At 44.9% G+C, this 144,179-nt stretch overlaps 1 protein-coding gene across 4 annotated transcripts; it reads right to left on the bottom strand.

Moving 5' to 3' along the window:
* Nucleotides 1-61,832: 61,832 nt before the first annotated feature.
* RASEF (RAS and EF-hand domain containing) lies at nt 61,833-143,936 on the bottom strand. Of its 4 annotated transcripts, none has more exons than XM_038769908.1 (18): nt 143,363-143,528; nt 140,213-140,303; nt 119,365-119,511; nt 114,245-114,335; nt 106,493-106,588; nt 102,753-102,830; nt 101,840-101,955; nt 98,246-98,314; nt 97,238-97,322; nt 95,613-95,704; nt 91,223-91,457; nt 87,123-87,269; nt 86,858-87,005; nt 84,583-84,664; nt 80,432-80,546; nt 72,350-72,469; nt 71,021-71,097; nt 61,833-65,693 (listed from the first exon to the last, which is right to left on the bottom strand). In XM_038769908.1, exons 1-18 carry the CDS (start codon nt 143,496-143,498, stop codon nt 65,591-65,593), a joined length of 2,028 nt encoding a protein of 675 aa, XP_038625836.1. In that variant the 5' UTR covers nt 143,499-143,528; the 3' UTR covers nt 61,833-65,590. The 4 variants fall into 4 exon arrangements, with proteins under 4 accessions (XP_038625836.1, XP_038625837.1, XP_038625834.1 ...); XM_038769909.1 differs by having other exon boundaries at nt 91,223-91,328; XM_038769906.1 differs by lacking the exon at nt 140,213-140,303 and having other exon boundaries at nt 143,363-143,936.
* Between the last annotated feature and the right edge of the window lie 243 nt (nt 143,937-144,179).

Below are 144,179 nucleotides of genomic sequence, written 5' to 3'. Positions count from 1 at the left end.
CCAGACTCACACTCCAGGTCGTACCCTCTGGACCCTCGCGGTACACTGGGCTCGGATAGTCCCCCGGAGTAAACAGGGAAGCGCCGGCACCCTCCGCTGGACCGACCCAGCTACATTAAACCAGCATCTCCTGGTGCTTGGAATTGAACAACTCCTGGATGAGGAGTTGAACGAACAACATTGCCAAGATCCGCCCTTTCCTCTTCATCCAAACTGCTACCCTGCTCATTCAAGCTCTCATCCTATCCCGTCTGGACTACTGCACCAGCCTTCTCTCTGATCTCCCATCCTCGTGTCTCTCTCCACTTCAATCCATACTTCATGCTGCTGCCCGGATTATCTTTGTCCAGAAACGCTCTGGGCATATTACTCCCCTCCTCAAAAATCTCCAGTGGCTACCAATCAATCTGCGCATCAGGCAGAAACTCCTCACCCTGGGCTTCAAGGCTCTCCATCACCTCGCCCCCTCCTACCTCACCTCCCTTCTCTCCTTCTACTGCCCAGCCCGCACTCTCCGCTCCTCCGCCACTAATCTCCTCACCGTACCTCGTTCTCGCCTGTCCCGCCATCGACCCCCGGCCCACGTCATCCCCCGGGCCTGGAATGCCCTCCCTCTGCCCATCCGCCAAGCTAGCTCTCTTCCTCCCTTCAAGGCCCTGCTGAGAGCTCACCTCCTCCAGGAGGCCTTCCCAGACTGAGCCCCTTCCTTCCTCTCCCCCTCGTCCCCCCCATCTTACCTCCTTCCCTTCCCCACAGCACCTGTATATATGTATATATGGTTGTACATATTTATTACTCTATTTATTTATTTTACTTGTACATATCTATCCTATTTATTTTATTTTGTTAGTATGTTTGGTTTTGTTCTCTGTCTCCCCCTTTTAGACTGTGAGCCCACTGTTGGGTAGGGACTGTCTCTATATGTTGCCAATTTGTACTTCCCAAGCGCTTAGTACAGTGCTCTGCACATAGTAAGTGCTCAATAAATACGATTGATGATGATGATGATGATGAGAGGGAGAAAACTCAGGAACCAAGCCCCTGGTCCCTCCCCGCCCAAGAGGGCCTACTTCGTGCAATAGTAATGGGTGCACCCCCAGGGCCGGAGCGCGGGCTTGCCCACCGTTTGAGGGATAGGGCCACTGGGGTACAAACCTGGAGCACTTTGGACAATGTGGTCAACAGTGACTGGTTCTTATTCCAGTCCCCTAAGATGCCGATTACCCGGCGTGTAGCAGCCATGATTAGGAAAGGCCTGGGGTTCAGGAGGGCAAAGCCGGTTCCAACGAATAGTAAAAGGGATACCCACAAACCCCCACAGCGGGTCGGCTCAGGAAGGTTGGGCCCAGGAGAACGGGTGATCATATGGAGGGAGTTAAGGGAGCGGGGATTTCATATGGATGAGCTGGATGGGCTGCCCACACATATCCTGAAGCTGCTCACTCAGGAAGGTAGAGCAACAGCCCCAACCACCACGGAGCGGGGAAATTAGAAGGGGAATCCGGCGGGCCCGTTAGTTGGACGGCGGCTGCGGCCCTCTGGCAACCCTGGTGCCCCCACCCCGCATATGATCGTCCTAGTAAGTGATCGTCGGAAAGTCTCCTTACCGGTAGACACCAGGGCCCGAGTATCTATGATGAGGAAGGATGCTCGGCAAGGAGGCCAACCATCAAGTACAGGAAATAATTCCATAATTGGGGTTACTGGGAAACGGGGGACCCTTCCCATCACCCTAGCACCCAGCTACTCAAGAAATTTGCAAGGTAAAGCATGGGGATAGGAAACTTAACCACTTTGCCTTCAGGGTGAGAGCTATCAGATTGGGACATCAAACGGGAATTCCTTTGAGGGAAGGCACCTCCCTCTAGCAAAGGGTTGCCTCCCTCTTAGTGAATGGTGCCTTCCTCAATCTAAGGCACCTCCCCCTAGAAACTACAATGGCGGTAATTAGGAATGAATTGGGAGTGAACTTGCCATTGTTCTCTCAGCCTAGGTCCCTTCAAGGCCCTACTGAGAGCTCACCTCCTCCAGGAGGCCTTCCCAGACTGAGCCCCCTCCTTCCTCTCCCCCTCGTTCCCCTCTCCATCCCCCCGTCTTACCTCCTTCCCTTCCCCACAGCACCTGTATTATGTATATATGTTTGTACATATTTATTACTCTATTTATTTATTTATTTTACTTGTACATATCTATTCCATTTATTTTATTTTGTTAGTATGTTTGGTTTTGTTCTCTGTCTCCCCCTTCTAGACTGTGAGCCCACTGTTGGGTAGGTACTGTCTCTATATGTTGCCACCTTGTACTTCCCAAGCACTTAGTACAGTGCTCTGCACCCAGTAAGTGCTCAATAAATACGATTGATTGATTGATTGATTGATTCTCTGTGCCTCAATTCCCCCACCTGGAGGATAATGAGGAAAGAATGTCTGCTTTCTCCTAACTGGCTGGGATGTTTTGAGAAAAAAATGGGATGATACAGGCAATGGGTTTGAAATCCTCATTCATTCATTCAGTCGTATTTATTGAGCACTTATTGTGTACAGAGCACTGTACTAAGTGCTTGGGAAGTACAAGTTGGCAACATATAGAGATGATCCCTACCCAACAATGGGCTCACAATCTAGAAGGGGGAGACAGACAACAAAACAAAACATGTGGACAGGTGTCAAGTCAGAATCAAAATCCTCAGGATGAAAGGGATCCAAGGTATCATTAACTATAACATATTGGGTAAGATTCTGCTCTTATTGTCTTCAGGGAGCAGGACAGACTTCAGATTGTAAGCAAGAGAGGCAGCTAGTTCAGGGAGCATTCTCAAGGGGGCAGCGGCAATCAATCAATGGTATTTATTGGACATCTACTGTGTGCAGAGCACTGTACTCAGCTCTTGGGAGAGTACAACAGAGTCGGTAGACATATTCCCTACCCACTAGGAGCTTACAGTCTAGAGGGGGAGACAGACATTAAAATAAATTATGGATATGTACTTAAGTGCTGTGGGGTTGAGGGTGGGATGAATATCAATTGCTTAAAGGGTACAATTCCAAGTGCATAAGCAGCTCAGAAGGGAGAGTAAGAAGGGGAAAAGAGGGCTTAGTCAGGGAAGGCCTCTTGGAGGAGTTGTGATTTTATGAGGGTTTTGAAGGTGGGGAGAGAGATGGTCTGCCTGTCATCCCCCATCCCAGCCCCACAGCACTTACTTATTATTAATTTATTACTATGTATTTATTTATATTAATGTCTGACTCCCTTCCTCTAGACTGTCAGCTCGTTGTGGACAGGGAATGTGTCTGTTTATTGCTGCATTGTACTCTCCCAAGTGCTTAGTACAGTGCTCTGCACACAGTAAGCACTCAATAAATACAATTGAATGAACGAATGAATGGATATATGATGGCGGAGGGAATTCCGGTTCAGAGGAAGGACGTAAGTAAGGGGTCAGTGACAAAATAGATGAGATTGAGGTAGGGTAAGTAGGTTGGCAGTAGAGTAATGAAGTGCGGGCTGGGTCCTAGTAGGAAACCAGTGAGATAAGATAGGAGAGAGTGAGCTGATTAAGTGCTTTAGGGTCACTGGTGGGAGTTTCTGTTTGATGCAGAGGTGGATGGACAGTCACCGGAGGTTCTTTAGGAGTGGAGCTATGGACTGAATGACATCATAGAAAAATGATCCAGGCAGCGGAGTGAAGTATGGATTGGACTGGGTAGAGACAGGAGGCAGGGAGGTCAGCAAAGAGGCTGATGCTGTCAGCAGTCAAGGCAGAATAGAGAAGCAGCGTGGCTCAGTGGAAAGAGCACGGGCTTTGGAGTCAGAGGTCATGGGTTCGAATCCCGACTCCACCACGTCTGCTGTGTGATCTTGGGCAAGTCATTTAACTTCTCTGGGCCTCAGTTACCTCATCTGTAAAATGGGGATTAAGACTGTGAGCCCCACGTGGGACAACCTGATCACCCTGTATCCTCCCCAGTGCTTAGAACAGTGCTTTGCACATAGTAAGCACTTAACAAATGCCAATTATTATTAATAGGATAAATTCTTGGAAAAGCGTAGTAGCAGTTTGGATGGAGTGGAGAGGGCAGATTTTAACCATGTTGTGAAGGTGGAAGTGACAGGATTTTGTGAAATTGAATATGTGGGTTGAATGGCAAGCTCCCCCTATAGATTGTAAGCTCATTGTCAGCAGGGAATGTGTCTTATATTGTTGTGCTGTACTCTCCCGTGCACTTAGTTCAGTGCTCTGCACACACTAAGCACTCAATAAATGTGATTGATGATTTGAGGACAATGCCTAGGTTATGGGCTTGTTAGACAGGGAGAATAGTGGTGTGGTCTACTTGATGGGGAAATCATGGGGAGGACAGGGTTTGGGTGGGAACATAAAGAGCTCTGTTTTGGACATGCTAAGTTGAATCCTATGACAACACCATATTGTGGCAGGAGAGTTTGCATACAGCAACGAAGCTTAGAACTATGCCATTGAGAGGTATTAGCTCGTCGAGGTTACCCGTAATGGAAAGGTCTAAGCCAAAGCATCAGGCAAAATTGATTGACCTGTGCTGGGCAGCAGTGGGATGGGAAACAGTCAAAGGCAGATGATCAAGCAATCAAAATGTTGATAAAGACAATGGCAGAGACTTAAGTTTTTAGTGCCCCGAAGAAGGCAATGGTAAACCACTTCCGTATTTTTTACCAAGAAAACTTTATGGCTACACATGTCAGAACGACATGGAAGGGGCAGACCAGCCGCTAGATGGATGGAGACCATGAGAGCAATGGCAGAGGAGCCATTGCCTGGGCTGTGGATTATGGTAGAGGACAGGACGTTCTGGAGAAGATGTATCCGTGGAGTTGCTATGAATCGGCCATGGCTCGACGGCATTCGAAAGAGAGAGAAATCTGAGGTGTCGGCGGGACATCCAAGTAGAGATGTCCTGAAGGGAGGAGGAAATGTGAAACAGGAGAGGAGAGAGGTCAGGGTTGGAGGGGTAGATTTGGGGATCATCCTCACAGAGATGGTAGTTGAAGCCATGGGAGTGAATGAGTTCTCCAAGGGAGTGGGTGTAGATAGAGAATAAAAGAGAACCCAGAACTGAGCCTTGAAGGACTCCCACCTTCAGAGAGTGACAGCCAGCTCATCCTTCCCCTGCCTCAGTTCCTGCTTCAGCAGTTTGGAAGCGGTGCCCGTGTTCAAGGGGACCTGGGAGAGGACTGCAACGGTTCTAAAGTGAGGAGGGGGAGGCTGTCTGGGGCCCCAAGTTTGAGCAAAGTCAGGTGGACTTCCTCCCCATGCCACTACTTTACACAGCATGCGTTGTGCAATATCCCCAGCTTCACAGGCACCTGGGTAACCAATATCTGCAACCCAGAGAGGAAGTGGCAATTTTCTTCCTGCCAAATGTCTACAGCTGGCCCCGGCGGGATGGGCAATAGACCCATTTTTGCCTATGAATCTTAAAGGGCTCACAGACCAAAAAGCCTTTGTTTTGTTCCTTCATGGGCGAGTCTCAGTGGAATCATTCACCATGTTCAGTTCAGTGCAGTGGGCTGCTAAGCTCTTCAACTGATCATTCAGATTCAGAGCAAGCAAAACATGGAGCTCCGATTTCCGCAGAGCTGCCAAGCGTTCCAGATTCTTCATGCTGAATTACGCTTGAGAGCATGGAGACAGGAGCTCCTGTCATCTAAAAGCTGATCTGCAGATGTCAAATCTTTCTCACCCAGGATCCAGGGTGAGAATCCAACTGTGGTACATAGATGGCATTGAGCATTTTTCTTTCCAAAATGTGGGAAAGCGAGGAGTCAAATTCTAATTTAAACAAAGCAAGCAAATAAATCTGCAGCCTGGATGGAGGCAGGGGAGCAACAGAATCAGTGCCTAGCAGATTTTACCATGTCCTTTGACTTCTGCCAATACAATCAATTCTCCATTGTTTGAAGCTCAAGGAACCCTTTGATTCTCCTTCTCCTTTCCTCCCTCCAATTTGTTGCTCTTGACACCTCCACCAGAGAGGAAGGGAAGAGGAAGGGGGAGAAGACTCACACCAGGCCATCCTGAGACTCTTTAGGAACACTGACAAAAGGTTTTGTGGCAGAGGCTAGATCGGGGCCTTCGACTGATGCGTGGCAGTGGCTACACTCCAGCCTGTGGTGGATCCAGTCAGCAATCTCCATGCAGTACACCTCTCCGGACCATAGCATGGGGGGGATTGCTGAATCCGTCCTCAGAGGGTTGGGAGCCAGGTTGGAGCTGCTGCAGGTGGAAGCGGCTACACTTCTCCTGTTCAACCCTCTCAACCCCAATGCCCGAGAGGACAGGAGGAAGAGGAGAGAAGCCTGGGTGTGCAGTCCCCCACATCTTTGGAAGCGCAGTCGCTCACATCCTTGGAAAGGTGGCCAGCAGCCCACATTTATACTACTTCCTCTTATCTCCTTGTTCTTCTTCCTACTCCCACTACTAGTAAATATTTTTTGTCTGTCCATCTCCCCCATGGGATGGTGAGCTTCTTGAGATCAGGGAACATGAGTTTTGATTCTGTTATAGAGGCTCTCCAAAGTACACATTTAATACCTAGATCATTGATAGAATAATTGCCCACTCCTGATGCATGTGCCCTTCTTTGAGCTGGCTGATAAGAGACCTGAGGCCTGTTTCCATTCTTTCTACCACAGTTTCATCTCAGGTTCCCCACCCACCCCCGACAACTGCCTGGGTTCTTTTTCACAATTAGACTTTCACTTCTAGTTTCATTACTGTGGCCTAGTGAAAAGAGCAAGGGCCTGGGAGTCGGAAGACCTGGATTCTAATCCCAGCTCTGCAACTTGCCTTCTGAGTAACCTCGGGGAAGTCACTTAGCTTCTCTATGCCTCAGTTTCCTCATCTGCCAAATGGGGATTCAATACCTGTACTCCCTCCCCACTGTGAGCGCTGTGCGGGATGGAACTGTGTCAGACTTGATTATCTTGTGTCTACCCCAGTGTTCACTGTGGTGTTTGGCACATAGCAAACACTTAACAAATACCACAATCATCAGTATGTTTAGTATTACTAGCAAATTTTGACAGCGGTTCAGAATTCGCCCAAATGCTTCCCCTGCCCCTATTTCTTTTAAAAAAAATAAAGAAAAAAGCAAAAGAAAGAAAGAAACTTAGCCGCAGCTCATCCCATATCAAGACAAAAAGGTTCCTTCCCAGGTTTTCTCTCTCTCAGCTCCCTGTGCCCATCATTTGACCTGCAGGCAAATGAAGCCATTCAAATATTTGCTTATCATGTCATCTGTTCTCATCAGACCTTGCAATTCCTGTCATGCCCCACATGTCAGTTTAAAGCATAACGTCATTAATACCTCCAGTGCACTAATGGATGCTTCACACATGAACGCATTAATGAAATGTGTTATTGTTTTCCCTCACAGGACATTAACAATCTCACTCACGCTGAGCCCCCCTGAGCCCCATAGAGCACTGCTGAAAACCACGAGCTATCAAATGAACCCTCAGCTACGCCTCAGTAACTTTAAGTTCAAGTTTATCGCTGAAGCGTCACTCATGTGAGAAGAAGATACAAGCCTCTGAGGTCTTTGGGGCCCAGCTTCAATTACCATAAAAAGGAACAGGAGGCAAGCTGCAAGGCGGGGGGGCTGGGGGGAGACGGGCAAAGAGGAGGGGGCAGTGAAGGGGGGTGGGGGTGAAGGAATAAAGCATCGGGCTAGAGAGAAGAACCCTGTCAAGTTGAAACAGGAAAGATCTGGGTGACACCAGAATGATTTCTTTCTCACCTCCCCCCTTTGTCTCTGGGCTGATGGTTTGAATAATGAAGACAGGATTGATTTTCTTCTCGGGTGGTCTGGTTTTCTGAGAGCGCAGCTGACATATTAAGAGGGATTAAAGTTTCTGTACACAGGCAATGTTTAAATTAGCTTCCTTAAGCCTAAAAGAAATCTTTCCAGCTGATTTGCAAAATGAGCCTCAGCAAGTTAGGCAGCTGTCCTGTGCAGGTTGCCTAAATGGGTCCTGCATTGTCCTTTTTGTTATAAAAAGAGTAGGCTTTGGCAAGAGAATAGGGTAGGCCATTTTCTTTCACCCCGCAGTAGAGTCTGGAGTTTTGTGTTTTTTTGTTTTTCTGTAATTAAAACAGAAGGCTTTCTCCCCACAGGTTTGCAGAGGGTCTCCAGGAGAAACATATTTATCTTTCCCCGCACAATTAAGCACAAATTGCAAGGTGTGAGGCTTTGCTGAACAGGAGTAATGAATGGTCAAAGGTGTGGCATCCTGGGCTTGGAAAAGCTTTTCTGTTCCATTGCCTGTTATGAACTACTAATTGGTTTTCTCTTTCCACCGGGCACTAATCCCCACAGTGCTGGAAATATTCTGGGGTCAGGTATGGAAAGGTTAAGGAGACGTGCAACACGGAGATGGTAAACAAAATCATTTGTCCTGGTGCCCTCAGAGTGACAACAGGCAGGCCAATTGAGCAGCGTAAACAGCTTTTTGCCTCCACAAGCAGCCCAAAGGTTTGGTTCCCTTCCCGCCTGGCTTTAAGATACAGGCTCTAGAGCAAGCCTCTGGTGATAAATCTCAAGGAACACCCTGTAAGCATTACCATTAAGCATCTAATCAAGAACTGCCCCTGACAAGAACCCATTAAGCCTGCAGCTTAACTCTTACCTAACTGGCTTTCAATTCTCACTCCTCTCCATTCCCTCGCACGATTCAAAAGGCCATGGGACAAAGCTCCATCTGAAGAGGTTACATTTTCTTGAAGCTGCAGGGACACCTCATTTTGTGCATTCAAAGTAAAAGCAGAAGGAAAAAAAAACCCCAGCAAATTCATCAGTTCCTCCTGCTGATGGGCAAAGAGAAGAGAAAAGCACAGTCAGTGACAGCAAAGCATTGTCTGAAGGGTACTGGGTAAACAAGAATCAATCTCCCTTCAAATTCAGTACTGGAAGTAGTGCTGTAAGACAACATTTAGGCATAGACGGCCCAAATCGGGTTTCAAACTCAGCTGTTCTGGGCTCAGAAATGGCCTATTCTTATTTTTTCACCTTGAGTAACAGCTCATTAAAGAAGTACCTCTACAGATGAAAATCATTTCTCCATTTCACCTCCCCCATAGCCTTACTTCCACATCTACTGCCTCTCAGCCTCCCTTGCAAACTCTTCTTTGGATTATTTTCTAATCAATGTCCATTAACCTATGATGTCTTGCCCCCATCTCTACAATACATTCTTGTAACTCAATCTGATCACGTATTTAGTCTCACTTTTTATTTTCTACTTGTGTTGTCTCGTGAGTCACTCCATTGGCCTCAGTGATGGGAAGTCTTTAATTGAGTTATTCCTTACGCCAACCCAAGACAGACATCCAAGGTAACTTGAATGTTACGATTCAATGTTACGATTGATTGATTGATATTGATTGAATGTCCAGGTGCTTTGGTATCCTTCATATAGTTTCATTCATTCAAATGAGCTATCTAAAGGACTCCCAAACATAAAAGAACTAGAAAGCAGCGTGGTCTAGTGGATAGAGTACGGGCCTGGGAGTCAGAAGGGCCTGGGTTCTAGTCATTCATTCATTCATTCAATCGTATTTACTGAGCAATTGCTGTGTGCAGAGCACTGTACTAAGCACTTGGGAAGTACAAATCGGCAACATACAGAGACGGTCCCTACCCAACAACGGGCTCACAGTCTAGAAGGGGGAGACAGACAACAGAACAAAACAACCACTTGTCTGTTGTGTGACCTTGGGCAAGTCACATCACTATGCCTCAATTACCTCATCTGTAAAATGGGGATTGAGAAGGTGAACCCCATGTGGGACGGGGACTGTGTCCAACCTGCTTACCTTGTATCTACTCCAATGCTTAGAACAGCGGCTGGCATGTAGTAAGCACTTAACAAATACCATAAAAAACCCAAAAGTTCAGTTTATTCCAACTTGTGTTGCAGGATCATGTAGGCTCCAGCTTCAACAAATATTTTTCTGTTCACTTCTCTTTAGAAATAAACTCCCAGATGACTTCCTACTGATAGAAAGCAAAATAGTTCTTGGATTGAACGGGATGGATTTGTGGAGGAAACGGAAAAGGAAAATGAAGACTTGAGCCCAGCATTTTGAAATTATAACCGATGGGCATTAGATGACTCACAAACTCAAATCAATTGAGTTAGACAGCTAACCTCACCAATACTACTTTTAACATTGTTATAATGCCCACTGTTCAAAAGCTACAAAGCAGTTGACATTTTTTAAGGGCTTTCAGATCATTGACTCCACAATTTAAAAGTCGGGAATATGAGATCATTCAGAGCCAAGGTTGGAATACCCCTGAGGGAACTTGGGCGTGGAACCTAGTGACCTGAACACATTCATGGAAGGGGAAGGGGTAATGGCAGCAGTTGACCTTTGACCTCTGATCTCCCCCTATAAGTGGTGACACATAGGTCTCACCAAACCCCAGAAATCCTTTCCCCGCCATCACTGAAATCTGTCAAATGTAGAGACTGACTCAATCCTCAGCCAAACACAAGAGAGCCGTTAATGTCTGTCTCGCTCCTCTAGACTGTAAACTCACTGTGGGCAGGGAATGTGTCTACCAACTCTGTTGCATTGTACTCTCCCAAGCTCTTAGTAAAGTGCTCTGCACACAGTAAGTGTTCAATAAATACCATTGATGATGATGCTGAGGGCCTTGGTTCTGACAAGTATGTCTCTGGGAAATCTAATGTAACTTTCCCGTATTTTTATCATGAACATATTCCATAACGTGGGGAATTTCCAATTCAGGCACTGACATATTTTAAGATGAAAGGGCACATTTGTTTTCTAACCAAATCTGTACTACAAGATTGTCATCCAACTGGGTGCCTGCAATCATGTCCTCCCAGGAACTGCAGTACTTCCATTGCTTTTTTGGAAATTGTAAAGTATAAGTATGTCACTCACCCAAATAAAGAGTGTGACATGCCACACAATTATCACACACACACACACACACAGCCTTCATATTTGAAGTGAAATTGAGGGTGAAATTCACCTGAGAGTGTGTTGTGATTGTGTGTGTGTGTGTGTGTTTGTGACTGAAAAGGCGGAGAGGGAAACCCTCAGTCCTGGCGACACAATGTACACAAAAAGGCTCTCCCCTGTTACCATGTTTGACATTTTCAGCATCTGGTGCTATTTTCTGTTTTGTCTTCTCTCTCTTTGCTTAAGTTCTTGTTCAGAACGTGCCACTCTTTTTTTAGAGAGCAGTAATTACAATAATAATAGCAGTAGTTCTTAAAGGCTTACTGTGCATCAAGCACTGTAGTAAGTGCTGGGGTAGATACAAAGATAATTAGGTCTCATGAGGGGCTCACAGTCTAAGCAGGAGGGAGAAGAAGTATTGAATATCCATTTAGCAGATGAGGGAACTGAGGCACAGAGAAGTGAAGTATCCCATGATGGTCTACCTTTGGTAACTAGCTCCCAATTTTTAGCTGAGATGCAGCTTTATCTAGACCGTAAACTTTGGATTGTAAGCTTATTATGGGTAGGGAACATGTCCCCTTATTCTTTTGTATTGTACTCTCCCAAACGATTATTACAGTGCTCTGTACATAGTAAGCTTTCAATAAGACACTAGAGACCTTCAGAACATTGCTAAAATCTGCCCTTTCCTCTCCATCTAAACTACTACCACATTTCCAGGAGAAGGGGGTGATCAACAGTGTGGGAGAATTAGGTTGGAATAGAGGCTATTAGATGGAGGAGATGACTGTTGATCTGTGAGAAAGCAATTTCTACTGAGTTAAGTGAGGAGAAGCCAGATTGGAGGGGCTACAGTGGGTGTAGACAACTCTGTCAAGGAGTTTGGAGAGGAACCGTAGGAGGGAGATGGGGCGATAACTGGAGGAAGTTGTGGGGTCAAGGGAGGGTTTTTTATGATGGGGAGACGTGAGCATGTTCGAAAGCAGTGGGGAAGAAGTCATTGAAGAGTGAACAGTTGTAAATAGCTATCAGGAAGGGAAGAAGGAAGGGGGCAAGTGCAACAAGATGGGGTCAGAGGCACAGATGGAAGGGGTGGATTTTGAGAGGAGGCAGGAGAGCTCCTTTTGAAATATTTCTGGGAAAGATGAGAAAGTTGAAGAAGAGGCAGGAGGAGGGAGGGACTGGAGAGGAGTCTACTCTCTATAAACTCATTGTGGTTGGGGAATGTGTCTGCTTATTGTTATATCATACTCTTCCAAGTGCTTAGTACAGTGCCCTGCACACAGTAAGTGCTCCAACTGAATGAATAAATGAATGAGGAGTAGGGGAGATTTTAAGGAGATCATGTCCTAATGGTTTTAATATTGTACATTACTGTAGATTATATAGTGTAGAGTTCTTTTTCACTGAAGACCCACAGCCAAATCAGACAGGGTGGGCAAGTAGGGGAGGGGATGCACAGGAGGTGAAGAGAGACACTTCTAGCACCCTCATGTAAAAAGGGAGCAGTGACCTCAAAACCTGGCTTTGCTGGCAAGCGAAAAGTTCCTTCAGACCTGCACAACTGCAAATGGGAAAGTCCAATAAGATGAATAGGGCTTTCCCTCTTCTTTGCCCACTCTTCATCATTGTCATCAATAGCGTGCATTGTGAACCTCTGAGTGGAGAGCACTGAACACTAAACATCAAGGAGAGGATAGAATGAGTAGACCCGGTACTTGCCCTGAAGGAGCCTATAGTTAAAGCAGGGGAGACAGACACTGAAATAAATGACAGAGAGGGGGAGTAATAATGGCTATTCCCCTATCAGTGAAGAGCAGAGCAATCCAATCCAGTTCCTCCAAGAAGCCATGATAGTTCTTCCTCTTCCTCCTCATTCATTCATTCAATCGTATTTATTGAGTGCTTACTGTGTGCGGAGCACTGTACTAAGCACTTGGGAAGTACAAGTTGGAAACATATAGAGACGGTCCCTACCCAACAACGAGCTCATGGTCTAGAGGGGGAGACAGACATTAATACAAATAGATCCTCTGCCATCAGTTATGAAATAGAGAGAGAGAGAGAGAGAGATCCAGAGGTTGCAGGTGGATGACAGTTTTCCTTCACTGTGTTTCTGTCCTACCTCAAATTGGAAAAAGCTGGGTGCCCGAGAAGGTTACTAGAAGCTCTGACACCTGGAATCATATCCCAGATCAGTCACTTACTTGCTCCTGGCCATGATCACAGCACTTCACAAGACTTGCTTTCCTATCTTCTCCCTTCTAGACTGTGAGCCCATTGTGGGTAGGAATTGTCTCTCTTTGTTGCTGAATTGTACTTTCCAAGCACTTAGTACAGTGTTCTGCCCATGGTAAGTGCTCAATAAATATGATTGAATGAATAAATGAATCTGAAGAGAGAATATCTTTTTCTACCTTCCTATCTTTCTTGGAGAATGGTTTAGATAATGCTCATACAGCCTTAGCCCAAATCACCTCAGGATAAGGTGCTGGATCAGAAACAGGTATTACTATTATCAAGATCTTACTTCTAAATTTGGATATGGGTGTGAACTGCACCCCCCAGCTCCCCCCCCACACACCCCAATTCCCCTAATCCCCACACTTCTGAAATCCTATCTTGGTTCCAAGTGCAAACAGATCACTTGGAGTTTAGAATCGTTTTCCTCCAAAGCTCACAGGGACTTGCTGCCTTCGGTCTCCTTCCCCAATGACTCCCAGGTGTTCAAACCTGGGGCAACAGGAGGGGAGAATAGGGAGGCTTTGGTGATCCAGCACTGACAGTTTGCAGCTATCCAGTTCCTCATATCTTTACCCAAAGAAGCATCCAAGCCAACAAAATCACTGGACCCATGCCCAGATAGTGCTCCATTAATTCAGAAAACTACCTTCGCTGGAGAGCTTTAAGAATTATTACCCATGAACCCCACAGAGGGTAAATATATTTCAGAAGACAGAGCCAACTTTTTATTAGATGTGTCTTTAAGGCACAATCTCCTATAATGTCTTCACAAACCAACAAGGCAAATCTAGTCCTTTTTCTGTAGTTTCAGCCACCTTAATCATACTCATTGCTTTTTCTTTGTATTTATGATATAGCTGAAATTTCACCCATAGCTGAGGGTTTTGGACTCACCAACATAATCAGGAATTATTGACCACAACTTGTGATTTTCAAATCTGCAATCGATGTCTTACAGAATCAATCAATCAATCAATCAATCGTATTTATTGAGCGCTTACTGTGTGCAGAGCACTGTACTAAGCACTTGGGAAGTACAAGTTGGCAACATATACAGTCCCTACCCAACAGTGGGCTCACAGTCTAGAAGGGGGAGACAGAGAACAAAACCAAACATATTAACAAAATAAAATAAATAGAATAGATATGTACAAGTAAAATAAATAGAGTAATAAATATGTACAAACATATATACATATATACAGGTGCTGTGGGGAAGGGAAGGAGGTAAGATGGGGGGATGGAGAGGGGGATGAGGGGAGAGAGGGGGACGAGGGAGAGAACTGCAGTCAATGTCAATTTGAAACTCAGTCACCCATTTGAATCTAACTGAATTGGGATATAATCATGATTTTTAATTATGGTTTGGTATAAACCCAATATTTCAGACACTTTGCAGCCTGCTCTTTGGAGGCAAATATGGGCAGATTGCTTGCCCTCATGGCGAAATGTTGGGGTTTTAAATGTGGTTTTCTTTGTTGCTAAATCAAGTATAGTCATTACAACCAAGCACAGATAACTCAACATCTTAGTAAGGTCACATTTATTTGGCTCTGGTCATCCTACCACAAGATACCACATAAATTTTAAGTAGAAATTTTTGAATGGTTCACTGATACATTGTAAAGCTTACTCTTTCTTAAATCACTTCCATCAGGATAGCAGTGGATCACCCCAAAAGGACAACTGGGCATTTCTCCAGGAGCTGACGATCGGGGGGATGAAAAGCAGTCGCGACCAATGGCCCTCTAACCCCTTGCCCTACTCCGTAGTCATGTGACACAGGTCACCCCCCAATTCCCCAAAGTCCCAACTTCTGGACTTGTCCCAAAATGTCCCCTACCCCTGGACTCTCAGCCCAGAAGTTAAGCATCACGGAAACTGGAGAGCCTGCTGGGCAAGATATCAGCTGACCCTGATTTTTAAAAATAATTTGCACTTATAAAATATTTGATACAGTTGAAGTGTACCGCAGAATGCTAGACTGAATAGGGTTAGACTCCCCGGACTAACCTCACAATTCTCCACCCTATTCGCCCTCCCTTCTACTTTATCTCTGCACTTGGGTCTGAACCACTCAAGCACTTTGCTCTGCAAACAGTAAGCACTCAATAAATATGATTGAATGAATGAATGAATGAATGAATTTATTACCCCACCCTCATTCCCACAGCCGTTATGGGCATATCTTGATTTTCTGCCCGCTCCCCCAACTGAAATTTATTTTAATGCATTTCCCCACCTAAAGTATAAGTTCCTTGAGGCCAGGGAACATGTCTACCAACTCTATTGTACTCTCCCAAGCATTTAGTACAGGGCTCTGCACACAATAAGCAAGCAACAAATATCACTGATTGATTGATGAGATGGGATTGAAGCTAGCCAGGAGTTTGGTCTCTAGATCTGCCTGTGGTGTCCAATGAAAACTAAAGCAACAATATACGAGCTCAGTGGCTAAATAATGGCAATGTTTATGGGCTTCTATGTGCACTGTAAGAGCTTCTTGAGGGCAATGATTTTGTCTTCTTACTCCACTGAACTCACCCAAGCACTTAGTACAGTGCCGTGCAAACAAAAAGCGCTCAATAAATGTTATTGTTGGATTCGTTGATTAGTAGGTTGAAGTGTAGTTGTTGGGAAGTTTTGGGGCGAGCAAGGGGAGGTTCATTCCTTCATTCAGTGGTACTTATTTAGTGCTTACTAGGTGCAGAGCACTATATTAAGTGCTTGGGAGAGTACAATATAACAATAAGCAGATATATTCCCTGCCCACAACAAGCTTACGGCACCAGGGTACCTCGAACATCGAAAATTAGACATAAATATGCAGTGTGGTCTGGTGGAAAGAGTATAGGATTGGGACTCAGAAGACCTGGGTTGTAATCCCAGCTCCTCCACTTGTCTGCTGTGTGACCTTGGCCAAGTCACTTTACTTCTCTGTGCGTCAGTTTCCTCATCTGTAAAATGAGTATCATTACCTGTTTGCTCCTTTAGACTGCGCAAACCATGTGGGAAAGAGACTGTGTCTGAACTGATTGTTTTGTATCTACCCTAGTGATTAACCCAATGTGTGGCACATAATAAGTGCATAACACCCTTATCATCATTATCATTGTTGTTATTACTATGATTATTATTATCACCAAAATAAATTTGTGAGGTGAAATAATAGAAGCAGGCTATATCCCACAAGATCTCTTGAAAAATCAATCAAAATAAAAAAGATGATGTTGGCTGCAGGAATTGTTTGAGAAGAATTAACCGTAGCCACAATCGATAAGCACTCGGCAAGCCTTTCTCTGTCTAGCCTTTGGGGATATGAGAATAGCATCATGGATGTCAGAAGGCAAAAAAACCCTGCTCTGAGATCTGTCAATTTTTGCCATCCAGCAGAAGTTACCATGAGCAGTGGAAAATCTAGATGAGATTCCAAAAGTGTTGGCAGGCACGGATAAAAATACCTTTTGGACCACACCCTGGGCAATGGGAGAATCATTATATTTATTAATCACCCACTTGCACATGCTGCTGGAGACAGTGCTCTATAGAAATTGCCAACTTACTGTCAAACAGCCAACTCCTTCCTATCTCATAGTAGTGAAGAAAGTGTAATTTGCAACGAGAACTATGGAAACCTCTCATCTGTCAGAGGCAGATTTGGAAACAGCACTAATATGCTTCAAGAGATCATTAATTTTCATGATGAAAATAATGCAATCTTGCCAACATTTACACATGAGGACTCAAAAGGTGGACTCTAAGAGAGCATTTGAAATCAATCACGGTATTTGTTGAGAGCTTACTATGTGCCAAGCACTATTTTCAGCTCTGGGGTAGGTAAGAGATAGTCAGGTAGGTCACAAGCCCTGTCCCACGTGGGGTTCACAGTCTATGTAGGAGTGAGAACAGGCATTGAATCCCCATTTTACAGTTGAGGATACTGAGGCCGAGTGAAGTTGCTCAAAGTCACACAGCAGGCAAGTGACTGAGCCAGGATTAGAACCCAGGTTCTCTGACTCAGAAAGGTTCTAAAAGTCTGTCTTTGGAGTTGGAATATTCTGCTTGGGAGGTAGGTCCTTTGCCATGTTCCTACTCTTGCCCTGAGACCAGAAGTCTGGTGCACCAGTGCCTTTAAACTCCCCCTCTGCACCAGGCTGACTCAACTCAGGGGCCTGGGAGTCATAAGGACCCGAGTTCCAATTCCAGCTCTGCCATTTGTCTGTGTGACCTTGGGCAAGTCGCTTCACTTCTCTGTGCCTCAGTTATCTCATCTGTAAAATGGGGATTAAGATTGTGAACCCTATGTATTCAACCTGATTAGCTGGTATCTAGCCCAGCATTTAGTACAGTGTACTAAATTACACATTGTAAGCACTTAAATTAAAAAAAAACCCAAAACCTCTCATTGACAGGAGAGGTCCAACCTGGAAATCTCTGACCTGGGCTCTGGGACAATGTGTAGTGTGGCTTTTTTTGAGTTTTGAATTGCTTCTCGTCCAAGCCCCAGACTTGCGTCCATGACATGTCTCCCCCTCTAGACAGTAAGTTCCTTGTGGATGGGGAATATGTCTACTGACTCTGCTGCACTGCACTTTCTCAATAATACACTTGGATTTGTGCCCCTTGAGCATTTGGTATTTGTCCCACCCTCAGCATTTATGTACATGTCCGTAACTTATTTACCTATATTAATGTCTATTTCCCCTTCTAGACTGTAAGCTTGTTGTGGGCGCAGAACGTGTCTATCAATGTAAGCTCATCCTCTAGACCGTAAGCTCGCTGTGGGCAGGGAATGTGTCTGCTTACTGTTATATTGTACTCTCCCAAGCACTTAGTACAGTGCTCTGCACACAGTAAGTTCTCAGTAAATACCATTGATGGTGATTGATTCCAAGTGCTTAGTGCAGTGTTCTGCACACAGTAAGCACTCAATAAGTACCACTGATTGATTGATAAGCTCATAGGACTGAAGCCCTGTCATGTAGGGACTCTTGATTCTTACGATCAGAAAGTTCTTCCTGATGTTTGAACTTCAGTTTCTGCTGAAACATCAGCTGCGATTTAATGACTCTAAAGCAATGACTCATTTAGGAAATCTGTGGACATTAAGGGCAATCATCTCTTTACAAAAACATCTGCAATTTACTATTTCACCTTCCCTCTTCATGGATATTACACCCAATTCTCACATTAAGGAAAACTTGTTTTAAAACTCACAGTGTCCAATGCCTAGCACACGTGCACAAACCATTCCTTCCATCGCCGTAGCTCGTGCCATTGAACACACGTTCCCCAATTCCCAAACGTTCCAGCAAAAATGCAAAGTGAAGGCCCCCGTTATGGTCGAGCTGAGACTACTGTACCTAGTCAGCTGAACTTCCACTCTCTGCTAATCCTTTTGAGATCTGATAGTGTTGATGCTTTCTGCAGAATCGTAACACACCCCCAAAATGTAACCTTCTTGCAGAGGCTGAAAGACAAAAGGGAATCAGAGAAGAGGTCTGGAATGTAAACGTCAGAGAACATTTGATATTTCAGTCTAAGTTTGCAGACCAAGCAGCTGACAATTCGGGTCAGCTGGAAACTCCACAAGGTCAAAACTCATTCTGACATCTTTCCTTCAGAAAATGCTTTTTGGATGTTCTTTAGGTGGAGGAAGCTTGGTTTTTGCATGAGCTCTTTCTTATGAAAACTAGAATGCCTCCAGATGGGGTAAATGTAGGGCAGCGGCTGATTTGGTTAATGGCTCATCCCGTCCAGTTACAGGATAGAAAAAGGCAAGCAGGAGTGTCTCTTCCAAACTTCTCTCTTCGGCTTTTGAAACAGGTAAATCATTTCCCCAAATCCTCCCAATTGAAAGCCTCTGACACTGGCAGATTTTGGCTTGACCCGATTGATCCTCAGCTCGGATGAAAACAAATTTAATGATGCTTGTTAGGACAGTGGTGTTGGTCACCCTCCCCCTTAGACTGGTAGATTCAAGAGAAGCACTGTGGCTTAGTGGCTAGAGCACAGGCCTGGGTGTCAGAAGGACCTGGGTTCTAATCCCAGCTTCACCACATGTCTGCTGTGTGACGCTGAGCAAGCCACTTAACTTCTCTGGGCCTCAGTTACCTCATCTGGAAAATGGGGATTAAGACTGTGAGCCTCATGTGGGACAGGGACTGTGTCCGACCTGATTAACTTGTATCTACCCCAGTGCTTAGTACCATGCTTGATACATAGTAAGCACTTAACAAATATCACAATCATTAATTGTTAGTAAGATAAAGAAGAAAGCAATCACAAGTTTGATATAGGCTAAACTCTACAGGCTAATATCCACACCGCCTTTCAGGCTTTATTGCTTAACCTATCAGGTACTGAAATGAATCTATGTTCATGTGGCTATTAATCCTAAGCCAGTTTTTTAAAGAATAGCAATAGCAACAGGTCCTCCAACCCTGTATTCCTAAGCTCCTCCTTTAGACTGTAAACTTGTTATGGGCAGGGAACATGTCTATCAAATCTGTTATATTGTACTCTCCCTAGAGTTTAGTACAGTATTTTGTTTTGTTGTCAGTCTCCCCCTTCTAGACTGTGAGCCCTTTGTTGGGTAAGGATTGTCTCTGTTGCCGAATCGTACTTTCCAAGTGCTTATTACAGTGCTCTGCACACAATAAGTGCTCAATAAATACGATTGAATGAATGAATGAATGAATGCTCTGCACACAGGAAGTGCTCCTAGAATATTCTTCTACTTGGAACATTTGCTCAGGGATATGGACCGTCTGCAAGTTTTGCCAACATGGCAACTCTACAAGGATTCCCATGGTGGGAATTTTGTCTTTCCTGTAGCTCTTCCTCTCTTGGGTAATTTGATGTCAGCTTCAATGATTATCAAGATCTCAAGATCTGGATACAGGGACAAGAGCAGATGACATCATTAAAGACACTTTTGGGGTGAAGAAGAAGGTACATTAGCCTCTCACCTCTTCCAAATGAGTTTCTATTCAAACTCCTCCTGCCAATCTCAAACACATCTTATTATTAAGTAATCTCTTCCTCTGATCACAGAAGGGTCACTAGACACCTTAATGAGGCCTCACCTACACAAGATGATATTTAGGGAAGTAGATGTAGCAGATCCTAGAATAAAGAGTGTGAGAATTTGGGAAGGTGGGTTTTTTTGGGGGGCGGAGGGGAGGGCAGGGAGCCGTTTCCTTTCTGAAACCCTTACCTAGCCTGGCTTTGAATTCCCCTCTCTGCGCCTCAGTGTCCTGAATTTGGGAATGGACACCCACAGGGTTTCACCCCTTCCTACTGTAAAGGTTAATGAGATTGTTAACTAGACAAACACCATGCAAAGACCCAGCGAGCAGTCATTCCATGCCACTGCTCGGTACCCTTTTCATTCCCTTCTGTAAACTCCATCTGCAGGGCAGAAGGGTTCCTGCTTGCCTGTCATTGGCTAGAGGCCCCTGCCAAGTTTGTGGGGGAGTTTTCTTGGAAGCCATCATCTCCAAACTTTCTCCAGCTAAGCAGTTTAATTACATCGAGCAAAATGACAACGGAGCGCGTAATTAGCTTGGAGATTAATTATTGCTGTATCAATCCAAACACCTCTGCTACCAAATTCCACACAGGTGATCAGGCAGGAAACAGTAGGGCCATCTGAGAGCCAGCAGAAAGCAAGGTAGGAGATCCTTCATTCATTCATTCACTCATTCAGTCGTATTTATTGAGTGCTTATTGTGTGCAATGCACTGTACTAAACACTTGGGAAGTACAATTCGGCAACAAATAGAGACAGTCCCTACCCAACAATGGGCTCTCAGTCTCGAAGGGGGAGACAGACAACAGAACAAAACAAGTAGACAGGCGAATATCAACCTGCCTTCGTGAATATCAGCCTGCCTTAGAGACTGAGCACATCACACCGCCTGCAGAGGATTCCTGGGAGCTTCTATATCTTGGCCACCCTTCAACATTTTGAAAATAATCCCCAAAATCAAAATGTTTCAAATAGGAACGCAATGCACATTGAACATCATAGTGACAATGGGGAGAAACAACCCCACTGTCAATTGTACATTTCTCCCTCCTCTTTTACCCACCCTTCTTTCCAAGGTGTTCTAGGAAATTAAGAGGTTATTCCACCATATTTCCTTCTAAGGGGGTTAACGTAGGTGACCTTTTATTCTTGAAGTGAATCAAATGAATTAATTTCCCTAGTAAAGGGCATAGCTGTTGATAATGATGTCAATCTGAGAAATGTCACACTGGGTCAGGCCCATGGTTAAGCCAGCCTAATATTTTGTCTCTGACAGTGGGGGACGCAGCGTGGCCTAGTGGGAAGAGTATAGTGCTGGGATCCAGGACACCTGGGTCCTAATCCCAGCTCTGCCCGCTACCTGCTCTCTGTCTATGGGCAAGGCACTTAACTTCCCCACGCTACAGTTTCTTCAATCTGTAAAATGGACTTCTTCTTCCTCCTTCTTAGACACTGGGCCCCAACCAATCAATGGCTCAGTTACTTCATCTGTAAAATGGGGATGAAGACTGTGAGTCCCACGTGGGACAACCTGATTACCTTGTAACTACCCTGATGCTTAGAACAGTGCTTGGCACATAATAAGTGCTTAACAAATATCATAATTATTATTATTATTATTGAGCACTTACTGCATGCAAAACCACTGTACTAAGTGCTTGGGAGGGTACTTACCACGATACAGTTAAAATCTAAATGGGAGCCCTGTGTGTGACAGGGACTATGTCCAGTACAGTTTTCTTGTATCTTTCTCAATGCTTAGCATAGAGTAAGCTTTAAATAAATACTATTATAATTGTTTATCATATGGCACCAAAGGATGTTTGGAGGAACAGCGTGATGGTTAATTGTGGTATTTGTTAAGCACTATGTGTCAAGCACTGTACTAAGCGCTGGCATAGATACAGGTTAATCGGGTCAAACGTCCCTGTCCCTCATGGGTTGCTCTCTTGACGTCCATCCTCTCCGTTGGGACTGTACCATCCAACACAAGGCTGTTTACCACAAGATGGCTTTCCCCCCCCAACTCTTCACTGATTGGTGCTATAAAATAATGAAGCGAAAGAACCACCACGTAGTTACAGAGGTGCATGTGTCACTGCTCCAATGGTCCGAAATTGCTCAGAAGAAAAATACTTTTAAATCTAAAATTTAAACAAATAGAAAACTTCCCTGGACAGACAGGAAATAGTGAGAAAGAGGAGTTGCTAGGAGATATGAGGGACAGATCAATCAATCAATTAATCAATCAATGCCATTTACTGAGCACTTTCTATATGCAGAGCACTGAATTAAGTGGTAACAATACACCAGAGTTGGTAGATGTAAACATCCATTCCAGATCTCTGAGACCTCAAAATTGATTTTTTTCCATTTAAATCATTCAGTCGGGCTGACTACATCCTATAAAGTGGGAGTTGTGTTCTTGTAAAAATCTGATGCTAAGGAAAAGTGGTACTGCACCTACTACAACACTGCCAACACATGCACACACTGTTTCCTCCTCCAGCACGACATGTTGTACTCGAACATGCTTGCGTGTTCAGACAAATGTTCTCTAATTGCCTAACATAGGCAACAACATAGTGAAAACTCATGTTGTGGCAGAACCAAATTTACACGCATCAAATTCCTCAGGTAATTTTCAAATTTCCCCTTAACTTTGTAGGTGAAACCCTTTCAGAGTAAACGGACATTGCAGAAGAAGAGTCTTTCTAGAGAATTCTAATTCTGTGATCAATCAACTGTACTTATTGTGCGCTTACTGCATGCGGAGCACTGTACTTAACTCTTGGTAGAGTAGAATATAACAGACTTGGTAGACACATTCTCTGCTCACAAGTAATTTACAGTCTAGAGAGGGAGACAGACAATAAAATAGATTGTGGATACATTCATAAGTGTTGTGGAGAGAATAAAGAGTACAAATCTAAGTGTGAGGATGATGCAGAATTCATTAATTCATTCATTCATATTTATTGAGTGCTTAATGTGTGCAGAGCACTGTACTAAGTGCTTGGAAGTACAAGTTGACAACATATAGAGACGGTCTCTACCCAACAACGGGCTCACATCTAGAAGGCGGAGACAGACAACAAAACAAAACATGTAGACAGGTGTCAAAATCATCAGAACAAATAGAATTAAAGCTATATGCACATCATTAACAAAATAAATATAGTAAATATGTACAAGTAAAATAGAGTAATAATTCTATACAAATATATACAAGTACTGTGGGGAGGGGAAGGAGGTAGGGCCAGGGGGATGGGGAGGAGGAGAATGGAGGGGGAGTAGGTGAAAAGAGGGCTTAATTGGGGAAGGCCTTCTGGAGGAGCTATGACCTTAATAAGGTTTTGAACGTGGGGAGAGTGGTGGTCTGGTATATATGGACTGGGAGGGAGTTCCAGCTTAGAAGGAAGATATGGGCAAGGGGTTGGCAGCCAGATAGATGAGAACGGGGCACAGTGAATAAATTGGTACTAGAAGAGCAGAGGCTATAATAGGAGATCAGTAAGGTAAGTTAGGAGGGGAAGCAGCATCGCTTAGTGGGTAATAATAATAATAATGGCATTTATTAAGCACTTACTATGTGCCAAACACTGTTCTAAGCACTGGGGAGGTTACAAGGTGATCAGGTTGTCTCACAGGGGGCTCACAGTCAATCCCCATTTTACAGATGAGGGAACTGAGGCACAGAGAAGTTAAGTGACTCACCTGAGGTCACATAGCTGACAAGTGGCGGAGGTGGGATTTGAACCCATGACCACTGACTCCAAAGCCCGTGCTCTTTCCACTGAGCCACGCTGCTTGGGCCTGGGAGTCAGAAGGACCTGGGTTCTAATCCGGGCTCCACCACATGTCTTCTGTGTGACCTCAGGCGAGTCACTTAATTTTTCTGGACCTCAGTTACCTCATCTGTAAAATGGGGAATAAGAGTGTGAGCCCCATGTGGGTCAGGGATTGTGCCCAACCGGATTCACTTGTATCTACCCCAGTGCTTAGAACAGTGCTTGGCATATAGTTAGCAATTAACAAGTACCATAATTATCATTTTGAGCTGACTGAATATTTTAAATCAATCAGTCAATCAATCGTATTTATTGAGTGCTTACTGTGTGCAGAGCACTGTACTAAGCACTTGGGAAGTACAAGTTGGCAACAAAGTTAATGGTAGGGTGTTTCTGCTTGATGCAGAGGTGGATGTGCAAACACTGGAGGTTCTTGAGGAGTGGGGAGACATGGACTAAGCTTTTTTTTTTGAAAAATGATCTGGGCAGAAGTGTGAAGTCTGGACTGGAGTGAAGTGATAACAGGAGGCAGGGAGGTCAACAAGGAGGTTTATGCACAAGATAAGACAGGATAGGATAAATGCTTAAGTGTGATCTGGAAACCAATGCCAAATTTGTTCTTCTCTTAATAATAACACTAACAATAGTATTTATCAAGTATTTGCTATGTGCCAAGCACTGGGCTAAGTACTGGAGTAAGTATATGACAGTCATATTGAGCACAATCCCCAACCCATCTCCTCCAGGAGGCCTTCCCAGACTGAGCCCCCTTTTCCTGTGCTCCTCCTCCCCTCCCCATTGCCCCATTCCCTCCCTCTGCTCTACCCCCCTCCCCACCCCACAGCAATTGTGTATATTTGTACATATTTATTATTCTATTTATTTTATTAATGATGTGTTTATAGCTATAATTCTATTTATCTATTTTGTTGCTGTTGATGCCTACTTGTTTTGTTTTGTTGTCTGTCTACCCCTTCTAGACTGTGTGCCCATTGTTGGGTAGGGATTGTCTCTATCTGTTGCCGAATTGTACTTTCCAAGCGCGTAATACAGTGCTCTGCACACAGTAAGCACTCAATAAATACAATTGAATGAATGAATGAACAAATACAATTGAATGAATGAATGAATCCCACATGGGGCTCACAGTCTAGAGGGAGGGAAAGCGGATATTGAATCCCCATCTTACAGATGAGGAAACAGAGGCACAGAGAAGTTAAGTGACTTACCAAAGGTCATACAATAGGCAAGTGACAGAGCTAGGTCTAAAACCCAGGTTTCTTGCCCCCCAGTCCTCCTGCATCTTCATTCAGAAATGGCTTTTACATTAAGAATGCATTAACCTGGAAACATTATCTAACATCTAACCTAGAGAAGCGGTGTGGCCTAGTGCAAAGAGCATGGGTTTGGAGTCAGAAGACCTGGGTTCTAATCCCATCTCTGCCAGTTGCCTGCTTGTGGTCTTGTGCAAGTTACTTAATTTCACTATGCCTCAGTTACCTCATCTGCAAAATGTGGATTAAATCCTCCTCCCTCTGACTTAAACTGTGAATTTTATGTGGGACAGGGAGTGTGTCCAACCTGATTATCTTGTAATAATAATAATAATGAGGGTATTTGTTAAATGCTTACTATGTGACAAGCACAGTTCTGAGTGCTGGGAGAGATACAAGGTTATTAGCCTGTCCCAGCTGGGGCTCACAGTCTTAATCCCCATTTAACAGGTGAGGTAACAGGCACAGAAAAGTTAAATGACTTGCCCATAGTCACACAGCTGACAAGTGGTAAAGCTGGGATTAGAACCCACGACCTCTGACTCTCAAGCCTGTGCTCTTTCCATTAAACCACGCTGCTTCTTGTATCTACCCCAGTGCTTGAGAGATGTGTCCATGGAGTTGCCAGCATAAGACAAGGCAAGACTCCAGTGCTTAGTACAGTGCTTGACACATAGTAAGTGTTTAACAAATACCATTTTAAAAAAATAGGAGGAGAATGGAGGAGGCCCACACAGTAATTCCTGGGGATCCTTCCCTTCCATTTCCTTGGAGACAAGAGGAGAAGAAGAAGGAGAAGGAAGAAGAGGAGGAGGAAGAGGAGGAGGAGATGAATAGTACTTATTAAATGTTTATTATGTGCCAAGTACTGTTCTAAGCACTGGGGTAGATAAAAGTTAATCAGATTGGACACAGTCCCTGTCCCACATGGGGCTCACACTCTAAATTCCCATTTTCCAGATGAGGTAACTGAGGCCCAGAGAAGTGAAGTGACTTGACAAAGGTCACATACAGACAAATGGCAGAGACGGGATTGGAACCCAGGTTCTTCTGACTCTCAGGCCCGTGCTCTAACCACTAAGCCTAGCCACTAAAGCCTCAAGTACTGGCCTGGCTGGGAGGGAGTGGGGGGAGAATACTAGGTTAGAAGAGAAAAGTCCGTTTCTCGGTTGCCAAGATGGACGGAGTTAATTTAGCAGCTTTCTGCACATGAAGGGAAGATAAAGGACAGACATCCCCCGGCTCCTGCAGATCACTGACGCCATCTGAATCTATAAACAAAGTTATATGTGATCTAAACAAGACCTTTATAAACACAGGGCACCCCTTCCCAATGCCCCGCAATGTGTGTATCTGCAATTCCCATTTCCAATGAAGAAGAAACATTTTGGAATAACAGGCCAGGTATAGCGGGTCAATCAATGGCAATGAGAAGCAGAATGGCCAAGTGAAAAGAGCCTGGGAGTCAGGGGATGTGGGTTCTAATTCCGGCTCTGCCACATGTCTGCTTTGTGACCTTGGGCAAGTCACTTAAGTTCTCTGGGCCTCAGTTACCTCATCTGGAAAATGGGTATCAAGATTGTGAGCCCTAGGTGGGACAGGGACTGGGGCCACCCTGATTACTTTGTATATACCCCAGCACTTAGAACAGTGCTTGGCATATAGTAAGCGCTTAACACATTCCACAATTACTATTATTATTTATTGGACACTTCCTGTGTGCGGAGCACTGTTCTAGAAATTTGGGAGAGAAGAGTACATGCACCTTACTAAATTTGACAGTCTAAGGCCATGTCGATTCAACTAAACTACATGTGAGTCTTCAATCACATGACTTACCTTGATTGTCCTACATTCCAAATTGTGATGTGGTGGAGAAAATATGGTTTCCAAAGTAATACTTTCTGTTTATATCAGTCTGCCAGAGCACAAGTCATCTGCAGCTCTCCATTTGAGTTTATCATCAGATTACATGATTGCTTAACACAGGGGTGTTTAGAAGGGGGCAATTGCAATTATATGGGAGATTCAAAACAGTATCATTAAGATGGAAATATTGTAGGTGGCAAAATCACAGACTTCATGTTCACACAGCGCAACTAATTATTATCTGCAAAGTCCATATTTTCCTAATTATAACTTCATGCTCAGAAAAGTTAGATTTTTGTCAGCCGTCTGTTAGGAACTCATGGCTCGAAAAGTTTATTAATGTATGGAGGAAGGAATCGGCACCTTTCAAAGCTGATGGACTAAGTAAGGGAATGCTTCTGTCAAGTCTGAATGAAATGGGTGGTGTGATATTTTTCCACTGAGTTTTTTCCTCATGTAGAAGAGAAAATAAAAATGTGGATCATCCAAATCCATTCAGATTTCTGATTTCTGCATAACCGTGGAGCTTGAGAAATGTTCGCCCTCAAAATATTTTCATTAGCACCTAGGCAATGCCATTTCTGATTCAGGCCAATGGTCCAGCCAGCCTAGGATTCAGTCTCCATGGCAACAGGCTGTTTGGAGGAACTGGGTGAAGGTGGCCCTCTTGGCCATCTATCCTCATGGCTAGGGATAGGCCATCTGACATCTCTAATTTTCAAATATCCCATCCACTGCATGACTCACTAGCATCCCATCGAACAAGCTCAAACTCAATTTTTAAAGAAAGATTGGATTTTCAGATTGGGATTACATTTACTAAGTAGCTTGGTTTTAAGCACTACTCTTATTTCTAACCCTAAATACATGTTACACAAAAAACAACTATCAATCAATGATGTTGAAGTGCTTGGGAGAGTACAATACAGTAGAGTAGGTAGACATGATCCTTGCCCTCAAGGAGCTCACACAAATTCAGTGTGCATATTCGACTGATATTTTCACAGTGGAAAAAATCCTTTCCTCCACCTCACTTTCCAATCGTAGTTACTACCACCAACCTCCTCCACAAATTTTCAAGCCTACAACCTTGACATTGTCCTTGACTCCTCCTTTTCATTCAATCTTCACATCTTCTAGACTTAAGCTTCTCGTGGGCAGGAAACATGTCTACCAACTCAGTTATATTGTAGTTTCCCAAGCACTTAGTACAGTACATGCACACAATAATCACTCAAATATAACTGATTGACAATAACACTAACAATAATAATGATAATTGTGGTATTTGTTAAGCATTCACTATGTGCAAAGCACTGTACTAAGCACTGGGGTAAATATAAGATCATCATATCCCACATGTGACTCACAGTCGAGGGAGAACAGGCATTGAATCCCCATTTTGACGATGAGGGAACTGAGGCCCAGAGAAGTTAAGTGACTCACCCAAGGTCACACAGCAGACAAGAGTTAGAGATGGGATTAGAACCCAGGTCCTCTGACTCCCAGGTCCGGGCTCTTTCACAAGGCCATGCTGCTTCCCAAAGCCGCAGATTGATTCAGTCTGTCCGCAAATTCAGTTGGTTCTCCTCTCCCATTCTGCCCCGGATCTCACTGTGTTCCTCTCATGCTAAACTACTTCCTGTGCCTTGCTCTCATCTCTGCCCCCCATAAGCTCTTGCTCCAGCCCTCCTCCCTTCAAACTCAACAGACCACATCTCTCATTTCCAAAGCCCTTCTGAGATTCCCATCTCCTCCAGGGGACCCACCCTGATTAATCTCTCATCTCCCTCCCTCATATCCCCCAACTGCTGCTTCAGCACTTCCGTTATCACCTGAGCACTTAAATGACTATAATCTCGGTAGCACCCATGCACATGTTTTAAACACTCCATTATTTCCCATTGCCTTTAATTCATTTAAGTTTCTGTCTTCTCACCTGCTAGACTATAAACTCCTTGAGGGCAGGTATTGACCTTTCCAACTCCTCTATGCTCTCCCAAGCTCTTAGTACAGTGCTCTGAATAATAATTACGGTATTTGTTTAAGTGCTTACTATGTGACAAGCACTACTCTAAGCGCTGGGGTAGCTACAAAGTAATCAGGTTGTCCCACGTGGGCCCACAGTCTTAATCCCCCTTTTACTGATGCAGTAACTGAAGCACATAGAAGTTAAGTGGCTTGTTCAAGGTCACACAGCAGACAAGGGGCAGAGCCAGGATTAGAACCCACATCCTTCTGACTCCCAGGCCCGTGCTCTTGCCACTAAGCCATGCTGAACACAGACACTCAATAAATACTAAATTAATACTATTGATTGATTCACTGACTGAGTGAACATCCATGGTGACCATCAGCATTTTCACTCTATGTGCCTGAAAGCCTCACCAGAGTCTTCTCTAATTTACATATACAACAGTAGATCAATGCTATTTATTGAGTGCTTACTGCGTGCAGAGAACTGTACTAAGCACTTGGGAGAATACAATACGACAAAGTCGACAGACACGTTCCCTGCCCAAAGTGAGTTTACAGCCTAGAGGATGAGTTTATAGTTAAATTAAAAAGCCTTTCAATTTCACTCCCCTTGATTTGCACATGCCAAGATGATACTTACAAATGTTAAGGGTACTTGAAAGTGGGAAATATTATCCTGAAAAGACCTGGAGCTCTGGGATCTGGCCAACTCGGTAGTTTTCTCAGTGGCTAACAGCCCACCCTAGCTATTCCCATCTTCCGTACTGCTTCCCTGGAGAAATGTCCAAGGTGGAAGCCCAAACCACAATCCCGTAGAGAGGAATTGTGGACAAACGCATTAGCCCTAGTGCCTGATTTCCCTTTAGTCCCGTGACCCATGGACCGGTGTTTATCTTAGTGATGGCACTGATTTTCGCCACTTTAAACATCACCTTCCCAGAGGAATAATCACACTTTTCCTTCTGTAATACAATCCTATCCATCCCTCCCTCCTATGTGGACTGTGAGCCCGTTGTTGGGTAGGGACAGTCTCTATATGTTGCCGATTTGTACTTCCCAAGTGCTTCGTACAGTGCTCTGCACACAGTAAGTGCTCAATAAATACGATTGAATGAATGAATGAGGAGAAAAAAAGGGGTAAAAGAGCAAATTCTAGTCAGGGCTCCATCACCGGCTTGCTGAAGGACCCCAGAAGAGTCCCTCAGTCTTCACGAGCCAAGTTCACTGACTGGGGCAATGAGCTCCAGGGAGTTGAATTTGCAAGGACTATCCTGTCTCTGAGGTTACCAAGCAGCTGTCCAAACACCCAATCTCGCATCTCCAGGACCAACGGCACTGAGCGATCGAACCCCTCCAAGGCCACCAGTCTCACAGCCGGGCTCGAACCTGAAAGGGGACAGTACTGGGAATCCTTTGGTGAGAGACGAAACACTGGTTCAGACGCACCATTCCAATCCCAAATGTTGGTCTTGGAGATGCTTGGCAGCCCCGGTAGGCTTCTGAAGTGGTGCTACTCGACCCGCTCGCACCCTAGTGGACAGAGCACTGGCCTGGGAGTCAGAGGGTCATGGGTTCTAATCCCAGATCCATCATTTGCCTGCTGTGTGACCTTGGGTAAGTCATTTCACTTTTCTGTGCCTCAGTTAGCTCATCTATAAAATGGGGATTAAGATTGTGAGCCCTATACGGGATAGGGACTGTGTCCAACCTAATTACCTTGTATCTACTCCGGTGTTTAGAATAGTGCATGGCAAATAGTAAGCGCTTAACAAATACCATCATTATTATAATTATTATGGGGAAAAACAGATATTGGCAGAATCTCAAGAGGCAAAACTGTGTGAACCCCAGGACTCATTGTCCTGATTGTTGAACTTGGCTCATGAAGACTGAGCCATGACTGGAATTTAAGGTACCTGCAGCTCTTCTGCGGGAGACTCTGCCTTTATCTGCTTTCCCCTTCTGGAGCAGGGGACTAACACCACCTCAGAGGGCTACTGGGAGAAACAAGATCAGCCACTATTTAGATAAGGCCTACAATAGTAACAGAAAAAGCCTCTGTGTACTTTTTATGGTATTTATTAAGTACTTACTATGTGCCGGGTACTGTTCTAAGCACTGGGGTAGATATAAGATAATAGGGTTGGACATACTACTACAAATAATAATAATAATAATAATAGTAATAATAATTGTGGTATTTGTTAAGTGCTTACTATGTTCCAGGCACTGTGCTAAGTGCTGGGGTGGATCCAAGCAAATCAGGCTGGACACAGTCCCTGTCTCCCATGGGAATCACAGTCTTAATCCCCATTTTACAGATGCAGTTACTGAGGCACAGGTAAGTGAAGCGACTTACCCAAGGTCACACAACAGACAAGTGGCAGAACCCAGATTAGAACCCAGGTCTTCTGACTCTCAAGCCCCTGCTCTTTCCACTGTGCCATGCTGCTTCTCGTGTGCTGATGACATTTTTTTAGCTCTGCTATAACATGTCTTTTCATTATAATAATAATAATAATAATAATAATGGCATTTGTTAAGTGCTTACTATATGTGAAGCACTGTTCTAAGTGCTGGGGGGATACAAGGTGATCAGTTTGTCCCATGTGGGGCTCACAGTCTTAATCCCCATTTTACAGATGAGGGAACTGAGGCTCTGAGAAGTTAAGTAACTTGCCCAAGGTCACACAGCTGACAAATGGTAGAGCCGGCATTCAAACCCATAACCTCTGACTCCCACGCCCGTGCTCTTTCCACTGAGCCACGCTGCTTCTCTAATATGCATATACAATTTGCATATGACACAACGGAAGAACTGGGGAGCATTTTTGCACAACACAGGTCTGTTTTGGTACAACATGATCCATAAATTGGAACAAGTCGATTCAATTAAAGAAGAAACAGTTTCACGTTTGTGTGCTGTGTCTATCAAGGTGCGATGCAACCACACTTCCCAGCTTCTGCTTCATGGTATTCTACTGTACAATATGCTAGGTTTCTTTGTTTCTACAGCTTTAACACAATAAAATAAAAATAAGTGGTAATGGTGTAAAGCTACTAATGAATATACCAATGATACAAGAATTTGATTAAAAACTCTCAGTCATGGTGATATCTTCAAACCATCTAACCCTTCGATCACTCATTCCCATTAAATCGGTGGTTTTTAAAATGAGATTTTTCCCTAACACGAGGTTCTTAAAGAACACAACTGCCATGTTTTAGCAGAAATGACTGTACAAAGAGAGCATCTATAATCTAGCAACTCAACAGTTTCCAATTATCCATCACTTTAAAGGATGTCATTTAAAGGATGGCAATGATGTTTGTGATTAGGAATCTCAAGGCAAAATTGAACCCAAAAATGAAAATAGGAGCTGAATTGTTTTGAACTGACAAAAAAAGTTCATTGTCGTGAACTTTAAGGACCACATGACATAGTGGTGTACAGTATCCATGTGTATGTTGGGGTTGGGCGTAAGGGAGGGGAGACTGTGGAGGGATGGTTAACATTCATTCATTCATTCATTCAATCCTATTTATTGAGCACTTATTGTGTGCAGAGCACTGTACTAAGCGCTTGGGAAGTACAAGTTGGCAACATAAGATGGGCGGCCGGAAAGAGCTGGCCCATTGTAGCTTGAGAGAGGAGAGGAGGCTAGACAGGTGAGAGATTTAGTCATTGGGTGATTTGCTCTCCTCAGAGGTAGCAACAGAATGATTGTTGATTGATTGAAAATTATTCCCCCTCCGTGAGCAGGAATTTTGGAAAGTCACCTGGAACCCTGCAGCATAAGCAGAATTGTGTTATTTGTTAGGAACTTACTATATGCCAATTGCAATACTAACTGGGAGTCAGAGGACCTGGGTTCTAATCCTGCCATGGCCACTTGTCTGCTGGGTGACCTTGAGCAAGTCACTTAACTTCTCTGTGTCTCAGTTACCTCATCTGTCAAATGGAGATTAGAGCAGTGAGCTCCATGTGGGATGTGAACTTTGTGCAGCCTGATTAACTTCTATCTACCCCAGCCCTTAGTACAGTGCTTGGTACATAGTAAGCACTTAAATACCATAAAAATAGTACTGGAGGAGATACAAGATTATCAGATGGGACATAGTCCATGCCCCACATGGAGCTCTCAGTCTAATGGGTGAAGGAGAGCAGGTATTGAATCTCCTTTCCACACACGAGGAAACTGAGGCACAGAGAAGGTAAAGGACGAGTTCAAGGTCATCCAGCAGGCAAGGGGTAGAACTGGGATTATAACTCAAATTTGGGCTCTTTGCACTATGCTACATTGCCTGCTCTAGAGGCCACTGACCAGTTTAGTGGATCCCAGAAAGCAATTTATCGTGGAGCCTTCCACGATATCTGGTAAATCTGTGCAGATTCCTGACAGTACTTAAGGTTCTCTATGGAACGAGTGGTACTTATTGAGCCCCGTACTAAGCACCTAGGAGAGTACAATACAATAGAGTTGGTAGACATGATCCTTGCCCTCAAGGATCTTACAACTTTGCCCACAAAGTATTCCTCTGACCGCTTGCTGAACATTTCAGATCTTCCATTTTGAATTTTCTGGCACAGTTGGACCCTCCATCACCCAGGTAGTGTTGGATGAGGTGAATCCTGGAACCTGGAGAGATTCTAGGTGACAGAGAAACAGTATGGCCTAGCAGAAATAGCCCAGGCCGGAAAGTCAGAGGATCTGGATTCTAATCCCCCTCTGCCACTAGTCTGCTGTGTGACTCTGGGTAAGTCACTTCCTGTCTCTGTGCCTCCATTCCGTCATCTGCAAAATGGGAATTCAATACCTAGTCTCCCTCCTAAGACTGTGAGCCCCATGTGGAATCTGATTATCTTGTGTCTACCCCGGCGCTTGGCATATAGTAAGTGCTTAACAAATGCCAAACTTTTTATTAGTATTATCATTATTATCATTATCTTTGTCTTTTAGGTTGCTTTTGTTGTGTTTTTATTATTTCACCTTTCCTCATGTGTCTATCACCAGCTAGCCCCTCTCTCACCCGTATTCATTCCCTGCAGGGGGGTCACAGACCATATTTAATTCTCATCCCTGTAGGGTTTTTTTTCCCCCCAGCACTTCATAGTCCTTTGCGGACAGAAATGTTTCATAAATATTCTTACTACTACTCTCCCCTCTTAACTTCTGGTGTCTGCGTAATGCTCAGGCCAAACAGCAAAGAGCCAGAAAATCTACACTATGCGTGGCTCGGTGGAAAGAGCACGGGCTTTGGAGTCAGAGGTCATGGGTTCGAATTCCGACTCTGCCACATGTCTGCTGTGTGACCTTGGGCAAGTCGCTTCACTTCTCTGAGCCTCAGTGACCTCATCGGTAAAATGAGGATTAAGACTGTGAGCCCCACGTGGGACAACCTGATCACCTTGTATCCTCCCCAGTGCTTAGAACAGAGCTCTGCACATAGTAAGTGCTTAACAAATGCCATTATTATTATTATTATTATTATTATCCTTGGAAAAAGGGTATAATCAATCAATCAATCAATCATATTTATTGAGCGCTTACTATGTGCAGAGCACTGTACTAAGCGCTTGGGAAGTACAAATTGGCAACATATAGAGACAGGTATAACTGTGCAAATTAGTTTCTCTCAAAGACACTCATACTCAGGGATTCATTCATTCATTCAATTGTATTTATTGAGCGCTTCCTGTGTGCAGAGCACTGTACTAAGTGCTTGGAAAGTACAATTCAGCAACAAATAGAGACAATCCATACCCAACAATGGGCTCACAGTCTAGAATAGGGGAGACAGACAATAAAACAAGTAAACAGGCATCAATAGCATCAATATAAATAAATAAAATTATAGATATACGCATACAATCTCAGCCTCAACAGCAAGAAGCCACGTGGCCTAGTGGAAAGAGCACAGGCCTGGGAGTCAGAAGACCTGGGTTCTAATCACAGCTCTGCCACATACCTGCTGTGTGACTTTGGGCAAGTCACTTAACTTCTCTGTGACAGTTCTCATCTGCAAAATGAGGATCCAATATCTGATTTCCCTCCTACTTCAACTGGCACTTGATTATTTTGTATCTACCTCAGGACTTAGTAGAGTGCTTGGCACATAGTAAGCACATAAATACAATTATTATTATTATTATTGTTAGCATCATCTTCTTTGAATCAAAGGTCAACTCTCCACCACATACAAGCTTTGCTGAAGTAACAAAGATGGAATGTCCCAAGAGATACAGTGTATGTTCTCTCTGCTACACTTGCATTTTTTATGGTACTTGTTAAATGCTATGTGGCAGGTGCTATACTAAGCCCTGGAGTAGAACCAAGATAATCAGATTGGACACAGTTTCTGTCTCATGTAACAATAATAATAATAATAATAATGGCATTGTTAATAATAATGGCATTTGCACTTATTGTGTGGAAAGCACTGTTCTAAGCACTGGGGAAGATACAAGGTGTTCAGGTTGTCCCACATGGGGCTCACAGTCTTAATCCCCATTTCACAGATGAGGTAACTGAGGCACAGAGAAGGTAAGTGATTTGCCCAAAGTCACACAGTTGACAAGTGGCAGAGCCGGAATTTGAACCCAAGCCCGTGTTCTTTCCACTGAACCATGCTGCTTAAATGGGACTCACAGTCTAAGTAGGAGGGAGTAGTAATGAATCCCCATTTTACAGATGAGGAAACTGAGGCTCAGAGAAGTGAAGTGACTTGCCCAAGGTCACACAGCAAACAAGTCACAGAACTGGGATTAGAACCTAGGTCTTCTGACAGCCAGGCCTGCACTCTTTCCACTAGGCTATGCTGTTTCTCAATGCAATGTGAACTGTATTGTTTTGGGACATACTCTGAGAAAAGCACTATATTAGTGTCCTTTTGAAATTACAAAAAAATTGGGAAGCAGGGGCTCCTCTGCTGCTAATCTCCTCACCGTGCCTCGTTCTCGCCTGTCCCGCCATCGACCCCCGGGCCACGTCATCCCCCGGGCCTGGAATGCCCTCCCTCTGCCCATCCGCCAAGCTCTCTTCCTCCCTTCAAGGCCCTACTGAGAGCTCACCTCCTCCAGGAGGCCTTCCAAGACTGAGCCCCTTCCTTCCTCTCCCCCTCGTCCCCCTCTCCATCCCCCCGTCTTACCTCCTTCCCTTCCCCACAGCACCTGTATATATGTATATATGTTTGTACATATTTATTACTCTATTTATTTATTTATTTTACTTGTACATATCTATTCTATTTATTTTATTATGTTAATATGTTTGGATTTGTTCTCTGTCTCTCCCTTCTAGACTGTGAGCCCACTGTTGGGTAGGGACTGTCTCTATGTGTTGCCAACTTGTACTTCCCAAGCACTTATTACAGTGCTCTGCACACAGTAAGCGCTCAATAAATACGATTGATTGATTGATTGATTGAAGTTTTTTCCCCACTTCAGGGTAGCTAAATGTCATTATACTGTACTCTCCCAAACACTTAGTACAGTGCTCTGCACACAGTAAGCACTCAATAAATACAATTGACTGACAAACAGCATGGCCTAGTGGAAAAAACATGGAACTGGGAGTCATAGGACCCTGGGTTCTAATCCTGGTTCTGCCACTTACCTGCTGTGTAGCCTTGGGTGAGTCACTTGACTTCTCTGTGCCTCAGTTCCCTCGTCAGCAAAATGGGGATTTAATACCTGTGCTCTCTCCTATTTAGACTGTGAGTCCCTTGTGGGACCTAATTGTCTTATATCTACTCCAGCGCTTAGTACAGTGCATGAAACATAGTAAGCCCTTAACAAATACCACTATTGTCATTATTATCATTATATAAAGAAAGAAGTCAATTCTTTGAAACCTACCAGGCCCTGGAGTTGTAAAGTAAAAGCGAATGGGCTGACAGACTCTCATCCCTGTAGTTCGTATCGAGGAAGAGATTCTCGGCTACCCTTATGGTAGGTGGCCAGGATGGGTCGTCGGGACTGCTAACAGCTCTGCCACGGATTCAGTCTGTGACCCTGGCCAAGTCACCTAACCTCTCCAAGCCCTTGTTTTTCCATCTGTAAACTAAAGACACAGTAAGGACAGCTACTTCCCTCATGGGCCATTACGATGTTTATGTAACGTTTTACCTATGCATAAACCCAAGGCTTTGCAGAATGGCAATCTTGGATGAATGATGACGATATAAGTGTTTTAAAACTCTTCACCTGGAAAATCCAACTTAAACCCATACTACTTGAAAGAAACAAAATCTCCAATAGATTTCACTAGTAGCACCTATTTGGAATTCACAACTTTCTGTGGCCTTTCTTTGAAGCTCTGACCAGAAAGAACATGAGTTTATCCAAGCATTCTTCCTACCAGACATTAATAAATAGGGGAGAAAAGATTCCATACCATTTTATAAACAGAGGTTAACATATATTTAACGCTTTGTAAAGCTTATTGGACTTTTTCTCCTCTGCACTGAAGTGGAATTCTCGACTGTTAGTTCAGAAATTTCATTTGGGATACTAATAAAGTAAAATTGCCTTATTTGAACCCAGGGTAATATTTCCTGTAGAGCCCACCATACCAATGGGTGCTGCAAAAGTAATATGGAGTCATATAATTTACCACATCCTATATATTAATCAATCAATCAATCAATCAATCGTATTTATTGAGCGCTTACTATGTGCAGAGCACTGTACTAAGCGCTTGGGAAGTACAAATTGGCAACACATAGAGACAGTCCCTACCCAACAGTGGGCTCACAGTCTAAAAGGGGGAGACAGAGAACAAAACCAAACATACCAACAAAATAAAATAAATAGGATAGAAATGTACAAGTAAAATAAATAAATAAATAAATAGAGTAATAAATATGTGCAACCATATATACATATATACAGGTGCTGTGGGGAAGGGAAGGAGGTAAGATGGGGGGATGGAGAGGGGGACGAGGGGGAGAGGAAGGAAGGGGCTCAGTCTGGGAAGGCCTCCTGGAGGAGGGGGAAGGCCTAATTAGCCCCTCAATATTAAGGCCTAATTAGCCCCTCAAGTCAAAATGATTGTCATTTAAAAATGTTTGCTCTCTGTTTGCTATATTCATTTAAATACATAAAATATACTAAGCAGCATTTTGTCTGAATCCTATCAAACAAAGTCACTGAAGCATGTAGCTATGTAAGCAGTGGAGTGGAAGACCATGCTATTACACAGATAAATGCTCTAGAGTTACTGAAGCAACACAAAAACAATCGGAGGAACACGGCTTTGTGAAGCCTCTGAAGCGACTGATTTTGAAAAAAATGCTAAAATTTTATGTAGTTGATTTTGTTTAAGATGAATGTTTCCATCTGTATACATGAAACAGTTCAGTAATTGGAAAACCAAAGCCACTTAACAGATATATTTTTTTCAACCCAACAAAGGTCAAACAAGGGCTCTTGACTCGCTTCACTAAAAAAATAAAAAATAAAAAAATTCATTTTTGTGTCAGGTGAAAGCTAAGTCATATATCCTTCGTATGTTCATTTGGGCCCTGCCTAATGAAAGTCCACTCCCAAAAGCATATTTGAAATGAAGGATTTTGTCAGCAAAAACTAAGAGAACATCTACATTTTTAATACCAGATCTTAGCCAAAGTAATCCCCACACTTAACCAGTGGCCTTAAGCTTTCTCCCATGTCCACGAGGCAGACACAGTACCTCCCCTCTAGGCAACCCTAACCTGGTTTATCCTTTACTTGTATTAATTATTCAGCCAATGAATTCTGTCCTAGGCATTTTAGGACAATGCCAAGACTGCTACAGGATTAATCAAAAGAACACTTTCGCTTAATCATTCAAAAATAGAAGAAAACAACTCGGGGACATGACCAAATTATGCCCCTGCTAAACAGCTCTCTCCAGAGACAGATCCCTATTTCCCAAAGCTTCTTGCTCAAAATACAGTAATGATGAGAGCTTCATCTGGGCCAAAAGACGGAAGAGGTCTCACGGCACCCTACTACATTGCGGGGAGGGGGGAGGTTAGAGCCGTTCTGAGGGATCTTGAATGACACAAGCCAATGCCCTATTCATTCTTTTGCACTTGTAATAATAATAATAATAATAATAATAATAATAATGGTATTTGTTAAGCGCTTACTATGTGCAAAGTACTGTTCTAAGTGCTGGGGAGGTTACAAGGTGATCAGGTTGTCCCATGGGGAGCTCACAGTTTTAATCCCCATTTTTGCAGGTGAGGTAACTGAGGCACAGAGAAGTGAAGTGACTTGCCCAAAGTCACACAGCTGACAAGTGGCAGAGCCGGGATTTGAACCCACGACCTCTGACTCCAAAGCCCGGGCTCTTTCCACTGAGCCACGCTGCTTCTCTACTTGTACTTTAAAAGTAGCCCAAACCACTGAAAGAAATAAACGGTTGAAGAAATTCTGCTTCAGGTTTAGCCTATATCAAGTGTCCAGAGCTGAATGATAAACTCCACAGAAGCAATAGCAGTGCAAATGTGCCGCTGGAATAACCTACTTCTTTTGATGACATATATTTTTTAATGATTTCTCCTCTCCCCTAGCCCAACCTGTACCAACCAAAGCAAGGACTCAGAGAAGAGTGTTAGCGTGGACCCTGCTGCCATCTAGAGGAGAGACCGAGGAACCAACCCCATGGCTCCCCTTCACCAGCCACTCTGAGAGCATCATCGCTTGTTCTCTTGGAAACTTTACCTTTCAGAAGTTCTGAAGTAACAGACGTGGGGAACTGAAAAGAATCCCTCCGCTGAATGACTAGATGACGTGTCTGGGGCCCATTCCATGAGCATACAAAACAAGAGTTTAAAAATACATTTTTCACTGCTCTCTGCTACTTCCCAAAACTGACACTAGAGATAAACTACAAAGCATTGTTCAGAAGAAAAAAATAAGTCTTGCAGGAGCTCCGCAGAGAGACATAAGTATTATATTCTCGCTGCACAGTTCTTTTCATTACAAAGGTTAAGTTTGATTTGCAGCTTGAGTTGCAATGACAGAAAATCATTGGAATTGATTGTTGTAAAAGGCTGAACAGCACCACATGGTATGAGACTTGATTTGATTGGAAAAAATAAAGCTGGTCTGAAATTATTCCATTCCTTCCTAGAACATTACAGATAGATGAGGTGCTAGGACAGAGAGGGGGGAAAGGAAAGACAAACTGAATGAAAAGATTGCTGTTCTGCAAAAGGCAAAATGTGTGTCAGGATAGAATGGTAATTATTAAACCTGATTTGATGGGAAACCAGGAACAAAAGTGTCTTTCATGACAAGTTCTCTGTCTGACTTCCAGTAAAGGCCAAGGTATTCATTAATGAAAAAGGATTCGACCCATAAGGCCCTAAAGGAGTGGGCATTACAGGAAATCATTTCAAAATTCTCACTAAATAGAAAATATAAGTAGGGTGAAAATAATTAAAAAGGTAATTAAAAATAATTGAAAAGGTAATGATCCATCTAACACTGAAAGAATAAAAGATAGGCAGAATTTCTAAGAAAAATACTAGGGCTTGAGAATTTCAACTCACTACTTTTGCATGAAAAAGCAGATTCTTTCGGTCAAAGTACACTTCTTTCCTCCAAGTAGTACAAGCATACAGGATACGATGGGTTTATCATCCTGGAAAATGTGGTTCTTTTGAAAATGGCTCCTAATCTCAGTTGTTCACAGTCTCCTCCTCTGCCTCTCACCCTCTAACTGTGGGAGTCCTTCAAGGCTTAGTTCTGGGTCCCCTTCAATTATTCATCTCCACCCACTCCCTTCGTGAACTCATTCCCTTCCATGGCTTCAACTACCAACCCTATGCAGATGGTTCCCAAATCTACATCCCCAGCCCAGATCTTGCTTCTCTGCAGCCTGGTATTTCTTCTTGCCTTCAGGACATCTCTACTTGGATGTTCTGCAGGAACCTCAAACTAAACATTCCCAAAATAGAATTCCTTATCTTCCCACCCAAACCTGTCTTCCCCCTAAATTTTCCCATCATTGTAGACAGCACCACCATCCTCCCTGTTTTACAAGTCTATAACCTTAGCATTATCCATGACTCATCTGTCTCATTCAACCCAAATTCTCTCCTAGGAGTGCAATTTTGGACATGTTCATTCATTCATTCATTCAATCGCGTTTATTGAGCGCTTACTGTGTGCAGAGCACTGTACTAAGCGCTTGGGAAGTACAAGTGCATTCTATCTGTCCAACAAGACCAGGCTAATAAGTCCCCCTTTGCTGGGGACCGAAACACAAGCCGATGTCATTTCTTCTCAGCTTTTCTTTTACTTTTTCATTGTCAATCGTATTTATCGAGCGCTTACTGTGTGCACAGCATTGGACTTAGCGCTTGGAAAGTACAATTCAGAAACAAATAGAGACAATCCTACCCAACATGGGGCTCACAGTCTAGAAAAAAGATGGTATTTGTTAAGCGTTTGCTATGTGCCAAGCACTGTTCTAAGCACTGGGGGAGATACAAGGTGATCAATCAATCAATCAATCGTATTTATTGAGTGCTTACTGTGTGCAGAGCACTGTACTAAGCGGTTGGGTCAGGTTGTCCACGGGGGGGCTCACAGTCTAAATCCCCATTTTACAGATGAGGTAACTGAGGCACAGAGAAGTGAAGTGGCTTGCCCAAAGTCACACAGCTGACAAGTAGTGGAGCCGGGATTAGAACCCACAGCCTCTGACTCCCAAGCCTGGGCTCTTTCCACTAAGCCAGGCTGCTTCTTCTTTTTCATCTCTCTGATATCACGTTAGTCATTCAACGGCCAAGGACGGCCGGGGGGACTCACTAAACAAAGAGTGGGGGAGACTGTGGGGGAAACGCCCCCTTTTCCCACCTCCCCTGGGCCTTGTGCCAGGAGCAAGACTCTGGAAAGAAGCAGAGAGCCGGTATCCCGGGTGCAAACATATGCTAAGATTCATATGCAATCGTCAGTTGAACGATGGCACTTTATTGAGCGCTTACAGTGTGAACGGTGAAATACAGGCTGTGGTGAAATGGGGTGAGGGAGAGAGGAAACAGAGAAAGGGACAGGGCCATTTTGCCCACTTAAAATCCCACCTCCTCCAATCAGTGGTGTTTACTGAGCGCCTTCTATGTGCAGAGCACTGTACTAAGAACTTAGCAGACTGCAATGGACTTGGAAGACACATTCCCTTCCCACACGCAGCACGGCCTAGTGGAAAGAGTCCGGGCACGGGAGTCAGACGTAGTGGGTCCTAATCCGGAGTCCGCCACTGGTCCGCTGTGTGGCCTTGGGCAAGTCATTTCACTTTCATTCATTCATTCATTCAATCATATTTATTGAGCGCTTACTGTGTGCAGAGCACTGTACTAAGCGCTTGGGAAGTACAAGTTAGCAACATACAGAGACGGTCCCTACCCAACAGCGGGCTCACAGTCTAGAAGGGGGAGACAGACAGCAAAATACAACAAAATAAAACATATTAACAAAAAAAATAGAATAGTAAATATGTACAAGTAAAATAGATTAATAAATATGCACAAACATATATACAGGTACTGTGGGGAGAGGAAGGAGGTAAGGCGGGGACGGGGAGGGGGAGGAGGGGGAGAGGAAGGAGGGGGCTCAGTCTGGGAAGGCCTCCTGGAGGAGGTGAGCTCTCAGTAGGACTTTGAAGGGGCTTCAGTTCCATCCTCTGGAAAATGGGGATTAAGACTGAAATCTCATGTGCGACAGGTTGAGTTTGGCATGATGGCAGGGCATCCAGGTAGAGAGGTCCTGAAGGCAAGAGGAAACATGAGACTGCAGAGAGGGAGAGAGGCCAGAGTTGGTGAGGTTCATTTGGGAATCATCCATGTAGAGATGGTATTTAGTACAGTGCTTTGCACATAGTAAGTGCTTAACAAATGCCATCATTATTATTATTATTATTTGAAGCTGTAAGAACAGATGAGTTCCCCAAGGAAGTGAGTGTAGAGGGAAGGTAGGAGAGAAGCAGCATGGCTTAGTGGAAAGAGCACGGGCTTGGGAGTCAGAGGTCATGGGTTCTAATCTTGGCTCCACCACTTATAATAATAATAATAATGATAATGGCATTTGTTACAAACTTACTATGTGTGATGCACTGTTCTAAGTGCTGGGGGGATACAAGGTGATCAGGTTGTCCCACGTGGGGCTCACAGTCTTAATCCCCATTTTACAGTTGAGGTAATTGAGGCACAGAGAAGTTAAATGACTTGCCCAAAGTCACACAGCTGACAAGTGGCGGAGCAGGAATTAGAACCCACGACCTCTGACTCCCAAGCCCAGGCTCTTTCCACTGAGCCATGCTGCTCAGCTGTGTGACTTTGGGCAAGTCACAACTTCTCTGTGCCTGTTACCTCATCTGTAAAATTGGGATTAAGACTGTGAGCCCCACGTGGGACAACCTGATCACCTTGTATCTACCTCAGCACTTAGAACAGTGCTTGGCACATAGTAAGTGCTTAACAAATACCATAATAATGATAATAATAATAACTATTATTATTATTAGTATTATTATTATTGTTAAGAGGACCCAGAACTTAACCTTAAAGTATCCCCACAGTTAGTGGGTGGGAAGCAAAGGAGAAGGCCAAAATATATATATGATGGTATTTGTTAAGCATTTACTATGTGTGAAGCACTGTTCTAAGCACTGGGGGGATAAAAGGTGATCGGCTTCAAGGCTCTCCATCACCTCGCCCCCTCATACCTCACCTCCCTTCTCTCCTTCTACAGCCCAGCCCGCACCCTCCACTCCTCTGCCGCTAATCTCCTCACCGTGCCTCGTTCTCGCCTGTCCCGCCGTCGACACCCGGCCCACGTCATCCCCATGGCCTGGAATGCCCTCCCTCCCAACATCCGCCAAGCTAGCTCTCTTCCTCCCTTCAAGGCCCTACTGGGAGCTCACCTCCTCCAGGAGGCCTTCCCAGACTGAGCCCCCTCCTTCCTCTCCCCCTTGTCCCCCTCTCCATTCCCCCTGTCTTACCTCCTTCCCTTCCACACAGCACCTGTATATATGTATATATATATATATATATATGTCCTAATCCTCCTCGACCTCTCAGCTGCCTTTGACACTATGGACCACCCCCTTCTCCTCAACATGCTATCTGACCTTGGCTTCACAGACTCCGTCCTCTCCTGGTTCTCCTCATCTCTCCGGTCGTTCTTTCTCAGTCTCTTTTGCAGGCTCCTCCTCCCCCTCCCATCCTCTTACTGTGGGGGTTCCCCAAGGTTCAGTGCTTGGTCCCCCTCTGTTCTCAATCTACACGCACTCCCTTGGTGACCTCATTCGCTCCCACGGCTTCAACTATCATCTCTACGCTGATGACACCCAGATCTACATCTCTGCCCCTGCTCTCTCCCCTTCTCTCCAGGCTCGCATCTCCTCCTGCCTTCAGGACATCTCCATCTGGATGTCTGCCTGCCACCTAAAGCTCAACATGTCGAAGACTGAACTCCTCGTCTTCCCTCCCAAACCTTGTCCTCTCCCTGACTTTCCCATCTCTGTTGATGGCACTACCATCCTTCCCGTCTCACAAGCCCGCAACCTTGGTGTCATCCTCGACTCCGCTCTCTCCTTCACCCCTCACATCCAAGCAGTCACCAAAACCTGCCGGTCTCAGCTCCGCAACATTGCCAAGATCCGCCCTTTCCTCTCCATCCAAACTGCTACCCTGCTCATTCAAGCTCTCATCCTATCCCGTCTGGACTACTGCACCAGCCTTCTCTCTGATCTCCCATCCTCGTGTCTCTCCCCACTTCAAACCATACTTCATGCTGCTGCCCGGGTTATCTTTGTCCAGAAACGCTCTGGGCATATTACTCCCCTCCTCAAATATCTCCAGTGGCTACCAATCAATCTGCGCATCAGGCAGAAACTCCTCACCCTGGGCTTCAAGGCTCTCCATCACCTCGCCCCCTCCTACCTCACCTCCCTTCTCTCCTTCTACAGCCCAGCCTGCACCCTCCGGTCCTCCACCGCTAATCTCCTCACCGTACCTCGTTCTCGCCTGTCCCGCCATCGACCCCCGGCCCACGTCATCTCCCGGGCCTGGAATGCCCTCCCTCTGCCCATCCGCCAAGCTAGCTCTCTTCCTCCCTTCAAGGCCCTGCTGAGAGCTCACCTCCTCCAGGAGGCCTTCCCAGACTCAGCCCCTTCCTTCCTCTCCCCCTCTTCCCCCTCTCCATCCCCCCCATCTTACCTCCTTCCCTTCCCCACAGCACCTATATATATGTATATATGTTTATACATATGTATTACTCTATTTATTTATTTATTTTACTTGTACATATCTATCCTATTTATTTTATTTTGTTAGTATGTTTGCTTTTGTTCTCTGTCTCCCCCTTTTAGACTGTGAGCCCACTGTTGGGTAGGGACTGTCTCTATATGTTGCCAATTTGTACTTCCCAAGCGCTTAGTACAGTGCTCTGCACATAGTAAGCGCTCAATAAATACGATTGATGATGATGATGATGATGATATGTTTGTACATTTTTATTACTCTATTTATTTATTTTACTTGTACATATCTATTCTACTTTATTTTGTTAATATGTTTGGTTTTGTTGTCTGTCTCCCCCTTCTAGACTGTGAGCCCACTGTTGGGTAGGGTCTGTCTCTATATGTTGCCAACTTGTACTTCCCAAGCGCTTAGTACAGTGCTCTGCACACAGTAAGTGCTCAATAAATATGATTGATTGATCAGGTTGTCCCACGTGGGGCTCACAGTCTTAATCCCCATTTTCCAGATGAGGTAACTGAGGCACAGAGAAGTTAAGTGGCTTGCCCAAGGTCACACAGCTGACAAGTGGCGGAGCCAGGACTTGAACCTATGACCTCTGGCTCCCAAGCCCGCACTCTTTCCACTGAGCCACGTTGCAAAAGGAAGTAGCCAGAGTCTTAGAAGGGGGCTGGAGGAGAGGAAGTGGAGGTAGCGAGAGTAAACAACTCATTCAGGGAGTTTGGACAGAAATAGTAGGAGGGAGATAGGGAGAAAGCTGAAAAGGGTAGTGTGATCAAGAGAAAGGGGTCTTTTAAAGATAGGGGAGCCTTGGGCATGTTTGAAAGCAGAGGGGAAGGAGCTATTAGAGAGTGTATGGTTGAAAGATAGCAGTGACAGAGGGAAGAAAGTGTAAATGTCTGAATAAGGTGCAAAGAGATGCAGGTGGAAGGGTTAGATTTTGAAAGGAGACGGGAGATCTCTTGGGAGATCTCTTCATGGCTGGAAAGGATGAAAGACTGGATGTGGATGTCATCGTCTGTGGAGTTAAGAGGTAAGTTGCCTTGGGATTATATGTCTTTTCAGGAAGCTGAAGAAGTAGAAGCTTGTTCAGCAGATCATGGTAACAACTTCAGTGAAGACTTTGTTCAACTGAGCTGGAACAGCAGACTTCCTCTATTTTTGTTATGGTACCTGTTAAGCACTCACTGTGTGCCAGGTACCGTTCCAAGCGCTTGGGTAGATAGAAGCTCATCAGGTTGGACACAGTCCATGTACCACATGGGGCTCACAGTCTTAATTCCCATTTCATAGATGAGGTAACTGAGTCATGGAGAAGTGAAGTAATAATAATGATAATAATAATAATAATGATATTTGTTAAGCACTTACTATGTGCCAGATACTGTACTGAGTGCTGGGGTGGATACAAGCAAATTAGGTTGGACACAGTCTCTGTCCCAAGTGGGGCTCACAGTCTCGCTCTCCATTTTACAGATGAGGTAACTGAGGCCCAGAGAAATGAAGTGACTCGCCCAAGGTCACACAGCAGGCAAGTATATATTTGTACAGATATATACTTGTATATATTTGGACAGATTTATTACTCTACTTTACTTGTACATATTTACTACTCTATTTTGTTAATGATGTGCCTCGTTCTCACCTGTCCCACCATCAACCCCTGGCCCGCATCCTTGCCCTGGCCTGGATCCACACATCTGCCAAACTAGCTCTCTTCCTCCCTTCAAAGCCCTACTGAGAGCTCACCTCATCCAGGAGGTCTTCCCAGACTGAGCTCCCTTTTTCCTCTCCTCCTCCCCAACCCCGCTTTGTACAGATTTATTACTGTATTTATTTTAGTGCTTAGTACAGTGCTCTGCACACAGTAAGCGCTCAATAAAAAAGATTGAATGAATGAAGTGGCAGAGCAGGATTAGAACCCATGACCTTCTGACTCCCAGGCCCATGTTCTATCCACTACATCATGCTGCTTCTCATACATGGTAATCAGGTTGTCCCATGTGGGGTTCACAATCTTAGTCCCCATTTTGCAGATGAGGTAACTGAGGCCCAAAGAAGTGAAGTGACTTGCCCAAGGTCACACAGCAGACAAATGGAGGAACCGGGATTAGACCCCAGGTCCTTCTGACTCCCAAAGCCATGCTCTATCTTCTAGGCCACACTGCTTCTTCTTCATGTGATGTGTAGCAGACTAGCTCTTTCTGAACCTCTCTTAGCCCCTTTGAACCAACTCCTTGCCAAACCCACTGCTCAGGATGTGCTTCCATCTTGGCCTCCACCTTCCCCTCCCCATCCTCCCCTGCTCCAAGTCGCTTCTCTGCCTCTGACTCCACCTCCCTCCCTGTACTCCCTTTTTAGTGAACTGCACTGCATACCAGAGCATTTTAGTTCTTTATTTCATCTTTCATTCTAATCTTCTCAGCAGCTACTACCTTCCCTGAACCCACCGCTTCCTCTTCCCTGGCTTTCAGCCCAGTTTGCCCTACACCTTTGGCCAGTGGAGCTCTCCCACACCACTGTTGCTCCCGTTACCCACCCCCTGCCTCTGTCACATCAGCTTTGACTGGGGCAGGAAAACAGGACTTCAAGACAGGGAAAGGAAAACAGTAGGGAAGGGCAGAATGAGGATGGTCAGTGTCGTGGTGGCTGCTAAGGTTAGAATTAGAGGTGAAAGAACTAAAACCCTGTGCATCATAGAACACATTTCAGTGCAGAGGGAGTGTGTGAAAGAAGAAATTGACTTATTGGCAGCAATTGGATGTAGTGTCAGCAGTGGAGCTCACAAATATTGGGATAAGTCAGCAAATGGTGTAAGATCTATCTCTGGGTCCTATCTAACATCGGGTGGTCATAATCTGGGGTACACCTGTATAAACCCAGTCTGCAATAAATTCTACATAGCAACAGTACTCTGCTTGTTGTAGCTGGGAACAATTTTTCTGCTAGGCACAAAAAGAAGATGAAAAAGCAAGCCTCAAGGCCCGAAAGAGATTGACCTTATTGGTCTAGAATTCTATTTCATGTCAAAGTATCAAACAAAAAATCAAAACACATTATTATCCTCCACTGAAAGGGGTCATTGGGTATAGGCTCAATCAATGGTATTTATCGTGCACTTACTGTGTGCAGAACACTCTACTAAGCCCCTAAAGAGCAATATCCCTCTGAATCATAATGGCACCAACAGCATCCTGTAGGGGTAACTCAGAAAGATGAATTGCCACTACCTCTTTATAATGATAACTGTAGTATTTGTTAAGAGCTCATTATTTCCCAAGCACTGCATTAAGCACTGGGGAAGATGGAAGATAATTAAGTCAGACACAGTTCCTGTATCACATGGGGCTCACAGTCTACGTAGGAGGTAGAACAGGTTTTTAATCCCCATTTTACAGATGAAGAAACCGAGGCCCAGAGAAGTTATGTAATTTGCTCAAGGTCACATGGTAGACGAGTAGAAGAGCTGGAATTGGAACTCACGTCCTCCGACTGCCAGGCCCATGCTCTTTCTACTAGACCACACTGCTTCTCACGCTGCTACCTGTAGAGATAGACCCACATCTAGTTTAGGTGAAAAGAGGCAATATGGAAAATGGTTAAAGCTAGCAGAGAGCCTTGAAATCAATGGTAAGAAGTTTTTGCTGAATATGTAGGGATATGGGTCACCATTGGAGGTTTTTGGAGAGCAAAGAGACATGTTCCAAACTACATTTCAGGAAGGTGATCCAGTCAGCAACTTGGAATGTGGACAAAAATGGACAGAATCTGGAGGCTAGGAGACCAGTGAGGAGGCTAATACAATAGTCTGATGATGATATAATGAGAGTTAAATCAGGATGGTAGATGATTGGGTGGAGAGGAAGGGAAGGATTTGGAAACCATTGTGGAGGAAGAAGCAGCAGGATCTAGCACTTGATTGGCAAGTGCTGAAAAGCAGAGAGGAGCCGAGGGTAACACCAATGTTGAGGGCTTCTGTGTCAGGGGGATCGGGGTACCATCAACAGAGTTGGGAAAGTAGGAAGGAACAATGCATTTAGGAGATAAGATGAGAATTTTAATTTGAGTTATGTTAAGCTTAAGGTGTCCGTGGATCATCCGAGTAGAGATGCCCAGGAGGCAAGAAGAAATGAGAGATTGAATAGCAGGAAAAAGGTTAGGGCTGGGAAGGGAGATTTGAGAAAAACTCCTCACTGTCGGCTTTAAGGCACTCGATCAGCTCTCTCCCCTGCTACCTACTCTTTCTCCTCTCCTGCTATAGCCCAGCCCGCACATTTCAGCTTTCTGCCCTCACCAACACACCGTGCCTCACTCTGGCCTCTCGTTGTTGTCCTCTTGCTCACGCCTTCTCTCCTTCCCGGTCTTCTCTCCCTCTTTACACTAGATAGAACACTGCTTTCCCCATCTTTGAAGCCCTACTAAAATTACATCTCCTGTGATTTGCTGTGTGATCTTGGGCTGGTCACTTAACTTCTCTGTGCCTCAGTTACCTCATCTGTAAAATGAGGATTAAATGCTCCTCCTTCCAATTTAAACTGTGATCCCCATGTGGGACAGGGATTGTGCCCAACTTGATAAACTTCTATCTACCCCAGCCCTTGGAACACAGCTTGACCCATAAAAAGCACTTAAATACCATAAGAAACCCTCCTCCTCTGGGAAGAGTTCCCTGATTAGCTTTTCTTTCAACCATATTTATTGAGCGCTTACTGTGTGCAGAGCACTGTACTAAGCGCTTGGGAAGTACAAGTTGGTAACATATAGAGACGGTCCCTACCCAACAGCGGGCTCACAGTCTAGAAAGGGGAGACAGACAACAAAACAAAACATATTAACAAAATAAAATAAATAAATAGAATAGTAAATATGTACAAGAGCTTCTCATCTCACCACTCTAGTCTCCCTCCCTAATGCTTCATCTATGCACTTGAGTCCTCATTCCCTAAGCACTTAGATATTATCCCACCCCTCATCTATGTATGCTTCCTTACACTCAGTTGCTTCTCCTGACTGTAATTTATTTCAGTGTCAGTCTCCCCTGATAGACTGCAAGCTCCTTTAGGGAAGGGATTGTGTCTACTTAGTGTACTCTTCCAAATGCTTGGTATAGTGCTCTATACACAGTAAGTGCTCAATAAATACCATTGATGATGAAGGGTTTCCAGAATCCCTATTTCTCCACTCCAGCTTTCTTCCACTGGAGGTGTTCATTTTGACCATCTTGCTGAACAGTAAGAGTAATCAGCCTCTCCCACCATTACAGCACTGATCTGTCCCACAGAACTGGGCAGGTTGGCATTTGGGTCAAGCCAGATGGGAGCCATCTTGTTCACCATGAGAACTTCTCCAATGGCAGTACTGCATTCCCTAACAGGACCTTCTTCATGAAAGGCCAATGACAAGTGACTAGTCAGAAAATGCTACAAGATGGCCTGCCTCCTCAGAAAGCTTGCAAGGGTGAAGTGGGAGGGAAAGGAGGGTAAGGAGTAGGAAAAAACAAGATTTTTTTCAAATGAGTATTCCATTGCAAGAAGGACTTTCTACCCTTGAAAAGTCAAAGGCATTTTCCATATGGACTGCAGACAGAAACCCAAACTTCATGCAGTTGTTCTTATAGATTTCCAGGCTATTGAGAAATCCCTACAATTTGGCCAGAAGATAAATAAGCATCAATAGACCCAAACATTTAACAGGTGGACTTTCCATTTCCAAAACATACATTTCCAAATGAGTATCCTCTGTGAATGTCCTTAATCTATAGTTCTGGGTGACCACCCTGCTGGGATTTTGGAGCCATAGAAACTATTCCTCTTTAGGTTGTTAAAGCCAGGTTCATTAATAAACTGATTTACTAGTATTAGATTTTTATTGTAGGACATCCAGTTTCGTTTTAATGGTGTTTAAGGGCTTACTATGTTCTAAACACTGGGGTAGACACAAACTAATCAGGTTGGGTAGAGTTCATGCCTCACATGGGGCTCACATCTTAATCCCCAAATTACAGATTAATTGAAGTACAGAGAAGTGAACTGACTTACCCAAGGTCACACAGCAGACATTAGAAGAGGCAGAATTAGAACTCAGGTCCTTCTGACTCCCAGGCCTGTGCTCTATCCACTAGGTCATGCTACAGTTCTCAACTATCCAAGAACATGGGCAAGAGGACCCCAAAACAAGCCAAAGAACTATGTATTACCAGTTTCAATTTCTTCCTTTGGCCAAGTCTTTACCCAGGCAATTAAAAGTTAATGAAAGGGATTGATTTAAGTCTTACCTCCATTCCCTTTGCCTCCAGACCAGCTGGAGGAGGTGTTAATGAGTAAGGAGATGGCAGCAGATGAGGAGGATAAGGAGCAAGGGATATGCATATTCAAGAGAAAGATAATCAGCCCCTGAATGATCCAGAGTTTGGCTACTTAAAACTTCAGTCAGGACTACCTCTCTGGGGCTTTGATATTTCAGCCGGAGGACTAGGTGGCCATCTTTTCCTTCACCAAAAGTGGCCCTGAAATTTGTATCTCTCTCTTTCCCTCCCCCATCCCTGGGACGTTAACTTTATGGAGTCACCTTACAGAAAAGTAGAGAGAAAAAAATAATAGCTCAACTGCTGAGTAGATCATGTCCTTCTAAGACGTCTGTTAATTTGTAAACTGCTCCTTTGATATCTTCCTTACTTCAGATGCTTTGAGGGATTTATGCTTTTCCATTTTTTTTAAGTGTTCCCATTTGGCTTTTTGAATCCCCTGCAGAGACACTTTCAAACCTGATACCATCTGTCCTGGCAGAGCCAGTTTAGCAGAGGTTTGCTGTGTAAGACAGTTGGCAGCAGACTCTTCTTGGAGAGGGTTGGTCGGCTTGGGGGAAGGTGCGCGGAGGTCATGACAGTGAAAGCTAAACTTCCACCAAGCCCACAAATTCTCAACCTACATTGCCCAAGGAGAAGCAGTTTGTTTAGAATATTGCTTCCTTTGACATTTCCCATTAACTTTTAAAATGTGATTTTTGGTGGGAATATAGTAGATAGAAAGGAAATGGGGTGGGCAAGCTAGGTTGCATGAAAGGGTGGAATCTTATCCCTCCATCCTGTTTGTCAATCAATCCATTAGTCTCTTAGTGTCCCTCCTTGGGGCCCCAGGTCTGCTCACCATTTGAAATATGGTTATAGTTTTCCTCCAATTCCAAATGGGACCTAAAGAGGGAGGCAGTCTGTCAATCCTATTTATTGAGCAGTTACTGGGTGCAGAGCACTGTACTAAGTGCTTGGAAGAGTACAACGGTAAACAGTCCCATTCCCTGCCCACAATGAGCTTACAGTTTGGAAGGGGAGGCAGACATGAATATAAATAAATTACAGATATGGAGATAAGTGCTGTGGGGCCGGGAGGCGGAGGATGAATAAAGGGAGCAAGTCAGGGTGACGCATAGAAGTGGGAAAAGAGAAAAGGAGGGCTTAGTCAGGGAAGGCCTCTTGGAGGAGTTATGCCTTCAATAAGGCTTTGAAGGTGGGGAAAGTCATTGTCTGGCAGTTCCAGCCCAGAGGCAGGACGTGGGTCCTGTCTCTACACACGCTGTCCCAATCTCTAATTTTTTTGATAGCTTTACTTCCCCCCATATTTCATCCAAAGATCACCAGCCTTTGAATGTTCAATGTGCACCTGATCCCAGACAGGCTGCTCTGAAGGGAATCCTTTGATAGTATTTATTGAGTGCTCTGTACAGTGCACTATACTAAGCACGTGGGAGAGGACAGTAGAATTAGGAACTCCTAACCATTGCCTTTAAGGCACTCAATCAGCTCTCTCCTGTCTACCTAACTTCGCTAATCTCCAGCTACAACCCAGCCCACACACTTCGCTCCTCCAAAGCCAATGCAGACTCACTGCATCTCCGTCTAGTCTATCTCGCTGCCGACCCTTTATCCACATTCTCCTTCTGGCCTGAAACTCCCTTCCCCTTTACATCTGACAGAACACCACTGTCCCTATCTTCAAAGCCCTATGAAAATCATACCTCTTCCAAGAGGCCTTCCCTAACACTTCATTTCCCTAACTATTCAACCTCCCTTCTGCATCATCCCCGCACTTGGTCTGTATCCCTTAAGCACTTTTTGATACTCATCCCACCCCAGCCCCAAAGCACTTATGTACGTTTTTTTTTATTTAACATCTGTTTCCTGCATAAGACTGCAGGGTCCTTGAGGGTAGGAATCATGTCTACCAACTCTGTGATATACTCTCCCAAGCTCTAAGTGCAGTGCTCTGCACACAATAAGCACTTGATAAATGCCATTGATTGATTCATAGTCGACATTATCCCAACCCTCAAGGAGCTCACAATCTGCTGTGGAGAACACTGGAGAACACTGTAGTGGGCACTTGGGAGAACAAAATAGAACAAATAGTCCTGATCCCTTCCCTCAAGGAACTTACAGACGCTGTTCAAAATGCTTGGGAGAGTCCGTTAGACTTAGGAAACTTAATCCCTGCCCTGGAGAAATTTACAATCTAGCCAGGGAGACAAAGAAATAAACTACAGGTAGGTAGAAGCACTGCATTTAGAGATAAGAAGTAATGTGGCCTTGTATAAAGAGCACAGACCTGGGAGTCCAAGCACCTAGGTTTTAATTCCAGTTCTGTCTCTTGTCTGCTGTGAGACCTTGGGCATGTCACTTAACTTCTCTGTGCCTCAGTTTCCTCATCTGTAAAATGGTGATTCAATATCTGATCTCTCTCCTCCTTAGACTGTGAGTCCCAAGTGGGCCAGGGAGTGAATATCTTGTATCTACCTCAGCCCTTAGTAATAATTATGGTAATTGTTAAGCACTTACTATGTTCCAAGTACTGTTCTAAGCACTGGGGTAGATACAAGTTGATTGGGTTGGACGCAGTCCTTGTCCCACAGGGAGCTGACACACTTAATCCCCATTTTACAGATGAGATAACTGTGGCCCAGAGAAGCAAAGTAACTTGCCCAAGGTCACGCAGCAGACACTGCTTGGCACATCATAAGTACTTCATAAATACCACAATTATTATTATTTCATAAGTAAGGGATGCAATGCAATGAGAGGAAATCCACTCTGGTTACTTTTAAGATTTGCTGACAGGCCTAACATTGAAGAGAAATAGCTGCTTCTACTGATTTCCTAAATTTGAACACTTCATATAACACCATGATGATACTATTAAATTCAAACTCAAATCTCACCTCCCAGATACAATGTTTAATGTTCCATTATGAAGTTACTATTCTGTCCGTACTGATTTTAATGATCACATTTACTACATGTATACATAGCGAGAAAGAACTGTTCTCATGCTTTTAGGCATTCAATCAGCTCGCCCCCCTCCTACCTTACCTCACCAATCTCCTATACAAACCAGCTTCCCACTTCACTCTTCTAACACCGACCTGCTCTATCTCGATCTCATCTATCTTGCTGCCGACCCCTTGCCCACGTTCTCCATCTGGCCTGGAACTCCCTCCCCCTTTGTATCCGACTCTCCCCACATTCAAAACCCTCCTCATTCATTCATTCAATCGTATTTATTAAGCACTTATTGTGTGCAGAGCATCGTACTAAGCGCTTGACAAAGTACAACAATAGTGACAATCCCTGCCCCCAATGAACTCACCTCCCTAAATCACATCTCCTTCAAGAGCACTCTACTAAATTGGGGGGAGAGAATAAACAAGTGGAAATTAGACATGGTACCTATCCCTCGAGAGTTTTAAAATCCAATACAAGTTTGATTGAGGAGAGGACAGTGATTTGGTGATGCAGAATGGGGAGGACACTCTTATACCCTGCACTTGCCCCTTTCAGTACTTGATTTTAATACTTGTGACCCCTCTAGATTGTAAACTCCTTGTGGATAGGGATTCAAGGCTCTCCATCACCTCGCCCCCTCCTACCTCACCTCCCTTCTCTCCTTCTACAGCCCAACCCGCACCCTCCTCTCCTCTGCCGCTAACCTCCTCACTGTGCCTCGTTCTCGCCTGTCTCGCCCTAGACCCCCAGCCCACATCCTTCCCCTGGCCCGGAATGCACTCCCCTCCACACATCTGCCAAGCTAGCTCTCTTCCTCCCTTCAAAACCCTACTGAGAGCTCACCTCCTCCAGGAGGCCTTCCCAGGCTGAGCCCCCTTTTTTCTCCCCTCCTCCCTATCCCCACCTTCTTCCCCTCCCCACAGCACTTGTATATAGTTATACAGATTTATTACTGTATTTTACTTGTACATATTCACTATTTTATTTATTTTGTTAATGATGCACATATAGTCATAATTCTATTTGTTCTGATGATTTTGACACCTGTCTACATGTTTTGTCTTGTTTTCTGTCTCCCCCTTCTAGACTGTGAGCCCATTGTTGGGTAGGGACCGTCTCTATATGTTGCCAACTTGTACTTCCCAAGCGCTTAGTACAGTGCTCTGCACACAGTAAGCGCTCAATAAATATGATTGAATGAATGAATGAATTGTGTCACCAAGTCTATTGTATTGTACTCTCCCGAAAGCTTAGTGCAGTGCTCTGCACGCATTGATGTTTGCAGATAGGATTGCTGAAGGTGAAATCACATCCATGTGTGTGAACTACATGGAAAAACCATCTCTTTCTAGGAACAGCAACATTCACTACTCGGGTAAGTAACTCATACCTAACTCTTCCTACCACTTTGATTCTTTTTCTAGTGTTTGAGGCACCACTATTATATGCGCCAATAACTGATGTGCACATAACTGAGCATCTTTGCTTGAGAAGGCATGTTATTTTTGAAAAGCTCTGAATGTACATCTTGCAATCGAGAGGAATCCCCTCTGCCCTGCTGTCATTGTCCCAAACCTGTGGGAAGGTGAATCCCACAAACTCTGATGAAAGATGGAAGGGAGAGGGCAAGGAAAGGTGAAACTCCCTTCAGGGAACCAGCTCTAGGCTTCTTCTCAAGGGACGCAATTGTGCAGAGAATTGTGGGTCCTCACCTCTCCCCCAAACAACCTGGGATAGATTCAATTTAACGATTTTGACCCTTTCCTCACCTTCCTTCTCTCCTTTTCCATGCCCACTCTGATCCTCGGAGACTTCAACATCCACATGGATATCCCTGATGACTCGTCTGCCGCCCGCCTTCTATCTCTCCTTGACGCTGCCAACCTCTTGCTCCACCCCACCTCACCCACTCACCAACTTGGTCATACCCTCGACCTCATCATCTCCTACCGCTGCACTGTGTCCACCCTCACCAACTCTGAAATCCCTCTCTCTGATTATAATCTTCTCATCTGCCTCCTCACTCACACTCCTTTCCCCTGTAAATCCATATTACTCCCTCACAGAGATCTCCGCTCTCTTGACTCCATCCATCTTTCTGAGTGCCTCACACCCCACCTCGCTTCCCTCTCCTCTCTACCCAGTCTTGATCAGATTACTGCTCTCAACTCTACCATTTCTACTCAGCTAGACTCACTCGCTCCCCTTACCCTTCGCCGCTCTCGTACCACTAACCCACAGCACTGGATCACTGCCACTGTCCGCCTCCTTCGCTCTTATGCTTGAGCTGCCGAACGCTGCTGGTGAAAGTCTAAACACCATGCCAACCTCATTCACTTCAAGTTTATCCTTTCCTGCCTTAACTCAGCCCTCTCCTCTGCCAGACAAAACTATTTCTCCTCCCTTATTGACACCCATGCCCATTATCCCCGTCAGCTCTTCCGTACATTCAACTCCCTTCTCAGGCCCCCGGTTCCTCCCCCTACTCCTTCCCTCACCCCCAACGATCTGGCCTCCTATTTCATTAACAAAATTAAATCCATCAGGTCCAACCTCCCGAAAGTCACTCCCCCGCCTTCTCCAACCCCCCAGCTCTGAACACTCTCTGCTACTCTCCCATTGTTCCCAGCAGCATCCTCAGAGGAGCTCTCCTCCCTCCTCTCAAGTGCTACTCCGGCCACCTGTTCTTCTGACCCCATTCCCTCTCATCTCATGAAATCTCTCGCTCCATCCCTTCTCCCCTCCTTAACTTCCATCTTCAACCGCTCACTCTCCACTGGTTCCTTCCCCTCTGCCTTCAAACATGCCCATGTCTCTCCCATCCTAAAAACACCCTCTCTTGACCCCACCTCACCTTCTAGTTATCGCCCCATCTCCCTCCTACCATTACTTTCCAAACTTCTTGAACGAGTTGTCTGCACGCGCTGCCTCGAATTCCTCAACACCAACTCTCTCCTCGGCCCCCTCCAGTCTGGCTTCCATCCCCTACATTCCACGGAAACTGCCTTCTCAAAGGTCACCAATGACCTCCTGCTTGCCAAATCCAACGGCTCATACTCTATCCTAATCCTCCTCGACCTCTCAGCTGCCTTCGACACTGTGGACCACCCCCTTCTCCTCAACACGCTATCCAACCTTGGCTTCACAGACTCCGTCCTCTCCTGGTTCTCCTCTTATCTCTCCGGTCGTTCATTCTCAGTCTCTTTTGCAGGCTCCTCCTCCCCCTCCCATCCCCTTACTGTGGGGGTTCCCCAAGGTTCAGTTCTTGGTCCCCTTCTATTCTCGATCTACACTCACACCCTTGGTGACCTCATTCGCTCCCACGGCTTCAACTATCATCTCTACGCTGATGACAGCCAGATCTACATCTCTGCCCCTGCTCTCTCCCCCTCCCTCCAGGCTCGCATCTCCTCCTGCCTTCAGGACATCTCCATCTGGATGTCTGCCCGCCACCTAAAACTCAACATGTCCAAGACTGAACTCCTTGTCTTCCCTCCCAAACCCTGCCCCCTCCCTGACTTTCCCATCACTGTTGACGGCACTACCATCCTTCCCGTCTCACAAGCCCGCACCCTTGGTGTCATCCTCGACTCCGCTCTCTCATTCACCCCTCACATCCAAGCCGTCACCAAAACCTGCCGGTCTCAGCTCCGCAACATTGCCAAGATCCGCCCTTTCCTCTCCATCCAAACCGCTACCCTGCTTGTTCAAGCTCTCATCCTATCCCATCTGGACTACTGCATCAGCCTCCTCTCTGATCTCCCATCCTCGTGTCTCTCCCCACTTCAATCCATACTTCATGCCGCTGCCCAGATTGTCTTTGTCCAGAAATGCTCTGGGCATGTTACTCCCCTCCTCAAAAATCTCCAGTGGCTACCAATCAATCTGTGCATCAGGCAGAAACTCCTCACCCTCGGCTTCAAGGCTCTCCATCACCTCGCCCCCTCCTACCTTACCTCCCTTCTCTCCTTCTACAGCCCAGCCCGCAACCTCTGCTCCTCTGCCGCTAATCTCCTCACCGTGCCTCGTTCTCGCCTGTCCCACCGTCAACCCCCGGCCCACGTCATCCCCCTGGCCTGGAATGCCCTCCCTCCCAACATCCTCCAAGCTAGCTCTCTTCCTCCCTTTAAGGCCCTACTGAGAGCTCACCTCCTCCAGGAGGCCTTCCCAAACTGAGCCCCCTCCTTCCTCTCCCCCTCACACCCTCTCCATCCCCCCGTCTTACCTCCTTCCCTTCCCCACAGCACCTGTATATAAGTATATATGTTTGTACATATTTATTACTCCATTTATTTATTTGTTTTACTTGTACATATCTATTCTATTTATTTTATTTTGTTAATATGTTTGGTTTTGTTCTCTGTCTCCCCCTTCTAGACTGTGAGCCCACTGTTGGGTAGGGACTGTCTCTATATGTTGCCAACTTGTACTTCCCAAGTGCTTAGTAAAGTGCTCTGCACACAGTAAGCGCTCAATAAATATGATTGATTGACTGATTGATTGATTCAAGCCAGCTCCCTGAGGGCGGAGAACCCATGCTACCTCCAGGACAAGAATATCCCTGAATGAGAAAGCTGTGTGGCCTAGTGGAAAGAACATAGGCGTCAGAGTCATAGAACCTGGGTCGTAATTCCGGCTCTGCCACTTGTCTGCTGTGTGACTTTGGGCAAGTCACCTGACTTCTCTGTGTCTCAGTTTCCTCATCCGTAAAATGGGGATTCAATGCCTGTTCTCCTTCCTACTTAGATTGTAAACCCCATGGGGGACAGGGTCTGTGTCTAATCTGATTCTTGTTTCTATCCCAGAGTCGAATACAGTGTCTGAAACTTAGTAAGCCCTTAACAAATACTACAGCTATAATTATTATGTTAGGAGGGAGGAAGTCTACTTCTTCACCAGAGAGCATCCCTCTGAGGAAGAGCTGGATTTAGATGTTCCCTGACATATTAACTCCTCACTGGTGTTTCAGGAAGCACAAAACCGTGAAAAAAGCAGATCTTGCCTTTTTCCAAGATTCATTTTGCCTCTTAATGGTCCATTTCCCCACTTCAAAAACAGAGATGAGACAGTCATCAAACATGGGGACATATTAAATGGCTGGGGCATGAATACTAAACAGTCCTAATGATGCAAATTTCCCTACAGAAACAACAGGTCCCAAAATGCACAATTCTAACCCCTCTTAATCCTCTCCATCATAATTTCCTCCAACACAAATCTCTTTTCTTTCATCCCTCCCTCCATACCTACTCATACTCTCTGCTCTGGCCAGGACAAACTCAATAACCTACACACTCATCATCTCCTTTCAGTGAGTCGTTGTTCCCAATACGCTCTCCTCTCACCTCTTCAGCCACTTCAGAACACCACAAATGGCCCATTTCTTTCACATGACCTTCCTAGGTGAATCTCATCTGACTGAGCATGCTAATCACTCCGCCTCCCCTCTCCTCCCTTCCCCAGCTCAATTTTACCACTGAAATACACTTCTGTAGGTGTCTCTGCTTGAATTTATACTCGTCTACCTCTGCTACTTATTTTTGTCTACTGTCATGGTGCACTCATGTTAATCTGCCTCCATTCCCGAGTTTCCAAAATCCTAAAGTAGGGGCTAGGTCTTAGCTTCTCTAATTCACCATAGCAACCATGATCAAAGGCACGGTGAGTAGGCTGCCTTGAGAAAAATGACCTGTGTGATATGGGGGATAGTGAGAGGGAAATGAGAATAAGTGGGAAAGTGATCTTAGTGGCTGCTTTAGTGAGAACTTATGCTTAAGATGGACTGAAATGGCCAACCACTGGAGACTACTGCAGGTTACAAGCTCCTCCTGTAGACTGTTAACTACCTGTGACAGGGATTCTACCTACCCACTCTAGCCATCAACCTCTTGCTCATACCCTCCCATGTGCCTGGAATGTCCTTCCTTTCACACCCAGCAACCTACTGCTCTTCCCCATCTTCAAAGCCCTTCTGAGATCACATCTCTTCGAAGATGCCTTCCCCGACTAATCTCTCATCTCTGCACTCCCTGACACCTTCAACTCCCAATTCAACACTTCTTCATCACCTATGCATCAGAGTCTTCATCCACTAAGCATTTAGGTAATTACCCCATCCACTTCCCCCTACAGAACTTGCATACCTATCTTTAAATTCTGTTGCTTCCCTGTTTGTAATTCATTTCGTATCTCTCAAGTGCTCAGGATTGCTTTGCACAAAGTAAGTGTTCAAATATTATTACTTGACTGATTGACTGTTCCAGGTGTCCATCCACATGATTTAAGGCTAAATGAAGAAATGATAAGAGGACCGATCTATGAAATATCAATGGGGAACAATCGACGGGACTTGGTGACAGACTGAACATAGAAGGAAATATTAGGTATGTTAAATGGTTCATCACTAACCATGAAAACAAATATTACTTGTTTCCTCCAAGTTGCCGCTGTAGGAACCATTGGTCTGACCCTGTAATGGCAGTGCACGTGTTCTGCTTTTTCATTTGTTTTGGGGGTTTTTTATGTTTTTTGTTAAGCTTTCACTATGTGTCAAGTATCGTTCTAAGCGCTGGAGTGGATGCAAGTTTACCAGCTCAGACACAGTCCCTATCCCACATGGGGCTTGCAGTTTAAGTTGGAGAGAGAACAGGTATTGAATCTCTGTTTTACAGATTAGGAAACTAAGGCACTAGGAAGTTAAGTGACTTCCCCAAGGTCACGCAGCAGGAAAGCAGCTGAGCCAGGATTAGAATCCAGGTCCTCTGACTCCCAGACCCGTGCTTCTTCTACTAGGCCACACTTTTTCCCCCATGTTCCTTATAGAAGGAATGGTGTAGGTACTTTGGGGTGGTTGGATCGAGAAACTGATTTTTTTAAGTACGGAGAAAATCTGAGTTTAAAGGCAGAAGGGAAAGAGCGAGTAGAGAGAGTGAGGCCCCAAGAGAGTTCCCCGCACACAGTGGGTGTTCTATAAAAAATGACAGTAGTGCCGATGATGACATTACTGCAGAGTAATCCCTGATCTTCACCTCCCACTGCTACCAAAATTGATCTCAAGTGCTCTCAAGAGATGTGCTAATGCAGACACAGCCTGGTATTAAAGAATATTAGTGGAGTTGAGGGCCAAGCCAAGATGACATTCCACAGGCCAATTAAAGCACACTTTATTGAATTTACAATGAAGACAAGATTCCTGGTTCCTTTGACATCTGAACCGGTAAAAAAGCAGTGGATTGAAGAGAACTGCATTGCTCAAACAACGACAACAACAACAAAAAACATTCCACGCTATGAAATGTGTAAAACAAATAAATCAAAATTGTATAAACAATTTGCTTTGTAAGTTCTACCTCCTACGAACGTATAAAGCTTCTCCTATGCATATACAGTAAAAGCCTAAACCGATTATCTTGAAGCAGATCACTGTACGAAGAAGAAATAAATCTTTACTCTAAAGGCTTTAATTTTGACTAATGCACACTACGTTTACTATCGAATGGCAAACTTCATATAAAGCAATTAGTGGGAAAGCAATTAAATGCACCTGGGGCTAAAAGTTGTGTGAAGCGTGTCTTGTATAAGCTATTTTCCTCCTGAAATGACAACATTGTCAAAAGTGCCAGAATTCATTAGGAAGGAATGAGATGTGCTGGTGGACTCGTGAGATTTAAGCTGAATATGGTCAGATCTATTATTTGCCTGGGACTCTTAGGGAATAAGTGAAAGCTGCTCGTCAGCTCAGTTTGAAGTCTGGGGTATGAAATGCATTAAAAAATACTGTACTGTGGCCTGGTATTGGAGGGAAATGGGCTTTTTAAAAATATTTTTTCAGCCATTTTTGGTTGAGTGAACCGGCATTAATCTCACATGAAGGCATTTGGAATGCATGGCAAAAAGGTTTTATTTTTGTGGGGGGGGCGTGGGGGGAGGGAGGGGGTGGTTCAATATCAAGCGAAAATGCAGATCCACTGTGATCTACTGGAGATCAGAATTAAAAATTTATCCAAAATGATTCATTTCTGTTAGCCAAACTGCACTAAGGACTCCATCCAGAGTAATAAGCTCTCCTGGCCCTCTTCAATTGATCATTTCCTCTTCTGGTAATGGAGTCAGAACAAAATATTTGTGCCAAATACATAAAAATCACCATATTTGCAGATTGTTGGGTAAATAAGGAGATAGGGAGAAATCAATGTCCCAAGGTAGCACTTGCATCTCCAAGCCTAACTTTGAATTAATTCTACCAATAGCTTCAGATATTGAAATGAACCACTGAGAAACAGACACACAAGTTTGTCACTTTCATATAAACGATACCTTAACGATTACTACTGCTACTGACTTCAAAACATCAAGCATCAAAAGCCCCTAGTTGATCTAGCATCCTAGGGCAGAACTACAGCTAAACTTCAGCTTCGCTAAGACATTAGGAATCCATATTATGTCTATGACCAAGAGTACAAACAAGCTCTCTTACTTTGCTGTATATGCTCTCTTGTGAGGAAAACCAAAATGGGCTGTTTTCAGACTGTCTAAATGTTCACTGAAAGTCTCCAATTTTGACTGACAAAACAGTAGAGGTTTTGTATCTAGACAACAGACCTGTTGTCAAAAAAACAAAAACTATCATAGCAGGACAGAGTGCATATTTTTAATGTTACTATTTCCGTTTCAAAAGTTTTGTCATCTAGGAATTGAAAGTCTGTCAATAAAAAACTTTCTGGTTGAATATTCTATTATAAAAACATCTCCTTGGGATTTTATTTTGAGCCAACAGAGAGCTAGTTTTAGCTTGTATAAATAGTAAATAAATTAACTCAATAAATATGGAGTATTCAAAGTTTATTTTTAAATTAAAGCAAAAGACTAAAAGTGTGGGTATTAAATAGATATGATCATCTACTAGCTTTGAGAGTTTCCGCTTCTGATATGACAGAAAGAAAAAAAAAACACTCAAAACCATTTTCAGTATAAAATCATTTTCCTTTGAAAGGTTCCCTCCCTTATTGAATTCAATATACATTTTTAAAATTAAGAACCTCTAAAAATGAAAATTCAAAAGGTACATCTGATTTACATTATTGGGAAACTGAATCACCATTTTATTACACTAATCCCTCAAACTCTGACCTGTTATTGATGAACTTTGTTACTGGAGAATAAAAAATGTCTCCTTTTCAATTTCTTCAGCCAGGTACCTTGAGCCTGAATTTACACAAGCCGAGATATGTAAAACATCTTATTGTGAGCCAACTGCCGCCTGAATTATCAGGTCGATTTTCTTTTCAGGTATGCCAGGTATTCTCATATCAGACTATAGAGGCCTGGAGTTTCATAGGCAGAAAGAAACACCTTCCTCTTGCCACACCCTCTGACCACCAGGGTTTCTTTCATTCTGCTTCGTGGGCTACAGGATCGGACACGTCATTGACCTAGTTCTCAGTTCACATACGGGGTTGTTGCCGGGTACTAACCCTCTCCCCTCCACCTCCTCCCCCCACCCCATTCAAACTGGAGGAACCAGCCAGCCATTAAAATCCACTGCTAACAAGGGTGGCCATTTGCCCCTTGGAACATTTCTGAAGGAACAGCAATGATGATTATTCGCTACCTTTAAATGACAAGCTTTCATCTATCTTTCATGCTGATGAACCGTTTTTCAAGAACTACCTGTTAGTGAAAGACAACCCTGTTCCTGAGTTGCTTATCTTTTATGGGATTATTGGGCAAGTGCAGAACAGGCACCGCCATTTCATTTGCTGTTTCCCATCTACCTTTTAGAGAGTGTAAAGATTCTCTCTGTGGATTCCCAAGTGATATTTTCTTATTTATCTGGGATGTAAGATTAAATAACTTCCAAACAAATCCCATTTAAAAGCACATTAAAAGTGAATGCTGTAATATGAAGAAGTTATACAATGTTAAAATGTAGCAAAGAAAAGCAACAAATACAGTTAAAAGATCTGTCCGGTTTTCATTAGGGACAAACTATGGTACTGAACTGGTCAGTTTCTGAAATGAGCCATACAGAACTAAGTTGCAGCTGGGGGAAAAGCTACTAAATGTACACTAAAATACTCTTAACCAAACTCAATATCGTTTCAAAGTGCAGAACGATAAGTTTCCAACAAATGAAACTTCTGGAATATTTTCTGCTTTTGACTACTTTACACCTTCAAGAGCCCACTGAAGTTTTTCACCTAAACTGCACATTTAGCATGCTCTATCACAGGCTTCCTTTCCACACACATAAGGAGTTTGGGAGCCAATCTGTTACACAGAAGAAAAATATCACTCAATTCTCAAACTCACTGATGAAAATGCTTGAAACAAGAGATACAGCAATGGTTTTCTTTCTTTCAACAAACAGTCTCATTTTAAAGAATGAGTGAATCAGTACTCCCCCTCTGTACCTAAAAATAATACCTCCAATGGTCAAGAACTAAGTTTTTCATTTATCTGTCCTTGCAGTACTTAAAGAACATACCATTGAAGGGTACAGACATTTACAGCCATCAGGTGAGTCCATCTACTAAGCGTGAATTTCCTACTTAATTTTGATCCAAGCTTAAGCCAAAATTTTTAGTGCTATCTGAAATAATTACTTTACTCAAACCCCACCAGGAAATGACTACAGCCCAAGAATGATGGCAAAAGATGAAATGTATACGTACACCTCTCTCTCTCTCTTTCAACTTCCCTAAAGCCAAAGTAAAGTTGGGGGGGGCGGGGGAGGGAATTTGGCTATTTGCTATAGTGCATAGGCCCTAAAATTCCCAGATTCTGGAGCGTTTCACATTCTGGTTGCCACTGACACACATCACACCTTTTAAAAATGACTCCACAAATACAATTGGTTGGAAAAGGAAAATTCCACAGGCTGAATGAAGGATATAACGTTTAACCATTACAACAATTTTTCATGTGGGTTGACTTTTTGGAAGTCGTCCCAGCCAGGTTGGTAACTGACTTAGTGTCATCATCCGTTCTTTTTCTCACTTCACTAGAAAAAGAAAAGAAACGAAAAAGAAATCAAACAGTGAATTAGAAAGCCAAAATCTTGTACCACAGAAATGAAGAAATTACTGCCCAATCCCCACTCCCAGCCCCCAATGTCACCCATTTTTCAGAGCCTCCAGAAAAGCCACAGGAACCATGTTTGATCTGGTTACCTGGTCTCAAACCCAACACTTGGCACATAGTAAACATTTAATAAATACCATCACTATTACCAAGCTTGGCTGACTTTATGCTGTAGTAGAAGAGACAGTTGGAAAGGCATGGGAACGTTTTAGTAAGCTTGCGACCATTTCCCTTAACTTTTTCATACATGTGTGTGCATGCACACACGCAAACGTATAACCGAAGACTGAGGCAGGATCTGGGTATCCAATCATCAGGAGGGAGGAAATACCAGGAGCATTTTTCAGCTATCCCCCTCTCCCACTAATCTATTCTCACAATTGCTTAGTACAGCACTCTGCACACAGCAAGTGTGCAATAAATGTCATCAATTGATTGAATGGAGCGAGTAGCTATGCCCACACTTGAAAATCTAAATCTTTTAAGAATTTAAGAGAATCTTCTAGACTGGAAGCCCACTGTAGGCAGAGACTGTCTCTGTTGCTGAATTGTACTTTCCAAGCGCTTAGTACACTGCTCTGCACACAGTAAGCGCTCAATAAATACAATTGAATGAAAAAGATCATTGGAAAGCTCAACATCAATACACTACTTCTGCTGATTGAATGAGCCAAACGCCACCTTCCACTTGCCAAACAACCGAGAATCATTGTGACTGCAGCCATGAGGAGATGTTACTGTTAGATTGTGGAAGCAACCAGGATGTTTTTTCAGGGTAATGCTCAGGTGTTGTGGAAGTACTGAAATGGCAGTGGGAGATGAATTTCTAATTTGGGAAGGCCTCCTGGATCGCAGAAGGGCTCTGAAGATGAGGAGAGCTGTGGTCTGCTGTATGTGAAAGGGAAAGGAGTTCCAGGTAGGCAGGAGTGCGAGCAAGAAGTCAGCAGTGGGACAGACAAGGATGTGGCACAGTGAGGAGGTGAACATGAGAGGAACAAAGTGGGAGAAGAGAGTCGAGACGGGAGAGAGTCGAGTGCTTTAAAATTCTATGGTCAGTGGTTTCCGCTTGAGGCATTGTGATGCTCCAGGTCCCAGATAGGACTGAGGCTTACAGAAATCTCTGCTGTGACATGCAAATCAAGTTAAGGCATGATAGGTTGGGGGGTGCTCAAACCCAAGAGATTCTGGCCAATGCAGACTGCCACGAAACTCGACATCAACAGATCAGGCAATCGGTATTTATTGAGCACGTACTGGAAGATGAGCATTGTACTAAGAGTTGGGGAGAGTTGGTAGACAGGTTCCCTGCCCCCAAGGAGCTTACAGTCTACATATCATTCAAAAAATCATATGGCCCTGTTCAGGCGTGTCAGGAGTGAGGCTTCATCACAGAAAAGAAGGGAATCCTAAAAGGGATGGAAACATTTTAACATCCTCTACTTTAACTATTGAAGACGTGGCTCTCGAAAACACAGAAAACCTTCCAACATGCAAAGACAAGGCACTTGTCCCAATTATCATGCAAGTCATCTCAGCAGTGACAGCCATGAAAAATGCCCAAAGCGGCTGAACCAATGGCATTCCCATTGACATCTACAAGCATGTAGGAGACAGACACCCTGCTGAAAGCACACATGATCTTCTTCAACATATGGACTACTGAGGAAATGCCAAAGGCTCTCAAAGATGCCACCATCATCACTATCTTCAAGAAGAAAAGTGAAAGGTCAGATCACAGCAATTATCGAGGCATCTTATTATTTTCCATTGCCAGCAAGATACAAGCTGGAGTATTCCCATATCGACAACCGAGGAATATCGTTGACCAAACCCTCCTGGCATCCCAATGTTTTTTCAGATCACGGCATGGCACAACAGGCATGATCTTTGCAAGAGTGTCAGATACAGGGAAAGTGCAAGGAGCAGCACTGAGACCTCAATGTGGTTTTTATAGGCCTTATGAAAGCATGTGACACTATTAGAGAAGCAGCATGTGACACTTGGAGAAGCAGCATGGCTCAGTGGAAAGAGCCCGGGCTTTGGAGTCAGAGGTCATGGGTTAAAATCCTGGCTCCGCCAACTGTCAGCTGTGTGACTTTGGGCAAGTCACTTGACTTCTCTGGGCCTCAGTTACCTCATCTGTAAAACAGGGATTAAAATTGTGTGAGCCCTCCCATGCGACAACCTGATCACCTTGTATCCTCCCCAGCGCTTAGAACAGTGCTTGGCACATAGTAAGCGCTTAACAAATACCAACATTATTATTATTATTATTATTATTATGATGATGATGATGATGAGATCTGGACTCTGGAAATGGCAGTAAATTTGGCTGCCTTGAATAAAACTGAATTACGTTTCCAAGTACTTTATGATGGCATGGCTGGCTGGGTTAGAGCTGGGTGTGCCTAGCCTAATCTATTCTCTATCACCAAGGGGGTAAAGATGGGATGGGCAGTGGATTTGATCCTGGTCAATTAATTCAATGTAGTCATACTGGTGGATGCAACAGGAGAACTGGATTCGGGTGCTAGCATATGCTTCTAGTCCTCTGGGAAAAAATCCAACTCAACAGACTTCAAGCATCACCCAATGTCCTAGTGACAGTACCTGAAGAACTGCTGCGCACACACACACACACACACAGACCTACAAATAAGTGATTGTAGTCCACTTCCTCAAACCAACCAGGCATTCTGGACTGATAAGTCTATAAAAAACTGAGGTGATGCATCAGCCTGAACCAGGGAAGCCATTTGGCCAACCAAAAATCTACACTGGCAACACAGAGCTTTCCCAGAAAGTCTTCACAGAATTCTGTTACAGAGGCAGCTTAACGACCAACGATGCAAAGGCCAGTCTACACTGTTGGCTCTCCTCTAGACTGTAAATTCCCTGGGGGCCAGGGATCTGACTACCAACTCTACTGCACTATACTCTCCCAAATGCTTATTATAGTGCCCTGCACACGGTGAGTGCTCAATAAATACCAGTGACTGACTGAAGTAGAAAAATCAAATCAGATTTGATATCTTGAGGTACTGTCGCTAGGCCGTGAGCCCATTGTTGGGTAGGGACTGTCTCTGTTCCCGAATTGTACTAAGTGCTTAGTACAGTGCTCTGCACACAGTAAGAACTCAATAAATACGATTGAATGAATGAATGGCTTTGGGTGATGTTTGAAGTCTGTTGAGTTGGATTTTTCCCAGAGGACTAAAAGCACGTGCTAGCACCTGAATCCAGTTCTCCTGCTGCATCCACCAGTATGGCTCCATTGAATTAAGAGGACAGATCACCCTAAAAGTTTACTCTGTCCACCCTTCTCTATGGCCATGAGAACTGGACCCCCAATAAAACAGGACATCCAACTCCTTGAGCCTTTCTGAATTGGGGCTTCATAGGAGAGGAGCAGAGAGATTCCTCTGCCGCCACCTCCGCTGCCACTGCAGCACTCAGGATTGAGGGAGGGTTGGGGGCCTGGGCGTGAGCTGGCGGGGGTGCAGGCACCAGGCCGGCATCAGATCGTATTATATGACTGGCAAGGGGGAGGCAGTGCCATGTTGAAACGTTGGTCAACCCCTTCACCACAGGACTGGTAGAACTGACAAGATGCCCAGACAAATTCATAACCCAACCAAACATCACCCCATTACAGACCCACTGTAGATATTCTTGACAACACAGCTGGGAAGGGTAGCATGTGGGAGAAGAATGGACAAGAGCAGAATACTCAAGCAGCTTCTGAATATGCATAATTGAGAAAGTGAAAGCAAGTAGGCCTGAGAAAAAGTTTTAAGGATACAGTAAAACAAAGCCACAATCAATGCCAAAAATTAGGAGTTGACTGCAGAGGGCAGACTAGCATGGTGTACTGTAATCAGGAAAGGAGTGGCTCTCTTAAAGCACGAGTTTCATAAGAAACGAGAGGCCATTAAGCAAAAGCGAAAGCTGCAGACATCAAACACAATAGCACAAGGGATAGCCGTTTTTAGTGCACAATACGGCCAGAACAGAGGTCTCCTCAGAGGCCTTTTCAGGCATGCATCCATCCAGAGGTGAACTTTACCATCAGTTGCGTCTTCGAGTACTAAGGACAGTCAGATAACATATAAATCAATAAAATACTTGAATATGGCTTACCAAATTTCAATTCCCCAAAGTGTTCAACAGTACACAACACCTGACAAATGGGCATATTTTGATATGTGCTAAGAGCCATGGAAAATGGGAACACCGCTTATTGACTGATAATTATTCCATTAAAGGAATTCAAACTCTTCCTTCACATCAGCTAATGATAACAAATCATCATCATCATCACCAATGGTATTTATTGAGCGCTTACTGTGTGCAGAGCACTGTACTAAGCGCTTGGGAAGTACAAATTGGCAACATATAGAGACAGTCCCTGCCCAACAGTGGGCTCACAGTCTAAAAGGGAGAGACAAATAAATTCTTGCTTTAGCCTAAATCACAAAATGTCATTTAAAAGCTGATGTACTATTGGCACCATTTTGGTGGCTGGGTGATAATAGTAATAATTATAATAATAATGGTATTTGTCAAAGTGCTTTATATGTGCCAAGCACTGTACTAAGCTCTGGGTAGATACAACATAATAAAGTCCCATATGGGGCTCAAAGTCTAAGCAGGTGGGAGAACAGGTTTTGAATCCCCCTTTTGCAAATGAGGGAACTGAGGCTGAGAGAATGACTTATCCAAGGCTGCACAGCAGACAAGCGGCAGAGCCAGAATTAGAACCCAGGTCCTCTGACTCCCAGACCCAAGCTGTTTCTACTAGACCACACTGCTTAATAATTAACTCTCTAATTATTTAAGCCAGGCTAGGCTTTATACATGGCTTTTTTTTTCCTAACAGGAAGTCTAATGTCATAATAGTCTGGTGTAGTCACAATGGTCTGTTGTATTCAAAGCTGACTTCCTGGAAGTGAGTCATATAAGTCACCAATTAACTTCGTAGTGACACTTCTAGAGAAATGTCAACTATACCCCAGATGCACCTGTTTTGTTTGGCACTAGAGGTATTTTGCAATGTGTATGGCAATTAAGCAGTGTTACCTGTTTTCAAGAAACACAGTGTTTACTGCTCCCACGATTAGGCTAGAAAATCTTCTCGAATATCGCTTTATGCTTGAGTGTATAGGTCAAGAATTTTTGACATAAGCATCACCTACAGAACATGAGTCAATGCGGCATCTGTTTATCTGAACAGCAGTAAAACATTACCGGGCAAGGTGGAGAACAGCTTCCACTATGTTCGAACCGTCTTTGGCACTCGTTTCGCAGAACAATGCATTATAGGCCTGTGGAGAAGATATAAATCCATTCAGCCATCAGGTAAAGCTTGACACTGTATTTCTTAGATGTGGCTTGCTCTTTCCTTCCCATCCCTCAAACCAATAATCAACAACAGAATTGTATATAGTATATTCTCACAACTCCTTTTCCGTTTGGAAGGTGTCCTCATTTACCTGTAACTGAAACTGAACTCTTCCAGGGAATTATTTTACCTTAAATGAGCAGGTGATTTGGCCCAGGAGGTGTTGAAAACATAGCCAATATCAGCATCTGGTCTCCTGCCTCCATAGCCTCTGAGCCCCATGTGAGACAAGGACTGTGCCCAACATAGTGATCTTGTATCTACCCCAGTGCTTAGTACAGTGCTTGACACATAGAAAGCCCCTCACAGTACGACTATTCTTAGCCAAATGTTTCCTATTTCAAACCAGAACTAACACTCTAACAAAGACCTTATCAAACATCCATCGCAGCTAATGCTATATTTTAGTAACAAATTCTGGTTTTTCCAGAGCTCTGTTTTTATCTAGAAAAAGTTCTCTTTTTCAAGAGCCCAGTAATTTTGCCCCCCCCAAAACTAAGTTTTACCAAGTGATAAGAGTTAAAGATAGGTGGATTTGATAATAGAGGAATCAAGCTGCCTTGTTTTCATATACTTGGGATAAGCTTTAGGACAATTTGATACTACTGGAACATCTTGCATATTTTAGGCTCAATTTCATATTTCTGTCAAGTGCCAGATCACGTGTCTGTAATCAGGGTTTTGGGCGGATCAAAATTCAAGGCTAAACCGTTGTGCCCCTGAATTTGGCCCAACTAAGTGCAATACTAGTTATAGGAAAATGAGCTCAGTTTGCAGTGGTTGAGAAATTGGCAGTACTTCAGTACCAGACAGAGGTTCACAGCTGCTCATCCCCTCCCACCACCCAACAAGCAGGGTAGTTCCAATAACCATATCCATCAAGATCAAAATTCTCTCCAGAAATGCATACCACTGGCACAACTGAGAGGATGATTTCTCCACCTATTTTCCCGGCAAAATGTGGTTCATCCTCCTGCCCCTAGCTGCACTGCAGGGTCGGGGCCAAAGGGAGTTTAGTTTCTCAAAAGATGAACTCCCAGGCCTGGTCAACTGATTCGCTCTCTTTCAGATCGCCCGTGGGTGAAGCACAGGGGCAGGACAGGGGTGGGAGGGATGTCGGGACTTCATGGACCTTCTCTCCCCTTCTTCCCCCTGGCCATCGACCCACAACTTACCATCGCCAGTTTCTCTCCATAGTTAATGGGCACATATTTTGGCTCCTGTGTGGAAGTTGCCTCACGAAGGTCTGCCTTGTTCCCCACAATCATGATGGGAATGCTCTCATGGGTCGCATCCTACCATCCAAAAAAGAGAACACAGATTTGGGGGAAAAGGTTATAAAATTAGCAACCAAAGTGAAAAGCAATAGCGGCCATCAATTTTTACAGCTGAATATTGCTTTTGCCCCCGCCCCTCAGAAAACTGTGAATTAACTTTAACCTGCAACATCCATACTAACTGATTAAAGGAGGCTGCGAGGCAGGCAGTAACTAGCTTCCTGAAATAATAGTAATAACAAAGGCCACGTCCCCCTCCCCAAACACAATGCCCAGGTAGGGGTTCAATTACCTCGTGATATCAGTGGAATTTTGAACAGTTCTTCTGCTACTAAAAAAAAATTGATCTAGTTTAGCGCCCAAACCCGATGCAAATGACCACCCTTTGGGCTTCAATACAGGGAACTGGATTGGTGTGGGAATGCCAAACCCCTGCTCAGTCACAGCGACAAATCTGACACAGCACGTGTTATGATTTCCATTTAAGCTGTTAGCTAAGTGACTTCCGTATGCCAGGGTTGAAACCAAGCCGGTGCAGTCCAGCAGTCTGCCTGGCCATTAATAATAATAATTGTGGTTTTTGTTAAATGCTTACTATGGGCCAGGCACTGAGAAGCAACATGGCGTAGTGGATAGACCTCGGCCCTGGGAGTCAGAAGGTCATGGGTTATAATCCTGACTCCGCCACTTGTCTGCTGTGTGACCTTTGGAAAGTAAGTACAAAGAGAAGCAGCGTGGCTCAGTGGAAAGAGCCCGGGCTTTGGAGTCAGAGGTCATGGGTTCGAATCCCGGCTCCACCACATGTCTGCTGTGTGATCTTGGGCAAGTCACTTAACTTCTCTGAGCCTCAGTTACCTCATCTGTAAAATGGGGATGAAGACTGTGAGCCCCACGTGGGACAACCTGATCACCCTGTATCCTCCCCAGCGCTTAGAACAGTGCTTTGCACATAGTAAGTGCTTAACAAATGCCAATTTAAAAAAAAATTTTTTTTAAGTCATTACCTCATCTGTAAAATGGGGTTTGAGTCTGTGAGTCCCATCTGGGACAAGGGACTATGTCCAACCTGATTTGCTTGTATCAGCCCCAGCACTTAGTACAGTGCCTGGTGCATAGTAAGCGCTTAACAAATACCATAATAATAATAATTATTATTATTTATTATCATTTATTATTACAAGCAAGTCAGTTTGGATGCAATCCCTGTCCCACATGGGGCTCACAGTCTTAAACCTCCATTTTACAGATGAGGTAACTGAAGCCCAGAGAAGTCAAGTGACTTGCCTTAGGTCACACAGTAGACCAGTGGCAGAGCAGGGATTAGTACCCAGGACCTTCTGATTCCCAGGCCCATGCTCTAACCACTAAGCTGAGCTGCTTACTTGCTAGGGTTAATGTTCCACCCAAGTAAGGGAGACAGAGAAAATCAGCGCGAGGGTTCAGGGATCTGCACTAGTGAGATGAGACTCAGAAGTGATGACTTAGGGTTTGAGCTCTACTATACTCTGCTGTCTCGCTCTTGGTCCAGTGGAAAGATCCAAGCTCTGGGTATCAGGAGATGGTTTCTGACCGAAGAACTACAGAGGGAGCTCTGTGAGGAGAACAGGCCCAGCAGAAATCCTGAAAAATAGCTGGCAAATGTGGGCAGTGAAGACAGTGCTGGATACCAAGGAAGCTCCCTGCTGGGTTCAATGGTATTTACTGAGCACTTACTGTGTGCACAGCACTGGACTAAGCGCTTGGGAGAGTTCAATACAACAGAGCTGGCAGAAACACTCCCTGCCCACAACGAGCTTACAGAGGGGGAGACAGACATTAATATAAATAAATTACAGATATAATCAATAAGTTACCGATATGGGTTGTGGTGGCATCACCCAGCATCAGAGCATGCTATGGTTACTCTGGCCTTGCTATGGTTACTCTAAACTGTAAGCTTATTGTGGGCAGGGAATGTGTCCGTTTATTGTTATTTTACACTCTCCTAAGAGCTTAGTACAGTGCTCTGTACATACTAAGCACTCAATAAATATGATTGAATGAATATGGACCTTGCACATAAAAATAACGGAAGAAACATTAGCAAGGTTGCGGATCGTGACAGAAGGCAGGACGTTCTGGAGAAAATATATCCAGAGTCGCTATGAATCGGAAACGACTCCTGGGACACAAGTGCTTAACAAATACCATTTAAGAAAAAAGAAAAGAGCTAGCCACTTTTTGCCAGCCAACTAGCAGGGTTAAACCCAGGAAGGCTACCCATGATTAGTTCTCCAACGTATGTGAACAGAGGCCACCTATGGGCAAGTAGAAAACACTTCCTGAAATCTGCCTGAACCTGAGTGGTGCTAAGGAGAGCTGGCTTGTCAGGTGGCTAACATGAGGCAGATCTGAGTTTCTTTGGCCTGAGTTCAGCATGGCAGGACTGAAGAGAGGAAATGAGGTGCAGATGGGGTGTTTGGCCAGGAGAACTCTGTCTCCCATGTGTCACCAGAGAGGCCCCCCGAGGATCCCAATTCAGATATACGTAAGGGCACACTAAGCCCTGGCCTAGGACTGCGGTCTAAGGCTACTAGCCTATTACTACTACTGCTACTACCACCTTAGGACTAGGGCTACTAGACTCTAAGCTTGTTGTAGGCACAGAATGTGTCTGTTATACTGTTCTCTCCCAAGCACTTCGTACAGTGCTGGGCACACAGAAGGCGCTCATTATATATTGTTGACTAGGACATCAGGTTTGGGGGATGGGGCAGGAAGCTGCAGCACTGTCCACACCTCCCTGATCTGCAACTCTCCTGTATGTGTTTGCCCTTGCCCATACCGACAACCTCCAAATCATCCCACCGTGTGCACACAGAGTCTAAAGCTTCAGGAGGGGTGATGGAGTCCTGAGGTCTGGTGCTTATGCTCCCCTTCTCGCTAGCCACTGGACAGCAACTTTGGCATTCAACGCCTGGATGCTGGTGTCCCTGCCCTCCCTTGGCCCATCCACGCCAGCCTCGCTGGATGGCGGGAACTAGTCTGAGCCATCTCATCATGATGGTGGGGGGATGGAGGGTCAGTGCCGAGCAGTGAAAAACCCCACAGTGCTCTATGTCAAGCAGGCCAATGCGCTGATGTGGAGATGCAGATGCAAAACCAGAAGTGCCTGGCTCGAAGAACTTTGGTTTCTGTTGGCAGGACACCATCCCAGTGAATATTAGGGCAGCACTGCAGTGTGAGTTTGCGTTGCGCATACTAAAACTGAGAAACAAGAGTTGTTTCCAGGAAGGGTCTCATAAAAAAAAAATGAATAAAGTGCACTCTGCCAAAGCAGACATGTCCTGCCTCTGGCCTGGAACACCCTCCCTCTTCATATCCGACAGACAATTACTCTCCCCGCTTCAAAGCCTTATTGAAGGCAAATCTCCTCCACTAGGCCTTCCCTAAGCCCTTCTTTCCTCTTTTCCCACTCACTCCTGCCTCGCCTTGACTTGCTCCCTTTATTCATTTCCCCTCCCAGCCCTACAGTACTTTTGTACATATCTGTAATTTTATTTAGTTCTACTGTGTGAATCCCCCTCTAGACTGTAGCTTGTTTGGGGCAGAGAATGCATCTGTTATACTGTACTCTCCCAAGCACTTAGTACAGTGCTCTGCATACAGTAAGTGCTCGATAAATATGACTGACTGAAATCATGCAGCTGGGGCACGATCATTCAAGGCATCTGAGGTAAAGCTGAGACCAGAATCCATATCTCTTAACTTCCCTTTCAGTGTTCTCCATACTGGGCTGAGTGTATCAATAATCTGGCCATGGGTCACAAGGATTCTCCCCACTTTTCTTTCTCCTCCTCCGAGTCCCTGGGACCTTCTCTGCCTTCACCACTTCTGGAGCATCAGGAGAGAGAAATAACTAGAATTCACTCATTCATTCAATCATATTTATTGAGCGCTTACTGTGTGCAGAGCACTGTACTAAGCGCTTGGGAAGTACAAGTTGGTAACATATAGAGACGGTCCCTACCCAATAGCGGGTTCACAGTCTAGAAGGGGGAAGACAGACAACAAAACAACACATATTAACAAAATAAAATAAATAGAATAGTAATAAATAGAATGTGGCATGAAAATTGAGCACTGGGCTGGGAGTGAAGATAACCACCTCTTGACCAATTTGGAAATGGCTGCAGGATGGCAGTGACTCAGTGCACCTCCCTGAGCTCCTCTTGTTATGGTATTTATCAAAGCACTTCTTACATATTAAGTGCTAGAGCAGATACAGGATGATCAAGTCAGAACCAGTCCCTGCACCACAGGGGGTTTCACAATCTGAGAGGGAGGGAAAGCAAGTAGTTTATCCCCATTTTGCAGGTGAGGAAGCTGAGGCCTAGAGAGGTTAAGTGACTTGCCCAAGTCCCCCTGGCAGGCCTGTGGTAGCGTGGGGATTAGAGATACAAGATAGACGTCATGCTCCTTCTATCAGGCCACACTGCCAACCTTGCTGCAGGGAGGAGGTTGCCACTGGACAGGAGGGGGAAGGTTTGCTTACTTATTTACCATCAATCTATCAAGAGAAGCAGCATGGCTCGGTGAAAAGAGCATGGACCTGTGAGTAAGGGACCTGGGTTCTAATCTCAGGGCTGCCACTTGTCTGCTGGGTGACGTTGGGCAAGTCACTTAACTTGATTGATTATTGATTGAACCCCGGAATGATTAACTTGATTGAACCCCGGAATGATTTCGGGGTTCTTCGCTGGGAGCCCGAATCCTGTTCCCCCACGACACTGGCCATCTCTCTCTCCCGCATTGGGTCCCTCATGACCTGACCCGCGAAGCTCCGGCCTCTTAGATGGTTCCTCCCTCCTCCCCACCAACTGCCCAGCTAGGACCCCTCCCCTGCAGGCCCCGGGGTGGAGGGGGAGACCCAGGTTCCTTGGGGGTCCCGGCAGCGCTGGTACTGAGGAGGAAGGTGGGGAGGGGTCCCTGGGCTCTGAAGGAGAGCGGGCCCAGGTGGGAACACCCTCCGGCTGTCCCAAGTCATTCTCGCAGTCCTGGCTCTGACTCCGCCCTCTCCCCTATTTCCTCCTCACGTGGCCGGCCCAGGTGGAGAGCCGTCGGCGCAGGACCAGTTGCCGGCCCACCGGTGCCCCCCGCCCCCCATCCCTGTATATATGTATATATGTTTGTACGTATTTATTACTCTATTTTACTTGTACATATCTATTTATTTTATTTTGTTAATATGTTTTGTTCTCTGTCTCCCCCTTCTAGACTGTGAGCCCACTGTTGGGTAGGGACCGTCTCTATGTGTTGCCAACTTGTACTTCCCAAGCGCTTAATACAGTGCTCTGCACACAGTAAGCGCTCAATAAATACGATTGATTGATTGATGAACTTCTCTGTGTCTCGGTTCCCTCCTCTGCAAAATGGGGATTCAATACCTGTTCTCCCTCTGTAAACTGTAAGCCCCATATGGGGCCGGATGATCTTGTATCTATCCCATTACTTAATACAGAACTTGGTACATAGTAAGCAGTTAACAAAACCTACAATAATAATAATAATGATAATCAACAGTATTTACTGAGCACTTACTGTGTGCAGATCACCGTACTAAGCACTTGGGAGAGTACAATACAAACGAGTTGGTAGATGCCCACAACAAGCTTACATTCTAAAGGGGGAAACGGACACATCAATATACTAGTCAGTCAGTCATTTTTATTGAGCACTTACTGTGTTCTGAGCACTGTACTAAGCGCTTGGGAGAGTACAATATAGCAATATAACAGACACATTCCCTGCCCACAACCAGTTTACAGTCTAATGCCACCAACTACCCAGCAAGCTCCCCTCACCCCCAGCACTTCAGGTTTCCCAGCTTGCAGGACGTGGAGTGAAACTGCAGGCCGACCTTCTGGCAGGGATCAGTCTGAAGGGCTAAAAGGAGGGTGTTTGGGGAGGTTTGGTTTTATGCGGGCACTACCCAATGCTTTGCTATCAAGAGGCCTTTACTACCTTCCATTATATCCCATTTTGGAGGACCTGGGCGAAAGCAACCCTGACACATTGCCAGCATGCAATCCTATGCCTCATGCCCTGACATTAGTGCCTGCATATCTTGGCATTTGCCAGACAATTTGTCCAGAACACTCTTGCACCAGACATGGATAAGCAAGTGGCATCCCATTGGGCATGGCCTTGGTGATCCAACTAATTTTTCTGACAGGCGCTAAGTCCGTCCTACCTTCCTCCGCCTGCATCCCCACCTGAATGGTTGAAGAACACCCACTGATTCACTTTCAGCTCCTACAAGAACACTGGAGAAATGTGGCCACTGCCAACTCTTCTACCTTCTTAAATGGGTAAATATTTACCAATGACGACAGCTGAGATTCTGGCAGCCGCCAGGGTCATTTGACATCTGGACTGTTTTAGTGCTCGAGTTGACCTACCCTTCCCCCACAGGCAGGTGTCTGTTCACCACCCAAACCCTGCCTTCAAGGGGCGTCATTGCCTCCGTTTGGTTAGTCAGGGAGGTCTATCACCTCCCATGGTCCCAAGGGCAACGGGTGGTACCCAAGGCTGGAGACCATCTACCCAAACCCAATCAGAGCCACATCCTGTCTGGGACTGGGGAGGAGAAGGGCACTGTCCTGACTCTCTGATTGGCTGCCCGACTCACTGACCAGCTGCCCAAGTTAGACAAATTATCTCCTCCTCTCCCGCCCCTGGGTTTTTCTTCTGGGCATTAAGTATCTCTTGGAAGACACTTCAGCAAAGCTAGTGTTACCAACACAAGTGGTTTTTTTGCTGATTCTGACTTTGTGCAACTAAAGACAAGGGTAGATATGCCTTACATAGATATGCCTTACCATTAGCTTCACTCACTTTTCCTTCCCCCTCCTACTTCACCTTGCTGCTCTCCTACTGCAGCCCAGCCTGCACACTTCACTCCTCTAGTGCCAACCTTCTCACTGTACCTCAATCTTGCCTAGCTCACCGCTGACCTCTCGCCCATGTCCTGCCTCTGGTCTGGAACACCCTCCCTATTCCTAGCCCACTATTACTCTCCTCTACTTCAAAGCCTTATCGAAGGTACATCTCCTCCAAGTAACCGTCCCTGACTAAACTCTCCTTTCCCCTTCTCCCACTCCCTTCTGTGTCACCCTGACTTGCTCCCTTTATTCATACTTTCATTCATTCATTCATTCATTCATTCAATTTATTCAATAGTATTTATTGAGCGCTTACTGTGTGCAGAGCACTGTACTAAGCGCTTGGGAAGTACAAGTTGGCAACATATAGAGACAGTCCCTACCCAACAGAGGGCTCACAGTCTAGAAGGGGGAGACAGACAACAAAACAAAACATATTAACAAAATAAAATAGAATAGTAAATATGTACAAGTAAAATAGAGTAATAAATCTGTACAAACATATATACAGGTGCTGTTGGGAGGGGGAGGGGAAGGAGGTAGGGTGGGGGGGGGGTGGGGGGGAGAGGAAAACGGGGGCTCAGTCTGGGAAGGCCTCCTGGAGGAAGTGAGCTCTCAGTAGGGCCTTCCTGCCCCACAGCACTTACGTACATATCTGTAATTTCATTCACCTGCATTGATATCTGTCTCCCCATCTAGACTGTAAGCTGGTTGTGGGCAGGGAATGTGTGTTATATTGTTATATTGTACTCTCTCAAGCACTTGGTACAGTGCTCTGCATACAGCACTTAATAAAAACAATTGACTGTCTAAGAAAAATAAAAAAACACATTGTGACATCTAAGTTGGGCCATTCCTTGTGCCGGAAAGATGCCGTTAACCTCAATGGGGAAATGGGACTCGCCAACTCACACAACGGTGGTGTCTGACCCAGGCTCATCGTCCAGGCCGAGCCGCTCCGCTACCTTGGCAACCATCCCACCCAGGCAGAGTCCTCTGTAGCCAGACCCACCCGTGAGCCCCTGACCCGGTTTACTCTCCGCATTTGGGCTCTTACCTCAATCATCTCCACCCATTCTCGCACGTTAAGGAAACTTTTTTCACAGGTGACATCATAAAGCAGCAACACGCCATCCGCTCTTCTGAAGTAGGACTTGGCAATGCTTCGGAATCTCGAGGAAGAGAAATCAATCAATCGATTGTATTTACTGAGCACTTACTGTGTGCAGAGCACCGTACTAAACGCCTGGAAAAGTATTATATAAAAGAGTTGCTAGACACACTCCCTGCCCACAATGAGCTGACAGTCTCGTCACACTAATCCAATGTTACCTTACTACACATGTACTTTACTGACCCAAATCGGTTTAGCCACTTTCCTAAGGAAAGCAGAGATAGAGTGCCCAGATTGCAAAAATCTCTCTGGCTTCCAGACTGAAGTGCAGAGAAGTGGGACCAAGGCACTCCAAGCATGCTATTTTTGAGGATTTCATTTTTTGCTACATTTGTACATGGCCTAGTGGAAAGTATCTGGGCCTGGGAGTCAGAAGACCTTGGTTCTAATCCCAGCTCTGCCACTTGCCTGCCATGTGGCCTTGGGCAAGTCACTTAACTTCTCTGTGCCTCAGTCTCCTTCCTTTGTAAAATGGGGATTCAATATCTGTTCTCCCTTTTACTTAGATTGTGAGCCCCATGTGGGATAGGGACTGTGTCTGATATGGTTTTCTAATAACTACTCCAGTGCTTATTACAGGGCTTGACTCATAGTAAGTACTTTTAATTATGTCTATATATCTATAACTCTATAATGATGCTGCTGATGCCTGTTTACTTGTTTTGATGTCTGTCTCCCCTCTTCTAGACTGTGAGCCCGTTGTGGGCAGGGACTGTCTCTGTTGCTGAATTGTACTTTCCAAGTGCTTAGTACAGCTGCACACATTAAATGCTCAATAAACCCAATTGAATTGAATTACTTAACATATTAATGATAATAATGATAAAATTATTGTTAGCAGGATGACCAGGATAAGCATCTCAGGCCATTCCTTCTTTGGCAATGAATGTCCGTTAAGTACAGTGCTTGTTTCATGGTGAGCACTTTAATACCCCAATATTATTATCATTACTATTATTAGCAGGATGACCAGGATAAGCTCCTCAGGCCATTCCTCCAATGACAATGAATGCCCATTAAGCCTGTGGCCTTGGATTCCAGTCTACACTGACAAGTATTTCACCTGCGATGTACAGACTAATTGGCAGGTTCACTTTCTTCAGAGATAAGACCCGGAAGATGCATCTTTCTTCATCTACATAAGCTTAGCACTCCTCAGCCCTACCCTTTTATTAGGAAGATTCACCCTCTAGACTGTAAGCTCTTGGTGGGCAGGGAATGTTTCTGTTTACTGTTGTATTGTACTCTCCCAAGCGCTTAGTACAGCGCTGTGCACACAGTAAGTGCTTAATAAATACAAGTGTCTGACTGACTTCTGTTAAGTTTTCCTTTTAATTAAGAAGCTTCTTGAAACTAAATTGAAACTACATTCTTGAAACTAAACTCCACCAAAACTGCCCTCTCAAAGTTCACCAATGACCACCTTCTTCCCAAATCCAATGGCTCCTACTTTATCCTAATTCTCCCTGACCTCTCTGCTGCCTTCGACACTGTGGACCACCCCTTTCTCCTCAACACGCCATCCAACCTTGGCTTCACAGACTCTGTCGTCTCCTGGTTCTCCTCTTATCTTTAGGGCCGTTCATTCTCAGTCTCCTTTGCGGGCTCCTCCTCCCTCTCCCATCCCCTTACTGTAGGGGTTCCTCAAGGGTCAGTTCTTGGTCCCCTTCTGTTCTCTATCTACACTCCCCTTCTGTTCTCTATCTACACTCACTCCCTGGGTGAACTCATTCGCTCCCACAGCTTCAACTATCACCTCTACACTGATGACACCCAAATCTACATCTCCGCCCCTGCTCTCTCTCCCTCCCTCCAGACTCGTATCTCTTCCTGCCTTCAGGACATCTCCATCTGGATGTCTGCCTGCCATCTAAAACTCAGTATTTCCAAGACTGAGCTCCTTATCTTCCCTCCCAATCCCTGTCCTCTCTCTGACTTTCCCATCACTGTAGATGGCACTACCATCCTTCCCGTCTCACAAGCCCGCAACCTTGGTGTCATCCTCGACTCCGCTCTCTCATTCACCCCACACATCCAATCTGTCACCAAAACCTGCCGGTATCACCTTCACAACATTGCCAAGATCCTCCCTCTCCTCTCCATCTAAACTGCTACCTTGCTGGTTCAATCTTTCATCCTTTCCTAACTGGAGTACTGCACCAGCCCCCTCTCTGATCTCCCATCCTCCTGTCTCTCCCCGCTTCAGTCTATACTTCACTTTGCTGCCCGGATTATCTTTGTTCAGAAACACTGTGGGCATGTCACTCCCCTCCTCAAAAATCTCCAGTAGGTGCCTGTCAACCTACGAATCAAGCAAAAACTCCTCACTCTCGGCTTCAAGGCTCTCCAGCACCTCGCCCTCTCTTACCTCACCTCCCTTCTCTCCTTCTACAGCCCAGCCCACACCCTCCGCTCCTCTGCCGCAAACCTCCTCACTGTGCCTCGTTCTCACCTGTCCGCCATCGACCCCTGGCCCACGTCCTTCCCCTGGCCTGGAATGCCCTCCCTCCACACATCTGCCAAACTAGCTCTCTTTCTCCCTTCAAAGCCCTGAGAGCTCACCTCCTCCAGGAGGCCCTCCCAGACTGAACCCCCCTTTTCCTCTCCTCCTCCCAATCCCTCCCTTTGTACAGATTTATTACTCTATTTATTTTACTTGTACATATTTACTACTCTATTTATTTTGTTAATGATGTGCATATAGCTGTAATTCTATTTAATTAATTAAATGTAGACGGTTTTGACACCTGTCTACATGTTTTGTTTTGTTGTCTGTCTCCCCCTTCTAGACTGTGAGCCCATTGTTGGGTAGGGACCATCTCTATACGTTGCCGACTTGTACTTCCCAAGCGCTTAGTACAGTGCACTGCACACGGTAAGCACTCAATAAATATGACAATGAATGAATGAATAAATTAGCAATAGATATGCTCGGGATTGCTGGAGTGGAGTAAAAAGACAAGAAAGGGAGGTGGGAAAGGAAGATCAAGGTGCAGAGAAAAACTAACTGTGGTAAAAAATCATATATCTGGATGAATTCATCAGTAGTATTCATTGATGCTTTCTCTGGGGAGAACCCTGTTCTACGTGCTTGGGAGTGCTATATTCAGAGAAGCAGCATGGCTCAGTGGAAAGAGCATGGGCTTTGGAGTCAGAGGTCATGGGTTCAAATCCCAGCTCTACCACTTGTCAACTATGTGACTTTAGGCAAGTCACTTAACTTCTCTGGCCCTCAGTTACCTCATCTGTAAAATGGGGATTAAGACTGTGAGCTCCACACGGGACAACCTGATCACCTTGTATCTCCCCCAGCACTTAGAACAGTGCTTTGCACATAGTATGCGCTTAACAAATGCCATCATTATCACTACTCCTATTATAGTTAGGAGACATGATCTCTGCCCTCAAGGAGCTCACCATCTACCTGAGGAGACAGACATTAAAAAAAATTCCAGGGAGAAGGAAACAAAAGGGTATAAAAAAAGATATAAAGGGAAATAGGGATGTGTTAATATCCCAGTGTTTAGGTGACCTCGAAGCACTTACGTATAAGTTAGGGAAAGGGGTGGAGAAATAGGGTGGGGAAATGAGAATTAATCAAGGACAGCCTCTGGGAGAAAATGTGATTTCAGAAGGGCTTTAGTGAGGAGAGCACTGGTCTGCTGGATATGAAGGGGGAGGCGTTCCAGTCGAAAGGGAGGGCGTGAACGAGAGGTCGGTGGCAAGAGAACGGGAACGAGAAATGTTGACATGAGAAGAATGAAGGGAGTGGACTGGAATGTTGGGGAGAAGAGTGAAGAAAATTGGGGATGGGAGTGAGGGGGAAGCTGATTACCTTAAAGCCTCTGGTCTGAAGTTTGCTGAGGAGAAGACTAGACAGCCACGGAGGTTTTCGAGGAGTGGGCAGACGTGCGCAAAACCAAGTTTTAGAAAAAGAACACGAGCAACAAAATATCGACCAGAGAGGAAGAAGTGGGAGGCAGAGGGTTCTGAGAGGAGACTGATGCAATAGTCAAAGCATAAAATATACTTACCTTTCCTGACCAGCCGTGTCCCAGAGCTGTAGCACGGTAGGTTCTCCATCCACAACCAGAGTCTTCATTTGAAAGTCAACTCCTTTTCAAGAAACATAAAGAACCGGAAGAGCCAGTCCCTATTACTGTTCGATCAGCTTTTAAACTCCACATCAACGAGATTTCCTACAAACGACATTGTTCTCCTGGCCCTCCTTCAGGTTTGGGCTCCACGGCAGAGAGGTGAGCCCCGGGCTGCTTCTACCATGGAGCCTCGGGGTGCAGTGATGTTCCCCCCTCCCCCCCACCAACTCCTTCCCTCCCCAGCCCCAAACCGTGGCCTGGGTTGAGCTCCGCTGTGTGGGGAGATTCCAGCCACACTGTCATCCCCACCATCCGAGGTGGGCCCCGCCGTGCAGATGAGGGGGCTCCGACCTGCTGACGCCGACCCTCCCCCTACTGCATCCCCTCTTGCCTGCAGTGTGAGCCGAAGGCCTGAGCTACCACCACTTGCGACAGCCACCGCGATGTTCAGGAGAGTTCTCCGTGCCTGCTGCAGGGGTCCCTACCCCCTATTTGTCCTAGGGCCCGGCTCCATCCTTCAACCCCTTGCCCTGTCACAGCTCGGGATTAACCCTAACACCCCGGGTTTCCCCTATGCCTGGGTATCTTGGGGCTGCCTCCTGCTTCTAGACTGTGAACCCGTTGTTGGGTAGGGACCGTCTCTATATGTCGCCGACTTGTACTTCCCAAGTGCTTAGTACAGTGCTCTACAGACAGTAAGCGCTCAATAAATACGATTGAATGAATGAATACTTCCCCCCACACCCTCTAGGCCAAGTGTTTCCAAGATGGTGGATCGGGTCTTGACGTGGAGTTCAATGGACCGATGGAGGAGGGACTGAGAGCGATGAAGGGGTACCACCGGAGACCGAGAGAGGCCAACTTCCTGCTCAACCTTCAACGAGAAGCCATGTAGCCTGACAGCACAGCGACTGAGGGTTCGTTTCCGTGGGCATCTTGGGGAGGGCCAAGGGGAGCTGACTGTGTCAGTTAGGGGTGGGCTTATGCAATGAAAGGATGTGTTGAAACTGCTCCCCCGCCCCCCGGTAGACAGTCTGCGCTCAGTATGTGGATTGGCGGGTGGCCATGTGCTGAGCACTCCTGGGAAGGAGTGAAATTAAAGATGCCTGATTGGGAGTGAGCTGTGGTCCCTATGTTCTCTAACCTACATCTAATAATAATAACAATAATAATGATGGCATTTGTTAAGCACTTACTATGTGCCAAGCACTGTTCTAAGCACTGAGGAAGATACAAGGTCATCAGGTTGTCCCAAGTGGGGACACATTTTACAGATGAGGTAACTGAGGCACAGAGAAATTATGTGACTTGCCCGAAGTCACACAGCTGACAAATGGTGGAGCTGGGATAAGAACCCACACCCTCTGACTCCCAAGCCCTTGCTCTTTCCACTAAGCCACGCTACTTCGCTACATCTCTGGGCGAAAGGTAGCAAATGGCAGCAGCATCACCACAAGACAAAAACAGGCCAAGCACCAATTCATCCAGCTCAATCGTATGTTCTATTATAATGGGCTTTAGGCATAGAGGCCAGGGAATAGAGGAAAAGAAAGAAAGGGAGCTTACATATTTCCCATCATCCCAGCTAACACATGAAATAAGATTTCAGTACATGGGTTTTCACTAAGCAATGAAAAATAAGTAGAGCGTCTACTGGGGAAAAAACATGGAGTGACAGATAGATAACTCTAAGTGACTGAGCTCTAGACTGTAATCTCCTTGTGAGCAGGGAACCTGTCTAGCAACTCTGTTGTATTGTACACTCCCAAGTGCTTAGTATAGTGCTCTGCCCATGATAAACGTTCAATAAATGATTAATTGATGAAGATCTTTACTGTGATGCAGATGATCTATCATGTTCACACCACTTCTAACAAAATGAAACAGATTTGCCAGATGGTCTCACCATCTTTCCTCAGTGCATCAATCGGGAAACAAAAACACCTGGTCCACGGTTGTTCAAATTCTCCCAGTTCTATTCCAATACACTCGCCTAGGTTTCCCCTTGAAGACCAAGCCCCAGAGGTGGGCAAGGCCACCACTCCTCTACTTCTTGGACATAACCAACTTGGGGTATAGACTAGACTGTAAGCTCCTTATGGGTAGGGATCCCGTCTACCAATTCTGTTGGATTGTACTTTCCCAAGTACTTAGTCCACTATTATGCCCACCGTAAGTGCTCAATAAATACCACTAATTGATTAAAACATACCCAGGGTGGCGCTGGTGTTCCCTCGAAATTCATTCTTACAAAGTCTCATGAGAAAACTGGATTTTCCAACTGCAGCATCTCCAGCAAGAACAATCTTGAACGCCTTCTCTGAGCTAGGATATTTGGGGGAACCATCCACTGGATCTGACTGTAAGAAACCCCCACCCCAAACAAAATCAGATGAAATTTGTTCCTTCAAACCTCGTAACCTATAAGAAACAGTAATAGTCTAAGAGCAGGTAAACATATTTAAAATACATACTACCTGGGAAGAGAGTGCTGAGATGGGTTTCCTGGTTGAAGATCCGAAGCATCCTTTGGGTTTCCAGTCTAATAGAGTTGTAGGTGAGTTCAGATTCTGGATAACGGTATTATCGGAACCATAAGCCTCTTCATCTCTTATCTCTGGAACCTACCAACAAAAAGAACCACCATTTTTAACTTCTCATAACACACTTTTACAGAAAATTTGAGGGTTGAAAGGAAGAACATCAAGAATAACAGTGATATTGTGTGGTCTAGCAGAAAGAGAACAGGCACGGGTGTCAGAGGACCTGGGTTCTAATCCTGGCTCTGCTGTTTGCCAGCTACATGGCCTTGGGAAAGTCACTTAACTTCTCTGTGCCTGTTTCCTCATATGTGAATTGAGGATACAATACAAGCCTTCTCTCTGATCTCCCATCCTCCTGTCTCTCCCAGTTTCAGTCTATACTTCACTCTGCTGCCCGGATTATATTTGCACAGAAACGCTCTGGGCGTGTCACTCCCCTCCTCAAAAATCTCCAGTGGTTGCCTCTCAACCTACAAATCAAGCAAAAACTCCTCACTCTTGGCTTCAAGGCTTTCCATCACCTCGCCCTCTCCTACATCACCTCCCTTCTCTCCTTCTGCAGCCCAGCCTGTACCCTCCGCTCTTCTGCCGCTAACCTCCTCACTGTGCCTCATTCTCGCCTGTCCCGCCGTCGACCCCTGGCCCATGTCCTACCTCTGGTCTGGAATGCCCTCCCTCCACACATCCACCAAACTAGCTCTCTTCCTCCCTTCAAGGCCCTACTGAGAGCTCTCCTCCTCCAAGAGGCCATCCCAGACTGAACCCCCTTTTTCCTTTCCTCCTCCCCATCCCCCACCTCTGCCCTACCTCCTTCCCCTCCCCACAGCACTTGAAAATATTTGTACAGATTTATTACTCTATTTTACTTGTACATATTTACTATTCTATTTATTTTGTTAATGTTGTGCATATAGCTATAATTCTATTTATTCTGACAGTTTTGACACCTGTCTACATGTTTTGTTTTGTTTTGTTGTCTGTCTCCCCCTTCTAGACTGTGAGCCCGTTGTTGGGCAGGGACCATCTCTATCTGTTGCCGACTTGTACTTCCCAAGCGCTTAGTACAGTGCACTGCACACAGTAAGCGCTCAATAAATATGACTGAATGAATGAATACCTATTTTCCCTTCAACTTAGACTGAGAGCCCCACATGGCACCTGATTATCTTGTATCTACCCCAGGGTTTAGTATGCTGCTTGGCACACAGTAATCATTTAATAGATACCATTATTATTATTAATAATAATAATATTATTTGAACTGTGGCATTTAAGTCTTTACTATGTGTCAACCACTGTACTAAGTCAGAGGTCATGGGTTCAAATTCCAGCTCCGCCACTTGTCAGCTGTGTGACTCTGGGCAAGCCACTTCACTTCTCTGGGCCTCAGTTCCCTCATCTGGAAAATGGGGATTAAGACTGTGAGCCCCACCGTGGGACAACCTGATCACCTTGTAACCTCCCCAGCACTTAGAACAGTGCTTTGCACATAGTAAGCGCTTAATAAATGCCATTATTATTATTATTACTAAGTGCTGAGATAGGTATAAAATAATCAGGTCCCACATGGAGTTCACAGACTAAATAGGAAGGACAACAGGTTTGAATCCCCATTTTACAGTTGCGGGAACAGAGGCACAAAGGAGTGACGTTGCCTGCCCAAGGTCACACAGCAGGCAAGGGTATGATCCAACTGAAACCATACTGGAAGCTGGGTCTACACTGCACAATATGAGCAGATGGACCATCTCTAAGTGTCAATAGTTTCCTGACCCATGAGGACACACCATTCTGATAATCAAACCTCACACCATCCTAAGGAGCTTCGTGCCTCGCCAATTTACCACAAAACTTGGGAGACAGAGTTTGCTTAACTTGTCCCGGTTTTATCAGCCAATCATTTTATTCTTTCCCAGTCCTACCTTTTAGCGTTTAAAGCTGTGCCAAATGCAGACTTATCAATCAATCGATTGTATTTATTGAGCATACCACTGTACAGCGCGTTTGGGAGACTCCAATACAACAGGATTGGTAGACGTTCCCTGCCCGCAAGGAGCTTTCAGTCTAGAGAGGGAGACAGGCATTAATATAAATAAATTATGGATGTGCATGTAAGTTCTGTGGGGCTGAGGGTGGGGTGAATAAAGGGGGCAAATCCATATCAAGTTAGCATTCTACAAAACTTAAAAACACTCTCCTCTACCCACTTCATAGAAAAAGTCATTTAAAAACGATGTCTTCAATTCTTACATGAAAATATAAGTTAACTCTAATCGGAAGCTAGACTTGAAATAATAGCTCATAGCACTTTTGCTTCCACATTTACATGAAAATATAAGCTTTTGGTCTAGTTTTCCTGCTTGAAACTGGTCTTGGCCAGGAGTTCAGAGTATATTGGGATCGGAAATGTTAAACATAATGAATAGACATGGAAAATATCTCTTAAGTAAGGTGGAAAAGCCCACACTTCATTGTTGAGAAACCCTCTTCATCTACATTGAGGGTTATTGATGTAAATATCACAGTTGTGAGCTGTCAGGCAGCAACTAACTTGATTATATCCAAATGATGGGGAGGGTCTGGAATGGATCAGTGAAATCCCCAAATAATCCAAAACCAAAAGGATTTGGGCAAATTCATGATAAGCCAGTCAGAATAGGTTACCACAGGAAACAGGCAAGTTAGATGGGTCATCCCAAGCCATGAGGATGGCTGTCCAGGACAGCACCATCAAACGTTTCCTACGAGCATCCTTTTGCCACAGAGACAGAACCCTGGGCTGGATGGACCATAATCTGACATAGAAATAGCACTGAGCATGTTCTTGTCTTCTTAATGCTTTCACATCAGTACTCATTGGTAGAAATGGGTCTTCCCAGGCATCTAATCCGGGGAACCATTGATTCCACCAAAATTCAACCATTCCACCAAAAGATATGAGCAAGAAATAGAAATTCTTGGAAATGGAAATTGGGGTAGCATGGCCAGTGGATAAAACACAGGCCCGGGAGTCAGAAGATGTGGGCTCTGTACTCAACTCCGCCACTTGCCTGCAGTGTGTCCTTGGGCAAGTCACTTCTCTGTGCTTCAGCTTTCTCAACTGTAAAATGGGTTCTGTTCTCCCTTCTCCTTAGACTGTAAGCCCAATGTGAGACAGGAACTGTGTCTGACCTGTTAACTTGTACCTAGCCTAGCACTTAGTACAATGCTTAATACATAGTAAGCTTTTAACAAATACATTTTTTTTTTATTCAAACCCAACAGCTTTATCAGGGAAGGGAGGAAAACCACTGGTGAAAACAAGGTTTTGGATTATTTGGGGATTTCACTGATCCATTCCAGACCCTCCCCATCATTTGGATAGAATCAAGTTAGTTGCTGCCTGACAGCTCACAACTGTGATATTTACATCAATAACCCTCAATGTAGATGAAGAGGGTTTCTCAACAATGAAGTGTGGGCTTTTCCACCTTACTCTTAAGAGATATTTTCCATGTCTATTCATTACGTTTAACATTTCCGATCCCAATATACTCTGAACTCCTGGCCAAGACCAGTTTCAAGCAGGAAAACTAGACCGAAATCTCGCTATGGGCAGGGAACATGTCTACTGACTCGGTTGAATTGCTCTCTCCCAGGCACTTAGTACAGCGCTCTGTACATAATAAGCACTCAATAAACATGATTGATTGAAAACAGATTTCTAATAATAATAATTATGATATTTGTTAAGCACTTACTATGTGTGAGGCACTGTTCTAAGCGCTAGGGTGGATGCAAGTAAATTGGGTTGAACACAGTCCCACATGGGGCTCACGGTCTCAATTCCCATTTTACAGATGAGGTAACTGAGACCCAGAGAAGTGAAGTGACTTGCCCAAGGTGACACAGCAGACAAGTGACAGAGCCGGGATTAAAACCCATGACCTTCTGATTCCCAGGCCCGTGCTCTATCCACTATGCCATGCTGCTTCTCCAAGCAATGCCCTCCCCTCCCCGCCCCCTTCTCAAAATCAGCAAGTGCTGGCACTTACATCTGTATCAGACGCATCTCCGGTCACACTCTCTTGAGCACTCTGGGGTGGCTGGAAACTCTTTGGGGGCTTGTATTCAATCTCAGAGTCATATTCGTTGGAATCTCTGAAAGTAGACAGGCCACTGTCAAAGCAGCTTTCAGGCAGACTATCCACCTCACAGTTAATCCGTTGCATGGGATCACACAGAGCCAAAGAATCACAATCCTCATCCACATAAGATGACCGCGATGACCTGAAGAGAAAAGGGGTTCAGGGGGAAGACACAAAACACTTTAGTTGAGGGTTCTAAGCATCACCCAAATTCCAGGATAATGACTGCTTTGCCCAGCCTGTGAACTAGTCTGCCACCTGCTGTGTGACCTTGGGCAAGTCACTTAATTTCTCTGGGCCTCAATTCCCTCATCTGTAAAATGGGGATTAAGATTGTGAGCTCTATGTGGGACAGGGACAGTGTCCAACCCGATTATCTTGTATCTACCCCAGCACTTAGACTAGTGCCTGGCACATAGTAAGCACTTAACAAATACCATCATTATTATTATAATTATTATTAGTCTGGCCTAGTGGAAAGAGCAGGGACCTGGGAGTCAGAGGATCTGGGTTCTATTCTAATCCCAGCTCCACCACTTATCTGCTGTGTGACCTTCGGCAAGTCACTTCACTAGGCCTCAGTTTTCTCAACTGTAAAATGGGGATTAAATCCTACTCCCTTCCACTTAGACTCTGAGCCCTTGTGGGCCAGGGACACAGTCCAACCTGACTGCCTTGGATCTACCCCAGAACTTAGCACAGTGCTTGTTCATAGTAAGGGCTAAATAAATACCATAATCATCATCATCAGATTTCAACATTGTGTACCAGAGCAAGCTATTGCCCCATAGACACCCAAATGAATAAAAAGTCAAGTTTTTAAAAAGCCATGTTCATATAAACAATGGCTTCTCAACTAAATCTTCAATCTACCCATGAAAATAAGTACCAGCCCATGTGCACAAGACACAAGTGAAATTAAGGTTGGCCCTAATGAGAATCATAATCTGCCTCTCCTTTCTTTCCCTTTCTGTTTGGTTTGTCCTAGAATCTGTGCCTGGTAGAGGAATGGGGAAGTGACTCCAGAGGCAAATTTAGAAGGTGGGGTAAGGCCAATGCTAATTATGAGGCCAATAATTGTAAATAAAATCACCACCAAAAAGAATGTGATTCGCAGTTCTGATTTAATCACTAAACACTGTTTCCCAATAATTACTATTCAAACAGGATACAGTAAAGTGAAACCAAGGGGTTAGCATCCCAGGTTTTCAGCTCATCACTGATTTGCCTCCAAAGAGACGCTCTCCACATTCAAGGGGCCCAAGACCCCCACCAAAGAGAAGGGACGCCGGCCAACCACCCCAAACCCCCTCCACCAACCGGGATCCTAAACTCGTTGGGGGCAGGGAGCGTGTCTGCCAACTCTGTTATATTGAATTCTCCCAAGCACTTAGTCCAGTGCTCTGCACACAGTAAGGGCTCAATAAATACCATTGATGGAGATGATCCCGAGACCGTGCCAAAGAGGCAGGACACTGACCTGAACCTGGGAATGCACTGAGGAGAAAGGACAAACAAGACCGCACATCAACGAGTAAACATTAGAGCTCATCCATTCCCTGTGGGGACCCCCCAGGCTGGGAGCTGATGGGCCCCCACTCACTAGAGAAGCCTGGGTTGGTCGCTGAGTGCTCCAGATCAGCCGCTGCAGCTCCAGACTTTCTTTCGGAAACCCACTGCACCCCTCCGCCCCCAGTGTCCTTTCAGTCCCCTCCCTCTGGTTGTCCCACCCCTGCCCTCCCCACCCCCAGCATGCCCCCCTCATCCCCATTCCCATAATCCAGACCCCCTCAGCTCACTCCCATCTAACCCCTCCCCACCCTGCATACATCCCACCATTTTCAATTTTCAACACTTCAACAAACCATTCAAACACACATCAAGCCTACTATTAAGTTGGGCGGTACATATTCTCGATGTACCCTTTCTATTGCCAAGAATTTCTTCCAAACACTTCCAGTTGCTTGCCTCCAAATAAATAAGAGTTATCAGGGAATCATCATCACCAGTATTTGTGCCTGTGATAATCATCACAGTATCTCAAAAACAACCGTTATCACATTGTTAAGAACTCTGTGCTTTACAGTTTCTTCAGAAAGTAGGTAAAGTAAATGTCCATTATACTGCTGCATTTGAGCTAACAATGTTTATTTGCCACTCTGCCATTTGATCTCAAGCTCCTCCATGACAGGGACTTATCCTATAGAGCTCTTGTAATTCTCGAATCTACTGGAGGGTGTTACTCAAAATAAGTGTCGAATAAATGCAGAAGATGACAATGATTCAGACCCGCAATACACTTGGAGAGACAGAATGTGACTAGATGGCATGCCACTCCTTTTCGGGAGCATCTGAAACCTCCCTGCTACTGTTAATATTTTAGTACTATTTACTGAACAACTACCTGGTGCAGTGCACTATACTAGGGGCTTGGGAAGTACAGAATAAGGAAGTGACACATTCCCTGCCCACGAGGAGCTTCCACTCTAATGTGGGGAGATAAACCTAAAAATATTTACGGTGAAAGTAGTCAAAATAAATGAATGTATGAACATAAATATGTGGGGGCTGAGGAAGACCTGATTAGTACCTTCCCCAGCGCTTACAACAATGCTTGACACACAGTAAGTGCTTAAGAAATGCCACAATTACTATGGGCATAAATAAATTCCTAAGTGCTAAAGTTGGCTGATGAGATTAAAAGACATTTTGGCCTAGGGCCACCTTGCTTTCATCTCGATTTCACCATCACCACTGAGGCACTGATTCTTTATATGTATTCTCTCCCGCCATGGTAATTTGAGCATGAGGGGTTCCCACAATGAAAAATACCCGGGATTCTAGTTCAGGTAGTTAGCACCAAACAGCAGTGAGATTAAAGACAAATAAAACTGTAATCACAGTGTTACTGGGTCGATAGCCCTCCAGACTAAATCATTACACTTGCACAGAGCTGAAGGAGCTGCTCAATTACTTGGGCAAATTAATGGGGCATCTGCCAGTGCCGGGAAATCACATAAACCTTTCCACTTCTTTATTTCTCCCATTGAAATGACACACCTTCCATCCCTTCTCCTTTCCTCGCGCTTCAAACATCAGTCTGAACATATTCCGATCCCTTCATTTCCTACCTCCTGATGACCCACAAATAAAAATACATTTAAGTGGTAATCATCAACATCCCGCCTGGAACACTGCTGAAGAAAAACCCACCTCAATCGCTCAATCGTATTTCTTGAGCGGCTACTGGGTGCAGAGAACTATACTAGACACCTGGGACAGTAGACTAGACGTACTGCACGTGACACCTGCCCTCAAAGAATTTACAACCTAGTGGGGGAAAGAGCCACTAAAGAATGGTACCCATAGGACCAGCAAAAGCCAAGACAGATGGGGATATTTTTAGCTCTCCGCAAGCTGGCTCCCTCAATTAGGTTGGCTGGTAATCCCACAGCAAAACCCAAATTCCATGTACTCCACTGCCAGAGAGAAAACCTGCTTTGGGAAAGCGGAGGGAAGCCTGCTCATGGCACCTAAGCAGGAGAACTCGGCAAAGGGAGTGACATGAATCCAGCGGTCCTGAAGCCATAGCCAAGACAGATGGGATAATCCTCAGCCCTGCCAAAATCCCTTGCAGAGTTGAATCTGGAAACCGTGAGCATGCCGAGCGTTACACCTATAGTAGTGCCGTGCACACAGTAGGTGCTAGATAAATAGTAGGGGTTGGTGTTATCATGTTGCTCCCTCGTGTTCTGCAAATGAGAGCCTCATGAATGCTTCAAAGAACAAAAAGAACTCACAAAATTTTCTGCTTCACAGGAGAAAAGCCCTATTACAAACTGATCCACCTTATTAAATTCTCCTACTCTCTAGAACTTTGGGAGGTAGAGGTAGAAGAGAACACATTCCTTAACTCCATTATTATTCCAGCTTTCTATTTCTTAGGTGAAGTATTTTGCTTCTCAAATACAAGTGGTCTACAATTCAAAAACCACTACATCAGAAGCTCCTTGAGGGCAGAGATCATGTCTACCTACTTTAATGCACTCTAAGGGCTTAGTACAGTGCTCTGCACACGGTAGTTTGGAAGCTTCTGGAGGGCAGACACCATGGCTACCTCCTCTACTGTACTCTCCCAAGTGCTTAGTGCAGTGCCCTGCAATACACTAAGCGCTTTGCACACAGTAAGTGCTCATTCATTCATTCAATTGGATTTATTGAGCGCTTACTGTGTGCAGAGCACTGTGCTCAATAAATATGAAGGACTGAAACATAAAGAAAGACCATGGGAACCTACCTGTCATACCGTAGAGTTTGAGGGGAATGGCCACCGTGCAATTTGGGACTGTTTCTCGCGATCGTGCTCCCTGGAGATACATTGCTCGCACGCTGGAATACAAACATACAAGCCTGTGATTCCCTGTCACAGTCGGTCTACTGTTGATTGAAAAAGCACAATTCAGTGAGATTCCACAACTTCAAAGGAAACTCTGAGTACTCTAAACCATGGCCCAGTGGATACAGCACAGGCCTGGGAGTCAGAAAGATCTGGGTTCTAAAGTGGACTCTGACACCTCTCCTCTTTGTGATCTTGGGCAAGTCACTTCACTTCTCTGTGCCTCAGTTACCACATCATCATCATCAATCGTATTTATTGAGCGCTTACTGTGTGCAGAGCACTGTACTAAGCGCTTGGGAAGTACAAGTTGGCAACATATAGAGACAGCCCCTACCCAACAGTGGGCTCACAGTCTAAAAGGGGGAGACAGAGAACAAAACCAAACATACTAACAAAATAAAATGAATAGATATTTACAAGTAAAATAAATAAATAAATAGAGTAACAAATATGTACAAACATATATACAGGTGCTGTGGGGAAGGGAAGGAGGTAAGATGGGGGGGATGGAGAGGGGGACGAGGGGGAGAGGAAGGAAGGGGCTCAGTCTGGGAAGGCCTCCTGGAGTAAGTGAGCTCTCAGTAGGGCCTTGAAGGGAGGAAGAGAGCTAGCTTGGCAGATGGACAGAGGGAGGGCATTCCAGGCATTACCACATCTGTAAAATGGGGATGAAGACTGTGAGTCCCATGTGGGACAGGGACTGTGTCCAACCCAATTTGCTTGTATCCACCCCAGCACTTAGAACAGTACCCAGCACATAGTAATATTAATAATCATAATAATTATGGTATTTGTTAAGGGCTTACTATGTGCCAAGCCCTTTACTAAGTGCTGGGGTGGATACAAGCAAATTGGGTTGGACACAGTCCCTGTCCCACATTGGACTCACAGTCTTCATCCCCATTTTACTGATGAGGTAACTGAGGCACAGAGAAGTTAAGTGACTTGCCCAAGGCCGCACAGTATAGTGGCAGAGCCGGGATTAGAACCCAAGACCCTCTGACTCCCAGGCCTGTGCTCTATTCACTATGCCATGCTGCTTCTTAACAAATGCCACAATTACTGTTATCATCATTATTATTATTAGAGAAGCAGCGTGGCTCAATGGAAAGAGCATGGGCTTGGGAGTCAGAGGTCATTTCAAATCCCAGCTCTGCCAATTGTCAGCTGTGTGACTTTGGGCAAGTCACTTAACTTCTCTGGGTCTCAGTTCCCTCATCTGTGAAATGGGGATGAAGACTGTGAGCCCCCCGTGGGACAACCTGATTACCTTGTAACCTCCCCAGTGCTTAGAACAGTGCTTTGCACATAGTAAGTGCTTAATATATCATTATCATTATTATGATTATTATTATTATTAAGGACCTGTTAACATCCAGGTGTGTTTGGAAATCTTCTGCTCAAAAAAAAAAATTTTAGGAGCTCTCTTCCTCTTGACCCACGCACTTACACTTCTAGTCAGATAAACCCCACAGACCAACAGCAGACTGTATATGAATAGGAAATGAAGCTATATTGCATACCAGGCTTCTGTTGTGCTTGCTGAAACTGTTTTCCAGGGCAGTTCTTAGACCATCATTGCTGTCATGAAGTTTTCTGTTAGCTGTTCTAGAGTTCAAAGATGGGGAGGAGGAGAAAAGAATTACAGGTTTTGGTTGATTTTTCAAAACTAGGAAAAATTTGAATTGCTTATTATGGCCACTGCAGCTATCACAACAAGAAAGTGCCCCTGTAAACTGGTATTTCATCTTCACAAGTTCTCCCTGGTGTTCGGATGAACCCTGGTCATGAGGCCTGGCTAGCTTGACGGTGTGGATGGGGGAGTGGACAGAATGGAAGCAATCTGAGGCCCACATTAAGGTCAGACAAAGACATGGAGGCATCCATCCACTGAACTGAAAAGAGTAGCCCAGGAGGGGAGAGATGAGGTGTGGGGAAATGGGGATTATCTTGAAACAATTCCCCAGACACCTCTGAATTCAGCATGGCCTAGTCCAAGTCAGGGGACCTGGCTCTGTCACTTGCCTGCTGGGTGACACTGGGCAAGTCACTTCACTTCTCTGTGCCTCAGTTTCTTCAACTGTAAAATAGGGATTCCAAACCTGTTCTTCTTCCTACTTTAGACTGTGAGCCCCACGTGAGACAGGGACTGGGTCCAACCTGATTAACTTGTATCTACCCCAGCACTTAGAATAGTGCCTAGCACATAATAAGCACTTAACAAATATCATAATTATTATTAGTACTAGGTACTGCAGGGAATCCCTCACCTTCTACCACGCTACAACAAAGAAATGGCTAAAGTATCAGGTGTCCATGAAATAATTTTGAAGGAATCATACTCAATTTCCATATTAAAATTCAGGTCTTTCTCAAAGACAAGTGATGGATCCGGGCAAAGAGAACAACAGATGAAGAGCCAGCCCCAACCCGTAGGAAACATATTAAAGTTCAGCTAGCTGCACACACCATATTTTGTCAGTAAGAACAATGAAAACTAAAAACAAGGAAAAATGTGCTTAGGAACTTACTGTAGTATTTCAATTTGCCTTTCCAGACTATCTCTGTCTTCGGTGTATTCCCGTATTATTTCCAGATCCCTGTAAAATTATCCAGTATATCATTTACACGGCAATTTTAGAGCATTTGTTTCAGTTCCAGATCTTTTTGTTCCAGTTCCAGATCCTTTTGTTCCCTCAGTTTTCCATGGGGTGTCCAGGAGGTCAGTCTCCTCTCGCTGTTCTCTAAATGGCTCATTACCATTCATTCATTCATTCGTATTTATTGAGAGCTTACTGTGTGAAGAGCACAGTACTAAGTGCTTGGGAGAGTACAATACAATAATAAACAGCTACATTCCCTGCTCTTACCACTCAGACCAAAATACTGGGCTGGATGGATTGACAGATAATTGCTCTCCCTAACTTCAAAACTTACTGAAGGCACATCTCCTCCAAGAAGCCTTCCCTTAACAAGCCCTCCTCTCCTCTTCTCCCACTCCCTTCTGCGCTGCTCTTACTTGCTCCTTCATTCATCCTCCCTGTCCCCACAGCACATATGTGTATGTCTGTAATTTATTTATCTATTCATTTATATTAATGCCTGTCTCCCCCTCTAGACTGTGAGGTCATTGTGGGCAGGAATGTGTCTGTTGAGTTGTTATACTATACGCTCCCAAGCACTTAGTACACTGCTTTGCACACAGTAAGCGCTCAATAAATAAAATTGAATAATGAATTGCTTAAATTAGTCTGTATATTCAGTACTATTTGAGGGCCCAATGTGTGCAGAGCACTACATTACGCATCAGTGAAGAGTGTGACAAAGGACGGATGAAACTCCCTGGCTCTTGCTATGAGAACCGGGGCCAGGATGCAAATTTGGAAAAGTCCATTAGGCTAGATGTTCATTCATTCATTCAATCGTATTTATTGAGTGCTTACTGTGTGCAGAGCACTGTATGTTGTTAACCCTCTTTCCCTTTACAAATAACCTTAACTGAAGTTCATATTCATATAGCACCTTTATCTGAGGAGTTCAAAGGGCTGCAGATGTGTATTAGATGGGATCCAGTGATTGATAACTCCACCGTGCAGCACAGGAAACTGAGGCAGGGCACCATTATGTGGTTTACCAAAGTCAGAGGCAGTGCAGACATTACCCTAAAAAGTAGGTCAATGTAAAATATTATGGTGCTCCCATATTATGGAGCATCTATGTACATCTCTATTTACACTTTTATTTCCTCCTATCTCTCATTTATTTCAGTGTCTGTCTTCCTCGCTAGACTGCTAGCTCCTTGAGTGCAGGGACTGTGTCTACCATTTCTATTTATACTTCCCAAGTGCTCAGTACAGTGTTCTGCTCATAGAAGGCATTCAATACTATTGATTGATTCCTGGTGTCCTCATCTCCCACATAAATCTGGGTTGAAGTCTGATTCTCTATAGCAACCTGATCCTCTACCGCCTTGTAATTTTGGCAGTTTTATTGTTTTGTCCCGGTTCCTGATCCTGAGCCCGAAGTGGCTGCAGCACAACCTTTCTCCAAGGTTGAAAAAAGAGATGAGTACTGTTTGATGGCAATGACGACGTGCCCTCTTGTGCATGCCATTTTGCAACAACCATCCAACCTCTGTGTGTGTGTGTGTGTGTGTGTGTGTGTGTGTGTACAGATGTACACATACATGTTTAAGTGCCATTATATATGACAGATTTAGCTGTCCTTCATTCTTCACAGATGATGCCATTGATAGGAGAACCTCTCCATGCCTGTGGCTATGGTTATCACGACCAGCGTGCAATCAAAAATCCCTTCCACATGGCATGCTTAAACATAATAAAAATAGTCCCTGCTGCACTGCTGCCACTGCCACCTGCAGGGCCCACTTCTGTTTTCCAAGCTGTTTCTGGGACTCTCAGCCTCTGCATTTCTAATTTCCTCACGTGGGGCTGCTCTGTCTGCTGCTCCACCTGAGTTGTTGAAATTGTGCTTTACTGGGCCTCTGAAATATCTGTTCCGCTTTCTCGGCTTGAGGCTGCTCGCTATACAGAAGCTCCTGGGGTAGGATCCAAGCATCATTCAATCATTCATTCTTTCATTCATTCAATCATATTTACTAAGTGCTTACTGTGTGCAGAGCACTAAGCGCTTGGGAAAGGACAATACAACAATAAACAGTGACATTCCCTGCCAACAACGAGCTTACAGTTCAGAGGTGGAGAGACAGACATCAACACAAATAAATAAAATGACAGATATGTACATTAGTGGTGTGGGACTAGGAACGGGGAAGAGCAAAGGGAGCAAGTCAGGGTAACGCAGAAGGGAGTGGGAGATGAGGAACTGTGGGGCTTAGTCTGGGAAGGCCTCTTGGAGGAGATGTGCCTTCAATAAGGCTTTGAAGGGGGGGAGAGGAATTGTCTGTCAGATTTGAGGAGGGAGGACATTCCAAGCCAGAGGCAGGATGCGGGCTAGGGGTCAGTGGCGAGACTGGCGAGATCGAGGCACAGTGAGAAGGTTAGTGGCACTGGAGGGGCGCAATGTGAGGGGTGGGTTGTAGAATGAGAGAAACGAGGTGAGGCAGGAGGAGGCAACGTGATGGAGTGCTTTAAAGCCAATGGTGAGGAGATTTTGTTTGATATGGAAGTGGATGGGCAACCACTGGAGTTTTTTGAGGAGCAGGGTGATACATCCTGAACGTTTTTGTAGAAAAATGATCCGGGCAGCAGAGTGAAGTATGGACTGGAGTGGGGAGAGACAGGAGGCTGGAAGGTCAGCAAGGAGGCTGATGCAGTAATCCAGACAGCATAGGATGAATGATTATATTAACGTGGTAGCAGTTTGCATGGAGAGGAAAGGACGTATTTTAATGATACGGCAGGATTTAGTGACAGATTGAATATGTGAGTTGAATGAGAGAGAGGAGTCATGGATAACACCAAGGTTATGGGCATGTGAGACAGGAAAGATGGCGGTGCTGTTTACAGTGATGGGAAAGTCAGGGGGAGGGCAGGGCTTGGGTGGGAAGATAAGGAGCGCTGTTTTGGACATGTCAGGTTTTAGGTGACGGGAGGACATCCAAGTGGAGATGTCTTGAAGGCAGGAGGAGATGCGAGACTGGAGAGAAGGAGAGAGATCAGGGCTGGAGATATAGACTTGGGTGTCATCCACATAGAGGTGGTAGTTGAAGCCATGGGAGCGAATGAGCTCTTCAAGGGAGTGTGTGTAGATGGAGAATAGAAGAGGACCCAGAACTGAACCTAAAGGGACCCCCACAGTTTGGAGGGGGTCCCTAATTTATCCTTTATTCCCTCTTGTCCCGCCCAGTGAAGTTGTTACATTGAGCTATGCCTCAGTGCCAATGAGCCCGATGTGTTCCAGGACTCTTTGTGGGTCATCTTGTCCTGTCTTTTGACATTGCATGCGACTCACCAGGGGTCACCAATGAAACTGTTTGAGAAGTTAATCTAGTTCTCCCAGCTATGATAATGAAGAAAGGAACACATAGTTTTGGCCTAAATGGGAGGAACATCTTGAGTGACACCTTGAGCAAAAGGTCTTAAGGATGTATCCGGTTTCCAATGTCAAACCCCAAATGAAGTGTAAAATATAGTACTTCTTACCTTTCGGAACTCAGGCTCTGATCAGCATAATCACTTTTCAAGGCGTCTAGTTCACTCTGAAGAAAGGCTATATTTGTCTGTGCTTCTAAAAGATCCTTTTTCACTTTCTGGTTCTCCTACAGGAAATAAGTAAATATGTTTCTAGTTTCATAAATGCTTTACTCCCTATTCCTCCCTGCATTCCCCCACCCCTTAGACTGTAAAGAAACTCCTCCAAAAAGCAGAACTGCTACCTTTTAGACAAAACCAACTCAAAAAACAAAACCTGACAGTGAAAAGTATCCCAACTCAAACCCCCTGAAATTGCTTTCTCTCTGATATCTGAAACCCAAAGTCAAGTAGCTAAAGATGGACCATTAGATTCACTTGGATCAAAGACTCCAGGCAAATGAACTATGCCAGACCCCCTTAAATAAGAAGATTCCAGTTGCTACAGATACCTATCTTACACAACAGAATATCTGATTCTTGGTGTCGGGAGGCGCACACGCGCGTGGGGGGGGGGGGGGGGGGGGGGGGGCGGGGAGGGGAGAGAGAGAACAGCCAGGGAGAAGAGGATGTAATATATGCTCTAGAGAACAGATCATTTTTTAAAAGTATGATCAAATGATGAGTATTTTAGCAGCAACAGGATTGTCTGTGCCAGAGCACTGTAGTAGGTACTATTATTATTAAAAATAACTTCTAATATCATGATGAAGTTATTCTACCTTCAAAGATATTATCACCCTGGGTGTTAGGGAAAGGTAAAACATATCATCTTTGCTCACCGACATTTCAGAGTGTTTTCAATGACACAAAATAGATTTCCTTTTGAACTTTGATTTCTACAAGATAGGGGTTATAGTTCTGGTCTATTTATTAAAGAGCTTACAAGAAAATAAATTTCCTTAAATGAAGAGGCAATTCTTACCATGGATAAGTCATGAATTTTTTTTTTTAATGCAGCCATGTCTTCTTTCTGGCTTATGTTTTTGGATTGTTCTTCCAGCTGTAAAAGCAAAGGCAACATGTGCTTAACAAACCCATTCCTGATGGGGTCTATTTACTCAACAAGTAACTCTCACATAATAATGATAGCATTTATTAAGGGCTCATTACGTGCCAAACACTATCTGAAGGGATGGAGTAGATACAAGATAGTCTGTCCCTGTCCCACATGGAGCTCACAGGCTAAGTAGGAGAGAGTAGGATTTAATCCCTATTTTGTAGATGAGGTAATGACATGGAGAAGTTTATGGGAACATTCAGAGGATAGTGGAAGGTATGGATTGATAAATCCGATAGAAAATAAAACTATGAAGGTTAAAAATTGCAATTTCATACACTACATCTTAGTTTTTAAAGTGCCTTTGCGTGATCAGTCAAAACACCACAAAATGAATTTCATCCACATCATTTAATCAATGGCAACCTAAACCCAACTCCACTTGCCCTTCTTGCCAAATCCAACAGCTTCTACTCCATCCTAATCCTCCACGACTTCTCAGTTGCCTTTGACACTGCCGACCATCCCCTTCTCCGGGAAACATGATCCAACCTCGGCTTCGTTGACACTGTCCTCTCCTGTTTCTACTTCTATTTCTCTGGTCACTCATTCTCAGTATCTTTCACAGGCCTCTGCCTCTCACTCCCTAACTGTGGGTGTACTTCAAGATTCAGTTCTGGGTCCCTTTCTATTCTCCATATACACCCACTCACCCAGTCACTCCCATGACTTCAACTACCACCTCTATGCAGATGATTCCCAAATCTACATCTCCAGCCCTCATCTCTCTCTCTCTCTCTCTGCAGTTTCACATTTCCTCCTACCTTCAAGACATCTCTACTTGGATGTCCTGCCGTCACCTCAAACTCCTTATCTTCCCGCCCAAACCCTGTCCTCCCCCTAACTTTCCCATCACTACAAGACAGCACCAACATCCTTCCTGTCTCACAAGCTAATGATCTTGGCATTATCCTTGACTCTTTTCTCTCATTCAACCCACTAACTCAATCTACTAAATCCTGTTGGTTCAACCTTCACAACATCACTAAAATCAGCCCTTTCCTCTCCATCCAAACTGCTACCAAATTAAACCAAAGCACTCGTCCTATCCAGCCTTGATTACTGTAACAGCCTCCTCGCTGACCTCCCTGCCTCCTGTATCTTCCCACTCCAGTCTATATTTCATTCTGCTGCCTGGATCATTTTTCTACAAAAATGTTCAGTCCTCACTCCTCGATAACCTCCAGTGGTTGTCCATCCACCTCTGCAACAAACAGAAATGCCTCATTGGTTTTAAAGTCCTCAATCACCTTGTCCCCTCCTACCTCACCTGGCTCCTCTCCTAATACAACCCAGCCCACACACTTCGCTCCTCTAATGCCAACCTACTCGCTGTACCTCGATCTCGTATATCTCATGGCTGATCTTTCACCCACATCCTGCCTCTGGCCTGGAAGGTCCTCCCTCTTCATTCATTCAATCATATTTATTGAGCGCTGTGTGCAGAGCACTGTACTAAGTGTTTGGAAAGGACAAATCATATCCAACAGACAATTACTTTCAAAGCCTTATTGAAGGCAAACCTCCTCCAAGATGCCTGAACTGATTAAGTCCTCATTTCTTCTTTTTCCTTCTCCCATCTACATCACTCTGACTTGCTCCCTTTACTCACTACTCCCAATCCCAGCCCCACAGCACTTATGTACATATCCGTAATTTATTTATTTATACTAATGTCTGTCTCCCCCTCTAGACTGTAAGCTCGTTGTGGGCAGGGAATTTGTCCATCATATGGTTGTGGTGTACTCTCCCAAGGGCATATTAGGGTGCCCTGCACATACTAAGTGCTAAATAATTACAATTAATTAATTGATTGCCCGGTATGCCGTTATCTATTGATAAAGTACAGGGGTGGGGAAAAGGCTTGAGTATACAAGTTTTCTCCTGAATATATCTTTCTCATCTCTCACTTTTAACAGAACTCCATGAGGCTGATTCATCTTCATGTGTGCCACCTTCATGTTCTAAAAAGCCCCTGTCCCCTTAAAAATGCCCCAGTAAAAACTTCTCTGTGCCTCAGTTACCTCATCTGTAAAATGGGGATTAAGACTGTGAGCCCCATGCGGGACATCCTGATTACTTTGTGTCTACTCCAGTGCTTATAAAAGTGTTTGGCATATAGTAAACACTTAACAAATACCATCATCATTATTATTATTGATAATGAAGCCATGAACATAAGCACAGGCCAAAACGCCACTGTTCAAAAACCAAAAAAAAAGAAAAAAATCAAGTCAGGCCAAATAAGAATTGAGTAATGTGTGTAATATAGAATGTATTCTGCCTCTTCTCTCTTTGCATTCTGACCGTTTGAGCCTATGTGGCTGTGAGCAAATTTGGAGCGTACTGGCTGCGCAGAACTCTTTGTGTTCTCTTAGCCAAGTGAAGAGAAGGCAAGAGAGAAAGTGAAGGGGAAGGAGGAATGGCCAGGAGGAGGTAGGAATGACATCATTTAATGGGAAAGGGCCCAGTGCAAATGTTGGGATCCAAATAGAGTTGATTTCAAGATGGGTCTTCAAAACTATTTTCAAGACTGTTAGTCATTTTCCAAGCACTTGGTTATCAATCAGTGGTATTCACTGAGTGCTTACTACGAGCAGAGCACTCTATTAAGTGCTTGGGAGAGTACAATACAATGGAATTATTGAATATGTTTCCTGCCCATAATGAACTTACAGTCTAGAGTCTACATGGCGTTAGACTTGTAATACCCTTTTTAACACTGGGTGTGGCAAGCTTGTTGTGGGCAGGGACTGTGTCTGTTTATTGTTATTTTGAACTCTTCCAAGTGCTTAGTACAGTGCTCTGCACACAGTTAGCGCTCAATAAATACAATTGAATGAATGAAAGTGTATATCACATTTTCTCATCTCCCCAGTGGTAAGACAATGAACCCAACTTAGGTCAAGGTCATAGGATTGAGAAGTGCAAAATCTAGAATCCGTTAGTATTTTGACAGACTTCCCTATACAAATTAGCAGAGCGGTATTTACACGCCCGTCAGAGGAATGTACTAGGAAATCATTGTCTTTTCCATTGGCTACAGGAGGTGTCCAGCTCAGCAAAGTTCATTTATATTCCAAACCCAAAGTCAAACATTATCATGGCTAGTCATGGCCCAGGTCTTCTTTCCCTGCAGAAAACTCCTCTATTCACTCATTCAATCATATTTATTGAGCCCTTACTGTGTGCAGAGCACTGTACTAAACGCTTGGGTGTGTACAATGCAACAATAAACAGACACATTCCCTGCCCACAAGAAACTTAGTCTAGCTTACTCTAGGTTCCAGGCCTGTGCTTTAACCACTGGGCCAAGGATGAGTGAGGAGAGTCTTTTAGACTGTGAGCCCACTGTTGGGTAGGGACTGTCTCTATATGTTGCCAACTTGTACTTCCCAAGTGCTTAGTACAGTGCTCTGCACACAGTAAGCGCTCAATAAATATGATTGATTGATTGAGAGCCATGGATGAGAGTCTAGAGGATAAGGAGACCCTTTTGATGGGCTCTTAGGGGCCCTCAAGGGAGGGGCTTCCAATCTCTAACACCCACAGCATACCGACAGCAAAGTCAGATGCCCAATTCTGTCCTCCACTGCCATGCATACCTTTTTGAGTTTCTTGATGGTCACCTGCAGATCTCCCACTTCTGCCTCATACTGTCGCTTGAGATCATTGAGTGCCTCTTCAGCTTTCCGCTTCTCCTAGAACACAAAATACAAAGAATCACCAAGATGGTTTTACAGATCTCTGACAGGATCCACGGAATCACCGCTTATTCATCCCAGACAGCAGCTATCAATCAATCAATGATACTTACTGAAAACTTACTGTGGGCAGGGCACTGTACTAAGCACTTGGGAGAGTGCCCTACAATAGAGTTGGAAGACACATTCCCTGCCCACAAGGAGCTTACAGTCTAAAGGACACACTAACTGGAATGTTCCCAAGCATTTAGTACAGTGCTCTGCACAAGGTAAGTGCTCAATAAATACTACTGATTGACTCCCACAAAGGAGAGCTAAAGAATGAATGACTCCAACACTCACCTTTTCCAGTGGACTGTGCTGGAACATAAAACCTTCCCCTTTAAACAATTATGGTAATGATGATGTGAATCTTTCCCACAATAAAACTCTGCCACGGGAGACGTGTGACAAAACACAAATGTTTCAGCTAGAACTTTATAAGACTGTCTCTCCTGAATCAGAGAAAACAATCTGTTCATAGTTTCTATTCAGCCTATTCCAGGATGAAGAACAGTGTTCTCGGGTAAAAATTGATAATTACAGAGATACGGGACACCAAATACACGCACCATAACTGTTTTGGATTTTGTGACAAAAGGTAAATTTTATGGTTAGTTTCTTTTATAATTAGCATTCACTCATGGTTGAGGCTACATCCACTTGGACCCACTGTATTTCTTCCTTAGTTCCTAGAAAGCTCTACCCCAGGGATAATAATAATAATGGTATTTATTAAGCACTTACTATGTGCAAAGCACTGTTCTAAGCGCTGGAGAGGTTACAGGGTGATCAGGGTATCCCACGGAGGGCTCACAGTCTTCATCCCCATTTTACAGATGAGGTAACTGAGGCACAGGGATGCCACTCCAGAGAGGAAAAGAGAGCTCTAATTCCCATGGGATTACTGTGGGCAGTAATCCCTCCCTCATCCCCACATCCGCCAAGCTAGCTCTCTTCCTCCCTTCAAGGCCCTACTGAGAGCTCACCTCCTCCAGGAGGCCTTCCCAGACTGAGCCCCCTCCTTCCTCTCCCCCTCCTCCCCCTCTTCATCCCTCCAGCCTTACCTCCTTCCCTTCCCCACAGCACCTGTATATATGTATATGTTTGTACGTATTTATTACTCTGTTTATTTATTTTACTTGTACATATCTATTCTATTTACTTTATTTTGTTAATATGTTTTGATTTGTTCTCTGTATCCCCCTTCTAGACTGTGAGCCCACTGTTGGGTAGGGACCGTCTCTATATGTTGCCAACTTGTACTTCCCAAGCGCTTAGTACAGTGCTCTGCACACAGTAAGCGCTCAATAAATACGACTGATTGATTGATTGATTGATTACACTTTGCCTTCGTAACTTTATGAGCTCTCCACCCAACTTGTCTCAGGGGGCCCCACCTTGACTACTGCCTCTGCCTCCTGCCTCTCCCCACTCCAGTCCATCCTTCACTCTATTGCCTAGAACACTTATCTAAACAAAACTTTCAGTCCATGTCTCCACACTCCTCAAGAACCTCTGGGGGTTGCCCATCCACCTCTACATCAAACAGAAACTCCTTCCCATTGGCTTTAAAGCCCTCAATCACCTTGTTCTCTCCTATCTTACCTCACTGATCTCCTATTACAGCCCAAACCACAGACTTTGCTCTTCTAGCACCAGTTAACTCACTAAGCCCTGATCTCACTTATCACGCCACCGACCCCCTTTCACACATCCTCCCTCCTCCTCCACATATGCTATAGACCACCACTCTCCCCACCTTCAAAGCCTCACTAAGGTCAAACCTCCAGAGGCCTTCCTCAATTACGCCCTCTTTCCCCGACTCCCTCTCCCTCCTACATTGTCTATGCACTTGAATCTGTACCCTTTGGGCACTTGGTATCCATCCCTCCCTCATTCCCACAGCACTTAAATACATACCTATAATTTATTTATTTATATTGATGTCTGCCTCCCCCCGTCTAGACTCATTGTGGGAAGGGAACATGTCTACCAACTCTGTTGTATCTCCCAAGCACTTAGTACAGTGCTCTGCACACAGTAAGTGCTCAATAAGTGCTCCCCTTCTAGACTGTGAGCCTGTTGTTGGGTAGGGACCGTCTCTATATGTTGCCAACTTGTACTTCCCAAGCGCTTCGTACAGTGCTCTGCACACAGTAAGCACTCAATAAATACAATTGAATGAATGAATGAATGAATAAATACCAAACCCTAACTGCTCTCCTTGTGTGTACTCTTACCTCCTTGTGGTTCTTGCTGTCACCTTCCTCAACCGATATCTTTGTCTAGGCCTACATCTACCTAACCTTGCGTGTCCATGTGTATATATCTGTGTGTGTCTGTATGGTAACTTCCAGAGACTCTTGTTTGTGTATGTTTACATTTCCCTGACCCTGGGTGTGTCTACATGGAAACTGCCCTCATAGAGGGTGGGGGGTGTGTGTGTGTGTGTGTGTGTGTGTGTGTGTGTGTGTGTGTGTGTGTGTGTGTGTGTGTGTGTGTGTGTGTGTGTGTGCATGTGGATTACCCTTTGTCTCAGGGGACATGAATGCCAACAAGTTTCTCCCCAGCACAATGCATGAAGCCCTACCACTGCCAACACCTGGAAAATAGAGAGTCTGGAACCATGAGGAGGAATAATGCTTGCAGTCATGAGAATTACGATCCAGTGGATGTGGAAAGACACCAGAAAGCTAATGGGCCAGGCATTTCCTGGTGATACTTCTAGAAGACCAAAAGGGACCCTACTGAGAGCTCACCTCCTCCAAGAGGCCTTCCCAGACTGAGCCCCCTTTTTCTTCTCCTCCTCCATATTCCCCCCACCCTACCTCCTTCCCCTCCCCACAGCACCTGTATTTACGTTTGTACAGATTTATTAGTCTTGATTTTACTTGTACATATTTACTATTCTATTTATTTTGTTAATGATGTGCATTTAGCTTTAATTCTATTTGTTCTGATGACTTGACACCTGTCCACATGTTTTGTTGTCTGTCTCACCCTTATAGACTGTGAGCTCGTTGTTGGGTAGGGACCGTCTCTATATGTTGCCAACTTGTACTTCCCAAATGCTTAGTACAGTGCTCTGCACACAGTAAGCGCTCAATAAATACGACTGAATGAATGAATGAATGACCTCACTGACCTCTCCCCACAGGCATCCCCTCCACCCCGCACCACAGAGAAGCAGCATGACCTAGCAGAAAGAGCACAGGGCTGGGAGTCAGGGGACCAGGGTTCTAATCCTAGGGCCACCACTTGACTCCTATGTGTCCTGGAGTCAGTCCCTTAACTTCTCTGTGGCTCAGTTTCCTCCTCTTTAAAAAAAATGGGGATATACCAGGTCTCCCTCCTCCTTAGACTGGGATCCTCATGTGGGACATTAAGGAAAGGGGCCACAGTACAAAGAGCTTCCATGGTGTTTGTCAGGACTTGGTCAGAAATTGTTTCCAAAGTTTGGATGACTTACACTTCAGGACAATCCCATTAAGTAAATACTGCTGTAAATTCCAATTGCTTTAGGGGTGTTTCTTGTTGAGGAGACATACGCACACACCACACACCTAGGCTGACTAGTGAACATTTTATCAAACTGGAATGTAGTAAATTAGTATCTGGGGAATTCTGTTGCTAACCTCATCTTTAGCAGGGCTGCCACGAGTCTATGCTCCAATCAGCAAGGCCTAATAGACGGAGCACAGAACCAGGAGTCAGGAGACTGGGGTTCTAGTCCTGCCGTGTGACCTTGGGCAAGTCACGTAACTTCTCTGAGCCTCAGTTTCTTCGTCTGTAAAATGGGGATAAGATCTCTGTTCTCCCTCCCCCAACTCTAAATCCCCAGTGGAACAAAAACTGTGTTCAACTGATTATGTATCTACCTCCATGCTTAGTACAGTGCTTGGCATTTAGCAAGTGTTGAATAAACACCATTATCAGGCCTCTGACAAATGCCCCAAATTAACACACTACAGGCAGAAGAGACGACTTCAATTTATGATTATCCTACATCCAATGGACCAACCACAGTCAAGACTACTACAAACCACCCCAAAATTTGCTACACTCCCATAATTCAAATCACTGCAGCCCTATCAGAACACCAATTTCTCCGTTACTCTTTTGTGAGACAAGACTCCATCTGTAAAAGAGATCTGAGAATGATAATACTGGGTATCCACGATAGTGATGGTGTACAGAAACGCTGTGGGCATGTTAATCCCCTCCTCAAAAATCTCCAGTGGCTACCAATCAACCTACGCATCAGGCAAAAACTCCTCACTCTTGGCTTCAAGGCTCTCCATCACCTCGCCCCCTCCTAACTCACCTCCCTTCTCTCCTTCTACAGCCCAGCCCACACCCTCCGCTCCTCTGCCGCTAACTTCCTCACTGTGCCTCGTTCTTGCCTGTCCCACCGTCGACCCCCAGCCTACATCCTCCCCCTGGCCTGGAATGCCCTCCCTCCGCACATCCGCCAAGCTAGCTCTCTTCCTCCCTTCAAAGTCCTACTGAGAGCTCACCTCCTCCAGGAGGCCTTCCCAGGCTGATCCCCTCCTTCCTCTCCCCCATCCCCCTGCCTTACCTCCTTCCCCTCCCCACAGCACCTGTATACATATATATATGTGTATGTTTGTACATATTTATTACTCTAATTATTTATTTTACTTGTACATATTTATTCTATTCATTTTATTTTGTTAATATGTTTTGTTTTGTTGTCTGTCTTCCCCTTCTAGACTGTGAGCCCGCCGTTGGGTAGGGACCGTCTCTATATGTTGCCAACTTGTACTTCCCAAGCGCTTAGTAAAGTGCTCTGCATACAGTAAGCGCTCAATACATACGATTGAATGAATGAATGTGCAATTCAAGATACCTTTCTTGGTTTCCTCCTAGTTGATTAAGGAGCAGAAACTACTTTTCTCATAAAGATGTAAGAATTGCCAATCCTAGATCAGATCAATGGTACATACAGTCCAGAATTTAGTCTCTGACAGTGGCTCAAACACCACTTGGAAGAAGCAGTAGATGGTACCCACCCATGACAACTACCCTAATGTTTGGGGATGACCGAACCTTATCCTCACCTTCTTAAACCTACTGTCATTATCAGCCTGTACAACAACTTCCCACAGTAATGTTTGTGTAATTGTATTTGAGTGCTTACTGCGTGCAGAGCATTGTACTAAGTGCTTCTGAGAGTACCATATAATAGCATTGGTAGACATGTTCCCTGGCCACAAGGAGCTTACAGTGTAGAGGGGGAGACAGACATTAATATAAGTAAATAATGGATATGTACATAAGTGCTGTGGGGCTGAGGGAGCGGTAAATAAAGGGAGCAAATCCAAATGCAAGGGTGGCACAAAATGGTGTGGGAGAAGAAGAAATGAGGGCCTAGTTAGGGAAGACCTCTTGAGAAGCAGCTTGGCCTAGTGGCAAGAGCACGGGCTTTGGGAGTCAGAAGTCATGCATTCTAATCTTGTCTCTGCCACTTAACTGCTGTGTGACCTTGGGCAAGTCACTTAACTCCTTTGGGCCTCAGTTACCTCATCCGTAAAATGGGGACTGAGACTGTGAGCCCCATGTGGGACAGGGACTGTGTCCAACCTTGTATCTACCCTGGTGCTTAGAACAGTGCTTGGCACATAGTAAGTGTTTAGCAAGTACCATAAAAAAAAAAAAAGAGACGTGCCTTCAATAAGGCTTTGAAGAACGGGGAGAGTGATAGTCTGTTGGATATATATTTGTACAGATTTATTACTCCATTTTAATTGTACATATTTACTATTCTATTTATTTTGTTAATGATGTGCATATAGCTTTAATTCTATTTGTTCTGATGATTTTGACACCTGTCTACATGTTTTGTTTTGTCGTCTGTCTCCCCCTTCTAGACTGTGAGCCCACTGTTGGGTAGGGACAGTCTCTATGTTGCCGACTTGTACTTCCCAAGCACTTAGTACAGTGCTCTGCACACAGTAAGCGCTCAATAAATACGACTGAATGAATGAATGAATGAATATGAAGAGGGAGGACATCCCAGTCTAGAGGCAGGATTTGGGCAAGAGGTCGGCGATGAGCCAGACAAGAACGAGGTACAATGAGTAGATTAGCATTAGAGGATCAAAATGTGAGGGTTGGGTTGTAGCAGGAGAGTAGCAAGGTGAAGTAGGAGGGGGAAAGGTGATTGAGTTCTTTAAAGTTGATGGTAAGAAGTATCTGATGTGGAGGCAGATTGGCAACCATTGGAGATTCTTGAGGAGTGGGGAAAACACAGACTGCAAAATGATCTGGACAGCAGAGTGAAGTATGGACTGGAGTGGGGAGAGACAGGAGGCAGGGAGATCAGCACGGAAGTTGATGCAGTAGAGAAGGCATGATAGCATAAGTGCTTGGTTTAACATGGCAGCAGTTTGGATGGAGAGGAAAGGGTGGATTTTAATGATGTTGTGAAGGTTGAACTGACAGGACTTTGGTGACATTGAATATGTGGGTTGAAAAAGAGAGATGAGTTGATATGCACCAACGGCTTGTGAGACCGGAAGGATGGTGCTGCTGTCTATGGTGAAAGGAAAGTCACAGGGAGGAAAGGGTTTGGGTGGAAAGATAAGGAGTTCTGTTTTGGACATGTTAAGTTTAATGGGTTGGGGAGGTAGGGGGTAGGGTGGAGAAGTATTTAAGTAGAGATGTCCTGAAGGCAGGTGGAAATGCAAGACTGCAGAGAAAGAGAGAGATTAGAGCTGGAGGCATTGATTTGGGAATCATCTGCCTAGAGATGCTATTTCCCAAGTAGTCAAGGAGTAAATACATGAATCATCAGAAAATGCAGAGTCATAAAAACCCAATCAGTCTCATCCTCCCTAATGGATGCTTTGGAGAGAATGCTGTTGGGGACATAGGGAGCATTCTTTCAACAAAATGCAACCATCTAGACAGAAGACAATAATGTCAGAAGAACTGGGGAAGTGACAATCTAATAATAATAATAATAATAATGATAATGGCATTTTGTTAAGCGCTATGTGCCAAGCACTGTTCTAAGTGCTGGGGTAGAGACAAGGTCATCAGGTTGTCCCACGTGGGGCTCACAGTCTTAATCCCCATTTTCCAGATGAGGTAACTGAGGCACAGAGAAGTGAAGTGACTTGCCCAAAGTCACACAGCAGTCAAGTGGCAGAGCCGGGATTAGAACCCAAATCCTCTGGCTCCCAAGCCTGTGCTCTTTCCACTAAGCCATGCTGCTTCTCAAGCCATGCTGCGGTGAGCATCCTGGGAAGTGAATGTCTTCAAGAATATTTAACCTCCTGTATTAATGGGGAACTGACTGAATTCCATTTTTCTCCCAAAATATACTTTTTTTTTTGCAATGAGATGGGAAGGTAGGCCACAGAATAGAGAGTTGATGATCTACTTTGAAGATTTCCTGATGTAAATCTTAGTTTGTGATTTTCAATCTTTGAATTTACTTTCTTGACTCCTTTTCAATTGTCTCTGCAATTAAATGTGGTTTGTCAAGGTTAATCAGAGGATGTTCTGATATGAATATTTTTAAGAGATGGGTCAGGTCATCTTCTGAACCGACATTCAGTAAGGACACAAATTTGAGAAACTCACTTCTTTTTTAGTCTTGTGTTCTGCAGCTTGAATCCTTTGATCCATCTCCTCTTCCAGCTCACTCAACTGCATGGCTGCTTTGTCTTGTGCCCTGAAATTGAGAAAACCAAGCACGTTAATGAGACACCTTAATAAAGGCAACACTTAGGAAAAGCACTGTGGGCAAAAGTTGCCATTTCTCGATCTTACCTCTCCCTTCCTTCAGATGCAGTACAGAATTATAGGTACAAAAGAAGTGAATGGCTTCAGCCAGAGGTTCCAGTCTTCCCTTTCCAAAAACACTGTTTGGCTTTCTCACTCTCTACAATGCGACTAGCCCTGAAGTTGAGCAGGGAAGAGGAGAAAGCCAGGCTAGGCAGGTAGAATGGCAGTTGGTTCCCCAAGTTTATATGAAACAGGAAATAAAGTTACATTTCAGCAAAATGTAGCTTTTATCAAATTCCTGATAAAAGGCCAATGAGAAAACTAGCTCAAAATATGAAAACTTTGAACAGAGAAAACTGGTAAGGGTTGGGTTGTAAGTTTTCATTAGCCAATTGAAAATCCATTTACCCCACAGAAAAATAGCCCAGAATCTCAAGAACTATAATCCACTTTTGAAGGGACGGAAAGAACTAGGGGATATGACATAGGAAGGGAGCTTCCAGGTTAACTAAGAGGGACTAGAACTATGAAAATTATAAGCATGAAAGAGAAGAGACAATTACTTAAGGAACTAAAAAAAGTTAACTGGGAAAACTACATTAAAAGCAATCAAGCATGGTAAGTTCTCTCCCTAGTCCTTTTCTAAGTAGCAGTAACCATTTCTCATGGCTGTACGCTGGCCATTCATCTGCTTTCACATTGGACAGTCTGACTTTCAGCTCATCTGTCCCCAGCTCCAGTACCAATATGGCACTGTATGCTTTTATGCCCAGTACACTGAACCTGCATGCTCTGGAATCCTGTAAGGGAAGCAAAGGAGGGGATCAAGGCTCCAGCCAGGGATACACTGGGCTTTTAGATAGGCTCTGCAAACTTCCTCAAAGAACATTTTCACTTGTGTCCTTAGGTCACCTATACTTATGTAACTAGTCACATTACAGGATCGGCAAAGGGGTGGCCTGCAGAATTTCTTACTGTCATCGGTGGCCATCCTTTTTGGGCGTGAAACTCTAGTGGCCAATCAGGCCCTATTTGGCTCACAGGCTGGACTGGAGCCAGCTCAGAGAAAACTTTATTTGTAAAAACGAGGAATGAATCATTCAGACTTGCTGTTAATTGGAAATAGTAGTAGTGGGGCTTGGAAAAGGGGAGGATTTCTAATTCCTGATATGCCAGCCTAGTGGAGAGTGCAGGGCCTGGGAATCAGAGGACATGGATTCTAATCCCAGCTCCACCACCTGCCTGCTGTGTGACCTTGGGCAAGTCACTTCACTTCTCTGTGCCTCAGCTTCCTCATCTGTAAAATCAATCAATCATATTTATTGAGCGATTACTGTGTGCAGAGCACTGTACTAAGTGCTTGGGAAGTACAAGTTGGCAACATATAGAGACAGTCCCTACCCAACAGTGGGCTCACAGTCTAGAAGGGGGAGACAGAGAACAAAACCAAACATATTAACAAAATAAAATAAATAGAATAGATATGTACAAGTAAAATAAATAAATAAATAAATATAGTAATAAATATGTACAAACATATATACATATATACAGGTGCTGTGGGGAAGGGAAGGAGGTAAGACGGGGGGGATGGAGACGGGGACGAGGGGGAGAGGAAGGAGGGGGCTCAGTCTGGGAAGGCCTCCTGGAGGAGGTGAGCTCTCAGTAGGGCCTTAAAGGGAGGAAGAGAGCTAGCTTGGCAGATGGGCAGAGGGAGGGCATTCCAGGCCCGGGGGATGATGTGGGCCAGGGGTCGACGGCGGGACAGGCGAGAATGAGGCATGGTGAGGAGATTAGCGGCAGAGGAGCGGAGGGTGTGGGCTGGGCTGTAGAAGGAGAGAAGGGAGGTGAGGTAGGAGGGGGCGAGGTGATGGAGAGCCTTGAAGCCGAGGGTGAGGAGTTTCTGCCTGATGCACAGATTGATTGGTAGCCACTGGTGATTTTTGAGGAGGGGAGTAACATGCCCAGAGCGTTTCTGGACAAAGACAATCCGGGTAGCAGCATGAAATATGGATTGAAGTGGGGAGAGACACGAGGATGGGAGATCAGAGAGAAGGCTGATGCAGTAGTGCAGACAGGATAGGATGAGAGCTTGAACGAGCAGGGTAGCAGTTTGGATGGAGAGGAAAGGGCGGATCTTGGATCTTGGCAATGTTGTGGAGCTGAGACCGGCAGGTTTTGGTCACGGCTTGGATGTGAGGGGTGAATGAGAGAGCGGAGTCGAGGATGACACCAAGGTTGCAGGCTTGTGAGACGGGAAGGATAGTAGTGCCGTCAACAGTGATGGGAAAGTCAGGGAGAGGGCAGGGTTTGGGAGGGAAGACAAGGAGTTCAGTCTTGGACATGTTGACTTTTAGGTGGCGGGCAGACATCCAGATGGATATGTCCTGAAGGCAGGAGGAGATGCGAGCCTGGAGGGAGGGGGAGAGAGCAGGGGCAGAGATGTAGATTTGGGTGTCATCAGCATAGAGATGATAGTTGAAATGGGGATTCATTGCCTGTCCTCTTTCCTTATTAGACTGGGAGTCCTGTGTGGGACAGGGACTGTGTCCCACCTGATGATCTTGTATCTACCCCAGTGCTTAGCACATAGTAAGGATTGAACAAATCCAGCAATCATTATCATTACCTTTATCACTATATTTCTCTGCATGAGAAGGTACTGTAGCAGCCAACAGGAGGCAAGAGGTGGAAGAAGAGTTGTGTACTTCCAGCAGCTGCTCGGCATAACAGAGGGGGAATTTAAACTTTATAGATGATGTGTCCACCATACAGGCAGAGCCATGGTCTCCAGGACTGTGTTTAAAACCCTTGGGCTTGCTGCAGAGTCACTGGTTTTTATTTTAAGCCAGGGCTCGGGCCTCCAGATATCTGGCTACCTTATTAGGATGGGGCCAGGCCAGCCTACAAGATTACGGCTCGGAAGCGCTAGTAATTGCAGGGCCCACATCCAGTGGTGCAGCAAAATGTTGCCTATCACTTCTTGTATGTGCCCTTACCGTCCCCTTTGGAGCTAATACTAGAAGGGAAGAGTTAAAATACAAATGGCTGAAGGATGCCCTTCTAAAAGCGCTTAGTACAGTGCCCTGCACACAGTAAGTGCTCAATAAATAAAACAATGAATAAAAGCAGCTGTTTTCTTCCTCGATCTTCTAGACTGTCAGCTTGTGGTGGGCAGTCAGTCAGTCAATCATGTTTACTGAGGGCTTACTATGTGCAGAGCACTGTACTAAGCACTTGGGAGAGTACAGTGGAACAATTCATTCAATTGTATTTATCTGTATTGATGTCTGTCTCCCCCCTTTCTAGACGGTAAATTTGTGGGCAGAGAATGTCACTGTTTTTTGTTGTGGTTTACTTTGTGTGTTGTACTTTCCCAAGCACTTAGCACAGTGCTCTGCACACAGTAAACGCTCAATAAATACAATGAATTAATTTATCGAGCGCTGTGTGAAAAGCACTGTACTAAGCATTTAGGAGAGTATGAAAATAAACAGTCACATCCCCTGCCCATAATGAGCTTGTATCTACCATATCTATCATATGGTATCTAATAGCTTCAAAGTTCTCCATCACCTCGCCCCCTCCTACCTCACTTCTCTTCTCTCCTTCTACAGCCCAGCCCTCACTCTGCTCTTCTACCACGTACCTCCTCACTGTGCCTTGTTCTTGCCTGTCTTGCCGTTAAACCCAGGCCCACGTCCTACCTCTGGTCTGGAATGCCCTCCCTCCACACATTTGCCAAACTAGCTCTCTTCCTCCCTTCAAAGCCCTATTGAGAGTTCACCTCCTCCAGGAGGCCTTCCCAGACTGAGCCCCCCCTTTTCCTCTCCTCCTCCTCATCGCCCACTCTCCCTCTGCCCTACCCCTTTCCCCTCCCCACAGCACTTGTGTATATTTGTACATATTTATTACTCTATTTTATTAATGATGCATATATAGCTATAATTCTATTTATACTGATGGTATGGACACCTGTCTACTTGTTTTGTTTTGTTGTTTGTCTCCCCCTTCTAAACTGTGAGCCCGTTGTTGGGTAGGGACCATCTCTGTATGTTGCCAATTTGTACTTCCCAAGCACTTAGTACAGTGCTCTGCACACAGTAAGTGCTCAATAAATACGATTGAATGAATCAGTGAATGAAGACCAACTCTGTTATAGTTTACTCTCCCAAGCTCTTAGTACAGTGCTCTGCACACAGTAAGCGCTCAATAAATACCATTGATTGATTGATCCCACTTTTTTATGGTATTTGTTAAACACTTACTATGTGTCAGGCACTGTACTAAGTGCTGGGATAGATACAAGCTAATCAAGTTGGACACAGTCCACATTCCACAGGGGGCTCACAGTCTTAATCCCCATTCGACAGATGAGGTCACTGAGGTGCACACAATAAGTGACTTGCCCAAGGTCACACAGCAGAGTAGTGGCAGAGCCAGGATTAGCATCCAGGTCTTTCTGACTCCCAGGCCTGTGCTCTATCTCTCTACCAGGACACACACTTCGACAGTTGGATTGGATTGGGTGCAGTGAAAAGCCAGCTCCCCAGATTATACCTGTCCAGTCCATTGCTCCTTCTACTGTGGCAGTTCTAGGTGGTCACCACACCACATCCGCTCCCCTCTCGCCCCGGCCACCCAATGCATTCCCACAACCTGCATATGCCTGATGTGAATCCCTTCCCCTCTCCCCACTCCCACCACCACCACACACACACACACACACACACACCCCACCCCCCCTCACCCCCGTAGTGTTTGGTAAACTCCTCCTTAGTGATGGAGCTGTCCTTAAGACTGGGGTGGCGAAAGGGTGGGTAAGAGAGGGGAGAAAGAAGAAGAGAATAGAATCCTGACTTCACTGAAGCTCCCAGGCCCAAGGCTTAACTATACAAAGACATAGCCATGGACTACAAAGTCTAAACATCAAGCGCTGTGCTTTCAAAAACCACCCCATAAATGTCTTTAAATACCTTTTAACTGCAATGGCCAGGTTCTCCATCTCCATACTTTGAAGCTTGATCTCCCGGATGAAGTTCTTGATAACATGCTCATAAGGTTGAATTAATCTTGGCTCAAAGAGGTTGATGTTCTGATAGAGAACACTGACCTGTTCTTGTCTGCAAAATTGAAAGAGTAAGCATAGGATATTCGCATAGCACTTGACTGCCCAAAGCAGTTCGCCTACTGTGCAGGAGGTCAAAGAGAGTCCAGTATTGCTAGATTAAAGGGCAAGCCAGCGGCCAAGCCATTTCGGGGAATCTTTGGGGGAATCTTTTTGGTCATCACACAGAGAAGCTAAGCCCCAGCCATCTCCTCCTATCATTTACAACCAAGGGCAAGGAAGAATCATATGTGACTAGCAGTATGAGAACACCTGGAAAGACCATTTGTTGATTCTGTCCAAGTGTGCATTTGTTTCCATTGGCTATGCTATGTCGTTTTGTTGCAGATCTTTCATTCATTCAATCGTACTTATTGAGTGCTTACTGTGTGCACAGCACTGTACTAAGCGCTGTACTAAGTGCCTGAGAGAGTACAACTTAACAATTGTTAAGTGTAAGAGTTGATTTGGGTTTGGGTTTGTCCAGCCTTCTAGAGTTCCCTATGGGCTGGATTTCATTCATTCATTCAATCGTATTTATTGAGCGCTTACTGTGTGCAGAACACTGTACTAAGCGCTTGGGAAGTACAAGTTGGCAACATATAGAGACGGTCCCTACCCAACAGTGGGCTCACAGTCTAGATGGGGATCTGTGTTAGGCCGAGCCCTGTGGCCTTGGTAAAACTTGGGATCCAGCCTGCCCAACACTAGGGTCTTTTCTGAAGAGGCCATTGTGGCTGAGGCAGCATGGCTGACTTCAGCCTCCATACAAAACAGGGACCTGCAAATGTATGTAACTGCCAGCCTAGTGGCTCTTTCCTCATCCCAACACACACACACACACACACACACTCTCTCTCTCTCTCTCTCTCTCTCTCTCTCTCTCTCTCTCTCTCTCTCTCTCGAGCAGTCTCTAGGCACCACCGTTTTAAAGATTTGTTCATTCAACCTAAGCATGAGGGGTTTGTCTATCAAAGTCCTAACTACCTCTACCTGTACAGTCAAGTCCCCGAGCTCTTCAGTCTTAATAATAATAATGATGGCATTTGTTAAGCGCTTACTGTGTGCAAAGCACTGTTCTAAGCGCTGGAATCCCTCCCCCTCCATATATGCCACACCACCACTCCCCCCACCTTCAACACCTTATTAAGGTCACATCTACTCCAAGAGGCCTTCTCCAATTAAGCCCCCCTTTTCTCTGACTCCCTCTCCCTTCTGTGCCGTCTATGCATTTGGATCTGTGACCTTTGGGCATTTAATATTCGCCCCACCCTCAGCCCCTCAGCACTTAGGTACATATCTATGAATTATATATTATAAATGATTTATTTTATACATTAGGGTCTGTCTCCCCTTCTAGACTGTAAGCTCGTTGTGAGCCGGAAATGTCTCTACCAACTCTGTTTTATTGATATCTCCCACGCACTTAAAACAGTGCTCTGCACACAGTAAGTGCTCAATACCATTATTAAATCGACTGCATCTCCATCGAACTAGTAACACCAAGGTTCTTTCTTGCTCTGAAACGTTCTGTGCCTAGTAAAGCACTGAAATCTTGCCCTCGGTTAATACTTTTGACAGATTCTGGCAATAGTTCCCTTTCAGATCAGTCTACACTCAGCCCTCTTCCTCCCTCCTTCCACATGGACCAGATAGTTAAGGAGAAAGGAAAGCATGGTCCATTGATGTCTAAACCACACTGAAGCCTATAGAAATCCCAGAGTTGAGTGAGTTCAGATAGAAGCAGGAGATGTCCAGGGGCCATGAAATTACAAAGGAGAAGGATAACAAATCTACATCTCTGCCCCTGCTCTCTCCCCCTCCCTCCAGGCTCGCATCTCCTCCTGCCTTCAGGACATCTCCATCTGGATGCCTACCCACCATCTAAAACTCAACATGTCCAAGACTGAACTCCTTGTCTTCCCTCCCAAACCCTGCCCTCTCCCTGACTTTCCCATCATTTGACAGCACTACCATCCTTCCCATCTCACAAGCCCGCAACCCTGGTGTCATCCTCGACTCCGCTCTCTCGTTCACCCCTCACATCCAAGCCATCACCAAAACCTGCCGGTCTCAGCTCCGCAACATTGCCAAGATCCAAGATCCGCCCTTTCCTCTCCATCCAAACCGCTACCCTGCTTGTTCAAGCTCTCATCCTATCCTGTCTGGACTACTGTATCAGCCTCCTCTCCGATCTCCCATCCTCTTGTCTCTCCCCACTTCAATCCATACTTCATGCCGCTGCCCAGATTGTCTTTGTCCAGAAACACTCTGGGCATGTTACTCCCCTCCTCAAAAATCTCCAGTGGCTACCAATCAACCTATGCATCAGGCAGAAACTCCTCACCCTCGGCTTCAAGGCTCTCCATCACCTCGCCCCCTCAATCAATCAATCAATCGTATTTATTGAGCGCTTACTGTGTGCACAGCACTGTACAAAGCGCTAAGGAAGTACAAGTTGGCAACATATAGAGACAATCTCTACCCAACAGTGGGCTCAGTCTAAAAAACCCCTCCTACCTCAACTCCCTTCTCTCCTTCTACAGCCCAGCCCGCACCCTCCGCTCCTCTTCCACTCATCTCCTCACTGTGAATCGTTCTCGCCTGTCCCGCCCATCAACCCCCGGCCCACGTCATCCCCCTGGCCTGGAATGCCCTCCTTCCCCACATCCGCCAAGCTAGCTCTCTTCCTCCCTTCAAAGCCCTACTGAGAGCTCACCTCCTCCAGGAGGCCTTCCCAGACTGAGCCCCCTCCTTCCTCTCCCCCTCCTCTCCCTCTCTATCCCCCCCCCCCGCCTTACCTCCTTCCCTTCCCCACAGCACCTGTATATACGTATATATGTTTGTACGGATTTATTACTCTATTTATTTTACTTGTCCACATCTATTTTATTTATTTTATTTTGTTAATATGTTTTGTTTTGTTCTCTGTCTCCCCCTTCTAGACTGTGAGCCCACTGTTGGGTAGGGACCATCCCTATATGTTGCCAACTTGTACTTCCCAAGCGCTTAGTACAGTGCTCTGCACACAGTAAGCGCTCAATAAATACGATTGATTGATTGAACAAGAGGCAGAGAAAACAAAACCTCTTTCTCTGTACTGATTACAGACAACTGTAAAACAGCAGATAAGAGGAAACCCACTATGACAAGAGTTTATTCCTTATTTAACATCTGTCAGCAACACTTATTGAGCATTGAACAAGGGCTAAGGGGGCTATAAAAGAACAAGAAGATACTTTCCCTACCCTCTAGGATCTTACAATTGAGAGGGAGACTGGGTAAAAAATACCATGGTAAATGGAGACTTTACCATGAGGGCAAACTTAAATAATTATAGCATTCACCAGAAATGCATCTACCCATAAATGGCAGATGAAATCACAAAAAGACAGTGACGCATAAACGTCTACCATAGCACTAAATGCTGAGGCTTACTGAGTAATTAGTGATTTCAGAGCCAGGTGGGAAGGCTTCATGTAGCTGAGGAATTTCTCAACACCTCTAAAGGCAAGAAAGAAGCAATTTCCACACTGCCACACCAGAGGGCCTTTCTAAATCAGGGATGATTTTTGGAGAACAAACACCTCCTTTTTTCAGACAAAAAAACCAGGTCCTGGACTATAAGAATATCAAAATAAGAGTTCTTTAGAAATTTAGGAGAGATAGAGGACAAACGAGACAATAATTCTCTTAAGGATACCACATAGCTTCAGTAAGTCTAATTTCTTACACTCTGTCTGCATGTTGAGAAGCAATGTGGCCTGCCAGAAAGAGCTCAGGCCTGGGAGTGAGAGGCCCTGGGTACTAATTCCAGCTCTGCTGCTTGTCTGCTGTGTGATCTTTGGCAAGTCAATTCACTTCTCTGTTCCTCAGTTACCTCATCTGTAAAGTGGGAATTTAATACCTGTTCTCCCTCCTACTTAGCCCCATGAAGGACCTGATTATCTTGTATCTACTCCAGTGCTTACAACAGTGCTTGGCACATAGTAAGCACTTAATAAATACCACAATTTTTTATCATTATCATTATTGCATAAGTGATTTCTTGCTTGTTGAAGAAAGAATTCTTATTTTCAATGGCAAGCATTCCTGTGATTTTCCAGTCATTGTCTTTAAGAAGGGAAATTTCATTGGTCATGTCACTTAGCATTTTCTAGTCAGAGCCCAGAGTCATTAGTTTAATAATCACCATAATCATAATCAAATAATAATATCAATTAATAAAAGCCTGTGTCAAGTGCTTTGCAAGACTCCAGAAATTTAAAAAACACACCTACCTGCTAGATGGTTAAGCAAGTAAATTTATTCAGTTTATGCTGGCTAAGTTCAAACTAGTTTTAGAAAAATTTCCTCCCCATCCTTTAAAATGCTTTCCAGAACTCACCATCCAGCCGGTTTTTGTCCACCTAAGCTGGCTGTAGTGCAAACAGTGGTTGGCCATGTTCTCTTTAAATCCTCATTCTGAATTGCTTCTCATTGCCAGATTCCCCCAGAATGAGAGCAACTGCACATGCATTTGATACGCTTTAAAATGACATTTACCGTGATGGGGAACCAATACAGCTTTTCCCGCCTCTCTTTGGAAGCAGAGCGAAAAAAGACTGCACTTCCGCAGTCAAGAAAAGGGTGTGCCCAGACCGGGCTGGGATGGGAGAGAGCCAAGAGCTGTCAATGAGGCTGGGCCAGACGTCAAAATGTGAGATGCGCTGCCCAGCTGGGGTCTGGCCTCAAACTTTTGACGATGTGCTGAGATTCCTCACGGCCAATTGCGTACCGCTCAAACAAACTTCTCATTCAATCGAATTTACTGAGTGCTCACTATATGCAAAGCACTGTACTAAGCGCTTGGGAGAGTACAATAAAAACAACAGACACATTCCTGCCCACAATGAGCTCGTCGTTATTCGTTGAGGCCAACAATGTATTTGGTCCTCCGCAAAACACAGAAGGCTATAGTTGCCTCCCTGAAGGCTGATCGCCAAAGTCAAGACTAGGAAAATTATTTAACAGTTAACATATACGCCCTTAATGAATCACATCAAGAGTATGCTCTCTTGTAATGTTTCCTTACTAGCAACAAAGTACTTAGGCACTCAAAAAGCAGCAAGATGGTGGAGGAGAGGAGAGGAGGAGGATTGGATTTGCTAACCTGTGCTACCGGGAGTAGCACAGCAAGTTCCCAGCTCCAAGAAGCTAACCCTAACTTCAAACGAGAAGCTGCCAGGACCTCAAATCCGGCAACCATAATGGAAAAAATGATGCCTCTGGGAAATGCACCATATTAGAGAGGCAGGTGGCCCTAGACCGAGCAACAGTCCCCAGTGACACTGATGATGAGAAGCAGCATGGCTCAGTGGAAAGAGCACGGGCTTGGGAGTCAGAGGTCATGGGTTCTAATCCCGGCTCCGCCACAAGTCTGCTGCGTGACCTTGGGCAAATCACTTATCTGAGCCTCAGTTACCTCATCTGTAAAATGGGGATTAAGACTGTGAGCCCCACGTGGGACAACCTGATCACCTTGTATCCCCCCCAGCACTTAGAACAGTGCTTTGCACATAGTAACTGCTTAACATATGCCATCATTATTATTAATGGAAATAAGTAAAAATGGGCACATTGCAAGGCAGATCATAGGGGAAACAGTATGGCATAGTGGATAGAGCACAAGCCTGGAAGTCAAAAGGTAATGGGTTCTAATCCCAGCTCTGCCACTTGTCTGCTGTGTGAGTCACTTCACTTCTCTGGGCCTCAGTTCCCTCATCCGTAAAATGGAGATTGAGACTGTGAACCCCTCATGAGACACGGACTGAGTCCAACCCAATTTACTTGTACCAACCCCAGCACTTAGTACGGTGCCTGGAACATAGTAAGTGCCTAATAAATACCACAATTATTTATTTATTATTATTAAATCACAATGGTAGGGACATTAAACTTGGATTCACTGGTTGGCATCTTCCTTCTAAAGAAGCAAAATACTTTCACGTATGGAGAAACTGAGGTCCAGAGGGATGAAGTTGCCCAGACTCCCCCAAGAAAGTCAGTGGCAGAGCTGGATCTTGAGCCCAAGTCTCCTGATAACTGATTGAGTGAACCACAGTCCAAGACAAGAGGTCCACCTTCTACTAGGTCTCCTTGGTCTTTAAGACTTACCTCAAAACTCAACAGAATACATGCAGCCACCCTAAGCATTGAGAAGGAAAGGCTTGCTACAATTCTAACCCAAACCAGTGGTGTGAGATTTCTTAGCTTTTCCCCATTCTTGTCTTAGTTTTTACTTCTTCCTGGAGATTTAAGTCCATTCTAGTATGACATGACACCAAGCTAGCCCCTCCGCCAAGCTAGCCCCTCCGCCAAGCTAGCTCTCCCTCCGCCAAGCTAGCTCTCTTCCTCCCTTCAAGGCCCTGCTGAGAGCTCACCTCCTCCAGGAGGCCTTCCCAGACTGAGCCCCTTCCCTCCTCTCCCCCTCGTCCCCCCTCCATCCCCCCATCTTACCTCCTTCCCTTCCCCACAGCACCTGTATATATGTATATATGGTTGTACATATTTATTACTCTGTTTATTTATTTATTTATTTTACTTGTACATTTCTATCCTATTTATTTTATTTTGTTGGTATGTTTGGTTCTGTTCTCTGTCTCCCCCTTTTAGACTGTGAGCCCACTGTTGGGTAGGGACTGTCTCTATGTGTTGCCAATTTGTACTTCCCAAGCGCTTAGTACAGTGCTCTGCACATAGTAAGCGCTCAATAAATACGATTGATTGATTGATTGATGACACCAGCGGAGAAGTGATTAAAAGTAGCTATTACAACATTCGTGCTCAGCAGGATTCCAACCTTCCACTATGACTCATACAAAGTCATGTGTTCAAGAAGGTGGTGATATGGAAAAAAAAAAAGGAAGTTCTTCCAAACAAGAAAAATGGTAAACCTATTAAAATTGAGAAGGCACAATCAGCCCTTCACCGGGAGTTTCTTTAACTGTATGAGCACTCAACTGAACAACCAAGTCTAGTTCTAACCCCTACTTCAAGTACAAACTGCAGTATCTGTCAGTCTCCATCTATGAATGAGAATAACATTTACCCATCTCATCAAGTCACTGTGTGAATTAGCCATTTAATGTTTGAGAAGCTCCTGCATCCCTTCAATGTGCTTCGCAATTATAGAGTCAAACTGCTACTACTTGCAATGAACAGCTAAGCATGAGGAGAGAAATTTGAGAGCTAGCTGTGTGATTTTAAAGTATCTTTTGGACTTCAGTGGATTCTGAACTACTAAACTTCCTTTATAATAGCGTTAAAGTAGTATGTGCTACTTCAAAAAATGCACAAGGCATAAAGGATTTGAATTTATTTTTGAGAAAATCCTATAAATTGGCAAAGCAGAAACTATAGGAAAACTTGGGAGCCTAATGTTAGTCCAGTAAACCAAGAGAAGCCACATGGCCTCGTAGAAAGAGTACAGAACAGGGAGTCAGAACACCTGGGTTCTATTTCCACCTGTGTCACTTGACTGCTATGTGAAGCTGGGCAAGTCATTTAATAATAATAACAATAATAATTTTTATGGTATTTGCTAAACACCTACTATTTGTCAGGAACTTTATTAAGCACTGGGGTAGGTACAAGCTAATCAGGTTGGGCACAGTCCATGTCCCACATAGGGCTCGGAGTATTAATCCCCAATTTACAGATAAGGTAACTGAGGCACAGAGAAGGTAAGTGACTTGCCCAAGGTCACACAGCATTTGTGACCAGTTTTATTTGTTAAGGACTTATTATGTGCCAAGCACTGTACTAAGCACTGGGGTAGTTACAAGGTGATCAGGTCCCACATGGGACTTGCAGTTTAAGTAGGAGGGAGAACAGGTATTGAATCTCCATTTTGCAGATAAGGAAACTGAGGCACAGAGAAGTTAAATGACTTGCCCAAGGTTATACAACAGACAAATGACAGAGCCATGATTATATCCCAGGTTCTGTGACACCCAGGCCCATGCCCTTTCCAGTAGGCCGTACTGCTTCTCTGTGCTTCAGTTTCCTCATCTCTAAGAGGAGGATTAAAATACCTGTTCTTCCTCCCCGTTAGGCTGTGAATCCTATGTGGAACACAAATTGTGCCAGATCTGGTTATGCTGTATCTCCCTAAATCAATCATATTTATTAAGCACTGTGTGCAGTGCACTCTACTAAGCACTCGGGAAAGTACAATATAACAGAGTTGGTAGACCCAGTCCCTGCCATCAACGAGCCCCCAGTGTTTAGTACAGTGCTTCTTTAGGGTACTTGATAAGTGCTTACTATGCACCAGGCACTGTACTAAGTGTCGGGGTAGATACAAGATAATCAGGTTGGACTCAGTCCTTGTTCCACATGGGGTTCACAGTCTAAGTTGGAGGGAGGAGGATTTAATCAGCCCTTAGAACAGAGCTCAGCGCTTAGAACTGTACTTCGTACATAGTAAGCACTTAAATATCATCATTATTTAATCTCCATTTTACAGATGAGGTAACTGAGGCACAAAGAAGCTAAGTAAAATACAACAGAGTTGACAGACATGGGAGAGTACAACACAGCCGGGAGACACATTCCCTCCCCACAAGGAGTTTACCGCCCCAAGTGAATAATACAGTGCTCTGCATATGGTGCTGAATAAATACCACCAATTGACTGATTCATTCATTCACTCATTCTACTCCCAGGCCTAGATGAAGAAGGGAAAATTCTTGCATGTACCACTATACTTGAGGCACTCACCAGACCCCTTAACCTGAGGACCAAGCCAAGATTTCACTGGGGCACAGCCACCCCCGCAAGCTAGAAGGCAAGCACAGGGTCGTCAGGGTCTGTCTGTCGTAGCCGGCTCAAATCAAATCAATGGGATTTTATGCAGCGCCTTCGCCGAGCTTGGGAGAGTGCAACAGTGGAAGTAAACGTCATCCCTGCCCTCAAAGATAGGAATCCTGCTGCACAGCATAATCGCCGTAACATTAAACTAGCCTTGGGTGCACTTGGGGGAAATTCCTGTAAAAAAAAAAATATCTCAATATCTCCATAACATTAAACTAGTCTTGGGTGCACTTGGGGGGAAATTCCTGTCCAAAAAAAAAAAAAAAACCCCAAACAAAACACCACCAAAATAAAAAAAAAACCTACCGAGCCCAGGCAGGCATAGCTGCCAGGATTACTTCACCACTGGCTAACGTTCAAACAGGTTATTTCCTTCTTCTGGAACTTGGCTCAGATACTGCCCGCCCATTACTTCTGGGTAGTCTTTATTTCAACAGCACTACTTGAGGCTCACTTTGTTTGTCTTGAATCATATGTTAAACAAATTGAGTCTGTCCTGTTAACTCTCAGAATGCCAGGGAATATGTCAGGTGCTGTAGTGCTTGGTGGTTAGGAGAACTGTGCGTACATGGGACACCCACAAACACTTAGGGAGATTTACACACACACACACACACACACACACACACACACACACACCCACCCCACCACACCACCACCCCCCCCATAAACTGCTTCCAAAAATCAGGATCCTGTTTTTGAATTCATGTGAATATTTACAGTAAGGGGCTACCAGGAGCTCTACAGTCACTCAGGGCAATCGACACTATCTCAAGGAAACAGCACTCTCAGGGTTTCTCTGAAAATTCTTACTCTAGCAGGTCCCTCACTCAGTCTCTTTCTAGCCTGGGCTTTAGCTTTGGTCCAATTTACCCCTTTTGGAAACTTGCATCTTTCTACAAGTGCCTAAAGAGCACAGGCTTGAGAGTCAGAGGACCTGGGTTCCAATCCCAGCTCTGCCACGTTTCTGCTGTTTGACCCCGGGCAAGTCACTTAACTTCTCTGGGCCTCAGTTCCCTCATTTGCAAAATGGGGATTCAATACCCATTTTCCCTCCTATGTAGGTTATGAGCCCCAGGTGGAACCTGATTACCTTGTACCCACCCCAGCGCTTAGTATAGTAATAACTATCACTATTATTATTATAAAATTCATTCATTTTGGAAGGTGTTCTAGAAAAACTGGGGAACCCATACTCTATTTTCTTTCATATGAAAGAAATTTTCCAAGCTGCTAGAAGAGGAAAAATAAAGAGTGCCCATTTACTCTTCCAACTTGTATTTTGGGGCATTCAACTATTATACTGTAAAATGGTACTGATAAAATGGAGAAAGATAAGGAATAATTCTCCCATACACATGCTGCAGTAACTGGAGTCAGAGAAGAGAAAAATCAAAGTTTTGCCATGGTAAAAGCTTTGGAAGTGGATTAGTTTTAAATACCCAACATTTATTTTTCCTCGACTCAAAATGATCAAGATGGTACTTATTTTTTCCATTTTCATTTAAGAAGTTACAACTCACAGCATTGGAACTGTTCTCTAGTATGGTCTATTTTTCACATCTTCTTGGGGCGGGGTGTGTGTGTGGGGAGGAGGGGGTATGCCTAGGGTTGGGGTGGGAATATGTGTGTATGTGTGGGAGTAGGTAGTATTTTTTGAGCACCTGAGTAGTTCTTTTCCTGTTTTTCTACAGGGTATGACTTTCTCTTCCAAATAGGATGTTTCTGTCCACTGCTAATAGTCTTGAACGTCAGCGTACCTCAAGTTGGAAGATATCCATCCCCATCTTCATTCTAACAATGGCACTTGCTCATTCACAATGGTGTGCCTTCATTCATTAACCCATATCCAGTTTCACCTTCCAGAAGAAAAGGAACATACTACTCTCTTTGTTTTGTCCCAGTCAAGAGATGTATTCTAGTGGAAATAGCACTGAATGGGAGTCAAGAGGCCTGGGTGGGTTACATTGGCCAAGTCATTTACCTTCTCTTTACCTCATTGGTTGCCTCATTTACGCATGAATGAAAGCCCAGGCCCTCCCTTCTTCCTTCCCTCCCTTGCCAGGTGGCTGGGTGGAGCAACAACCTAAGGAAAGCACTCCTTGAGGTCAGAGATCACTTCTACCACATCCATTATACTGTACTCTCCCAAGCTCTTAGCCCAGGGCTCTGCACACAGTAAGCAGCATGGTCTAGTGGAAAGAGTACAGGCCTGGGAATCAGAGGACCTGGGTTCTAACCCTGGCTCTGTCAACTGTTTGCTGTGTGACCTTGTCAATTCACTTAATTTCTCTGTGCCTCAGTCCTCTTGTTCTCACTCCTACTTAAACTGTGAGCCCCATGTGGGACAGGGACTCTGTCCAACCTAATTAACTTGTATCTACCCCACTGCTTAGAACAGTGTTTGACACACAGTAAGCGCTTAATACCATAAAAATTAAATACCACTGATTGATTGATGGATCAATGTAAGGGATCATTACCAGAGGGGAGGAGATCATTTTTTTTCCCCCACAGAGCCAAGTTGAAAACTATGCCTGGAAAGTCAGGCATTGACTTTGACAAACTATTGTCAATGAAATCGGAATCTTGCTTGTTCTTTAACTGCTGTAACATCTGTTTATTCTTTGGCAGTTGATTCATTCATTCATTCAATCGTATTTATTCACTCAATCGTATTTATTGAGAGCTGTGTGCAGAGCACTGTACTAAGCGCTTGGGAAGTACAAGTTGGCAACATATAGAGACGGTCCCTACCCAACAGTGGGCTCACAGTCTAGAAGGGGGAGACAGACAACAAAACATATTAACAAAATACAATAAATAGAATAAATTTATTGAGTGCTTACTGTGTGCAGAGCACTGTACTAAGAGTTTGGGATGTACAAGTTGGCAACATATAGAGACGGTCCCTACCCAACAATGGGCTCACAGTCTAGAAGCAGCGTGGCTCAGTGGAAGGAGCCCGGGCTTTGGAGTCAGGGGTCATGGGTTCGAATCCCAGCTCTGCCAATTGTCAGCTGTGTGACTTTGGGCAAATCACTTAACTTCTCTGTGCCTCAGTTCCCTCATCTGTAAAATGGGGATTAAGACTGTGAGCCCCCCGTGGGACAACCTGATCTCCTTGTAACCTCCCCAGCGCTTAGAACAGTGCTTTGCCATCATTATAGGAGGAGACAGACAACAAAACAAAACATGTGGACAAGTGTCAAGTCATCAGAATAAATAGAAGTAATAGAAGATGCACTTCATTAACAAAAATAGAATAGCGAACATGTACAAGTAAAATAAATAGAGTAATAAATCTGTACAAACATATATACAGGTGCTGTGGGGAGGGGAAGGAGGTAGGGCGGGGGGGGATGGGGAGGAGGAGAGGAAAAATGGGGCTCAGTCTGAGAAGGCCTCCTGGAGAAGGTGAACTCTCATTAGGGCTTTGAAGGGAGGAAGAGAGCTAGCTTGGCGGATGTGCGGAGGGAGGGCATTCCAGGCCAGGGGGAGGACATGGGAGTGGGGGTTGACGGTGGGACAGGCGAGAACGATTGACCAAATAATTCAATTGGCATGGGATAACTTCACTTTGAACCCAGAGTCTACCTTCTCTGACAATTTTCCTGTAAAAACTGGACCTGCCTATTTTGGATTTCATGGGTAGATGCAGGGAGCTTCAAGAATAACTCTTCTTAAGGCAATGAGGAGATACCATAGAGATAAATTAATTCTTTGAGGTAGCTAAGAACTGATTCAAACTGCTTCGGGGAACATTTCCATCACTCAGTAATCAATCAGTATTTATTGAGCGCTTAGTGTGTGCAGGGTACTGTACTAAGCACTTGGAGCTTACTGAGGAACTCTCGATTCCTCAGTTCCCTCCAATCTCTGGCAGCTCCACCAATCCCTATATTTTAAGTTCCAAAAGTGTATGTGCATAAAAGATAAAACTATTTTTTAACTGCACTGCGTAACCTAAACTCTGAAACCTGCCCAATCCTAATCAACAGAGAGGAGCAAAATTTCCCATTAAGTTTGCCCCAGGGTTCCATTTAGGAGACAGTTCAGCTGTTCTTGCTGTAGAGAAAAACGCCACAGCTTTCTTCCATTCCAAAATGGTCAAAAATTAAAGTAGATTATGCAAATGGCTCAGAGTCTTTCAAAAAAAACCCAAACTGCTCAATTTTCTTGAAAAAGAGATTTCTAGGCTTACACCACCAACTGCCTAAAATCCATCATCAGTACTTGCAGAGTCACTGATGCCCTTTTAGTTTAATTACTTTTAACATTTAATTGTCCACAGTCTTAAATAGGATCTGATTAAAAAATTTTTAAAAGAGAACAGAAAAAAAAATCCGATAAAATCGGATTTTGCACATTATACATGGGTCACCAGATTTGAAAAAACCTGTCGTTTTTTTTTTCTTTTGCTTCTGGTTCAATAACTCAGTGAGTAGACAAAAAGGCTAAAAGGTAAACAATTCCCTGCTTCCTAAACTCCTGGGATACTTGGGGAAAGAAAAATCTCTCTCTTTGAAAAGGGACAGCAATTCATTCCTTGTAGTTCACTTCCAGCAACCACGAAGTCAATACAATATTTGCTTTTCAAAATATTCAGAAGCCATTTTGACAGAATCAACTAAGCGGTTTGCCTTATAATCAATGGTATTTACTGAGCGCTTACTGTGTGCAGAGCACTGTACTAAAAGTGCTTGGAAGACTATGATACAACAGAGTTGGTAGGGGCGTTCCCAGCCTACAAGAAGCTTAGAGTCTAGAGGGGGAGAAAAATAATGAAATAAATTATGTATATGTTCATAAGTACCATAGGACTGAGGGTGGAGTGACTATCTAGTCCTTAAAGTGTACAAATCCAAGGGAAAGTGTGATGCAGAAGGGAGAGGGAAAAGGAGAAATGTGGGCTCAGTCAGGGAAGGCCTCTTGAAGGATATATGATTTTAATATGACTTTGAACGTGAGGAGAGTGGTCATCTGTCAAACATGAAGGGGGAGGGTGCTTCAAGCCAGAAGGAGGACGTGGGCAAGGGGTTGGCTGTAAGACAGACAAAAATCAAGGTACAGTGAGTAGGTTGGCATTAGGGGAGCGAAATGGGCATGTTGGGTTGAAGTAGGAAATTAGTGAAGTAATTTAGGAGGGGTCAAGGTGGTCGCTTAACAAATACCATCATTATTATTATTATTGAGGGTTTTAAAGGCAACAGTACAGAGCTTATGTTTGATAATCAAGTCAAAACTGTATGTAAAATAAGCCACATAATGAAAATTCCAAACAAAGTACAGTAATATCAAAGAGGAATGATACAGTAGCTAGAAAATATACCAGGTGTTGGAATAGCTGACAACTGAGGATACCAAAGAGCAAATATCCCACTGGGAAGCCGTATTTCCAATACCAAATGCATTAGTGGTTTATATTTTTTACCTTGAAATGTTGTATTTCACAGAAAAATAATAAGTCAAGTGCAGCATAGACTTGGGTGATGTAATTAGATGGTTATCCTGCATGGTAAAGTGATTGAGAGTTGAACATTTTAAAGTTCAGATTAAAGGGTGCTAACTAGGAGATAAATTATACAAAGCAGAGTTGTGGCCCAGGCACTTTCTCTAGGCCAAATTCCTCATTGTTCCACCACTGAATCTGTATCACCCATTTCAAACTTTCAATGGTTTCCAAATGTTTCATTAATAATAATAATAATGTTGGTATTTGTTAAGCACTTACTATGTGCCAAGCACTGCTCTAAGCGCTGGGATAGATACAAGGTAATTAGGTTGTCCCATGTGGGGCTCACAGTCTTCAACCCCATTTTATAGATAAGGTAACAGGCACAGAGAAGTTAAGCAACTTGCCCAAGGTCACACAGCTGACAAGTGGAAGAGCTGGGATTAGAACCCATGACCTCTGACTCCCAAGCCTGTGCTCTTTCCACTAAGCCACACTGCTTCATTAGCTACTTGCTTAGGAGTCATCTGAGAGTTTTGAAGTTTGACCTGGCTGCCCTATGAGTATTTGAGATATTATTATTAATAATTGCATTTATTGAGCACTTACTGCGTGTAAAGCACTGTACCGAGTGCCTGGAAAAGTACACTATAAAACATCAAACACATTGCCTGCACACAACAAGCTCACAGTCTAAAGGGGACTATCTTCCTAAGATTCCACAGTATGCCCACTCAATCGATCAATTGTATTTATTGAGCGCTTATTGTGTGCAGAGCACTGTACTAAGCGCTTGGGAAGTACAAGTTGGTAACATATAGAGACAGTCCCTACCCAACAGTGGACTCACTGTCTAGAAGGGGCCAAAAGAACTCCCCCAAAAAATGTTTTCCCCAGTTTGTGAAATCTCTTTGCAGATAATAATAATAATAATAATAATAATAATAATAATAATGATAATAGTATTTGTTTATCATTTACTATGTGCCAACCACTGTTCTAAGTGCTGGGGTAGATGCAAGGTAATCAGGTTGGACACGGTCCATGTTCCACATGGGGCTCATAGACAATCCCCATTTTACAGATGAGGGAACTGAGGCCCAGAGAAGTGACTTGCCCAAAGTCACAAAGCAGACAAGTGGTGGAGCCGGGATTAGAACCCATGTCCTCTGACTCCCAAGCCCATGCTCTGTCCACTAGGCCATGCTGTTGTGAAAGTGCTTCTTGGGGTTCAAAAATCATTACACTTGCTTGGTTCTCAAGGACACTTCACTCCATCCTCTCTCCAGTGAAGGCATTTTGGCACTGTCCATGGAAACAACAACAACAACAAAAAAAAACTCTCAACAAGTGCTGGACAACCATTGTAATCAAAATTACACACACACACTGACAGGATCATACTCTGAACCACAAATCCTCATGGCTAAGAGAAATATTACTGCTAAGACACTGTATAGTGCTGGCTGGGCTCACATAAAATTTAAAGATTCATAAAAATGTTTGCAGACTAGGGGATATTTTGTAAGGCTGAGCTAGAAGCAGCTTGGCTTAGTGGAAAGAGCCCAGGCTTGGGAGTCAGAGGTCGTGGGTTCTAAATCCCAGCTCTGCCATTTGTCAGCTGTGTGACTGTGGGCAAGTCACTTCACTTCCCTGGGCCTCAGTTACCTCATCTGTAAAGTGGGGATTAAGACTAGGAGCCCCATGTGGGACAACCTGAATACCTTGTATCTACCCCAGCGCTTAGAACAGTGCTTGGCAAATAGAAAGCACTTAAATACCATCATTATTATTAGAGAAGCAGTGTGGCTCAGTGGAAAGAGCATGGGCTTGGGAGTCAGAGGTCGTGGGTTCTAATCCCAGCTCTGCCACATGACTGCTGTGTGACCTTGGGCAAGTCACTTAACTTCTCTGAGCCTCAGCTACCTCATCTGGAAAATGGGGATTAAGACTGTGAGCCCCATGCGGGACAACCTGATCACCTTGTATCCACCACAGCACTTGGAAGAGTGCTTTAGACATAGTAAGCGCTTAACAAATGCCATCATTATTATTATTAGATGCTACCATGATTAGTCTCTCCTCACTATCCCCCATCACAGGCCTAAAAGAAACACTATCTGTCCCATACTGGCTACCTGGTTACATGTTCAGAGTAATTATCTTTAATATTCAAAGTTGATCAAATAATAATCATCATCATAATGGTATTTGTTAAGTGTTTATTGTATGTTCTAAGCACTAAGGAAGATACAAGGTAATCAGGTCAGTCACAGTTCCTGTCCCACACAAGGCTCAAGATCAAAGTAGGAGGGAGAACAGGTACTGAATCCCCATTTTACAGATGAGGTAACTGAGGCACAGAAAAGACAAGTGGCAGAGCCAGAATTAGAACCCAGGTCCTCTGACTTCCAGGCCAATGCTCTTTCCACTAGGCCACGCTGCTTCTAAGAACAAAGAACACACTGTGTGATCAGCCACCCTCCCACACACACAGTGAAGACCACTGGGCCCAAACTTCCTTCCTCATACGATAGGATGGCTTTACTTTGCAGTTGTAACTGCCACTTTCAATGCTTGGGATTGGTTTCAACACACTGTAAAAGCCTCATCTGCTTCCTTAAACACTTTCAGGAAGGAGGGTGCCCTACAAATTCTCCAAAGAACAAGGCACCAACAGACACTTCCTAAGCAAAAACTTCAGAAACCGAATTTTACCTCCTACTGAAAAATATCCTGATTCCTCCTTCCCCACCCTAGGGAGTTATTGCTCCAAATATAGACTGTAACTCAATTCTTAGGGTGCAAGAAAGAGACAAGGTGTTTATTTGAGGAATGTGTCATGTGATTAGTAATGCTTGAAAGTCTAAGTTGATTTTAAAATACCTAGGAAACAAGAGGAAAATATAAACAAAGCAAGACAATGTAAAAGGACTTTACGAAAAGATTCACTAAGTTTGGGATCATGTTTTTAAAAGACGGATTTGATATTTTCACCACTGCAGGTATTTTCACATACTATGGGCCCGCCATACTTATAATAATGACAGCATTTGTTAAGTGCTTACTATGTGCAAAGCACTGTTCTAAGCGCTGGGGGGATACAAGGTGATCAAGTTGTCCCACAGGGAGCACACAGTCTTAATCCCCATTTTACAGATGAGGTAACTGAGGCTCCGATAAGTTAAGTGACTTGCCCAAGGTCACACAGCAGACATGTGGTGGAGCCGGGATTAAAACCCATGACCTCTGACTCCAAAGCCCATGCTCCTTCCACTGAGCCACACCACATGGTTGAATTGTGATTTGGCAAATATTCAGACCTCAACTCCATAATATTGTTTTAACCATGCCAAAGACAGCATTTTAACATAAAATAATCTGAGCCCCATCATAATATTACGATTTATATCTACCAAACTAAGTATCCAAGTTTGAAACGGAACAGCTTAAACTCAAGAAGAAATCTCAAATGAGAACAATGATTCTTTATTCTTGCTCACTCAGAGATAAATCTGAACAGACATACCTAAAAATACAAAGATACAGACCAAGAGACACATAGACGAAAAGAAACAACCCAAAGACAAACAGAAAGACAGGGAGGTGGGAAGTGAAATAGAGACAGAAGTAAAACAACTGACACTGACAGAAGTATATCCATCTAGAGACAGTCATATCATACATCCAGTTAAAAGCTAGTCTTTTGATTGGTTTCATCCTAATTAATTTGTGCACACAAGTCTAACGGTTTGTAAAGGAAGTGAAACATGTCTTGCAGTATAGTTGAATAGTCTCAAGCCATTGTGATATCCCCAATTTGGCAATTCCCTTACCTCAGTAATAGAACGAGTCCATTCTATTAGATATCTTTTAGACTGTGAGCCCACTGTTGGGTAGGGACTGTCTCTATATGTTGCCAATTTGTACTTCCCAAGCGCTTAGTACAGTGCTCTGCACACAGTAAGCGCTCAATAAATACGATTGATGATGATATCTTACTGGTGCATCAGAATGACACCACGGTTCTTTATAGATTACAGGAGGAGGGTGGGATGTAGAAGAAGCAGGGGAGGAAAGAACATAGATGATGTATCTGTTTACTCGACTGAAGGAACAGAGCACCGTAATGTTCTGAGCATTCTTGCAAAGCAACACTTGTGCAAGTGGTGGTGTTTCCTTTAAATTTTAGTGGCTAGTTGTTCCTAGTGTGGGCAACAGGGCTGTCTTCAATTCAATTTTCTTTGCATATCCCCAAGTGCTAGGACAATGTAACACTCAATAGCTGATAATGGGCCAAGTTTGAAAACTTTCTGATTTGCCAATCTTTTTCCCCTAGCCATCACAAAACAAGCTTGCTATCCAAAGAGCTTCAACCATGCACCACTCTGCTTAACCAATGTCCCTGCCAGTGCAGGAATGAGAAGAGTATCACTGATCTTTTGCCCTGGGTCAAGGGGTGGCTACAAAAATGAGTCTTTATTCCCAAAAAGGGAGTGATGAGGTTTTAAAAAGATGAAGATATACTTAAGGGTATATCTTTGGAACTTTGCTTTCACCTGAAAGATGCTAAGAAGAACAGTCCAGAATAGAAGAGCCAGTGGAAGCCTGTTGGTGTAGCTGGAAATATGAAATGGCTCAGGCCAAGGTAGCAAATTTACCCAAGATGTCCACATGGAAGGTAACATCCAATATGAGAATTTCTGTCTGGGCAAGACATTGTTTAAAATTATAGTGCAGAAAAACATAGGCAGGCCTCGGATTTAAGCCACGATTGGCTACTGCCAACTACATCTTAGGGTGAAACGTTGGCGGTCAGAGCCAATCTCCGCATAGGAATGATGTTACAAATGGGAGACTGGTTTCAGAACCAAGGATGGATATCTTTTTAATCAAAGTTACCCAGAATTATGTTCTCAAAGATCATTACTATTATGGTATTTGTTAAGCACTTACTTTGTGTCAGACACCGGATAGACACAAATTAAGCAGGTTGGACACAGTCCTGGGCTCACAGTCTAAGAGGAAGGGAGCACAGGCATTGAATCTTCATTTTAGAGATGAAGGAAACTGAGGGCCAGGGAAGTGAAGTGACTTGCCCAAGGTCACAGCAGGCAAGAGGCAGAGCGGGCATTAGAACTCAGGTCTTGACCACCAAACCTGGGCTCTTTCCACTAGGCAATGCCGCTTCTCTCTTATGGATAATACAGCTACATTAAACTGATTTACATTGAGGCAGAAAGGTACAACTACAGGGTAACCAACTTTGCCTTCATTGGACATGTCAACCAATTGACCTCTAGTTTTATACTGGACAGTCCAGTTTTCAACTGGTCTGTTCCCTGCCTTGCACTGCTATGCCACCAGACATCTTCCTGCCCAGTATTTTTATTCTCAGGGTCCCTTCTGCCTTGGCTCTTGCCACCCGGTTCCACAGCTCAGAAACAATGTGTTCCCGGGGTTCTGGGAATGGTTCTGGAACAAAGGGTGCAAGGTTCTTTTTGCCCGCCACCCGCCAAGAAATATTCTGGGGAAGCATTGTGTAGATTTGGGAGTACTCTGGCAAAGTACCGCATGCAACATCACATGCATCTGGGTGTCCACTATCCACCCTAGTGTCGACCTTTCCTGGTGATTCTGCCTAGCCATCTGGTAACCCAAACCCCCACCCTCTTTAAACTTTCCCTCCCTGTCTTTTCCCTCACCCTCAACATTGCAGCTTTTAAAGTAGTTTCTCCATAGCTTCCCCCCTCTCAAATCCATCCCTGCACCCCTAAGACCACCAGCCCAACATTCCCTGGTCTCTCCCCACTCCTCCCCTACCTGGCACTGCTTTGAGGGTTGTTTTTGTTTTGTTTATTAAATAGAGAATATACATGTATCGCAGCCAGACTGGTCCCTTCCCAAGCTACAGCCCCCCGCCCCATCCCACTCCCCTGCAGGGACTGACTGCCTCAGCCACAGGGATTGGGCAGGACTGACCTGAGCAGGGGAGAAGACCAGGAAGATGACCACCACCGCCCTCCCTCTTCCCCATCCTGTTCCGGCCCAAGGCTGTGTTGTTTCCAGGGCTGCAAGCAGAGAGGGTGGAAAGGGGTGGTTGGGGAGGTGGGTGGCAGTGGTCATTCCTCTCTCAGGCCTCCTCCCCTGGACTGTCTGGCTTGGCCCTTTCCTCGTTGCTGTGGTGGTCCTGGCAGGGGGTGGGCATGGGGAGAAGAAGGAGGGGGCTGCAGTCAGAGAAGGAGCCAACCCAATCACTTGAGAAAACAAAACAAAACAAAACAAAAAAAAACACCCAACCCACCAGTGCCGGGCAGGGGGAAAGTTTACAGAGGAGCAGAGGGGAGTGCAGGGTTACCTGATCGCCAGGTGGAGTCACCAGGGAGGGTCGACACGTCCATCTTACCTCGGATGAAGTACTGTCCCGTAGGCGGTAAACGGAGCTAGTGCCATAAGGGAGGCTAGTGTCGAAAAGTCGAAACCGACGTGTTGTAAAGCTGAAATGGTGTAAATTTAGAAATGCCGTAAGTGCCGTTCATCGTAACTCGAAACATTTTAAGCCGAGGACTGCCTGTACATTATTACGTTTGTCACCCTTGATTTTTCACTGAGATGAATTAATGAGTGCCTCTTTTGAGCTCTGTACAGAGCAGTGTGCACACATATAGATGTACTTAACACACAGAGGATTGGATAAGTTTTCTTGGCTTGTAATAGATTTAGAGAGCCTTCATATTTCCCACCTAAACCACATATGGGTTGAAGTAGGGAAGAATCTATACATGGCCCCATGGACAATATATTTAGACTTTCATATACCAGTAGCAGGCAGTCAGGGTTTGCAAGTTATAAGTCTCTTCATATCAGTGGAGCTCAGTATATATACATACACACACATGTAACTCAATACTGCATTTACAGACCTTTCCAAAGCATTCAACTTCCCTGAGAATTTTCCAAGATCCTAAAGTTATTCCATGGTGCTATAGACTGTCCAGAACTGAATACACACACACACACACACACACAACAAATGCATTCATACCTGAGCTACTTTTAGGAATTCATTTTTAGGAATGTATTCACTTTACAGTTTGCATCTTGTCTAATAAAACTGGGAGATAAAAGAACATTCATGCCAGACCATCCAAGCTTGCTCCTTCCTACCATCAGTCTAGCCCAAGCCCCACACTCAACCCACTCAAGTGCCACTCTAAATGTAGTAAGTGACACGTGAAGGAGGAAAAATGTTTGCCTAATGCTGCAAGGCCATCAGATACCAAATCACAGCATATTAACAAACTCCTTTTTGCCATCACTCAAGATCTGCTGCATTTTCTGTTGACTGACAATTGAGAAGTAACAAGAACTTACTGAGGGCTCAGAAGGGTCATAGTACTTTTCTCTTGTGGTGCTTCATGATCACAAAATTATTTGCATTTTTATCAGTTATGTATCACCACAACCTGGCAGAGGGTACTGTTATTATTCCCATTATACATTTGAAGAAGCACTTACATGACAACAGAACTAGGCAGACTTTGATTTATAAATCCCTTCAGAGTGGCCAGATGAGCTAGAATTCTTGTACATGTCAGACTGAATTATTTCATGTTTTATCACTATATGAAAACTTTCTCCAAATGATGCCAAATTGAAGAATGGGTTCATTTATCCTCATTGCACAAAACTACAATTCCTATTTGAAGTTGACCTCTGTGATACTTAGGCCAGTGAGTTAGGAGATTTCATGTTTCTACAGCAACGAACCCCTCTTACACCTGACCTGCCTTAAATTAAGTCACAGGCATCTCTTCCACTTAAGGATTTGAATGGTGGAGGATTGGAGGAAGAGGGGATTCCTGGCTGCCAAGAGTAGGATCTGAGGGGTTTTTTTTTCCAATTTAAACAACAAGCTAACTTATAGGAGTATAGGAAGACAAATATTTGGTTGATTTGTCTCCTATCAGAAAAAAACTTGGGAGGAGTGCGACATATCCATTAACATCCAGTTTGGGGACATTTTGGAGGGGTAAAATACTGTGTCTTATAATCTCCCAAAAATATTTTGAAACCACATCTGGTAATAATATCGCATTATGTAGCATCCCCAACATCAATAACGATCATTTAGTAATGATGTATAACAGCTATGGAATTGTTACCCTCTCTATACTCCAACTTTTAATAGTCATTTTTCTCATCTCTAGGCTTGCGGGAGAATTTTTAAGTGTTTTCCACATATGATGTGGATGTACCTCGCCGGATCTAATAGCTAGGAGAAATCTGGATCTACAAAAAAGTAAAAGTGAGCTCCCCCACACTATAAGCTTTTGGTGGGCAGAGAACGCGCCTACCAACTCTGTTATGGGACTCTTCCAAGTGCCTAGTATGGTGTGCTGCACACAATAAGCGTTCAATAAATACCATCGACTGAATGAAAGGAGCAGAGTTGAGCCTCTAGAAAGGTAGGGAACAGAGGGGGCCGTTACATGGGCATGGCAGTTTCCACAAATTAGGATTATGTGCGAATGGGAGGGATTCAGAAGGAAAACACTAACTCCGAGTCACCTTTTAGTTGTCTGAGATAGACCAAGCTTGCTGATGTTTATACTGCTTCATACTTAAGCTCTTCGTCAGGCTCTCCTTCTCTGTAAACAGTTTTTGTTTGCCCCCTCTATTAGACTTAACTCGCTGGGGCAGGGATCACAACTACTAACTCTATTGTAACTCTCCCAAGGGTATAGGACTCTGCACCCAGTAAGTGCTCCGTAAATATTACCGATTGTCTACTAATTGAAGAGGAAGGGCGATTTCCAGTAAGTTAGGGTTGAGCGGAGGAACTCCGGAAAGCCGGCGGGACTGCTTAAATGAAGCACACCTGCGCGGCTGCCTTGTAATGGCATTCCTTTGCCCTGCTCTTTCGGTTTCACTTATTGCGTCAGGCATCCACCTCCCGCCGGGGAAGTGTTCTACAAGACAAAACCGCTGAAGTTTCAGAAGCTGCCTGGAGAGGCAACTCTTTCTCTTGCAAAGCACCCAGGGCGACGGCACGAGGCGGACAGGGCTCAAGACATCAAAAGCGGTTCTGGACTCAGACCCGTGTGGGTTGAGCACTTTGCACCTAATGGAGATCGGGACGGCAGAGAGACTTTTTCGAGGAAACAGGGAGAAGAGACGAGGAGAGAGAGGCAGGGGTCCTGCACCCCTTTGGACACCCCCCGAACATGGGTCGGAGTTACGGACAGATGCAGCGTGACTTCCCGGGACGAACCCCCGTGGCTGGGCAAGAGCAGGGAGGGTAGGAAGTGCCCTTGGCATTCCGAGGGGGAGAGAGAAGCGGGGGGGAAGAAGGTTTCCCCCTTAAACGGGCCAACTGGCTGGCACTCTCGAGTCTTGGACTCTTCGCTCAGTTCCCCGAGGCCGCAAACTGCGCTGCTGGCAGATGCGCGGGAAACGGAGAAACTTTCGGAGTGGGAAGGTTGGGACAGGGGGTGGGGGGGAGCGGGACGGGGAGGGGGAAGACTCATCTCCCCCTCCCCCTCCCTTTCCTTACCTGGGGATATACTTGGCTTCCTCTCCCAGCCGGACCTGGAAGTCCTGCCACGCCTGCCCGAGGCCCGCCGTGCCCCACGGGGCCTCCCCAGCCGTCGTCGCCTCCTCCTCCTCCCCCTCCTTCTTCTCCTCTTCATCGTAGTGGCCCTCCGCTTCTTCCTCCCTGTCCTCCTCCTCCTCCCCGTCTCCCTGATGCGGGCCGCCGACGCTCCCCAGCCCGCGTTCTAGCGTCCCGCGCCGCAGGTCGCGCCGCCGCCGCAAGTCGCGCCGCCGCCCGCGGTTGGCGCCGCGGAAGCCCCTGGCGAACTCTTGGAAGGTGATGGCCCCGTCCCGGTCTGCGTCGAGCCGCTGGAAGATCGCCTCCGCGTCGGCCGGCTGCACCCGCAGCTCCGCGCACAGGGAGCCGAACTCCTCGCGCTCCAGCCGGCCCGACCGGTTGGCGTCGCAGGCGACGAAGAGGGAGCGGAGCCGGGCCAGCTCCTCCTGCTCCGCGTCCTGCTCCATCCCTGACCGGCCGGGCGGAGAGGAGGGGGACACTGCTCTTGCACCGGTGGCAGCGCCGAAGTTGGAGGAAACGCTTCTCGCAACTTAGGAAGAAGCAGGCGACGGCGCCTAGTGCGGCAGATTTGGCTCTGGGCTGTTGCGCTCTGCAGCTCGGGACGGGAGGCTGGGGTCACCTGCGACGCCGGCGCTGCGGCCTCCGAAACTCCTCCCGCCGACGGGTCCTCCTCTTTTCTTCTCCGCTCGGCTCGCCCCGCCCCGCCTCCACCTGGCGCGCCCCTGGCTCCTCCCCTCCCCGGGGGCCGGCAGGACTTGAG

This window comes from Tachyglossus aculeatus, chromosome X4 (assembly GCF_015852505.1).
Source record: "Tachyglossus aculeatus isolate mTacAcu1 chromosome X4, mTacAcu1.pri, whole genome shotgun sequence".
Taxonomy (NCBI): Eukaryota; Metazoa; Chordata; class Mammalia; order Monotremata; family Tachyglossidae; genus Tachyglossus; species Tachyglossus aculeatus.
This window is presented reverse-complemented; position numbering and strand designations above follow the sequence as displayed.

Coding starts and splice junctions, on each gene's coding strand:
- RASEF (XM_038769906.1), bottom strand. CDS start 143,865: ATGGAGCAGGACGCGGAGCAGGAGGAGCTGGCCCGGCTCCGCTCCCTC. Junction 119,512..143,362: donor GAAGCCAAGTATATCCCCAG/GTAAGGAAAGGG, acceptor TCAATTTTGCAG/ACAAGAACAGGTCAGTGTTC. Junction 91,458..95,612: donor CAAACTCTACGGTATGACAG/GTAGGTTCCCAT, acceptor TTTTCTCTTCAG/GTCATCGCGGTCATCTTATG.